The 109,707-nt window shown below is 41.1% G+C and overlaps 2 protein-coding genes across 6 annotated transcripts; both read left to right on the top strand.

Annotated features, from left to right (window-relative positions):
* Positions 1-2,108: 2,108 nt before the first annotated feature.
* Positions 2,109-72,050, top strand: KDM3B (lysine demethylase 3B). 4 transcript variants are annotated; one of them, XM_054841589.1, is made up of 25 exons: positions 2,268-2,400; positions 17,160-17,294; positions 22,573-22,740; positions 25,183-25,296; positions 25,752-25,857; positions 27,374-27,498; positions 28,923-28,991; positions 29,936-30,514; positions 32,951-34,196; positions 34,549-34,750; positions 36,106-36,320; positions 37,393-37,545; positions 40,061-40,168; positions 42,589-42,716; positions 43,323-43,599; positions 44,598-44,854; positions 51,750-52,016; positions 60,583-60,754; positions 63,895-63,985; positions 64,072-64,202; positions 66,679-66,798; positions 67,313-67,452; positions 67,794-67,970; positions 68,519-68,653; positions 70,697-72,050. In XM_054841589.1, the coding sequence occupies exons 3-25, from the start codon at positions 22,696-22,698 to the stop codon at positions 70,775-70,777; spliced, it is 4,938 nt and encodes a 1,645-aa protein (XP_054697564.1). In that variant the 5' UTR covers positions 2,268-2,400; positions 17,160-17,294; positions 22,573-22,695; the 3' UTR covers positions 70,778-72,050. The 4 variants fall into 4 exon arrangements, 3 of the variants coding, with proteins under 3 accessions (XP_054697563.1, XP_054697564.1, XP_054697565.1); XM_054841588.1 differs by lacking the exon at positions 17,160-17,294 and having other exon boundaries at positions 2,109-2,400; XM_054841590.1 differs by lacking the exons at positions 2,268-2,400; positions 17,160-17,294; positions 22,573-22,740; positions 25,183-25,296 and adding an exon at positions 26,738-26,838 and having other exon boundaries at positions 25,781-25,857.
* A 6,229-nt stretch (positions 72,051-78,279) lies between these two features.
* REEP2 (receptor accessory protein 2) lies at positions 78,280-93,774 on the top strand. Of its 2 annotated transcripts, XM_054841610.1 has the most exons (8): positions 78,280-78,601; positions 79,012-79,084; positions 84,793-84,869; positions 86,608-86,728; positions 87,285-87,398; positions 87,769-87,916; positions 88,241-88,398; positions 90,405-93,774. In XM_054841610.1, the coding sequence occupies exons 1-8, from the start codon at positions 78,570-78,572 to the stop codon at positions 90,477-90,479; spliced, it is 798 nt and encodes a 265-aa protein (XP_054697585.1). In that variant the 5' UTR covers positions 78,280-78,569; the 3' UTR covers positions 90,480-93,774. The 2 variants fall into 2 exon arrangements, with proteins under 2 accessions (XP_054697585.1, XP_054697584.1); XM_054841609.1 differs by lacking the exon at positions 86,608-86,728.
* The last annotated feature ends 15,933 nt before the right edge of the window (positions 93,775-109,707 follow it).

The raw sequence follows: 109,707 nt of genomic DNA, 5'->3' as shown, positions 1-109,707 counted from the left end.
TTGGATGTAGCCTGGTGTTTACTTATGTGACTTCTCACAAGTTGAAATTGTGGTAACTGGTTTTGCAGCCTTTTAAGCGTGTAGTTTAAATATACATGTGTAAACAGCAGTAGCTGTCTTCCTTTTACAGCAAAATAGTATTTTAACTGAATACGTAAAATTAGCCCATGAAATGAATTTTTCTAATGTATAATAAAAGCCAGTGCAACAGAATTAGCATGTGGTTAGGTATTTCATAAATCAAAGTTAATTCATGTTTTACAGCCTATGCTCCCTGTGTCAATCATTAATGAAAGTTAGGAAACCCCTTCCTATTCTTGGTGGATTATATCACTATTTGTCTAGCTGGTGCTGCACACCTTTGGAATATCTAGCACCATGCTCAGGAAGTGGGAAATGCTGGCCTGCTTTATCATGGCATTTTCAGTCTTGGAGTTGGAATGGAGACATAGGACCACTTGGAATCTTTCACATAGTGGTACTATTTCTAATACACAGCCGATGATCTTACTGTTTCAGTAAAGAAACTTAACACATGAGGGCAAAGCCTGGACTTTAAAGAATGTAGTACTGATCTTGGATTTATCATGGCAATCACTTAGACACAAGACATAATGGTGCTGCTACCCTTCAGTAATGTTTCATGCAGATATTGGCTCCTGTACTTAAAAAAACCCAAAACAAACAAAAAAAACCCCAAAACAAAAAAAACCCACCCCAAAAAACTGGTGGGAGGGGTTAATAAAGCTAGTGGTGTGTAGTAAATAAAAATGCACAGATGCTGCACAGCAGAGGATGATAGAGCGGAGTTCTGATTACACTAATATTTGTTGTTAAGTTCTGTGTAGCACAGGCAGACCCCACTTCCAAAAAAAGGTCTTGAACCTGCTCTTGATGTAATAAACTGTCTTAGAAGCTGTTCAGTATTTTATCTGTGTGCCACCTCAGGACTAAAATTACACCACAGAGTACAGATAATGGGATGAAATGATGAAATAGACTTCTGAGGTACAAATTGGGCATTGTCTTACTCATTTCCCAGTACAGTATTGCATCCCTCTAACTAGAAAGTAACAAAGCTGAAATGTTGTCATCTATTCAAAACTACCTAGCACAATGATTTTGAATAAATTAAAGTGAAAGCAAGCAACTTGCTGTTGCTGCTGCTAATTCAGTGTCAGATGTGACTCTCCCAGAGTGAGGAAACAGTACAAGCACAAGAAGAAAACAACTTATTTCCACAAGAATATCCTTGTTTTCTGGCATAGAGTATAGCTCTGCTCCTCATTCCAGTTTCTGTCTGTGTTACTGTGTCTTTACTGCACAAGCAGAGAGAGATGTAAAGTTGTACATAATTTCTCTAGCAGTATAGGATTCTGAAATATTTTGTGGTGGTTCAAGTATGTCAAAAAGGAGCAGGTTTAGGGCATTGCACTATTCTGCATGAGAACTGTTCAAATGCATCAGCTAATCATGACACCTGCAGGCCATTAGCATAATGATTTTGTATCTTCATCCCCCAAATAAATGCCTTTTCAGATCTGCCTCACTGAAAAGCAAAGCACCCAGGCCTGTGACGTGCTGCTGTTATTCCAGGGCCAACAGCATTGACTCATGCCAATCTGAAACACTGAAAACTACAACTCGGATCCCACATCTCAAGCTGTTATTGTACCGGGTGTTGTGTGTGTTTACCTTGAAATTTAGGTAAAAACTCCTTAATTTCGGTGATAATTTCAGATTTTGAACATAGTGTTAATGAGAGGCCCTGCCGCGGAAAGACTTTCTGCTCCGGCTCCTCCCCGCCGACCGGCTCCCCTGCCCCGCCGCGGGGCCTGTCCCTCCCGGCGGCCCCTCAAGCTGCGCGACCGCTCCAGTTCCCCGCCGCGGGCTCGAGGCCGTAGAGTCTCGTCCCCGGGCCGCGGCCCTGCCGGGCCCGCTGCTGTCGAGCCACAGGGGCGGCGCCGCCGCGTTCCTCCCCTCCCGCCCGCGCTGCCGCCCCCGCTCCCCACGGCCGCCGGGCTCACAGTGCGAGGCCGGACGGGCGGTGCGGGGCATTGTGGGGCAGAGGAAGGTGGGGGGAGACTGTGCGAGCGAGGTGCATGCCGGGATCGGGGCGGGCGGCGCTCGGAGGCCCAGCGCGGGGCAGTCGCTTGCTCGGTGTTTCGGGGCGTCGGCGGCGACCGGTGGGCTCGGGCCGGTGGCGGAGGAGGCTCCTGCCCGTCGGGGATGGCGGACGCGGCGGCCTCCCCCGTGGGGAAGCGGCTCCTGCTGCTGCTGGCGGCGGGGCCGGGCGAGGGCGAGGCTGTGGGGCCGGAGCCGGGGCCTGCGCTGCCCTCCCGGGCCTGGCGGAGCGGCACGGTGCGGGCCATGAGTGGAGCCGTGCCCCAGGACCTGGCGGTGAGGCCCCGGCGGCGGGGGGGGCTGGGGCGACGGGGAGCCGCGGGCGGGGACACCGCGGGTCGGGCCGCCCGCGTGGGCCGCGGCCTCCCGCCTCCGGCGCGGGCCGCTGCCGGGCAGGGCTGTGGTGCGGGCGAGGCCGGGGCCGCGGGGCGCCTCCTGCCCCGGGCGGGTCGCGGCAGCGCTGTGCTGGCGACCTGTGCCCTCCCTGGAGCGCGCAGCTCGCCGCTGGGCCTGCCGGGACGCGCTTCGGGCCGAGGAGTGGCGGGCCCGGCCTGCGGCGAGTGCGGTGGAGGAGCGGCCCTGCGAGCTGCCGGGGCACGGGTCTCTTCGGGGCGGAGAGGGTCCAGCAGCTTGAGGTGCGGCGGTTGGTAACCTACGTGTGAAACAAATGCATGTGGGACATTTCTGCTTTCTAATGCTGATACATCTGTATGTAACTTCTTGGTGGTGGGTTGGGTTTCTTCTGGGAAGATGAGAAGTATTCTTGATCAGCCTAAATGATGCCCCTTGTTTGAAAGCATAATTTTGAGCGGAGATCATAGATTTTATTCCAGTGTAGATTTTGTTTTCAGCTGTAGGAATTTGTGCCTCGTGTGATGTGTTTAAACACTGTTTAGCATTTGTTTGGTTTATTTCAAGTATAACTCAGTGAGACGCTTGGGTGGAGATCTTAAAAAAGCTCTTAAAGGATATCTGTGCTGTTTCTCTTTGCATGGATCAGTTCTGCAAGTATAAGTGATGGCACGCTCTAGAGAACTGATGGCATGCTTCTGAGAACTGTGGCTGTTAAAATGGGCAATAAGTTTCTGTGTTTGTGAAGAGTTTTGTTAGTTCTCTTTATTATTAGCTTCTTAAAAAATTGTTGTTGCTCCGATAAGTTCTTTGGGCCTCTTTGCAGAGTTCCAACTTTGAGAAGTTTCCTTGACTTCCTACACATTGATCCTGCTTTCTTTGGCCTTGTTGTAGGACTGCAACTAGGACTATCAGTAGGAAGTATGCTGGTTTTAGCTTTGGAAACCCAGGTGGCCTGGCAGCCTGTGTCTGTGTTTGAGAGCTGTGGTGATGCACTCTAGCTACTCCCTTATTTCTTTAAGGAAAAAAACAACAAACCACACAGAAAGGGGATCTTCGAAAGGAAAATGGGACAAGCCTTTGAGACTCTTATCTGAAACATGAAGATGTATTGGGGCTAAGACCTGGTCTGGAGAGCTACGCTTGTAGCAAACTGCGTTTGACGTGTATCATCAGTATGTTTGTGTTATGGAACCATCCATCTCAAATACGAGTATGATGTAAGGAATTTTTGTGTGCGCCTGATCTTATTACTATTTTGGTGGAAGGACTGGTGGAGTGTTGCCTTTTTTTTTTTGTGTGTGTGTATCTCTGTCCAGTAGAAGGTAGTCACTTTTTTCCTGGTTATTGCTATCCAGCCATGACACCTGTTTGACTTACCTAACAAAGTAAAAATCAACTTCTGTGCTTGATAGCATGGGAAGAGTAGGATTTTTTTGGTGTGTGAAGTCATTACCTTTGTTCAGCACTGCAGTTCTCACCCCAGGTCCTTTCATCAATAACCTTCCACTTAGCACAGTTTCAGTGATGCAGCTGCCTCTAAACAGTGTATTCTCCAAATCTGTACAAGAACTCTTAAATGTGAACTGTGTAAAATACTCAAGGCAGATTTTTCAGAGTTCTGTAATGTGGAGTATTTAGTGTTGTTATGGAACCTTCCATGCATAGTGAACACTGCTTTTACAATGGTAATGATGTACTGTCAGAAAAATAAGTCTTCCTTTTAAACTCATTCTGCCAGAAGAAGCGATGAGTTGGCACCAAGCAGTCAACCACAGTTTAGGAAATACTCGTCTAAGGTAAAGTAATAATGTGCACTAGATCTGAAAAAGGCTAGGAAAAAACCCTGTTCTACTCTTCGGGTTACTTATGTCTGTGCTTTCTAGTAGCATCCTGTAAGGATGGTTTCACTTACTGGCCCATAGTCTGATGTTGGGCTTTTAGAAATACAAAACTGCAGTCCAATATCTACACTTTTCCAAGGCAGAGAAGTCAGGAACAGACAAGAAGTGTAGAACTTAAAGTGTTTCAGAAAGAAGCTGAAATAGCTTTTTATTTTCTTTTGTTCTTTTTTCCTTAATATTGGAATTTTAAGAAACTATTACTATTATTACTTTTTCTGGTGGGGTAAAGCCTCTGAAAAGGTTTTGCTTTTTTCCATGTATAAATTTGGTTATAGAGAGTAGCTCCTAAATATTCTTACTTTGATAAAATGTGGGATGATCTAATTATGGTTAGTCCACAAAAAATAGATATAATGGGCCTAGTTGTGCCATCTTCAGAGCGCCTAGAAGAAATCCTGAGAAGAAAACTCCACTGCTACTAGAAAACAGCTTTGCCTCTTCTAACTAGAAACAAATCTTACCCTTTTTCTCAAAATGTCATTTAGGACAGAATCATAAAAGAACTGTCAAGCTTTAGCTCAGTATTGTCCTGATACTGTAAAAGGACGTTACATGTTAGTGGCAAAAGAGCTCAATGTGTCGTACGCAGGACAGTACTGCATTTGCTTATGTGGAAGACAAAAGTGGGATGACTAATGCATAGACAAACTATACAAATACCATGGAAATTAGGAGGCCTGGGATGCAAGGTATTTTGAGTAGGACTGTTTTAGAATAATCCACATACGCTTCTATGGTAGATGGTAGAGAAGGGATTGGTTTTGGGTTGGGGTTTTTTCTTCCCCTTAATGGGGAGTTAGTTAATAGTAAGTAAAATGTCTCACAAGTTTTTTTTTTTTTGTCTGAGGTTTTTATGTTTCCTACAGCATTCTGCACATATAATTCAATATATTCTGAAAACATTTTCACTTGTACATGATATGTAGATTATACAGCTTAACAAAAACCTGTAGTAATCTAAAGTATCTTATTCATAAGGGATTTCATTGAATAAATTTGATATTTAGAAATTATCTGAGTTGTGGAATAAGCTTAATTTACTTTGCAAGTATGAGAATTGCTGGAGTTAACCATAAATATCAGGGTATTTCAACTAGTTTTCCTAACTAGGTCACATTGGAAAAGAATATCTTCCTGTTTGGAGACTGCGTGTAATAGATGAGGGATGCTAGAACCCTGTGAGACTGGATTTCAACTTACACTCTCTCAAGCAGTTTTCGGATGAAAAGTGGTCTTGACAGTAGGGAAGAACGTGGGGAAAATGTGCGTACACTGCCTGTTTGGGATAGGGCATGTGGAGTTTCTTGCCAGCTGTGCATACGCGTCTGCTGCAGAATTTCAGTTATCTCTGATCGGGACTGAATGGGGAGTTTGTAGAGGCTTTCAAACTGCAATAGCTGTGAAGAGGAGTTTTCAGTCAAGGATTTGAAAAACTGGGGCTCTGTGGAAGTGGTGGGAAGGTTCACAACAAGCTGGGGCTGTATGAGCCCAGGATATCCAGATTGCTTTCTGTGCAACTGTACGTGTCTTCATTTCCTTCTGTCCTGCAGAGGTGATCATATTCCTGGATTATTCTTCCTGTCAGCAAGACACTCGTGTGTTTGCATGTTGAAAGAGTGTATGAGGGGAACGGACCACAGAAAGTGGTCTAGGCTTTGTCTCACTCCCTAAGCAAGTCCTGTTGCTGCTATTGAAGGCAGAATACTGGGCTGGGTGGATGTAGGTAAGACCAGTAGGCATATCTTTAACGCTTCTCATTGTAAAGAAGATATTTAAGAACAAACAGGATGTTGAACATTTTTTTCAAATAAATTTTTACTTGCTTTGCAAGTAAAATACAGTTCTTTGATGGAGATCTGACTGCAGAAGTAGTGGATGTACATTTTCTCCACTTAACGCTGTGATACTTTATTGGTGGCCTAAGTACAAAGTACTATGCATGCTAGTTATGCCACAGTTTGTGGTGTGTGTTTGGGGGTTTTTTGTGTGTTTTTGTTCTGTTTGTGGGTTTGGTTTTTTTTTTGTCTGATCGCCTGTCTGTCTTCCCATTTGTGAAAGATAGACATTCACACTGAAAAATTTCCATTCATCTGGTGAGCAATGTCTTCTGTGGCTCCACTGATGACTTTTCTCAGGGCTCAATAGGGTCATGAGGAATTCTATAACCATTTGTACTACTGAAATGCAAAGGAAAGGAGCAGAGATGATAGGAGGGGGATGGAATATCTCTGCATTTGTAGCTTATGTAAGTATAAGTTTACATGATTGATTTAAAAAAAAAAAGTCTTCTTTGGCAATGTAACTGCAGTAGACTTGCAAAATTCTCAAAAGGATCTTGGCAGATCTGAAGTGGTTATCAAGTTATAGATGAGGAATAAGGTGGAGACTCAAGCTAATGAGCCTTCCTAGTCTTGTGCTGTCTCTGGCATCGCTGTGTCATGCTCACTGGGTAGTAAGGGGCAGGGCAGACGGTGGCTGTGGAAGGAATTGGTAGGACGTGGTGTTATCAGAGCTGACAGTGGGACTGGGAGGTGAAGGGCTCTTCCTCCAAAATACAAAATTTGTGTGGCAGTATACGAGAGGCTTATTAGCCTGTATGCATTTGGCTAAACGATTTACAGATTTGTCCTTACATAACACTGGTTCCATGTCCACTGGGTACCTTCTCACCCTGCTGTCTTCTATGTTTCTGTTAACCAAGACACTCCAAGTTCCTGTCTTTTCTTTTCTCCCCTTTTCCTTATTTGAGGATACTTGTTTTAATTTCTTGACACCTGGTAGCAATTACTGTACACATGCAGGAGTTTCAGTTGAACTGCTTTATTCCTGGTGATTATGGAAATGCACACTTTGAATGTTCACTGTGCCTACATGACGTTTATGCAGTGTTTCTGATATTTTAGGAAGTGTAACACTATTGAACATGTGCTATGCTGATCTGCATATGTGCAGTAATTTCAGTGCATTTTAAACCTATTGGACTTGCACAAAATAAATATGTTGGGGAAGTCTAGGTAGAAACATGGAAGCTCTAGATTAAGAAGGTAAGCTTCTAAGATAGAGAAATGCTGCCTTTAATACATCAGTCCAAGTATTTTACATTTGTGTCAGTAAAAACAGCTGTACTGGGCAGTGTCAAAGGTCCACCTAGTCCCCCGTGTCCATCTGTGTCCCTCCCCATCCTGTCTTGCACTGGTCAGATGTGGATGTCCCTACGCAGCTGTGGAAGGAATCAAAATTGTTAAGCCTTGCATCAATAGGCTGCCAGGTGGGAGTTTTCTGAAATGATGCTTAGCTGTAAAATCACACGCAACATGACTGCTATATATTTGCATCAGTGAAGGACTATAAAATAAGTTTTTGCTCCTCTGATAGTGGGTGCTCTGTAGAGCTCACTGACTTGTAAATATTGGCTTGACTTTGGAGGGTCAGTCTCCTTCTCCTTCTCTATGGTGTTTATTGCAGCAGAATCAAATATTTCAGATTCCCTAGTTCAGACTTAGTGAGCCATGGTTATCTGACTTTGGAAAATTGGTGCTCAAATAGGCTTACTGGTTAAAATGTATATTCAAGGAATATCTTACTAGAGTTAACCCATCTTCTTTATATTTATTGGTAAATGCATCAATAAGTTTTATTAGACATAAGTGATGCAAAAAATTTTAGCATTCTTGCATGTTAAATTCATAGGAGTGTTCAGATCCAGCTTTTGCAAGTGAAAGCTGGAAAGTTACTGTGTATTGGCATAGTCTGTCTGCAGGAAGCTCCTTGTAAGTGTTTGCATTTACAGATCAAACTGTTTGCCTTTGAAGATGTTGAATGTTCCAATTAAAGGCAGAAGAGATGTAGAGATTTCATCAAAATTATTTATTTTTACCTTTTTGAATATTATTTTGTAGTGTTGTGTTAGTGTTGGAGTGTTTGTATTATTTTGTAGCTACAGAAACAAGGAAAAAAGGCTAGAAAAATAAAATATGCTTTGACAAGACCTTAGATTTTTTTTTTTCCCATCATTGTCAAAACATAGCATGTTTTTCCTTGGCATTTTATTTTCTTGGGTGGACAGTGTTGACATAGTATGTACAGGGCTTGCTCTTTACCAAATAAAATGCCGTAAGCTGGGAAAGCAGAAACCATATGTTTTATGGTTTGTTTGGTGAATATATAGTCTGAATTTTCAGTTACAGCTACAGAATGCAGTAGACTCAGTAAAACCTGTGCAAATAGAGTAGAATTTAGCAAGTTGAATACTAGTACATATAATCATAATTTAGGTCCCTGTCTTGACACATTTGTTGGTATGTTTTTCTTTAAGGCGGTTGTATGTGTCACACTTCAAATGAAAACAAAAGACTGAATCATGCATTTGTAATGGCAGTAATTCAGCACTGTAACTGGTAAGGTTTCTGAGCTACAGGTTGGCAGCTGGGAGTCCATTTTGTCATTCAAATGTTCGCAGAAAGTCAGGTTTCTGTAATATCCATACTAAGATGTTTTCTCAGTTTTCAGTGGAGATACTAGAAGTTTGAAAGGTTTCTTTTATTTGTTTATGCTTCTAAGTGTGACTGCAGGGCACTGCCTGATGCAGAAATTCACCTGGAATGCTAGCAGTGGCGTACTTTTTTCTGTCAGGGAGACTGATTATTTTATAGGAGGTGAAAACACATGGACTTGTGTATGTGGATCAACTTTTACTTGAAATGCAAATGATTATGACAAAGTTGTTTGGGCTTTTTGTCTCGAGTTATTGCTGTGTTACATATCTTCGGCATGTAGTATGGATGTACATATTCCTTGGGCAAGCTGCGTGTGCTGAGTAGCTGAGGGGTTTTTTGGCTGATCTTGTTCTGTGCTTCAGTGAATTCCTTGTTAATTAGACTGACCATTTTTTTTTTTCTTCAAGGTCTTTTTCCATGTGCACATATTTTGACTTCTCCATGTTGCCATCATGTGCTTGAGATTTTTACAGAGCTCCCACTTTTTTAACCAACTTCCAAGCCGATGGTGGCTTCAAAAATATTTCTATATAATCAGATCATGTTCTCATATAAATGTTTGGAGAAATGTCTTTTCAAGAAGACTTGGCCAGCATAATGAAAGTTTGCGTATCATGTTCACATTTGGTTATTGAATAGCTCTTTAACGTGGTCATAAAATGCATTTGTTCATACAGTAATTTCTCTTGATAGTGTTAGAGTGCTGAGTAGTCTTAATGCTTCCAGTTTGAACTGCTGATTACCAAAACAAAACTAAGTTTTATCTCCACATAGTTACTGTCCTGAGGTCGCTATGCTTGTGACTCCAGTTACTTGCGCAACGCCTCATGCTTTCCCTGTGAAGCTAGCGTGTCTGCATCTAATAATTTGTCCTACCACCTTTTGAGTAGATGCTCTTATCTAATCAAGGCATCCAACTTTTCAATCTGTGGCAGATTTATTTTCTTCTGTAGTTTCTAAGTGTGTTTTATTTTGAAACTGTTCTTATTGCAAGCTTATCTGTAGTTGGAAAAAAAATCTTACTACTTCTGTCTTGTTATCATTAATTAACTGATCATGCTCTTCTGAGGTAGTGCAGCTTGGTAGTGACTGCCTTGTCAGTACTCGCTGTTGGGAGTCCCATTTTGGTACCTCACTTATACTACGTGGTGATGCTCTGATTGCAAAACACAAAGAAAGACAGGGAGGTTTTCTTGCATAGTCAAGTTTTCTTTGCAGTTTTTGCATGCTTAGCAGACCTTTTGCCATCTTTCTGAATTTCCTTCAAAAAGCCATGGTTTTGTTGATGTCCACCTTGTTCATTTTGACATTAATAACTGTATTCAGAGATCAGTTTCATTTGTTAATGTTGCTTAGTATGCTAAATGACATTGAGGTGGGTGATTCTAGAGAGGCTGACAGTTTCTTACACGTTCTTTTAAAGAATAGCGTAATTTTCTACTTAAGAATAGCGGCTTTGGTTTCTTATTTTCAGATTGTTGAGAATGTGGCAGTAAGCTTCAGGTTAAAGCTTTTCTTTGAGATTTGTTTGTTTTTTTTTTTAAACTATAGTCATGTGGTCTATCATCTAATAACCTGAAATAAATTTTGTACTTTATCCAATTCAATTTATAAAACTTAGCAAAAATGAGATGCACTACTACTTTATCACTAATGTTTTTTTCAAGGAAGATGCCAAACTTGGAAAGCAAAGGAAAAAGAGCGAGGCAAAACAGAATTAGCATTTGGAATAGCAAATTTTCAGAGGCTGTGATTGTAAGAAGTTCCAAAAGCTCCTCAGATTCTTCTCTGGTCTGCATAAGATACCATTAGACTTGAGGCCAGGAATGTGTCTAAAGAAATTTGACACTTCTTATGCCAGCTCTATCAGTTACGTTATTAGTTATGTTGCAATAGTAATTCTACTGCTCCAGTACTTGCCATTTTAAAGCTAATAATTTTTCATCCTTTTACCATTCCCCTTAGACTTTTGTAAATCCCAGCCTTCTTCGTTTTCAGTGCAGTGCCATTTAATGCTTTGGATACTCAAGTTCAGGTTAGATGCAGTAACAGAAAGTCCTTCATATCATATGTAAGCTACGTAGTTAAAACTTTCATTCACTTTTAACTCCTTCCATTTATTGCCATTCTTGTTTTTACAGCCCCAGCCATCACCTGAAACTTATTCTAATATTTGACAAACCACCCGTATTGGCTTAATAGACTAATAGTTACAAGTTTCTTTTGTATTTTTAAATACAGGTGCTGTTTTTGCCACTTGCCAATTATACAGATACCGATTTTAAATTGTTTAAAAAAATCTGGGTATCAAACCTGCAATTTAAGGTGTTGCTTTTCCTTCAGAGTACTGAACTGGAGGTCTTCATCGTTTTCTTAATTGGATTGTAGAATACTTGGGATTAGGAACAGATATCATCATCTCTACAGTCCAAATAGCTGCAGAAAGAAACAGTAGTTAAAAAAGATTGCCTTGCTATTATTTCACTGAAGTTGTTTTTTATGATACTTTGGGATGCAGGCAGACATCAGGTAAAGATGCATTTTAGAAGAAACATCCACAAAAAGCACAATATTTGACAAAAATCTGCGTGCCTTTCTAAAATAAATTTATTCTGTGAAACTCTCACTTTCCAATAGCTCAAGTATTTCAAGTTACTAATAGCAGAGAAAATTCAGAACTGTTAATTTTAGTATAAATTAAGGAAAAAAAGGTGACAGTTTTTAAGGATAGGCCTGGGGAGTGGTGAATGAGTTCTTAGTTTACAAGATGGGCTGGTGCTGCTTCAAAAGGCAGTCTGTCTTTGGCTGTGCAGCAAGTAGGTCTCCGATGGCAGGAAGTTTCTGTAGGAATGCAAACATTTTCTGAAATAAAGTTCCTCTTAAAAAGCAAAGCATAGTGATTAACATATTTGGCTCTGCCTGGTGTAAAATACACCACAATTACTGGATTTCAGAGCGCGAGGGATGTTTCGTAACTGGCTTGAGATTCGACTTGCATAAAGTGGTACTGTGTCTAATGTGCATGGTGTTGCAGGGTTTGATTCAGCTGGTTTGATAGACTTGTGTTGACCAGCCACAGGGCTATGAGGTTACTGTTAGATCCCAAATTTGACTTGCATAGCATTTGTTATCCAACAGAGATACCCGGCATAGTCATTTTCTTGTTTGGCATAAACCAAAACTGTCCAAATTAGCTCATATCTGGACATATTCAGCTGCTTGACAGTTCTCATGAGTCTTACTGGATAAAGTGGGAAAAAACAGTGCAGCTGCTGAGAGAGATGATAGTCCAGTACTTTGTTACACACTTTTCATGTGTGAGAAAAAACTTAGCAGTGAAGACTTCGGTGGAAAAGGTTGGTCTGTAAGTCAAGATAGTAGTTAGCTACAGTCAAAAAAAAAAAAAAAAAAAGTAATTGCCCTTCCTATCTCTTGTGCATGATGCTTCATTGGACCCTTAAGCAAACAGCATGGAGGAAGATTGCAGGAAATTAGCAATTCCTTATGAGTGCTTGAGTTTCTAGGACACGTATTCCCTAAATGTATGCACCGTGGAGTCAGCTGGGTTCCTTGTTCAAGGGGAAACAATGGGACTTTGTAGAGACAGTGGTGAGGCAATGTCCTGGTGCTTTCAGTGACAGCAAGCTGCTAGAGTGTGATTTGATCTTCATCTAAGCTGATCTAAGGGGTTTTACCCATCTAAATTTCTAAAACTCGTTGACTACATAAACTGACTACAAAAAACCTCCAGCGTTTTCTCAAAGTGCTGTTTTGAAAGTAACATCTTAAAGATACTTTGCATGCAGAATTATAAATGCACGTTTTTGTTACTTTCTGCATGTTGGGAGAATAAAGCACTATGCTACTTGAAGATTTTATATTTTGAATTTTGGACAACTACTTTGCTTCAACTAATGATCCGGTTTGCATGGTGGCTGAATCTCACGGGGAGGGGGCAGAAGCACTGAGGCCACCCTCAATCTGCCTTTTGCATTTGGATTGTATTAAGTGGAGTGTTTGGAGTTCTAGGCTCAATGTAAATCTGCTTGTACTTCACCTTGTGTTGTAGACAAAATTGTACATCGGTTTTGAGTAGTGTCTTGTTACAAGGATGAGGTAGCCTGGGTTGAGGCCAAACTAGATTGCTCTCACATTCATACCTGTGATAATTAAGGTTATGAACTGTCTCTGTGTCACAGAGGCACTGACAGGGCTGGTTGCACAGGGCCCTGAGTGTTGCTTATTTTTATTACAACAGGAGTGCGGCAGTTGCAGCATGCTCTAAAATGACTGTGAACTGAAGTTGGTACAGAATGGGGTAGGGGCTTTCCAAAGATGAGACCTCTTCCCTTGCCTTCTGTGGTTTGTGTGTAGTTTCCAGCACTGCTTTTTAGCTGCGATAGTCATGTTACTTGACATTTTCCTCCACGTGTGTGGCCAGCGTTAGGGTCAGTAGTGATGCTCAAGCTGGAAATGCTGTAATACTGAAAGAAATGGGATACTGACAGAGCGCTGTGGTGGATTCTGTTTGTTTTGGCACTTTGTCACTCTTACTTTCCTACCTACTTAACCCAACTCGTCTAAATGCATACCTTTTTGAGCCACATAAAGACGTACTAGAAGATCAGTATTTTCAGAAATGGTTTTCTCTACTGCTTTTTGCTGAAATACATTTTGTGTTGTTGTGGGGTTTTTTTTCTTCTTTTAAAGAGCTTATTAAACCAGGTCCTGCCTGGATCGGTCAGGGCTTTTAGGATAATTACAGAATTTAACTATGGAGTTCTTGTTTTGCAGTTTCTCCTGATTCCCTCTGTAATTCTGTTACTTACTGGTTTTGAAATGTTTCTTTTTCTTCCTTTGTTAAAGTAAAAACGAAAAACCCAACCAAACAAACAAAAAACAGAAAGGGAAACTTTATCATCATTATAGTGTCAAATGAACAGAGTAAACAAACTCACATTTTTTCAGATACACTGTATTTGGGTACTTAAAGATCTGATTTTTTCTGTAGAGTTTGCCATATATTACTGTGGTGTCACACTGTTGTACAGACTTCAAATGTAATAACCATAATGCCAGCCAAGAGAGATTTAAATTCTAGGAAGCTATTTTGATTTGGTAGTTGTTTGAAATGGCTATGCAACTAATGATTTCTGTATTGGCACCAACAACTTGCTTGTATAAAGAGTGTTCCAGAAAGGTCTCCAACGTTGATTTGATTCTCCATGTAATATTGTGTTCTGTCACTTTTTACTCTTATTCATATAAGTGATCACCTTTGAATAATAATTACATGTCCCCCTATCTCTCTTTGTTGTCATTCCATCCTGTTGCATCAAACCGTCATTAATTCTACCAGTGCCATTCCTGACATGATTCTGTAGCCTCTTTCTTTCCATCTCCACTATACAGAGGTCTTTACAGAGTCCCTGCATAGTCTCTTCATTGCTTCTGTTCTTGCAGTCTGTCATTCAAGGACATTTTCTTACCCAAGTATTTCTAGTTGAATCTTAATCCCAATATTGTCTCATCTTTATAGTGGACAGATCAAATAGGATTATTTATTGTCTTTTTGGCAGGCCTTTCATGAAGAATATGTTATTAATTCTCCTTTCAGTCTTCTTTTTTCTGGATAAAGCAACCTAATTTAACCACTCTGAAGTTTGCGTTTTCTAGACCTTTGATCATTCTTGTTTGCTTTCTTCTGCTGTCTCCTTTTGTTCTGACCCAAACTGGTCATGAGTATTTTAGCAGAAGACTTACTGAGGCTGAGTAGAACAACAAATCACTTCAGGTGTATTGTGCACTGTACGCCTGTTTATGTGTCCATCCTTTTTCGAAACAGCATAAGATAGCTGAACATAGACCACCTCACGATCCATTAAAACCCGCTCACTTTTTTTCTTTCTATAAAACTGATAGCTGTCCTGTCACTGGTAGTTGTTGCCTTTGTTTACCACCTTGTGCTTATTTTTGTGATTGCGTTGTGCTCTGATCTGTGGCAGTTTCTTAAGTTTGTCAAGATAATTTTGAATTCTGTCTTCAAGTGTGCTTGCAGAGCTTTCCAGCTTGTGATCTTTCTGCTGAACTTGGCAATCCTGGTGTCAGTTACAGCATTCAGTGACTGTTCTCAAACACTCTCATTTTTGGAGCTAGAACAGATTCCTATGAAGACCCTCAGTCAAATACTTCGATTTTATCAGAGCGTAGTTGATTTTCGTGATCAGCATGTAGGCTATCTTTTCCTGGTGTGAAATGTTATGCAGAAGTGTTCCAAGTCTAACTTGAAGGTGAAAGACTTGTATTTCTGTACTTGGAAGACCTGGTAATCTTTCTTCAAGCAGAGAATGACAGGGCCTTTAAATATCTAATCTGTATCTACCCATGAATATTTTTAAGTAACTTTTATATGGGAAAGTTACTGCTCTTTCTTTGTAGCAGTGGATTAACAAAGCTTTTTTCTTTTTTTTTTTTAAAGCTTCAGTATTAAAGTGAGGCAAAATTGTTATTTGTGTTGTATGCAACCAAAGATTATAAAAACTGTATTTTGCAAGCAAAAAAAGCTGTTCATTTAAAAAAGTGAATTGCTCACATCTGTTGAATACTGCAGATGCATTGTTTCTCAGAATGCAATGCTTTATTCTGACTATATGTTCAACATCTTATAACAAAGAATTAGGCTACTAATTTCTGACTGGCAGTGCTAAAAATGTATTTTATGATGCCATCAGCCTACCAGAAAAAGTGAGGTAGGACTGTACTGTCATCCTTGTTGTTTCCTTTGGAAGTTTTTAAATAGGCTGCCAGCTTTATCATTGGCAATGCGTTTCCGGGTCACTGATGCATCAAACTAACATCAAACATTGGACCAAATACCGATGTCTGTTGAAATTCACATGCAGTACTCCTTTTCAGTGTTTGAGATCTGTTAGGTTCACGGTTTTTATGTGTTCAACTCGTACTCCTGTATGCATTTAGTACAGTGTGACACTAATGTTTTACAGAATTAAAAAAAATAAGAAAAGTTTGATTGTTCAACAAAATAATTTTATCAAACCAGATAGACCTGACTTTTTTATAGTTTTGTTTTCATTTTCATGCTGTCCTCGCTATTTTGGCCAGAACTGCACTGAGGCTAATAATCATATTAATTCCTAGTCCTTTTTTGTAACTGGCTCCTTAACTGTTGAAATTGTTGAAAGAAAGGCTTTTAAAAAAAAAAAGTCTCAAGTACATGAAGGGGCAGGTATTTTGCTAAGCTCTTGCAAAAAAAAAAGGTACTGTTACCTGGAACCCGTTGATTCATAAACATGTTCATCTTTATTAGACATTGTTAAGTACTGTTGTAGATTACTGTGCTCGTTAAGTGTTGACTCACATGATACCAATGCTCATCTTCGGTTGCAAAACAGAAACACTTATGATAAATATTTGTGACCATTTATTAGCTACTTGCTACTCCGTAAGGTAATGGCTTTAGTAGAGTTATGATTTGTCTAGCTCCTGCTGGTTTAATACTATTTTTGCCCTGGATCCTGTCAAAAGCATTTTTGATTGTTTTGCTTAATTACCATTATTTATTATAAGCATAGGAAAGTGCCAAGGAAATATAAAAAATACATATATTTTCTAATATTAGTAATTTATTTAGTATCTTCACTAAATATATAGTGTCTTATTCAGTATCAGCCTTTAAGCATAATTGTTCTGTCTAATAACTGTGGTTTCTTGGTTCTATGATGAAATCTACTTTTTGTCTGACTCAGTAGAAACTCTTTCAGGGGAGGATTTTTCTCCTTAGTTTTTTTTTCCTCCTAATTTTCATGGCTTTGGGAATCAGCTGCAGTAAAACACCTAGTGTTTATACATATATTTCAGATTGTATTTTTTTTTTTTGCCTTTGCTTGTAAGAAATAGTTTGAAGCATGATTACTGGATTGGAAGCCAAAAGTTTTCTAAGCGTTGGTGTACACATCGTCTTTGTCTTGTATAATGGATTACAAAATAATACTTTGCATTAGAAAACTATTAGAAAATGACTGCAGCTTAATTTTTTTTTTTTAAATCTCATTTAAGGGTGGTACTAGCTGCATGAGATCTCAGATGTGTCTCCCAAGTTAAAATCTCAGTATCTACCTTCCCTTCTATCCTCTCCCACATGTTGACAATGTAGATGAGTAAGAGGTCATGGACAAACTTGTTACCCAGCTTTACTTGGCAGTCTGCAACAGATTCCTACCAGTGCCTCCTTTCTGGGCATAAGTACTATTATTCCAATTTACAGATGGGGAGACTCAGCCAGTGAGACTAAATGGCTTGATCAAGGTCATGCAGGAAGCCTCTGATGAAGCAGGGAATTGAACCTGGGTCTCTGGCTACTCTCTAGCAACTGATGGACCATCCTTCCTTTCAAAACTAGGTAAAATTTAAGACCATTTTAAGGGATAACTTTGAACTTGGATTTTTTGCCATCTCTGCTTTTTATAATATATAAAACCCTAAAATGTAAAGATTTTATGTTTTTGATAGATGGCATCTACATTAGACCTTTGTGCAAATTCTAATGCAATAAGCTGCAGTACTTTTTTCTATTATAAATCATGTTTAGAGCCTGTGTGTCACATGATGAAAAAAACCAATATATCTGTCTTACCTACACTATGGTCTTCCTATTGTTGCTGCTTTTATAGTGGAACCGATGTTGGAAGACTTTACGGGAAATTCCATTTGAACCAGACTGTAGTTCTCTATAGTGTATTAAGGCCTGAATGTTAGTGTAGTAGCTAGACAAGAATGTGTCTTCTGGAAAAAATGCTTCAGGCTGTCTGTGTGTCAAATAAAGCAGAGCAACAGCTCTGCTTTCTAGTGTCGCTTTTTGTTAGGACAGGCAACAACAAAAAAAGGGGGTGAGGGGGAGAGTTACGGGTATGTATGCACCCTCTGGATTTTGTGTTGGGAAAAAAACCCTGGTTTTGTAGATTAAAAAAAAAAACACAACAAAACAAAACATAAAAATCATTATTATTTACAATTAGATGTTGCTTAGGGAAATTGTTACTCCCCATAGGAGAACTTAGGAAATCCTGCAGGTACCTTTTTGTCTAAGCAGCATAATTTTTTTTTATGTGATACAGACATATCTGCACTAAGTGCATATCTAGTTGCCATCATCAATAGCACTGTTCAAAAACATTGGTATTAACAAAGCGCCACTGCTGTTCTTAGTTATGGCTTGTCTAAACTGATCGTGAGCAGAGTTAGGAGGGTCAGCAGAGGATACTATTGGTAGATGTGACCCTGTGAATTCTAGGGCTGTTGATACATTTGAGAGGTAATTTATTCTGATGTAGCCAGGGCTTTAGCATACAGACATTTCCCTTTTGACTCAGAACCACACAATTTTGAAATTAAGATGAGGAAAAAACCCAGGAAATTCTCAGTTATAATGCAGCTGTTTTGCTTAAGGCTTCTGGGTTTTTCAACAAAGGTAGAATATTTCTGTTTACCACTTTAAATATCTAAAATGGTGGTAAAAATATGTTTATTTACTCTTAAGTCTGTCTCATCTGTCCTTACTTTCTTGCTTGAGGCATCTCTTTCAGGATTCCCTTAGTGTTTTTTCTCATAGAATCTAAGCATATTGGGCATCATTTCATGAATATGCTGTAGTTATTTTCTGTAGTAATACAAAGTGGTATAAGCACAAACACTCGGTGCACTCTGCAAGTCAGCTTCTGCTTCTTTCGCACCCAGTATACAGAGTGATTCCTATTGCAGATTCTGGAAACAGAGACTGAGAACATAGCTGTTTATATTGAGGCTTTCATCCTTTTTGTTGCTGTGTGATCTGTTGGAAAGTACTGACAGTACTGACAATATCAAGTGTGGTGTAGCATGGATCTGGAACAGCTGCCCTACACGTCCGTGTGTAGGAAAATACTCTGTTGGGTATTGACTTAGAATTAGTAACACCTTTTTTTAGTGGTTGTAAGTCAAAGTTTGGCAGGACTCCGTTGCTTATGTTGATTATACAAAGATGGAAGAAAACTGAATATTGAATGTAAAGTGCATAAACCAAACTTGCCACGAATTCCCGGTTTTGCAGGGAAGAGAGATGATCTTAATAGGATAATGTTGTAAGCCTTTTCTCTCCTTTTGACTCAGTTTGTAGGTCTGGGGTTTTAGAAAGAAAAACTATAAGGTCTGTTTTCTGAGTTAAGTGATGAAATATTCTATTTCAGTTGGAAGGAACCTACAATGATCATCTGGTCCAACTGCCTGACCACTTCAGGGCTGACCAAAAGTTAGGCATGTTATTAAGGGCACTGTCCAAATGCCTCCTAAACGCTGACAGGCACAGGGCATCGGCCACCTCTCGAGGCAGCCTGTTCCAGTGTTTGACCACCCGCTTGGTAAAGAAATGCTTACTCATGTCAAGTCTGAACCTCCCCTGATGGACGCAGCTTTGACCCATTCCCAGATGTCCTGTCCCCGGATCCCAGGGAGAAAAGATCAGCACCTCCCTGTCCATGTCCCCTCCTCAGAAAGCTGCAGAGAGCGATGAGGTCGCCCCTCAGCCTCCTTCTCTCCAAACTAGACAAACCTGGAGTACTCAGCCGCTCCTCACAGGACATGCCTTCCAGCCCTTCAGCAGCTTGGTTGCTGTCCTCTGGACACGCTTGAGGACCTTCACATCCTTCTCAAATGGCGGGGCCCAGCTCCGCACACAGCGTTCCAGGTGAGGCTGCACCAACGCTGAACACAGCGGGACAATCCCCTCTCTGGACTGGCTGGTCCTGCTGTGTTTGATACCTCCCAGGAGCCCTCTGGGCTGCCAGGGCACACTGCGGGCTCCCGTTGAGCCTGTTGCCACCAGCACCCCAGATCCCATCCTGCAGGGCTGCTCTCCAGCCACTCTTCTCCCAGTTTAGACTGGTGTCCGGTGTTACTCTGTCCCTGATGCAGAATCCGGCATTTGTTCTTGTTATGTTTCATGCCATTGATGATTGCCCAGTGCTCCAATCTATATAAATCCTTCCGCAAGGCGTCTTGTCCCTTGAGGGAGTCAGCAGCACCTACCAGTTTGGTATCATCAGCAAATTTGCTAATGGTGAATTCAACTCCTGCATTCAGATCATTGATAAAAAAATATTTGTCCTGGTTTTCAGCTAGCATAGAGTTTATTTACGCAAGAAGCTGGGGCAGGGACACAGCCAGGATAGCTGACCCAAAGTAGCAAAAGGGATATTCCACGCGATGACATCATGCTCTAGATATAAGCGGGGGAACTGGCCAGGGAGGATTCATCGTTGCTGCTCCGGACTGGCTGGCCATCGGGCTCTGGGCGGTGAGCACATTGCATTGCGTATCACCTGCTTTGTATATTCTGTTATAAGTATTGTTGTTGTTATTTTCCTCTTTGTTTGCTATCCCAGTAAACTGTCCTTATCTCAACCCCTGAGTTTTACCTTTTTCTTCCAATTCTTCTCCTCATCCCACTGGGGCGGGGAAGGGGATGAGGGAGGAGTGAGCGAGCAGCCATGTGGTGCTTAGCTGCCAGTTGGGGCTAAGCCACAACAATATTGAACAGCACTGGCCCTAGGATCGAGCCCTGAGGAACACCACTGGTGACCAGTCGCCAGCCAGATGTAGCCCCGTTCACTACAACCATTTGAGCTCTGCCATCCAGCCAGTTCTTCACCCAGCGCACCGTGAACCCACTTATCTCACAGTTGGACAGCTTGTCCAGAAGGATGCTGTGAGGGACAGTATCTAAAGCATTACTAAAATCCAGAAAAACTACATCCACTGCCTTTCCCTTCATCCACTAGGTGGGTGATTTTGTCGTAGAAGGAGATTAAATTAGTTAAACATTGTCCTTTAAATGTTGTTCAATAGCACCCTGTGTGATTTTCATAATTTTTCCAGGTACTGAGGTTAGCCTAACAGGTCTGTAGTTCCCTGGGTCTTCCCTCATGCCCTTCTTGTAAACTAGACTAAGTTTAGACTTGTTAAAGTCCTGTGTGAAGTAATAAATTAAAAATAAACCTAATAGGTATCCTTATTTATTTGGGGCAGAGTGGTAAGGTGCACTTCATTGCTTGCTTGAATTTGTCTGCCTTTAGTGATCCTTGCCAGCTAGTTTGAGGGGATGTGCTAGTAAGAGGTCCTGTCTGTGTAGTTACTTATAAAATCTCCCCTCCTTTTCATCAAATTTTTAAAAACCTTGCAAAAAGGAATATATTCCAAAGTCAGCATTATTCTAATAGTTCTTTTTGACAACCTTTTTCATATAACTTTTATGATAAGAGAATCATAGCAAGATGATTACCTCACTAATACTGTACATATAAACAAAGAATTCCATTTTGTTATTCTTATGTGATAGTCGTCTATGTCTTCCCTTTTATTCTGCTGCCAAAGTAGCACAAATTATTATTTTAAGAAAGGTACAGGCCCCAGAAACAGAAAATGTGTTCAGTCCAATTTTCACTATATTGCTGAAGCTGTTGAATGGAAGGAAGGATATCCTGAGAGGTCCAGTCGTCTTTCTCTGCATGACAGCTTACGCTTAAGCAGTAATGAAGTTCAAGAGTTCATCAGGAGAGTTGCTTCATATTCTCTCCCTCTCCTCTTGGAGCTTGAGCTTTTGAGTTGGGGGAGGAGTGGGGACGAGGAGTGTAGGAGTGGTCTCTGATACCTCTTTTAACAAGGATTACTGGTAAAGCAGGGAGCTGTCTGTCTCCGATTAGTGCCCTGTTACCCTCAGTGATTTTGTAATTATTACAAAACTTAGTTTTGACTGTCCAGCTTAAGGTGTTTCTTAACTGATTAGGAATTTCTTGCTGTTCATCTGACATATTTGATTATATTTGTGTAGTATGTAAATACTGTACATGAAAGGTTGGAATGTGACTGTGTTTTAACATTTAATAGCCCTAGTTGTTAGGATGTGGAATGAGACTTGTAACCTGTGGTCCTGTTCTTAGCATTCTTGCTATGTAATTTCATACGGCTTTAACATTTGTCCTTTGTGATAGAATAAAAGAGGATATCTCAGAATAGCAATTGAGAATTGTAGTGTGGTTTGTATTGTCACACTTGTAAATAAGGTAATGAAAAAAATATATTGAGTAGATATTTCTGGATAATCTCATGCTATCCGAAATGTTTGCATTCGGTTTAATAATGTACAAGGCAACGCAAAACTTCTGATTTAGAGTGAATTTCACAAACACAGACTTCCCTGGCTGAAGGATTTAATTCTGTGAATATCAGTTAACCATACTGATACAAGCCATCTGTTGAAGTGCCGAGTAAGAGTGTCTAAATTCTGTAAAAAAATCCTGAGGTTAGAGGCTTGCATTGGGTCATCAGTTGTATTTTTGGATGAACAATTTTCAGATCTTGAATTTTGTATGGGAAAATGCAGCATTTGGAGCCAATGGTGTGTGTTTGGGGATAAATAATTTTTCATAGGTTTCATAGTATTTGTGAATTTGATTCCCTTTTCTTTTGTAATGTTTGATAGCTATGTAGATGTGATGTTCTCAGTGGTGTTATTACAATACTTACCCTGATTTTTCTGACTAAAGCTGCTGTCTCCTTATCCATAAGGATTGTAGGAATCTTTTTTTTTTTCTATTCGGTGTCTGAAAAGAGCTGAAATGCCTTCCAATTTCTTTTTTTTTAATCAGATCTTTGTGGAATTTGATGGCTGTAACTGGAAGCAACATGCCTGGGTGAAAGTCCACGCTGAAGAAGTTATAGTGTTGTTGCTGGAAGGATCGTTGGTTTGGGCACCTCGAACTGATCCAGTTATGCTTCAGGGGACTCGAGTCTCACTGGCACAGTGGCCTGCACTGGTGAGTATTTGGCCAAAAGCTCTCCTATCCTCAGAGGTTTGCATCAATTCTACTGTGAAACACAAGGCTTGGGTATCCTACAGGGCACCATTATGCAGGTGCCAAAAAATTGCTTGGGGATGTTTTTGTGGTTGGTTTTTGTTTTGTTTTTTTAAATGATAAATAGAGCAGTTAACTCAGCGTTACAGTGCCTTTGGAAAGGCATGAAAGGCAGTATGCTTCCAGTTCCTTCCCAGAAATTCAAAGCTGTTATCTCACAGAAATGACATACTGTTTACCAGTGGTCTGTGAAGAAATGTGATACATATCAGAAAAGATTATTTTTCCCTATTTTAGAACTTTGAGTGTGTTAGGCTTTTCTGAATTGCGAGAATAAGCCTTTTGGTCTTACTATGGACTTTCTAGAGCTCTGTATGGTAAAGGTTACTGCATCATTTTAATAGGTATTTCTGAAGGTGCTTTAGGGAAGAGAATAGACTGTGGGCTGTACCTGACCTATAAGCCATAAATTGGCCACTCCTAATCTAAACTAAAAATTTTACTTCAGTGGTGTTGCCAGCATTAACTAATATGACGTGCAAATTTTTCTGCTGTTTCTTGAAGTGATTATCCATATTGCTGTTTACATGGCAGTTACATGTCATGACACTTGAGACCAAAGCCAATGTTTTAGCTAGCATATCTGAGTATACCCATTCTGCAAACGTCCTGATGAGTAGTACATAGTGAAGAGCATTCCTTACATCCTTCTATCTCCTCTTAGTGGCTTCTGAAGAGGAAAAATCATTATATATGAGAATCCTACCCTTGTTTTCATGGTATTTTGTATTATTTTGTCCTCCTTTTGTTTCTTTTCTCTTCCTGCAGTCCTTGGACTCTGCTTTTTAATGCTACATTTTGTGCATGGGCACATTAGAATGTTTTTTCCAGTCAAGGACCTTGTGCCTTGAGAGAATTTGAATTTAGTGTTTTAAATCGACACTTGGGCTCAAAGGAACAAGTTCAGCACTGCATCTTTCTCTGAGGGTTTCTTTATTGCAGTTGTCTTAAGGCAGAAGAAAATCACGACTTTACAGCAGAGATTCTGTATATAGTGTTTTTTCCATAGGCGAAGTTTTCCTTTCAGTGTTATTTCCAACTTTTCTCCGAAAGTGAACTCCAGTTTAATTTCATCTGGGAAACTATGTTTATACAGGATCAGTTTCTTTCAGATGATTTCCAAGCATCTTGATATCTCTGTGATTTGGGGGTGTTACCATAGTCGGCACACTGATTGTGTAATGAGTTGTGTCAGAACCTGTTAGAAGAGAAGCAAATATGGGTCCACTAAGATCCCAGAGTATTTACGCTATAAGTCAAGCTGTATCTGTGGACTTGCTGAAAAAATGTTTCCATCCACTGTACTCTGCACAGCCACATGATCACTCAAGCTCAAATAACTGCATGGGAAAACAGACTGGAGTTAGCCAAAGCACCGGAGCACGTATGTGCAATATGGACAGTACTGGGAAGCCAACTACTTAGCATTACAAATTGGATGTTGGTTGGGGTTTTTTCTGGGCGGTGGTGGGTTTTGGGTTTGAGATATATCACTTATGAATGGGTATTCATCCTTCATTGTCTCTTTCTTGTAGTCCTGTTCGCTTTTAGGAAATTGTTTTACATAAACTGAGAAAATAAATTTTATATTCATACTGTTGTGTACGGGAGAATGGAGTGTGAACAAACTTGATGAGAGCTGTTAAGGGAAAAATGTTGTGAATACTTGTGTGTTAAAATCATGTAAGTGTGAGCGTGAGACAGATAACGCATTTCAAAGACTCCAGTGGTCGGCAACTTCCTCTTCCATCAGCAAGTTACGTTATAAGGTTATCGTTCTGATTGTGCTAGTTATTTTTAGTGATTTGTCCTGCAGCTTGAATATCAATAGTATACCTGTTGAACTTCAGTGTTGCACAAAACACTAGCACAAAAAAAAAAGCTTCCCTTTATTAATAATGTCTATAAATTACTTAGACCTGACTTCTATACAGGAATAAAAATGCTCCTTTCAGGAGTCTATACCCGAAATATGTAGAATAGTTTGAACCATTAACCAAAGCTTTTTTTTTTAAACCTGAGCATCAGAAGGTGCTTACCTATGAAAAAACAAATACCACAAAAGGTGTTTTCAGTTCTGATTTAAGTTATAATGAGTAAGTGGAGCCAATTTTCTGTAATTCCTTCTTGTAATATGCCACACTTGCAAGAATGAATTATTGGCTTAGACATAATGAGTAATAATTTACATTAAAACTCAGGCACTGGGCAATGCAAGTTCAGAAATTAAACTTTTTATTCTTTGTGATACTTAAATAGCATATGAAAACAACTATTGTTGGCCTATGTGCATGCTCAGTCATTTTTATAACCTTTTTTTTTTGTTGTTGTTGTTCATCACAGACCTTCACTCCTCTAGTAGATAAGCTGGGTTTAGGCTCTGTGGTCCCAGTGGAGTTTCTTCTGGACAGACATTTACGTTTCCTGTCTGATGCCAGTGGATTACGTTTGTTTCAGGTATTTGAACTGTGTTCAGTTAAAGTGCAAATTTAACTTTGTGCTGTGATTATCAGATTTTATTTTTTTTACTGTTCCACTTCCATATTATTGTCTTCCTCATTTCACTGCCCTGTGGTGTATTTCTGGGTTTTTCCCCTGCTTTTCCAGGTGCTTATGCTAACCTCCATCTGCATTTGAAAAGTCCTAGTTCCTCTCTGTATTGGTCAGTTGGAGAGCTAGTTGTCAAGCATATTGTCGCTGATAATTGCAATGGAAATTTTGCAACAGCTTTTGTGTAGTTAGTCCTTTTTTACCTTCTGGCATGTTTAGCAATGGTTTTCTTAATTTTACTTTTTTGTTTGTTTGTTTGTCAGTTTCTGAGAGCAGCTGGAGAAGAGCTGTCCCTTAAAAACTAATGATTCTGTTACCTTAAAAGACTATACTTTTATGTTAAAACTGTTTGTTGTTGGCAGATGGGAACAGAGAGTCAAAATCAGATTCTGCAGGAACAGCCTTCACTAAGAGAATCTGTCAACACATTGATCAGTGACCAGAAGCTTCAGGAGATATTTAGTAGAGGTGAGACTGTGTTTTTCTATCTCAAAGGTACTTTATTCTGGAACAATTGGACTGTGCTGGGATTTGTGAAGGAGAATAGTAATAGTATCTGTTACTGTTTGATTTGGAAGGTCAATTTTCTGTATTGTTTTGCAAGTTCTTTACAAGGAGGCATTATTTTGTCACAGATACAGGTAAGCGGTTGCTGAGAAACAACCAGAAATACCTACTGGGAATGATCACCGAAGATGTAGTTAAAGTAGAATGACGTATTATTGATAATGTCCATGTATCCACAACTTTCCTTATTTTAAGCTTTGAATTTTTAAAGTTTTGGTCCTGTTCTGTGGTTCTGTTCTATAATTCTGGAAATTTAGAAGCGAAGTTACTCTGTAGTTGCTGATCTTTAAAAATTTTCTCTTGTTATTTCAAATTTTGGCATTTTGATAATACAGTAATTAAGTTGAAAATATGGTGTGGCGGTGGCTGCTCAGCATAAAGTTAATAATACCTTAACTGTTGTCTGGATTGTGTATTAGGGTTAAGCCTAATTGCAGCTTTTGTTGTCAGATTGGGATCTTCTAGTTCAAGTGCTAAAATTATTTTCTGTTCTGAGTTTGGGTTCATGGGCCAGGTGGCCACCCTAGAGGTAGGCCATTCTATAGCATTTGAAGGACGATGTAATTCTTAATGGGGATTTGGTGCCTTTTGGTTAAATAACATGTTTATTGATAAAAATGTTACGAGGGCAATACTTTTTACATGAGCAAGTAGCTTCAGAATTGTCCAGTGTGGAGCCTTCTTCTGAAGTGTCTAGTTCTGGTTGTATCAGATACAGGCTGTTGGATCATGTGGATTTTGATGATCTGATATTAACCGAGTTTTTTTTGTCTGGACTTAGGGTAGGAGGAAAGCTCTGCATGCTGATGTGGAGAGTGAGGGCAGGGTCGGAGGAAACCTTTCTGTAGATGATCCGTTACCCGTGTCAAAGAACTAAGACTGGTTGGTTTAGAGACATTGGATATTTGTGCAATTATATTACATTTTCCACAGTTACAAATATATGTTTGTATTTTGAACTGCATGCAGTTTATACTGGGATTTGATTCATCTGGACTGAGTCAGAATGCTGTGACTGTCCACTGGATTGATGCTTCATAATTACTGACCTGTAGGTTAGAAAGCAAAAGAGCTTAGTTAGCAAGGAGCCCCCATCTAGCTTGATTTTGTCAAAGGAGTGATTTTATTTTGATCTTCTGCTTTTTTTTTTTTTTTAAACTCGTAAACTGTATTAATTATGTTTTACAATAGTTTTGAGTTACAGCAATGAGGGCTTATTGACTTTTTGCAATAGAATGCTTGGCCTATGCAGGATATGCAGCAGAAGCCGTAGCGTTTTCATTTCTTTCCACCTGAAAGATGACACTTCAAGCCCTAATTATGTGCACGGAACTTTTTTTTTTTTTAATTGTATGACTCTTAACTAGCATGACACAAACCTTGTCTGGAAAATGTACTCAAAGTCCTTCTTTTCCAGGTCCTTACAGCGTCCAAGGCCAAAGAGTTAAGATTTACCAACCAGAGGATGAAAATAGCTGGCTCTGTGGTGTTGTGAGCCATCAAGATCCAATAACTCGTCTTATGGAGGTGTCTGTGACTGAGGTAAAAATATGAAGCAATGCTTTGGTGTTCCTGAAATACTATTCCTCAATATCTCGTGGAGAATGACAGCTTCACCAAAACTTGTACTTTTGGTTGTTTTTTGCTATAAAAGATGAGTAATTATTCATGTTGCAATTTGCAGGTGGTGTTTGTTTTTTTTTTTTCCCTGTTATGATGACTTTGCACAATAAATAGTGATACACAGCCCACTTCTATAAAAGAAGCTAGAAGAATTTCATGGGAAATGAGCACTATATGAAAAAATATTGGAAGTGGCTTTCTGGATGGGAGAGCATGCTGATGTACAGGAAGCTACCTTCTGGATCTGTTATGCTGTGGTCTTCCTATGCCTTCTCTCAGCTTCTGTGTGACAGGCTATAAGTGGCTTAAAGCAAGTGTAGCATAGAAGATGAAGTTTTAGTCTAAATGTATTTTGGCTTAGGCTGTTTACTTTTGCACTGTTCCTATCAGTAAACCTAGTATCTGTTGTAAACAGCACAGAAAATCTGTGCACTGCTAGAGTTACCTGGTTTGTATTATATGCTTCTGTGTAATCTGACAGGTAGTTCAGTCTCACCAGCAACCTGCTACTAATGGCTTTCTTTTTCAGGAGCAACTAGGATCAGGTCTGTGGTGCTGTGTGTAAATTACTGTAGCAGCAGCACTCTTCTCATTTTTTTGGGGCCTGTCTCATGTCCTGTGCCCCCTGCCCCCGTAGCCTTTTCTGCGTGCAGTAAAATACGTGTGCAGAATGAATGCACTGAATGTGCCCAGTAAGTCCTGTGTACTCATGCAGTAATCCTGCACTCTGACTACTGGGTGTATTGCTGGTGCACGGGAAAAAGGTATACTATGTATGGTAAATAAGTATAATACTTTGGAGAGGCATTGAAATTTTGGACTATATGCTTTCAGCAGATACATGCCAGGAAGCACCCAACTTACTGTGTATCTACCGTGAAATAAAAACCTCCAGGCACAGTTACATTTCATTGCTCCTTTTGGGGAGATGCTGATGAGTACAGTTAGCATAAATTGATACGCTTCCTTCCAGTAGTATTTTCTGCATCTAGCAGAGTGAATGTGCAGAAGGCTAGAACAGTACTAAATCAAAATTAAGAAAAGCTGTGTTTAATGCAATGAATACCTCTAGAGATGCTCAGTAGAACAAATGTACAAGAAATGTGGTAGGAATCAAATCTGAAATTTTTTGACATAGAGAAGATGCAAAAGGATAGAAGGTATACTGGAAGGCTGTGGCCTTACTAAGGAAGTGGGACAGAAAGAAAAGGCAAATGGGAGAGAGGTGACAGAGTAACCCTGTGTTTAAAGTCTTTTATGTTGATACTATATACTCTGAATTAAAAACTAACCTCCTCTTTTCTTCCTCCTATCTCCTCAATATCAATCTGCATAAAAATTAGAGTGGTGAAATAAAGTCGGTGGATCCTCGACTGATTCATGTGGTGATGGATAACACTTCTCCAAGCGAGGTACTATAACAGTTCAGGTCTTGTACATACAGTGTGAAACTTCATAAAGATTTATGTATAAAACATCTAAAACATGGACACAACTGAAAAGCCATGCTATGTTCGCTGTGAGCTTTTGATAATGTAAATGGAAAATGAAAATTTTCTTTACTGCTTTGAGAGGTGGTCATAGCTTTCTTTAAACAATCTAATTTCTTTTTGTTCAGGCCTGTTTTACTGAGTTTAGCATGGATCTTGCGGGGGTGAGGGGAGGTTCAATAGACATGGTTGTTGTGCTCCATTTTAAAGGGTAGTGCTCTGATAAGAGAATGTCTCTGTGCTCACTGCCTTTTTCTAACAGGATCACTCTGTGCTCCTCACAGACCTTTTTAGGCATTTCTAAAATTTACCATCTGTCTTTTCTGAAGCAGGCTTTGTATGCTTGTGGCGTTTCATTGCTTTGGTTGAGAGGTTCCATGATAACATTTGAACCTGTGTTTTTACCCTAGGCTGAAGGGCAAGCTATCTCCTGTAGTTTAAATATTGCAGGCTTTGGGTTGTGGACAGAAAGTGTGCCCTTCAGAAGAACTGTGGGGATTAGACTTGTAGCAAAAATTAGTGAGCAAATAGTTCTCATACATTAGCAAGAATTATGTTGGAGTATGGCTGCTTTGCGTGTTTCCCAAAATCTGCCATGGTGTGGTATGTGTTACAGCAAAGTAGCTCAGCTAAAAATCTTACTGTGAAGATTCTGTCCTAGTACAAAAAAGACAAGACTGCACTTATGTTTGTGTTCTGTGTTCACCTGGTATCTTTGCTTAGATAATCTGTCTCAATTTGTAGTTAAAAGAAACGTTCCTAAGCTTGAGTAGTGTAATGTATTGGTTTTTCTAACAGAAAAATGTTCTTTGAACGAGTATTCCTGATTGTTCTGTTCAGTGATTGCGTGGTTTTGTCTATTATAGGGAGGGGGCCTAAAAGCAGCTAAATCATCTAAAGGGAAAAAGAAGAAAGAATGTCTGGAGGGAAAGGATGGACGGAGGAGGAAAAATGCTTCAGATTCTGGGTGTGATCCTGCAACAAAGAAGCTAAAGGAGAGAGGCGAAGTGGATAGCAATGGTAGTGATGGAGGTGAGGCAAGTAGAGGTCCTTGGAAAGGAGGCTCCAATAGTGAAACAGGACTGGATTCAAGGGCCAAACAGTTGCCTTCATTCATCCCTCAGATTAATCGCAATATTCGCTTTGCCACTTACACCAAAGAGAATGGCCGAACACTAGTAGTCCAAGATGAGCCAGTTGGTGGTGACACACCGTTGCCCTTCACTCCATTTTCCTCTGTGGCTGGACAAGCGTTACTAGTTGGATCTGGATGTAAAGAGGCAGGAAAATCACTGGAACAGGTTGGCCAAGGCACAGTGACTTCTGCAACTGCGGTTACTACAACCGCTTTGACACCGACAACAATGAGAATCTCTGATACCAGTTTGCCAGCTGTTACCGGACAGGAGAAACTGAAAACAGGGCGATCACAAGCCCAGGGAGAGGTGAGTAGCTCATGATCCAGCATATTCAAGAAAGACATACGTATTTGCAACAGATGTTCTGCAACATATTCCTGTTACAAAGTGTGTCCATGGAATTGAGAAAACAACTTTTTCTCTGTTGTTTCCTTTCGAGATGAGGGATTTCTTTCTATTGTCTGATCTAAGAAAGAACTCAAAAGAAAATGATGATATTTAGTGGAGGAGTGGTAAGACACAACCCTTATCTTTATTCAGCCTTAATCTGAGAAATGCATCCCTAAAGTCACTTCAAGCACTGCATTTCATATAATTAATCTTGTGTCATATGGAAGATAACCTACTTAATATCTCTTGTATTTATATAAACAAATATGCATGAGAGTGTACTGAATTGAGCATTTAAGTTACTTTAAAAAAAAAAGAAAAAGAAGAAAAAAAGAAGCCTCAAAACCAGAAAAACAATGAGGCTACATTTAGAGGACCTTTTATAGATGCCCAACTTGTCTGTTACAGCTATGCTATCTCTGTAGTAGAAGAATAAGCCGGTGGTATCATATACTATCTAGGGCTGAAAACAATGAAATAATTAAAACATTTGAGATGAGTGCCTTTGGAATAAATTTTATTAAAGAGCTCAGTCTGGAAGCAGCTTGAAGACCTTTTAGTTGTGTCTTTGTTTTCAAGGAGACAAGTGGAAAAGTAGAAGGGAAACCCTGTTAAAAACAAAATAGAAAATTTAAGTAATCAAATGAAGGCTTATAAAAACAAAACCCCACATCAGTAAGTAAAAAGTAAGTACAGCAAAAATTCAGAAACTTTTAGTCTACTGTATAAAAAAGTGAAGAAAATGGGAGATACATTAGAGAGTCCAAGGTGATTGCCAGGAGGTTAAATGAGTTACTTTCATCCCTGTCTTTTGTATTAGCTAATGAAATGGGAGGAAAGGCGAGATGTTTATCTTGAGATAAGGATTCCTAGGTAGTAAAGTTTAAAGGAGAAATAGAATTGTGGAAGACAGGAGTGTTACATAATTAAATTGTTATATAACAATATAACCTGCTTGCTCTTCCACCCCCCCACCCCCCCAAAAAAAAAAAGTTCAGAGTTGACAGCAGCTACAAATTGTGTAAGTGAACGGTCAAAGTTGTATCTATCATCAATTGTATTAAGAACTTCAATTGTACTGAGAAGTTTTGGTACCACCTCTCCTTCCCTCCCTCTCCCCAACCCCATATCACTTGTTTTAAATAATTTATTAGTAATCTGGCTTCAGAATTTGCAGGGGGACCACTAGTTCATTTGAAACTGTATTTTCCTTGAGGGAGGGAACCTGACACAAATCAGTAGGAGTGTTGTAGATAGTTCACATGTGTTATTGCTTCACACTGTCCACTTTATCATAGTGTCATTTGGTCCTTGAGATTACTTAATAAGCTTTGTTTGCATTCATATTCATATGCTTTTTAAAACTGTTAGAACTCAGTTCATGGAAATTACTTTGGCTCTAAAAAGAAATATCTGAAATTCTAATATCTAGTAGGTATGCGGTGACATTAATGACCAGTGAAGTGTGTTGCACAGAGGTTGTGCTTGTATTAACATGGCCTTGGAATAAAAGTGTGTTAATCATGAGTATTCCTCATGGGAAGATTTCTAAGTGGAAACTCAAAGAAAAGGAATAGAACTGATGAATTAGTCACAGAATATAGTCAGTTACAGTAGGACTGTGAGAATTGGAAAATCTGAATAAGTATAAATTGACAAGAAAGCAAGTGAATATTCCGTATCACAGTTATGGGTCTAGTGGAAGTCTGCAAGTCAGAAAACTTTCCAGTATTTGAAGATCATAAAAAATCAAGCCCTTTGTGCTTAACCTCTATTGAATAATCCTCTGGAGGGCACCACTTCTTAGGTGTCTATCTGTCAGCAGATGTGGCTTGCTGTGACCAGAACCAGTTTGTTCACTAACTGCTAGAGGGCTTTCTTTGTTTAATTAACTTTGCAAACCAAGTTTGTGCTGGTTAAGTAGGAGAATCTTGTCAGGATGATCTTGAGGGAAGGGTGAAAGACAGGAGACTATTGAAAAGCAGTTTCTATCAAGGTTCCCTTCTTGCTGATTTGAAGTAAAACAATCAGCAGTTTAAATAACTTTCTGTGAATTAGTTCTCTTTGTCTTGTGTCTCACTTTTGTTCTAAAGCATGGTAAGACACTGTGTTCATTTTCTCCATGTGTCTTTAGTATGTAGTGGACACTGTTAGCTCATTAAATAGCTTGTCGGTAGGAAAAATTAGTCTAGCAGAATCTTTAAAAAAGTTTCTTCGTTGTAAATAATTCCGCTGGAAGTTTCTATTACAGGTGGATAAGTAGAATGCTAATTGTACAATTAGATGAACCGAAGTATTGCTGAATCAAATAAGAATCTTTTAATAGGCTAATGCTTCTTAATTTTGTTTCAGAATTCCCGAAATTCACTTTTGGCTTCTTCTGGATTTGGAGTCTCTCTCCCAAGTGCTTCCCAGTCCTTGGTATTTGGGGGTGGAAGGAGCCAATCAAATGGAGTGGTGACTCCAGAAAGCAAGCCTTCTGGATTTCCTTTTGGCTGTAGTACTGGACAAGAGGCTCAGAAAGATTCTGATCTGTCAAAGAACTTGTTTTTTCAATGCATGTCCCAAAATCTACCTTCCAGTAACTACTTCACAGTCATTTCAGAGAGCTTGACTGAAGACGCCTCTAGTCGGGACTCATTCAAGCAGTGTACAGAGAGTATGGGTGCTGGGATCTGTAAAGGTAAAATTCTTTCAGCGGACACTAAACCAGGAGCCCAGTCTGGCAGTTCTGTGGAGCGGAAGCTGCCTGTGGAATCTATGCCTACCCTTACTCCAGCCTTTTCACGAAGTCTGTTGAATACTCGCCCCCCAGATAGTCATGAAAACCTATTTTTACAGCCCCCAAAGCTATCAAGAGAGGAACCCTCAAACCCTTTCCTGGCATTTGCTGAGAAAGCAGAACTTAGTCCTTTCAGTGGCTTTGCATCTTCATCTCAGACAGGGGTTTCTACTCCCTCTACACCTGTGGGTCATAAGGCCACTTCTGGCTGGCCAGAATCACTCACCTCTACGGACTCTTCTCTAGCTAAGAAGAAAACCTTGTTTATAACAACTGACTCCTCAAAGATGATCTCCAGTACTCCTAGTTCAGCAGTTACGGCAGGTGTTCAGAGCCCTTCCACTGTAGGGAATGGCCGTTCCACCTCACCGACCAGCAACCTGACGCAGCCTATTGAGATGCCCACGCTTTCCTCTAGCCCAACAGAAGAAAAACCAGCTGTTGGGCCTGGGCAGCAGGACAATCCTCTTCTGAAAACATTTTCTAATGTGTTTGGCAGACATCCACCTGGCTTTTTCTCTTCACAGGCAGAGTTTCCACAGGAGAACAAAGCCCCTTTTGAAGCTGTGAAAAGGTTCTCTCTAGATGAGCGGAGCTTGACATCCAAACAGGACTCAGATTCCAGTACCAATAGTGACCTGTCAGATTTGAGTGACTCTGAAGACCAGTTGCAGGCCAAGGCTTGTATGAAGGGAATCCCAGACCACTTGATGGCAAAGCTAGGCCCCAATGCAGAGCGCAACGCTGAATTGCTGCTGGGGAAAGGAAAAGGGAAACAAGCCCCAAAGGGCCGGCCTCGCACAGCTCCCCTAAAAGGTGATGATTTGAATGCAGGGTGTCTTGGAAGCGCAAGGAGGTGGGATACTGGGATATCTCCTGTGTGATGAACTCTGTGAACTAACCATAGGTGTAAACCTCATTTGTGCTCAGTAGGCAGCACACAGGATATTTATAAGGCTAAAGCTTAATGCTTCTTTTATGTGAATTATGAGAAATGTTTCAGCGTGTATTTGTCAGGACAAAAGTGTGGTATGCTGCAGACTTGAACAGTCTTACTGGTTTTGCATGGGTATGAGCATACAGATCTCCGAAAATGTTTATTGGGGCCAGTATTCTTTTGTGGTTGCAGTTAACTAATGGATTTTTAATTCTACTTTGCATCACCCAGTTGGCCAGTCTGTGCTGAAAGATATGAGTAAGGTGAGGAAGCTGAAGCAGTCAGGTGAGCCTTTTCTCCAGGATGGCTCTTGCATCAATGTAGCTCCACATCTGCACAAGTGCCGGGAGTGCCGTCTGGAGCGGTACCGCAAATTTAAGGAGCAAGAGCAGGATGACTCAACTGTGGCATGTCGCTTCTTCCATTTTCGGAGGTGCTCAAATTCTTTCTTCCTTTATATGTAGTCTATGTGCAGAGCTTGGACCATGTCCAAGCACAAAGTAATTACATTTTACTTAATGTGCTTGGGTACAATAATGAAGATTTTGAGTGTCCTGCATTTCCCTGCATCACCTGACTGGAATTCCCTCACTGGGGTGGGGAGAGCTGCTGTTGGAAGATACAGCATACTGTGTGGGCCTAAGTGTGATACTGAGTGGGCCTTCAGGTCCAGCCTCAGGAGATTGAATTTGCTTTATTGGGCAGAATTTTTCTGTTGGGTAGCAGTTTCTATGTAATAACTGTTCTCTCCCCCTTTCATAAGGAGTTCAGAACAGAGATAAAATTTTTAATCAGTCAACAAGTAACTAAACATTGCCAGCATGAGGCTAATGTTTGACTAGGTTTTGTTGAGTATAGAACTGATTTTTAGGAGTAGAACACTGCCTGTGTTTTCTCTCTGTGTTGTGTACAGGTCTAACAGTTCTTTGACCTGTCACGATTCCCTTTATCTTCCTTAACTGCCTATTCTAGCAAGTGCTATGCATTTTTTTCCAAAAAGATGCTTGTTCACTTTCTGGCATATAAAGGATGAAGTGCATTTTTTAGTATGTGCCACCCATCCAGTAAGGATTATAGCTGCTTCTCTTCTTAAAGTTGTTAAAAAATTAATCTAGCATTGAAATTAGAGATAAGATTGTTTTTGCTTGAAAGTGAAGTTACCTTTAATAGTGGCAGGAGGCATTCAGGGTTCTGTAATGTTGTTATACCTTTTACCACACAAATAATGATAAAACAATTGTGACTCATCTCTGTGGAGAGCAGTGGCAAGAACAGTAGATACAATAAGAATTTTTGTATGTCTTGTAATGTGAACTGTTAGAACAGTTGCCAAGTGCTAGCAGCCCTAGCCAGAACTGAAATACTGGTTTCCCAAAAGTTGGGAAATTACTTTCTTGTGAGTTAAAGTAGAGAATTAGAACCATGCACAATTTTACAAGCAGCATCACACAGAAGCCCAAATAAATTGAATTTTGTCATCTCTTTCTGTTGATAGCATAGAGAAATGTGACTTATCAAGCTGTAGCAATTTTCTGTATGTGGAATTTCCCACCAATGCTTACTGGGACCTGGGGATTCATTCGAGTGGATTTTGTGCCCATTGCCTTCCATGTACCTTATTCTTTGTGTTATTTGGATTTGCATGATCGTTGTACTGGCTGTAGAGTATAGCACTCTGTCTCAAGCGTTTTTTCATCTTTCTGGGTTTATGTTCTGACATAGATGGCATTGTAAGTTAATTAAAGGTGGTTGAGCAGCTTCTCAGTTACTCCATCCTGTTTTCTGCAGGCTGATATTTACCCGAAAAGGTATTCTACGAGTAGAGGGTTTCTTGAACCCACAACAGAGTGACCCTGATGCCATGAGCCTGTGGATTCCTTCCTCCTCCCCTGCAGAGGGGATCGATTTGGAAACTTCGAAATATATCCTGGCCAATGTTGGGGACCAGTTCTGCCAGCTTGTTATGTCAGAGAAGGAGGCAATGATGATGGTGGAGCCACATCGTAAGCTGGGCTTTTGACGTGTTTTTTGTCCATCTTCTCTGTGTCATGTGTGTACAATGCAGTGGCATAGAGTTGAAAGTCTAATAGAATTCCTTGTTAATATGCTTTTCCTTTTCTTCTAAAGAGAAGGCTGTATTCACTTCTTTGGGGTGTGTGTAATTGTGGGACCAGCATTTGGGATTTTTCTTGTTTTGATCAGTGCAGCTTCACTACCAAGGAAGCTAATGGTAACTTTTCCAGACATCATTCAATTATTTTTCAATAAATAAACGCAGAAATCAGCTGATAAGAAAATCAGAATTAAGTCCAGAACACCTACCGCACTGACCCAGCTATGCTTTAATGAGCAACTTTTCTTACATATTCCTATCCTGTTATGCTCCAGGGAGATCACACAAAAGCTCAGGGTTTTCTAGGGAGGGAGCAGCACCTGCATTCAGCCTGCAAGGACTCAGCTGAGCAACTAGTTGACAGCGTTGCCACTACAAGGGGAGTGGGTTTAGAAGAAATTTTCTGAAGTTATCCAGTTCAGCCTATCACATGGATAGCTCTGTGTGATTTTTTTTTTTTTTTTTTTTTTTCTCCAGCTTCTGGAATGTTCAGGGGCAGCCGTTAGGAGAGCACTTCCCCTTCGTCAGCAAACGTGTTGGTTTAGAATCCAAGGAGTCAACAGGCATCCAATTAGTACAACTAAATACGCATTCTTTATAGTTTTATAAGTTCACGTTATTTGTTCATAAAACTAGCAGAAGTTTTATAATTTTGCTGTAAGTTCCATAAGTGCTCCTTGAAATTCAGTTACAACAAAGCTCTGTAAAGTACTCTGTTTCCTTGTAGTGTGTGCATTTTGGGACTTGACCTTACCCAGTCTTAGAAGTGGGGATTTTAATAGTGTCACAAGACTAGCAAGGAATGTGTCTCTGGATGTAAAAAGTATGTTTTGCTATACTCTGCCCTCAAGTCATGTTTCTGTGAATTGTTTCTTTATCAGTGTTACTGTGATAACCTCAAATTAGGTGGGAGAAATGCAAAAGGTCAAAGCAATAATTCCTAATGTTCCTTCTCTTTATAGAGAAAGTGGCATGGAAGCGAGCAGTACGTGGCGTGAGGGAAATGTGTGATGTATGTGAGACAACACTCTTCAATATTCATTGGGTTTGTCGCAAATGTGGTTTTGGGGTCTGTCTGGACTGTTACCGGCTGAGGAAGAATCGTCCACGTAGTGGTGAGTACTGGATATTTCCCCCCCACACCACTGTAATCTTTGAACTGGCTGGTTTTCAGTGGGGATAATTTCTGGGAAGTTGCTGAAGGTTTTGTAGGAGAGTTAGTGACTATCAGCTTGGGAGGCTGGAGGTTTGGAATTTTGTCACTACCGTCTTTCATGCTGCTGTTCCGTTCTTCGTTTCCTTAGATACCTGTGTTTTATCTGTTTGGTTTGAATTTGTATGTTAAAATTATAACATCAGCAGGCATAGGCTGTGTACTGAGACAGACTACTGTATAGTTCCATCTTTTCCTCAGAGAGTATAAAAGAAAAATTAAGTAATATCTTAACAGTTTGGAACCATCACAAGATGAACTAGCATACATTGCAGAGAACTCCTTTCTGTAAGAAGGAGTTAGATTGGAAAGTTTTCTTCTTTTTTGGCTTTGCTGACACACTAGGGTTTGTAATTCAGGAATAAGGTCAGTAAGCTCAATTTCTAACAAATAGAGGCATACTGTGTTTAAAGAAGTGAATACCTGGTTGCTTTTTTTGTGTATTTTATTGTATGGAGACCACTTTGGTAGCATGGGTGCTGACATTGGACAGTCTTAATAAGTGCAAGGCTATTAGTGGCAATTACGTTATTTTATGGAGCAGATGTACAAAATACTGGATGTTAATAAGTGTGAGTACTGCTGTCTATTCATAATGATAAAGGTGCCAGAGAACACTGAATGAATTATAAAAGCAATGTATTTTTTAAAATAGATAAAAAGTCACCTATTTTTTATCATTGTTGTGGGTTAACCCCAGTAGGCAGCTAAGTATCACACAGCGACTTGCTCACTCCTCCGGCACGAGGACTGGAGAAAGAGGAAAGGAAGAGAAAAAGCAAGAAAACTTGTGGGTCAAGATGATAATTGTTTAGTAAGCAAAGGAGAAATAAAAAAGAGAAAAAGAAACAAAGCAAGTGATGCAAAAGCAATCACTCACCATCTCTCACAGGCAGACTGTTGCCTAGCAGTTCCCCAAGCAAAAGATGGCTACCACCCTTTAACTCCCTCCTCTCTGTTTCTATTGCTGACTGTGACGTTGTATGGCATTGCTTAGTCTGGATCATCCACCTGGTGGTGTTCCATCCCAACCTCTTGTGCACCCACAGTCTATTCACTGAGGGGTTGGGTAGAGGTAGAAACAGAGAATACCTGGTCACTGCAAACACTGTTCAGCAGTGGCTAAAACATTAGTGTGTTATCAGCATTGTTTTGGTCACAAGTCTAAAGCACAGCACCACAAGCTGCTGTAAGTCAGATTAACTCCATCCCAGGCAGACCCAGTATAATAATGAAGCCTATGAAATTACTGCCAGAGTACACCAGAAGAGAGCACAACAATTTTTAAGATGTGGTTAACTAGGGTACAGTGGAAATAGTTGAAAGTTGGCACTGTGTATGTTTGATAAAAGCATTTGGGACTGAATATATCACTGACAGAATGTGGTATAAAGATGTCCATGATTCAAGGGCAGTAAGTCTCTTAACCACTTGTCTTCTCGCATCAAGGAAATAAATAGGATAACCTTACCCGTGCCAGGTTAAAATGAAGAGATGTCCTGGACATATGAGAAGTTTTTACTCACTGGTGTACAGAGGAGGGTCAGCATTGAAAAGACTGATATTTTACAATGTCAAGTGATAGTGGAGTGTGTATGTATATGTATATTGCTTATCAATGATTACCTGAAAACGGTACTGTAATTATGAATTATTAATCAAGTCTGAAATTTTGGAATAGGCCAAAATGTAGAACCAAGGCATTACTTAAATACAATTACTTGCCTCAAGAGGCTTATGAACTTTGTCCTGTAGAAACAACCTGTGCAGATACCAGATCTAAAGGACCCTGAAATGAAGTTTGATATGATCCTTCTCATATTCTCCCCCACTGACCCCCTCCACCCCCTCCTTCCTTTTTAAAGGAAGAGAATGGCATGTAGTTTATACAGCTACATATTTGTAGGCTCAACTTGGTTTAAAATCTGAAGAATTATAAATTTGTCAGACTACTTTTCAAACTATTAATTTGCTACTTGTTAGCTTCGTAAGTAGATATACTGACAGGAGAACTTGGTTTCCTCTTCCTGGAACTGATCTGCAGACACTTGTTGAAAAAGCTTGGGAGATGATGACAAGAAAAGATAGATTTATTTGATTACTTAGGAAAGCATAATGAGAACAAGAGTACAGTATTCAAAAATTGAGGCTAGAAGCTGACATTTTTAGGTGATTGAAAGTAACAAGCTACTAGATATAAAGTGAAAATGACTCTGGTAGTTTTATAACGTGAAGAGGCGAAGAAATTGCTGTAGATCCTGTTCTAATGGTCTGTATTTACAGTTTATTTCTGAGATCACTGGATTAATCTCCTGCACTGTAAAGAGTCTAAAGAAACAGTATTGATACAGAAACATTCTGTACTGTAAAGTTCTACTGACTTTTGTAAAAAATTTTTGTCTGTGTCTTTATTCCAGAGACAGAGGAGATTGGTGATGAGGAAGTCTTCTCATGGCTGAAGTGTGCAAAGGGTCAGTCTCATGAACCAGAGAATCTTATGCCAACACAGATCATTCCTGGTACAGGTAATGCTTAAAACTTGAAAAATTCCCGTTTTTTTTCTCAATTCTGAGCAAGCATGTGGAAAAAAAATACTAAGATAGTTGGTGTTCTAGCTATTACCTTTCCTAGCATGGATTTACAGGAGATGTTCGCTTGCTGTAGTGGAATAGTTGAAGGGAAGGTAACCCAAGTAAGATCAAGCTGTGGGTTTGAAGTGGACACTCTTCTGACACTAGCTGCGACTTCTTGTGCCTAGCCGTTTTTAATTGTATCAGTAAATTTGGTTAACTTGCAAGACAGATCTCTTTCTTTTCTGTTAGGGGGGAGGGAAAGAAAGTAGTCAGTGCTGACCATTTACTTGACTCTTTACATAACTGGTCCTAAAAATCACGGAATCATAGAATGGTTTGGGTTGGAAGGGACCTTTAAAGATCATCTAATCCAACCCCCTGCCATGGGCAGGGACATCTTTCACTAGGTCAGGTTGCCCAAAGCCCCATCCAGCCTGGCCTTGAACACCTCCAGCGCTGGGGCATCCACAGCTTCTCTGGGAAACCTGTTTGAAAACTGAGGAAAAAAAAATAATAAATTTTTGAGTACCTCAGCTTTTTCCATGTCAGCTGTCACCAGCTCTCCTGTCTTATTTAGTGGGGGTGGGAGGGGGTGTAGATTTTCTTTAATCTTCCTTTTCTGGCCAGCATACCTGTTGAAGCCCATATTATTCTTTTCATCCCTTGCCAAATTCAGCTCCGGCTGTGCCTTAGCTTTCCTGATCCCATCCTTACACATCCAGGCAGTGTCTCTGTATTCTTCCCAGGATACATGTCCCTTGTTCACTGCCTGTGCATTTCCTTCTTACATTTTAGTTTGACCAGGAGGTCCTTGCTGACCCATGCCTGCCTTGCTTGATTTTTTTACACATGGGAATTGAGAACTCTTGCACTCTAAGAAAAATGTTCTTGAAGAGCTGCAAGCTCTGTTCAGCTGCTTTGTTCCCAAGGGCAGTTTCCCAGGAAGTCCCATACACTAATTCCTTAAGCAACTGAAAGTTCGGTCTCCTAAAATTTGGCATCCTGACTCTACTCTTTACCTGGGCCATATCCCTCAAGATTGTGAATTCCGCCAGGGCACGATCACTGCAGTCCAGTCTGCCACCAATCTCGACATCTCTAATTAGTTCTTCTATGTTGGTGAGCCACAGGTCCAGTAATGCTTTTCGTCTGGTTGGGCTGTCTGTCTCCCAGATTAGGAAATTATCCTCAATGCACTCCAATAGTCTCCTTGACTGCTTACAGCTTGCTGTGCTGCTTTTCCAGCAGGTGTCAAGGTGATTGAATTTCCCCATCAGGATCAGAGCCTGTGAGTGTGATGCTTCCTATAGTCAAAGTAAGAACACTTTGTCAACAGGCTCCTCTTGGTCGGGCGGCCTGTAGTAAACACTAACAGTGAGGTTTCCTTTGTTGGCTTGGCCCCTAATTTTTGCCCATAAGCTCTCAGCCTGTTCATCACTGTATTTCAAAGACAGCTCTGTGCAGTCAATCCATTCTTTTACACAGAGAGCAACCCCCCCACCTCCAATGTTCCAGTTGTGCATTTTGTCCCATCATGTTTCAGCGATAGCAATTAGATCATAGCTTTCTAGTTGCACAATGACTTCCAGCTCCTCCTGCTCGTTATCCATGCTGCATGCATTGGTATATAGAGGTACTTCAGCTGGGCTATCAACCTTGTCATCTCTTGAGAGGAACATGCTCAAATTTCTTTGAGGCATTTCACAGGTGTTTCCCTGTTGGTTCCTAATACACCATCAGCCCCTGGCTCTTCTCTGTTGCTCAAATCTCCATCCCCTTCCCCCACTAAATCTAGTTTAAAGCTTTCCATATAGGTCTGGCCAACTTGTTGGCAAAGACTCTCTTGCCCTGCTTGGGCAGGTGAATCCCATCAGCTCCCAAGAGACCCAGCTTCTCAAAGGTAGATTTGTGATCATAGAAGCCAAAACCTTGAGTATGGCACCGTCCACACAGCCAGGCATTCCCCTGTTCAATTCATCACCTCCTTCCTCTTACTGGGAGGACAGAGAGAGAGCACCACCTGTGCTACAGATCCTTTTAACGTTGCTCCAAGGGATATATAGTCTCTTTTGATGGTTCTAAGTTGCCTCATGGCAGTATCTTTGGACCCCACATGGAATAGTAGGAGCAGATGATAATCTATAGGATTTTTCCAGGCTTGACAACCTCTCAGCTATGTCACGAAGCTAGTGTTAGCACACTTCTCCACACTGTTTGGAGACAAGTGTCTTGTTGTATGTAGCACGTGATCTTAAAGATACTTAGCAGTAATACTAAAAAACACCCACCCCTCTGAATATGTATTATAGTTAAGGCCTTGGTTTTAGATTTTAGTCGTGATGTGATATTAAAGATTTTAACTTTATTTCCAGCGCTTTACAATATTGGAGACATGGTTCATGCAGCACGAGGCAAATGGGGTATTAAAGCCAATTGTCCATGTATTAACCGGCAGAACAAATCGGTGTTGAGACCAGCTGTCACTAATGGAATATCACAGGTATGTAATTTGAGGCTGAAATTGCCTTGTTTGACATTACATTTTTAAGATCTATTAAAACATTAGACCCTTTAGATTAATCTCTTGAGAAACACAAATTATTTTCTCCATATGTATTCTAAGTGTTTTAGCTTAGCAAAAATCTTTTGGGACAGTTTTTGGGGATGTGTGCTGCAACTGTTATATACAAAGTGGATATTTGGGCAAATACTCTTATGTAGAAATTGGGTAGGAAGCCATTCCTATTGATGCTGTACCTTAAAACAAACCACTATGAATAGATTGCAACATGTGCATTTATTTTGTTATGGTTCCTAAATGTATGCTGAATCTAGAGCAGTTCTGTTCACACAAAAAGTCCGCATGTGAAAAAAGAAATTGAAAAGCCTGGGTTTGTGTTAAAAGATGATGTGGTAAGAATTTACACCACAATGCAAGGTCTAATGTACGAAGAGAAGAAGCTCCTGTACTCTGCTGCTACATAAGCATAGAGGAACTCTACTGTGCACTTAAATGAACAAACTAACCCAATACATTGGATAACTAAAATGTCTCCCAAGTTTCCCTTTATTCAACATTAATCAGTTGTTTATATTTTTGTTTTAGCTTCCGACTGTAAATGCTAGTGCATCAGTCTCTGGAAACGAGAGCACCTTTTCCACTGGACCAGGAGCAGGAGTGGGGCAACTAGAAATGGACAGTGTTCCAAAATCTGAAGCAACTGATAGTAGGATAGAAGAATCTGTAAAAACAGAGACATTACCAACCAATAACACTGGTGAAATAAAGACTAACAGACCACTTTGTCCAGAAACAGCTCCATCATCAGCCTTACACTGGCTTGCAGATTTAGCAACGCAAAAAGCAAAAGAAGAAACAAAAGGTGAGCAGATGATATGCCCTTTGGGATTGGAATGAAAAGATAAATGATAACATACTGCTTGGTTGCTCTAAGTAGCTCTAGCTCTAAGCAGAAAAGAACATGGTCATTTTTCTTCTTTTGCCTCTTAGAACCAGTTCTCTTTTACAGACTTAGGAATATGCAAAGCTGGAAAGATGATGATAGAGCTGAAAATTAAAATAGTCTTGTCACTCCCAGTTTATTTCAGTGCCAGTTCTTGTATTTATTTTCTAAGTAATAAGCAGCTGGTATCCTAATGTAAAATGATATTAATTAATTTCAGATGCAGCTTTGTAACATTATAACTATTGAAGTATATAAAACTAGTTTGTGTGCTATGAGAAGAGTGCATTTCCAAAGAATTGAGAGGCTAGAGTCTACTTTGGAGGGTTAGATGAAAGCTTAGAACTTCTTTAATACTCGATAGTTTGAGTGTGATTCTCAATATGAAATAACTGTTTACAGAATATACATCTCAGTTGTCAGAGGTAGCATGACTAACACAAGATTTATTCCTGTCCATATGTTTAGCAGGAACTACTTTATATGTCAATGTTAAATATTCATGACTCTTTCACGAGTTTTGCAGGGCTTAGCCACTGTAATATTTTGACTATGGTTAAAATTTGAAATATTTCATATTGAAACAATTCAGAAAGTCAGTGAAATTTTTTTTAACTGAGTCTATTACAAAGTTGTGGTTCCTCGTGTATCAAGCATTTTCAGATTGTATTTGTGCTATTCAAAACCTTAACTAACGGCATACTAAGGGTAAAATCTATGTACATGATGTCTTTGATTCTCTTTGAGGTGCCTTATTCACTGTTGCAGTGATAATTTACCTTTACCACAAGATTCTGTCAATATCCTATTTAATGCAAGAGCAAATAATTTCAGAGAACTTTGTGATCATTTGAACTTTGACTTTTTTCCTCCACCCCCCCCCCCCCCCCCCCCCCATGTTGATATTTATCTTGCAGAATCAGGATCACTGAGGTCAGTGCTTAATAAAGAATCCCATTCACCCTTTGGATTGGATTCCTTCAACTCCAGTACAAAGGTTTCCCCACTAACCCCGAAGCTGTTTAATAGCCTCTTGTTGGGCCCAGTGACATCTAGCAACAAAGCCGAAGGCTCCAGTCTCAGAGATCTGCTGCACACAGGGCCAGGAAAGCTTCCTCAGGTCCCATTAGACACAGGAATCCCCTTTCCTCCAGTCTTTTCTGCAGCTTCTGCGGTAAATAATTTTGTATTCTTTCAATGATGTCTGTTCTAGGGAAGAATTTTATGATGATCTAATAGTTTTTACCTAAATGTTTTTACAGTATCTTATTCTTAAATGTTGAAACAAATGCAACATGTCACAAAAACTCACCACCCCACAAAGTTGTAGAGAATTTTTATGCTAATTGTTAGTTTGTAGTTTGGTTTACTACTGCTGTGGAGAAGCTATTCCTTGCAAGAGACCAAGAAGGCAAGTTAAAGATAGCCTTTAAATTGTTTAATTGATAATCAGCATCCCTATAAAAGCTCATTTTAAATTCCACATCTTTAAAAATATTGCAAGAGCATACCACAGAAAAAGACGAAAAACAGTTCCTTAAAAAAATTTACGTATGCTTGAAAAGCATTTAAGGTAGAATATGAATTTAAGAATTTTAGGTGTAGTTGCTATTTCTGGATGCTTATTCTGGAATAAGGATACTTTATTTCTCTTTAATCCATTCTGGAGGAAATAACCTTAAAAAAACCCCAACTGAACAAATCAATGGTATTTGACATGGTTAAAAGCATTTAGTTTAAAAGAAGGATAGATTCTGTAGAATTTATCAAGGCTTAGCTCTTCTTGGAGAATACTTTCTCCAAAAGCTTAGGCAGATAGAATGAGGAAGATGATGAAATGGCTTGTCTCATAGGAGATTTTTTTTTCCCCCTCTTTGTCAGGTGGAACCCTAATAATGGTTCATATTGTGTGTTTTTGGTAGAGAGAACTGTATGGGAAAATACATCACTGCTACAGGAAAGTGAATCCAATAATACTCTTTCTCCTCCCCCCGCTCCCCAGCACTGGGTACAGGCCAAGAAATCATGATCACTTGTTTTAAAGCAAGTTATTCCTTGAAGGCTTGAGAGGGCCTGTCTCAACTTGTATCTCTGTCCCTGCAACTCTATGCGTTCTCTCACCACATTGAATCAGATCTATCATGTAATGTATTTTTTTCACTTTCTTGACTTCTGCTTTTCACAGAGTAATGTAAATTTGAAAGAACTTGTGGGGAACTCTGGTACAACCCCCCCACTCGAATGCCTGGATGCTTAATATAGAATGTATATGAGCAAAACATAACTGAGAAACAACAGTTGTGTTGGTCAAATTGAGAGGAATAATAGATTGCTGTTCATGAAGAGTCATCTTGGTGTTTCTGGAGCATTGACATTCTGTTGTGAAGAGTAGTTAGTGTTGACTGTAATAGTTAAACTGCACATTATCTATTTATGGCCTCTAGAGACATAGTGTAAAGCTACATTTTTAAGACCATCATAAGTGGATGATGTTATTGCCTAGTCTTACTTGCATAAGACAAGCTGTAGAAAACTGATATAATCCCAAGCAGCAGTACAGGTTGGGGTCTGACTAGCAGAGGTGTAACCCTTCTGAAAGGAGCCCAGGGTCCTGGAGGACAGCATGCTGAACACAGAATCATAGAATGGTTTGGGTTGGAAGGGACCTTAAAGATCATCTCGTTCCAACCCCCCTGCCACAGGCAGGGACACCCTCCACTAGACCAGGTTGCCCAAAGCCTCATCCAGCCTGGTCTTAAACACTGCCAGGGATGGGGCCTCCACAACCTCTCTGGGCAACCTGTGCCAGTGCCTCACCACCCTCACAGTAAAGAATTTCTTTCTAACATCTACTCTAAATCGACCCTCCTTCAGCTTAAACCCATTCCCCCTTGTCCTGTCACTACACTCCCTGATAAACAGTCCCTCTCCATCTTTCCTGTAGGCCCCTTCAGGTACTGGTAAGCCGCAATTAGATCTCCCTGGAGCCTTCTTTTCTTCAGGCTGAACAACCCCAACTCTCTCAGCCTGTCCGCATAGGAGAGGTGTTCCAGCCCTCTGATCAGCTTCGTGGCCTCCTCTGGACTCTCTCCAACAGCTCCATGTCTCTCCTGTACTGGGGTCCCCAGAGCTGGACGCAGTACTCCAGGTGGGGTCTCACAAGAGCTGAGTAGAGGGGGAGAATCCCCTCCCTCGGCCTGCTGGTCACGGTTCTTTTGACGCAGCCCAGGACACGGTTGGCTTTCTGGGCTGCAGGTGCACACTGCTGGCTCATGTTGAGCTTCTCATTGATCAATACCCCCAAGTCCTTCTCCTCGGGGCTGCTTTCAATCTATTCCCTGCCCAGCCTATAGTCGTGCTTGGGATTGCGCCGACCCACGTGCAGGACCTTGCACTTAGCCTTGTTGAACTTCATGCAGTTCACACGGGCCCACCTCTCCAGCCTGTCAAGGTCCCTCTGGATGGCATCCCTTCCCTCCAACATGTTGACCACACCACACAGCTTGGTGTCATCGGCAAACTTGTTGAGGGTGCACTCGATCCCACTGTCCGTGTCGCCAACAAAGATATTAAAGGGTGCCGGTCCCAGTACTGACCCCTGGGGAACGCCACTCATCACTGATCTCCACTTGGACATTGAGCTGTTGACCACAACTCTTTGAGTGCGACCATCCAGCCAATTCCTTATCCACCAAGTGGTCCATCCATTGAATCCATGTCTCTCCAATTTAGACACAAGGATGTCGTGCGGGAGAGCGACAAATGCCTTGCACAAGTCCAGGTAGATGACGTCAGTTGCCCTTCCTTTATCCACCAACGCTGTAACCCTGTCGTAGAAAGCCACCAAGTTTGTCAGGCATGATTTGCCCTTAGTGAAGCCCTGTTGGCTGTCACTAATCACCTCCTTATTTTCCATGTGCCTGAGCATAGTCTCCAGGAGGATCTGCTCCAAAATCTTGCCAGGCATGGAGGTGAGACTGACCGGCCTGTAGTTCCCTGGGTCTTCCTTTTTTCCCTTCTTAAAAGTGGGGGTTACGTTTCCCTTCTTCCAGTTGGTGGGAACTTCGCTGGATTGCCAGGACTTTTCAAATATGATGGCGAGTGGCCTGGCCACTTCATCCGCCAGTTCCCTCAAGACCCGTGGATGCAACTCATCAGGTCCCATGGACTTGTGCACCTCCAGGTTCCTTAGATATTCTCGAACCTGATCTTCTCCTACAGCAGGCGGTTCTGCATCCTCCCAGTCCCTGCCTTTGCCTTCTGTGACCTGGGCAGTGTGGCTCAAGCATTTGCCGGTGAAGACTGAGGCAAAGAAGTCATTGAGTACCTCAGCCTTCTCCATATCCTGGGTAACCAGGTCACCCGTTCCATTCCGGAGGGGACCCACGTTTTCCCTCGTCCTCCTCTTATCACTGACATATAGACCTATAGAAACTTTTCTTGTTGTCCTTGACATCCCTGGCCAGACCAATTTCTGTCAGGGCTTTGGCTTTCCTAACCTGATCCCTGGCTGCTCGGACAGTTTCTCTGTATTTCTTCCAGGCTACCTGCCCTTGCTTCCACCCTCTGTAGGCTTCCTTTTTTTGTATGACTTTGCTCAGCAGCTCCTGAACATGAGTCAGCATTGCACTGTGCAGCTCTGAGGGCAAACTGTCCTGGACTGCATCAGGAAGCATACAGCTGGACCACATCAAGGAACGTGATTATTCCACTCAGCACTTGTTAGGCCACACCTGTAACACTGTTTCCTGTCTTGGTCTCCTCAGTTGAAGAATGACACTGAAAAATTGGCAAGGGTCCAGTGGAGTGCCATGAAGAATGACTAAAATGTGGGAGAGCTTGACACATGAAGAAAGGTTGAAGAAACTGGTTCTCTTCATCCTAGAGAAGAGATTGCTTTGGGGATCTGATCAATCTTGCATCTAAAAGCTAGTTGTAGAGGATACGATGGTACTCCTTTCACAAGGATGCATGGTAACAGGGCAAGAGGCAATGGACACAAGTTGCTTCAGGGAAAATTCTATCTGGGTATAAGAGAAAATTCTTACATTACATTCTAGCGGTGGTATAGGCTGCCCAGAGAAGTGGTATAATCTCCTTTCCTGAGAAGTTAAGGTTTGGCGTGACCCAGCCTAGGGTAACTTAACCTGATTTCAACAGAAAGTTATACCAAATGATCTCTAGATCTTCCTTCTGACTTACACTCACTACAAGACAGACATTGAGGTGTGTCCAAAGGAGCTGGCAAAGGGTCTACAGAACAAGTCTTATAAGGAGCAGCTGAGGGAACTGAGGTTGTTTAGTCTGGAGAAGAGGAAGCTGAGGAGAGACCTTATCACTCTCTACAACTACTTGAAAGGAGGTTGTAGTGAGGTGAGTGTTGGTCTCTTCTCCCATGTAACAAGAGGAAATGGTCTCAAGTTGTGCCAGGGGAGGTTTAGACTGGATATTAGGAAAAATTTCTTCACTGAAAGGGTTATCAATCACTGGAATAGGCTGCCCAGGGAAGTGGTTGAGTCACCATCCCTGGAGATATTTGACGCATAGATGTGGTGCTTAGGGATATGGTATAGTGGTTGGACTTGGCAGTGTTAGGTTAACAGTTGGACTTGATGATCTTAAAGGTCTTTTCCAACCAAAATGATTCTATGAATTATACATCTTATTATATGAATGTACTCCGGTCTTCAAAAAGGGCAAGGAGGACAACCCAGGAAACTACAGGCCAGTCAACCTCACCTCTGTCACTGGAAAGGTGATGGAACAGCTTATTCTGGAGGTCATCTCTCAGCACATGGAGGAAAAGAAGGTTATCAGGAGTGGTCAGCATGGATTCACCAAGGGGAAATCATGCTTGACCAATCTGATAGCCTTCTATGATGGCATGACTGGCTGGGTGGATGAGGGGAGAGCAGTGGATGTTGTCTACCTTGACTTCAGTAAGACTTTTGACACTCTCCTGTAGCATCCTCATAGGTAAGCTTAGGAAGTGTGGGTTAGATGAGTGGACAGTGAGATGGATTGAGAACTGGCTGAATGGTAGAGCTCAGAGGGTTGTGATAAGCAGTGCAGAGTCTGGTTGAAGGCTTGTAGCTAGCGGTGTGCCCCAGGGGTCAGTACTGGGTCCAGTCTTACTCAGCATATTTATCAATGACATGGACGAGGGGACAGAGTGTACTCTCAGCAAGTTTGCTGACAATACAGAACTGGGAGGAGTGGCTAATACACCAGAAGGCTTTCCTGTTGTTTAGCAAGACCTGGACAGGCTAGAGAGTTGGGTGGAGCACAACCTAATGAAATTCTACAAGGGCAAGCATAGGGTCCTGCACCTAGGGAGGAATAACCCCAAGCACCAGTACAGATTAAGGGTTGACCTGCTGGGAAGCAGCTCTGTGGAGAAGGACCCTGGGAGTCCTGGTGGACAACAAGTTAAGCATGAGCCAGCAATGTGCCCTTGTGGCCAAGAAGGCTAATGGTATCCTGGGGTGCATTAAGAAGAGCATGGCCAGCAAGTTGAGGGAGGTTCTCCTCCCCCTCTACTCTGCCCTAGTGAGGCCACATCTGGAGTCCTGTGTCCAGTTCTGGGCTCCCCAGTTCAAGACAGACAGGGAACTACTGGAGAGAGTCCAGCCAAGGGCTACAAAGATGATTAGGGAACTGGAGCAACTCTTGTATGAGGAAAGGCTGAGAGAGCTGGATCTGGTTAGCCTGGGGAAGAGAAGACTGAGAGGGGTTCTCATCAATGCTTATAAATATCTAAAGGGCAGATGTCAAGAGGATGGAGCCAGACTCTTTTCAGCAGTTTCCAGCAGCAGGACAAGGGACAACGGACACAAACTTAAACACAGGACGTTCTGTTTGAATGTGAAGAAAAACTTCTTTATTCTGAGGGTGACAGAGCACTGGAGCAGGCGGCCCAGAGAGGTTGCAGAGTCTCCTTCTCTGGAGATATTCAAAACCCACCTGGACGCGATCCTGTGCAACCTGCTCTAGGTGATCCTGCTTTAGCAGGGAGGGTTGGACTAGATGATCTCCAGAGGTCCCTTCCAACCCCTACCATTCTGTGATTCTGTGAATATTTTTTACTGAATGAATATCTTCAGTTATGCTTAGTGTTACATTTTAGATTGATAACTCTGCATATGGTAAATTTTCTGTCTATTGAGCTTTAGTTTTAAAGAAGATGGCAAAATCGTTCCAGTAATAGGTGTTTTGCTGTGACTGTTCACTCAGCTTCCAGTCCCTGGGTTTTTGTGGGGGGTGGAGGGGTGGGTTGGTTGGGGTTTTTTTTGTTTGTTTGTTTTATTTTTTTCCTAGAATGAGCTTTTTGCTACCAGAAATCAATCACACCCCTGCCCCCTCCCACAGATGTCTTGTGAATAATGATCCAGTTAGTGTTTATCTTCTGTTGAATAGATGAAATATATTTAGTCTCTTAAGTATTTTGCTGTAGGCAGGCTTTTTTTTTTTTTAAAGTTAAGAACACAATTTAAGATTGTGTTGTTAATCCCTTTCGAATTTTAAACATCCCTTGAGGAGTTTTAAATGTCCTTTGAGGAGCATGGATGCCACAACCAGAGAGGCTGTCTACTAATGGTTCTGTTAACGTTACACATACTGGAAGCACTTTCTCCTCTCTGTCTGTGTTTACTTAATGTTCCCGTATTCCTCAGCTTACCTGTGCCAGGGTTGAATTCACTTTCTTAGTAATGGAATGAGGAAAATAGGGAAATAAAGTTAAGAAATTAATGAGGTTAAGAAAAATACGAAACATTTTTACTGTTAAAGTAGCAGAGTTAGATGACTTAAGTTTTCTATTCCATGATTGTTTGCTGTAATATTTTTCTAGATAGCCTATAGCAGGTTATTTTAAGTTTTACTATTGTAAAACAGGAGCATAGCTGTTTCTGTTCTTACTGGATACATGCAGGTCTCTGAGCTGATTTGTTTACTGTTGCATGTTTTTCTGATAGCAAGATGTCTATGACTAAAATCTGAATGAGAGCAGATGTGCATTAACACATATGATGTTGCAAGACTAAACTTATCTCTGAATTTACATCTTCTAGGGGGCCAAAGGTAAAGCCAGCCTGCCTAACTTCTTAGACCACATCATTGCTTCTGTGGTGGAAAACAAGAAGACTTCTGATGCCGCAAAACGAGCTAGTAATTTAGCTGACACGCAGAGAGAGGTGAAGGAAATGGTAATGGGCTTAAATGTGCTGGATCCACACACTTCCCACTCTTGGCTGTGTGATGGTAGACTCCTTTGCCTTCATGATCCTAGCAACAAAAATAACTGGAAGATCTTCAGGGAGTGCTGGAAACAAGGCCAGGTGGGTGACGACAAATAGCCAACCCTTACTGCTTATAAGTATCCTGAAACTTTAACCTGTACCTTGGTTATTGACAGAGCCATCCATAGTTTGGCCAATTGCTCCTGAGTCAATATGATGAATGAAGATTTCAACTGTAGCATTATAAACAGGGAACATAGTGACCCTGTCCACTCCATGCTGTACTGACTGAAGCCCACGTGCCCTTGCACATTGAGCTTTTCTCAGCTTACCAGTATGAGGGTGTTTGCTGCAGCAGCCTTTTTAGTTGTGGTGTGGTTTGTGCTGAAGCTGCTCTACTACAGCCCAGTAGTGAATCCACTATGATTCCTGCATGCATCCTAGCATCTACCCCATACTTGATGCTTTATAGCCTTAGGAGAAGGTCCGTTCCTTCCAGAGCAGCATGGAAAGAATAACTGCTGCATGCAGTAATTTCTGCTAAATTTCTGCTGAAATTTTTGGGTGCACTTGATGCAATGTCTCATTCTGAGCCTACGGCCTGTGTGAACCCAAGTATTGTTTTGAACTCAGCATCTCATGTATTGAGCACTCTCCTGGATTGTCTGAGGGGTCATCAACCGGTTAGGTCTTCAGTCAAGAGACTGGACTTTAGACCTGCTGCCAGCATAGCCGCTTTTTCGGGTCTCAGTCCATAGTGCTACAGCTTAGGCTTCTCCAGAGAGTCATAAAGATTGCTCTAGTCAGACAAGCTGAACCTTAAAAAATGGATTAGTAGCTGCTGCTGCAGAGGAAGCACACCCATATCTCTAACAGAATATGATGTCCGTCAGTGTTCAAATGGTGTTCTTGGCACTTGGTTCTGCAGCTACCTCTTACACCATTACCTTCACTGACTACTCAGAATTGAGACCGCTGGTGCTAAACAGTTATGTCCCTCATCATCTTTTCTGGAGAAGTCCTTGTTGTCAGCTGTTCTGCTATTATTGTGCTAATGCTTTTGGCACTCTTCATTCCATATTTGTGTTTGCTCACAAGACACGCAGACTGCCGAGCTTTGGCGGAGGAACAGATCAGGCTGCGTGTTCCTCTTTTGGCATTCAGGGTCCATTCCTGCCAGAAGTAGAGTGCTTTTCAAGTTAAGTTTAGCGTGTTCCATGGGACTGCACGTTCTCTGGGTCCCCTGGGCACAAGCATAACTAGCATGTAGCCATGAGAAATGTGGAGAGGGTTGTGGCACCCCCAACCACAGAGTTACCGGTTCCTGTTTCCAACTCCCCTAGCCAGCTCCTAGTAGATGGAAGAGGCTACTATGCAGTGCACTCTGACTTGTCTGACTAGAAACTTAGCTTGCCGCTGGTATTACCAGCTTTCCCCCTAACAGCAGTTGTCGTCTTGTCCTGGTATTTTTGGAGTGCACAGAGGTGTCTTATTTTTTTGGAACCTGTTGCATCTTTGAAGATGATTAGAAGGCTGGAGCACCTCTCTTATGAAGACAGGCTCAGAGAGTTGTGGTTGTTCAGCCTGGAGAAGAAGAGGCTCAGGGGAGACCTTATACCAGCCTTCCAGTACCTAAAGAGAGGGACCTACAGGACAGATGGAGAGGGACTGCTTTTCAGGAAATGTAGTGATAGGATGAGGGGTAACAGTTTTAAAGTGAAAGAGGGTAGATTTAGATTGGATGTTAGGAAGAAATTCTTTATTGTGAGGCACTGGAACACATTGCCCAGAGCAGTTGTGGATGTCCCATCCCTGGAAGTGTTGAAAGCGAGGTTGGATGGGGCTTTGGGCAACCTAGTCTAGTGGAGGGTGTCTCTACCCGTGACAGGTGGGTTGGAACAAGGTGGTCTTTAAGGTCCCTTCCAACCCAAACCATTCTATGATTCTATCTTTCTGATTTATGAAGGATTTCAGATCATTCTTTTGCAGTGCTGTGGTGTCAGTCATCTGCCTGACTTGACAAAGAGTTCCTTAGTTTCTGGTCAGTATACTCTGATAATTTTCTCAACCATCTCTGTTACCAAATAATATTGTCTCTCTCAGGAGGATCTTAAATGTTTTGGGAGCTACTTAGAAAAGATGTGCTTGTCAGTTTCTCTGCAGATGAGACTGATTAATCACCAGGTGCAAGATGCTGCACTTGGCCATGGGGTTCTTGACTGGTAATGAATCCTGAGAAACTCCTTGTGGAGTCCAGAGATGTGATTACTGATCTTCTGTCAGATGTGTAGCTTTCAGCGTGCATCACCTTCCAACTTGGTGCACACTCTGAGGCTCTGGCCACAACTGTCATGCTCATGTACTATTTGTGATCCACTGTTTTAGGCTTCGCCCCAAGATGTGCTTTTGGATGACTTCGTCATTCAGAGGATCCCTTGTATAGCAACAGACTGGGCGAGTCCCTTGCTTATTCAAGGATTCTGTAGTGATGTTGCACTCTAATTTCCTGCCGAAATGTGGAAAGCAATTTAACTGAGCCTCTCTCATTCTTGCATGAGAGAGAGCAGGTGACCTAGGCAGGCATCGCTGTCTTGACAAGGCTATTCTAAACAGAATTTCTTCAAGCAGAGATTCTCTCAACAAACTCTGCTCTGTCACAGTTCTCCCTTGGCTGATATCCTCCTGTACATCCCAGGTGCACCTGTAAAAGTGAAGTCAAAGAACGTTAATTCCACCATCATCCCCCAAATCATCTTCCCCTTCCTATTTTACGGTCAGGAAAAGGTTAGTTGGAAAAAACCTCTTAGCTACCCTCCCCAGCACAATAAATGCACACTGGATCCTAGATCTGAGCCATATGAAGATTTTAGCCATGGTAGCATCCCAGATCATTAAAAGAGAAAATTTTTTCCCTGATAACGAATGCCACTCTTTCAGTGTCATGCAGAAAGAGCAATATTTTTCAACTCCTTTGTCTTAAAAATTGTCAGAAATAAGTTAAACTCTTGTCTTATCCCAGAATTCACTGGGAAACCATAGGATTTGACAGGCTGAGAGAGTTGGGATTGTTCAGCCCGGAGAAAAGAAGGCTCCAGGGAGATCTAATTGCGGCTTACCAGTACCTGAAGGGGCCTACAGGAAAGATGGAGAGGGACTGTTTATCAGGGAGTGTAGTGACAGGACAAGGGGGAATGGGTTTAAGCTGAAGGAGGGTCGATTTAGAGTAGATGTTAGAAAGAAATTCTTTACTGTGAGGGTGGTGAGGCACTGGCACAGGTTGCCCAGAGAGGTTGTGGAGGCCCCATCCCTGGCAGTGTTTAAGACCAGGCTGGATGAGGCTTTGGGCAACCTGGTCTAGTGGAGGGTGTCCCTGCCCATGGCAGGGGGGTTGGAACTTTCAGGTCCCTTCCAACCCAAACCATTCTATGATTCTATGATTATTTCTTTCTGGAGCTGTTCTTCAAGAGCATTTTACTCTCCTGAACATGGTTGTTGCTCATCTGGGGATACTGTTGGGATTCTTATCCTGTAGCAACCTGTTCTTCTCTGAGTTTCCACGCTAGGCTTTCTCTTTTTTGAGATACTGAAGATTTGGTTTGGTATTGGAGATTTTAATTTGTTTTCTCCCTGTCGTCTGAGAGCAGATCTGGCAGGAAATGTCTGCCAACCAAGTCTGCTATCCTTTTATCTTGCAGCCCTAGCTGTGCCCTTCACTAGAGCGAGCATTTTCTTTCTTCCATCAGAAATTCTCTGCCTAAGAGCTGGAAGGGTTCTACTAGGTTAAGTAGATTTTATTTTTTTTTTAAATTGTTCAAGGGGTCAAGTGAATACAGCAGGGATCAAAATTTGTCATTATTTTCCTGGACTGAAGACAACTAGTACTTGGGATCGGTGTGTCTGCTATGTCATCTTAGTTTGCTGCTTGTCAGGCCTCACATTTGGGACATAGACAAGCTTTGGCAGTCTTTCCACTCTCGCTCAGACATTTACCCTCTGCCGCTCTTTTGTGTTGGCACGAACAGTACTACCAGGGAGACCTGGACAGTGTTAAGAGTGACTATATGGCTCTGAGTAGTGGTCAAGGCCATGGAACCCACGTGGTTTTCTTAATCCTGCCGGTAAGGGGTAGACGGATTCTGCATGTCAGCCATCGTTTGCGAAGCTGGTTTCGACAACAGGGTTTTGGGTTTTATGGTCATGGGAACCTCTTTGAGGATTGAGGACTGCTTGGAAGAGATGGGATCCATCTAAGCAAGGCAAGAGCATCTTTGCCAACAGTCTGACCAGCCTGACTAAGAGACCTATAAGCCAAGAACGACAGGAGAGGGAGAGTATCACCAGTGATCAAGAAACGAATTAGTTGATGGGGTTGGCAAGCAAGCCATGTGGGGTGATGTGAACAGGAGAAATCTCATACTCGAGACAACAGGGATGAAAGATGTCCTCAAACATATGCACATAAGTAAGGAACTGTGTACATCACAGCATTGTGAGGAAAGCTCTCATACTGCTTCTGGGAAATCAGCATGGCTGGGTACCTTTCTGAAATGCCTGTACAGTAATACATACAGTACAAGGAACAAATAGGAGGAGTTAGTGTGCGGTTGCATGGCCACAATCTCATTGCTATGACGGAGAAGTGGTGGGATAGCTCCTGCAACTGTAGTATGGCAAGGGATAGGTACAGGCTGTTCAGGAAGGTGAAGCGGCAGCATTGCTGTTTATGTGAGGGAGCAGCTGGAATGCGTGAAACTGTATAGGAGTGGATGATGAGCCATTTGAGAGCTTGTGGGCCAGGATTAGCGAGCAGACTGATGTGGGCAACCTTGTGGCAAGTATCTGCTACAGACTACCTGATCAAGAAGTGATAAGGCCTTCTTCAGATAATTGGCAGAAGCTCTGTATTCACATTTCCTGGGCCTCATGGGACCACCCTGATACCTGCTGGAGGAACACCACAACAGGTCACAAGCACTCCTGAAGTTTTCTGGAGTGCATCGATGACAACGTCCTGACACAGCTTATCAAGGAGTGAACTCGGGAAGGGTGCTCTGCTGGACCTCATGCTTACACACAAGGAAGAACTGGTTGTTGATGTGAAGGTAAGGGGCAGCTTTGACTGTAGTGACTATCAGATGGTGGGGTTCAGCTCAAGATCCTGAGAGGAGGGAGGAAAGCAAAAAAGCAAGATCACAAGCCCGGGCTTCAGGAGAGCAGACTTTCATCTTTTCAGATATCTGCCTGCAAGAATCCCATGGGATATGGTCCTGAAGAGGGGCTCAGGAATGCTGTTTGAGTCGTGCTTAACCTGCCTTGCAGCCTTCTGTGATGAGACAACTGGCTTGGTGGATGAGGGGGAGAGCACTGGATGTTTTTTATCTTAACATCAATAAGGCTTTTCACACTATCATAATGTCATCAGACAAAGTGATGAAGTATGAACTAGAGAAGTGGACAGTGTGTGGATTTAAAACTGGCTGAAATGCCATGCTCAGAGGGTTGTGATCAGTAGCACAAAGTCCAGCTGGAGGCCAGTCACTAGTGGTGTACCCTAGGGGATCAGTATTGTGTTGAGAACTATTTAACATCTTCATTAACAACCTAGATGGGACAGAGTTCATGCACCCTCGGTGAGTTTACAGATGACACAAAACTGGGAGGCATGGCTGATACACCAGATGGTTGTGCTGCTATTCAGAGGGACCTGGACAGGCTGGAAAATTGGACCGAGGGGAATCTCCTGATGTTCAGCAACGGAAGATGTAAAGTCCTGCACCTCAGGAGGAATAACACCCTGCAACAGCACATGCTGCAGAGGCGGCTGGCTGGAAAGCAGCTTTGCCTGGAAGGACCTTGAGGTCCCGGTGGACAAGGAGGTGACCGTGCATCAAGAATGCATCCTCGCAACAAAGAAGGGCGGCGGCATCCTGGGCTGCGTTAGGAGGAGCGTTGTCGGCACGTCAAGGGAAGTGATCCTTGCCCTGGACTTGGCATTGGTAGAGGCCTCACCTGGAGTACTGTGTCCAGTTCTGGGCTCCCCAGTACAAGACAGACGTGGACTTACTGGAGCAAGTCCAGTGCAGGGCCACAAAGATGATTAAGGGACTGGAACGTCTTTCATGTGAAGTGAGGCTGCGAGGGCTGGGACTCTTCAGCCTAGAGAAGAGAAGGCTCGGGAGAGCGTGGGTAGGAAACCTTATCAATGTGTATAAATACCTGATGAGAGGGAATGAGGAAGGAGCCAGACCCTTCTAAGCAGTGCCCACTGACAGGACAAGAGGCAATGGGCACAAATTAGAACCCAGGAAGTTCAACCTGAACAAAAGAAAACACTTTTTTAGTGTGAGGGTGGTCCCTTCCAACCTAAATGATTCTGTGAGGTTTTTTTCTGAAGTTGACAGGAGTAAAGTAACAAACCCTTTTTGTTTACTGAAACCTCGCTCTTCTGGAGTTGAGGTTTCATTGCTGCCTTCTAGAACTTAAGGGCTATGTTGTGTTATATTTCAAAACCAAGGCCATTTCTGTTATCCCCAAAGTTGTTTGTTGGTTTATTTTTCCCTCCATTCATTTCTGAATGAATAGTTGTCCTCAGGAACTAAAATGGATACTAGTCCTGTTAGAGGCCATCCAGGTGAAGTAGTGGTTAGCTACTGGAGTGTTTTTAAGCAGCGTAACTTTGGACATGCTTGTCTGTAGCTCTGTAGGTATCTTTGCCTAATGATACTGATACTACTAGAACATCTAGGGGCATCTGTGCTCCTCAGGGTGTTGTACTGAGCTCTTCGTGTGAATAAACCCAAGATCCACCTTCAGATTGTTGTTAACGTATAGGGCACAGCTTGGAATTGGTTCAAACTTACATAGACGTGAACTGTCATTTGAACATAGGTAACAGTTACTGAACATAGAGTTTTTCAGGTGGGATAGTCCATGTGCAAGTTCCCTTTTCTCTCAAATCTTGTAACTCTCTAGAGATTGCAGGGTGAGAGGAACTGACAAGGTCTCGGCCAGTGTTGGGAGGATTGTCTGGTATACCTTTTCCTAGTGTTGTTAGTTTAGTAAATGCCTTGAGCATTTATGGGGAGAGGCCACTCAAATCTTGGTGTGGAATCTATGTACGTGGTTAGCCTAAACATCTTAAAACCCCTTTTGCAAGTGAATAGCCACTTTTCTGCTCCTTGGTTTTTTTACTAGGGAATTAGTGATGCTTCATGATTATACGTAAAGAACGAATGAAATGGTTTAAAAAAATCATGTGAGAATATGAAAAATTCATATGAGAAGGCTTTACTACAAATGCTGTTTCTAATGGTAGTTGCATTTGTACTTACAAAAAGGAAAGGTGGTGAGACTTGACACCCACTGTACTTCCACAGGTGGATTGACCTTGTCTGGCTGCCAGACCGCTACCCAGCCGCTCTGTCACTCCCCCTTCTCAAGAGGACAGGGGGCAAAAATAAGATGGGAAAGTTTGTGGGTCACGATAAAGACAGGCAGATATCTCACTTGGCAATTGCTGTCACAGGCAAAACAAATTCAACTTGTGAAAAAGTAATTTAATTTATTGCCAATTAATTCAAGTAGGATGGTGAGGAATAAAGGCAAAGCTAAAAAACATCTTATGCCCACCCACTCCTCCTTCTTCCTAAAGGCTCAACTTTACTCCTTCATCCCTGGCTCTGCTGCCTCCTCGCCGCCCCACGAAGTGGCGCAGGGGGGATGGAGAATAGTGGGGGTTGCAGTCAGTTCATAACGCTTCGTCTCTGCTGCTCCTTTCTCCTCACGCTTTTCCCCTGCTCCAGTGTGGAGTCCTTCCCACAGGATACAATCATTCATGAACCGTTCCACCTTGGGGCCCTCTCCGTGGGCTGCAGTCCTTCAGGAATAGACTGCTCCAGTGTGGGTCCCCAACGGGCCACAGTTTCTGCCGAAAACTTGCTCCTGCATGGGCTTCTCTCCAAGGGCTGCAGCTCCTGCCAGGAGCCTGCTCCAGCGTGGGCTCTCCATGGGCTGCTTCCTTCAGGGCATCTCCCTCTGCTGCAGTGTGGGGTCCTCCACAGGCTGCAGTGTGGATATCTGCTCCACCATGGTCCTCTACAGGCTGCAGGGAGGCAACCTGCTTTCCCCATGGTCTCTTCCACGAACTGCAAGGGACTCTCCTTCTTCTTCACTGACCTTGATGTCTGCAGAGTTCTTTCTCTGACTTCCTTCCCCTCTCCCTCCCCCCAGCTCCCAGCAGCTGCAGAGTTTTTTTTACCTTTCTTATTATCACAGAGGTGCCACCAGTGTCAATTATGGGCTCATCTTTGGCCAGCGATGGTCTGTTGGAGCCAGGTGGAACCATCTGTGTCCAGCACGCGGCAGCTCCCAGCCTCATCTCACAGAGCCCACCCCTGCTGCGAACACCTCGCTGTGTAGACTTAATAAGCTTGCCTTAGAAGTGGTATTGTATTAGACTTACTAAGGCAACTGCACATGGCCTGGAACTGAAGTTTGCTTTGACTCTGGTTATTTGTTTGATGCACAAAAACCAGACATTGATGAAAACAGATTTGTGATGTCTTTTGTATTATGGTAGCCAGGAGTCTCAGCTCTTAAGAAAGTTTGGGTGCATGTGTAAGAAATTTGGTTATGGTGGAGTAAGCATTCATCTTTGTATTCTCAGCCCGTGCTGGTATCTGGTGTCCATAAGAAGTTGAAGTCAGAGCTTTGGAAACCAGAAGCTTTCAGCCTGGAATTTGGAGATCAAGATGTAGATTTGGTGAACTGCAGGAACTGTGCCATAATTTCAGACGTGAAAGTGCGTGACTTCTGGGATGGCTTTGAGATAATATCTAGTAAGTAATATCTATGGCTGACTAGTTTAATTGAGCAGTCTGTCTTGCTACCTTCAACTCCTCCTTTTCCACTTACTTTCTCAAAAAATAAAAAAAAAACCCAAACAAAAACAATAGTTAAAAAAATCCACATAGCTATCAGTCTTACCCAAAGAAGCCATTGCTCCTTAGATGTAGCGCATTCTAGAAAGTATTGGTGAAGATTAGGGCAGGGCTACCCAAGAAAACTTCATCTATACTACTGTGTGTTGGTGTGTGTTACTTCCATGTGTCAAAAGATGATCCATTTCATGGGAAACTACTTTTTGTTTTAACTTTCCTCAATGAAATTAATCATCAGTTACCATTATTAAGACAGTAAGTGATTTGACTGCCCTTACTCTCCTTCCAACCTCAATGTTTATTGTAAAACTAAAGGGAATCTGTAGAGCTAAAACAGACTGAGGCTTTTGATGCTAAAATTCAGAGTTGGTGGAATACATCAACTAAATAAACTTGGCATTGCAAGTTTTTTTTACAGTAGATTATCTGCGAGTACAATACAAATACATGTTTATATGTATTATGACTAGCAATGCTGTATGCGTACCTCATGTGATAACACATTACTTAATGTTTGAGTTCTTTGAGAAAACCTTTTGTCAAGTGTGGATGTGGAAGCTAGCCAATTAAAATTCCTAGGGATATAACTGGTCAGATTAAGGAGCTTCTGAAAAGCAGAGTGCTCTGTTTTAGATTGTATCTACCTAGATCAGAGTGGTCTTATATTTACAGATATTAGAGCTGTAACAGTTCATTGCAATGTGCCTGACTTTAGTGTATATAAAACATTTTATGTATTTATTGCTATGTGCACATAGCAGAAATGGTAAACTATTAGATGACTTAATGGAATGTTTGTTCAACAGCGAACAAAATGATAAATTTGTAGACCAAGAATATTGTCTTCTCTAGTCATTTTCCAATCAAAGAGCTCCCAACTTTTCACTTGTTTTTATAAGGTTCCAAGTACAGAGTCTCGTATTTTGTACTGTCAAATTTCTTACTATTTCTGTTATTACTCAGAAATAAATTGCCTAGAAGGATATAACAGTGTGATATTTCTGTGTATTAACAGTAATTGAGAAACTTCACAAACTCCTCACTTTTGTGCTAGGGTCATTCATGACAATAGTAAATTTGTATGGGTCAAGTTATCTTTGAGAAATTTATTTGTAGTTTGTGTCCAGATCTACTCCTTGCAGCAAAATCAGCTGCTGCCTTTCTTTTAGACAATGCCTTTACCACACTTTATATGAGAAATCTTAGTGATCTAGGTTGGAAAACTTGATCACTTTTTCTAGTTTTTTTCAAATACATTTTTATTTAGTGTTTTTCAGCCACGTGCAATCCCCAATTTAGAAGAGTATTATTTGCTACTAGTCCAGAGATTTCACACTAACTCATATGAAAACTCTTTGCAAATGATATAATGACACTTGACTTGTCTGCATTATATGAATTTTAGATTTCTCAAATATGTGGCTGGTTCACCCCTCCCACACACACACACTCACATTAACTTATTGAAGAGACGTAGAACAGCCACTGAATTTGGAGATGGTATTGAGAAAATCCCTTAATTATTCCATATGATACTTTAGTTAATTTAAATCTTGTGCTGTTTATTTCTAATATCTTTGAGTTCCAAGTGGACTTTTGGCAGGTTGAACTTTTTGGTTTGATCCTTCTTAGACCTGCTTTTCTTTGCTGATCAGATGTTTTCTGGGTTTTGTCCAGCTTCATGTAATTTGTCAGATCTGTATGTTTTCCTCCAGGTAGGTCTTCACTCTGTCCTTTCTGAATAGCCTTACTACAAGTTTCTTCTCCTTGTTTGGAACAAAGATCCTTAATGAGTTCAAAATCTTGAATACAGGAAGTCCTAAAACATCTTTAAATTCAAGTGCTTGAGCTTCTCAGTTCACTTGCCTCTCTAAAATCCATAGCTCATCAAAATTTGTTTTCTTTAAATCAGTCACTTTGGTTTACATATCTGCAGTTCTTAATTCCTTTAAATTTCAATATTTTAATTTTTTTTATTGCAAACTAAGGCTGTCGTCTGTAGCCTGTTGATATATAATGCAAATGTGATTCACAGGTCTCCAAGTCCTAGTTTCCTACATATGCTTTCTCTTTTGGTGTTGTCAGCAGCTCTGCTAGGTCTGGGTAAGATCAGTTGCTTTTTGTTTGGCTGACAATCGTTGGTAAGGTAGGAAGTGGTGAATGATGTTAATTATTTTCTGGGCAAAGGGGGATGTGAGGGTGTCAGACTGCAGTACATCCTGTTTTCCAACTGATGGCTTCATGTAGAGTTGTGAAGAATCTGCTAGAAGAGTGAACTTTGTTCCTCTCCAAATGTTATGCTGAGTCTTCTAAGCTGCTGCATGTACGACTTCCAGATACACTCTCTTAGCCATTGTAACATCTGAGGCAAAACAGCAGTTGCTGTGGTCAGTGCTGTCATATCGTACATCCACTGTTGCGTTCGTAATGTCATCTTTCTGTGCTACCAGCTTTTTCTGTTACCAATCAGGACTCACGTACAAGTCTTGAAGTGAAGAACAAATGTTTGAATTCGGTGCCCTGCTAATTTGAGTGCCTCCAGCAAAGAAGAATTTAAAAAACTAGAGGCTGTCTTCCTCAGTAACCACCTGCCATTTAGCTTTTTTGAGTGTGGCGTACCATGGCTTCATGCTTTATACTGAGGTTAGGGTTGATTTCTGAGCATGAACCAATAACTTTAATTTTATAGAAGCATCACTTCTCTTGAAATCAAAGATAAATCTCCCTTAGGCTTTGGTAAAGTAGTAAGACAGAATGCTTAGGAGAGGCTAGTTTTCAAAGTTGAGTAAAAACTATCCTAAAACTTAGAAGCTGTGCAAGATCTGTCAAACTTCGGCTGTAGTTAATGAGATGTATATCTAATTGTTAAACTGTTGTTTGGTCATACTATAATAATGCTTGGAAGCCCAAAGAAAAATCAGGATCCATTTTGCTGTGCGATGTAAGACATCTTGGTGCAAAAGACTTATAGCTTAAACAAGGTAATGGGCTGTGGTAAAAAGATACTACATGAAGAAATCTCAATTTGTTTCTTGCAGAACGGCTCAGGTCAGATGATGGTCAGCCAATGGTACTAAAGTTAAAGGATTGGCCTCCAGGGGAGGACTTTAGAGATATGATGCCTACAAGGTAAGTAAACCTTAGTATTAATGCTTACAAGGCTGCTGTAGGCACTACAGGCAGAAAATATGCCTTTTTTCTCTTTTGCTCTCTAGGTTTGAGGACTTGATGGAAAATCTTCCTCTTCCTGAATATACCAAGAGGGATGGCAGACTGAATTTGGCTTCTAGGCTGCCAAGCTACTTTGTCCGTCCTGACTTGGGTCCCAAAATGTACAATGCCTATGGTATGTGAGAATAGTTCTGCAGATGTTGATTTTTGTGACTCTCTATTATACTTAGGGCATATCCAAGGCTATGGCATTAATCAAAACTCAGTGTGTATCCTAGAGCACACTGTCATTTTTTCAGTTGGTCCTGCGATCTATTCCTATGCTAGTCTTCTGTCAGATGTGCCCTTTTTTGCCTTGTGATTTCCAAAAGATGTACATATAAGTTTGAAAACAATTATTATTTAATACATATAATAAGCATAATACCAATCAGGGTTCAAAGAGAGTTAATATCTTTTTGAGACCAATTGATACATTTGAGGGGAAAATTAGCTAGCTTCTGGGCAATTCGATCTGTGTGTTCATGTTTCCAAACCAGAGATGCAGTTTTCTTCATCCCTGTCTAACAACACACAGACCACAGTTCACATGCAAGACAAAACTGTCACCACGGTCAGCTACCTGAATTGGATAGTTTTGTCCTCTTAAGACTGTAATTATATAGTAGCTAAACAGCATACAAATGGCAGAAACCCTTGTCTGAACACATACCATTAAACTGTCAAATGATTGTCAGTGTGGCAGAGTGTGGAGGATATACGAACAATTAATGCGTGTTGTATCAACTTGAAATACTTCAGTTGCTGAATGTACTGTCTTTGAGGTCATGGCCAAAAGCAGGTTTTGGAGACTTTTAATTTAAAACAAATGATTGTTTAAGTTCCAGGATACTTTTAAATAACTGATTGTTTTGGAAGTATGTACTTTTGCAACATTAGAGTAAGATAAATAACATTTAAAGTAGTCGCTCTTTGTATATACTGAAAAATGTGCAGTGATACTGATAAGGGAAAAGTTGCAGCCATCTTGCAAAGCAAGTACGTGGAAGCAAACTTCCCTAATGTAACTTCTGTAGTTCTCTTTGAATGTTTGAGACAGGGGTGCAGGGGTTTTTAGGGTTTTGCATTCCAATTATCAGTATAGCTACAGTAACAACTCTTCTGAGGACATGAAAGATTTTTATTGTTTCATCTTTTTTAAAAAATGTTTTAGGTCAGTAACCAAATGTGGATTAGACTTAAGCTGTAAACCAACATATTGCAGGTCTGAGAAAGCATTTGTGGGGTTATTTTGGGATTTTTAGCAGTATCACAAATAAGAGTTAAAAAAAATAGGGGTTTGTGAACTTAGACAAATTGAGTTGATTCAGTATTTAACGGTATTCAATGTTTTGGTTTATGTATTATTTGACATGTAAATTGAGTAAGAAGGCTGTACACCAAAGAGCTTACAATATAATCAAGTTTATATTTATACATGAGTGCAGTGAGAAGCCAGGTAATCAGTGACAGCTAACTTGACTTTCTGTATTGCTAGTCGCTAGCAATGGATGGAATGTATTGATTTTGTTGAATTTATCTTAAATGTCAAAGTTTTTTCTTTTCCTTTATTGCAGAGTTTGTGGAGGGAGTGTTGACAGTATTTTTTTTAGCATAGAATGTAACCCTGTACTATTTGATCCTTCTCAGATGTATAGATCTTGGTCAAAAGAAAGTACTGTACAGTGAGTTGAGTTCCTGTCCCCAGAAGCTTATATTTTAAATACAAAAGAGATAAATACAATGGTGATTCTAAAACATAACCAGTAGTCTTGTGATCATACTTACATTAATGTTTGCCGATACAAAGATTTTTCAATCTTTTAATTTTTTCCCCCATGTTACTTGATTGAGGAGATGTTAAATCAAAAGTAGAGAGAGTGAGTGCTATTGAAGGGTCAGAGGAAGAGAGAAGAATGTGTTATATGAGGTGAAAGAATTAAGCAGCAAACATTTGAAATCTCTTTCTCCATTACTCATAGCCACTCAAGAGGGGTAAGAGCATCCAATGTATAAGGGCATAAGCACTTGAGAGTCTGCAGGTGTTTTTCCTTACTCATTTGTAATCTGAATTGTTGATGATGAGTTAGACAGTAACTGCTGTGAATTCAACTGATCACATGGATTTTACACCTGAGTATGAGAAAATAATGAACTGCTGGAGGCTTATACTTGTAACAGTCCAGTGACTTGCTGCACACAGTGTGATGCTAATGCCACTTAACAGCAGTCGATGTTTCTCTTGTATCTTCAAGCAGAGGAAAACAGTGCCAAAAAATGCCTACTAACTTTGTATTATGACTGCTAAGTTGCCTGCTACAGGCTGTGTAAATGATCCTCAGAGAGACAAAATTGTAAAGTACAAGTTCAGGCTTTGTTTTTAAAATGCTTATTTTCTCATGACTTGAGTGAACTATATTTGCTACTTCTATCTCCTGTAAAATAAAAATACTAGTTATCAGTAAACTTTTTACGTATACCACACATGATGTGAAAATAACTACTTCAGCTGCCCTTTGACATTGTAAAGTTAGCATTCTAGAACTTTCAGGCAGCTCTTATTTCTATAAGAGCTTAAATAGAATTTGATTTTATTTTATGCTCTATTATAGGCTTAATTACTGCAGAAGACAGACGAGTTGGTACCACAAACCTGCACTTGGATGTGTCTGATGCTGTTAATGTCATGGTGTACGTTGGGATTCCCATTGGGGAAGGGACCCATGATGATGGTAATGTTTGAGGAAAGCTGTTTTCTGTCCATTAAAAATCAATTGTGTGTGTGAGAAAGACGACTACCTTTTATTGTTTAAGCTTGTCATATCTATGAGATATAACCCAAATATACAAGGCAGTTTGCTACATCTGCAGCAAATCTTTAAAAGTGCAGTAATGTTTCATTGGTTCCCAACTGTGGAAGCAGCAGAGTTTTGCTAGAAATTAGGTATCTCCCTGAAGAAAGGAGGAGGAGGAGTGATTAGTTACTCTTTCTTATTCTTGTACTTGAATAATTGTAGTTAGTTCAGCTTGAATTCGTGACTGAGCTTTGTGATTAGCTGTCAATTAACACATTTCCTGAATTTGGTTAAGATGAAGCTTGATGTGCTTAGAGGGGGCACTGCATGATGCAGCAGTTGCAGTAGCAGTGTGACCGGATTTAGCAGCTCAGAATGTTCCTTCCTCTTCTGTGTGTCAAAACTCAGAAGCTTTGTAATCATATCACTTGTATGTGAATTCCCCTTTCAGAGGTTCTGAAAACAATTGATGAGGGAGATGCTGACGATGTAACAAAGCAGCGAATCCATGAAGGAAGAGAGAAACCTGGAGCATTGTGGCACATCTATGCTGCCAAGGATGCTGAAAAGATACGGGAACTTCTCCGGAAGGTATGTTGGTTACAAACAAGGCTTGAGCCTACAGGATTCCTTGACTAGCTTGCTTACAGCAGCTGAATGATAGAAATTGCTATCAACATCAAGGGCGTAGGTATTCTAATGGTGTCTTTGAGGACATTAATAGTTATTATGTTCCCAGGTTTTCAGCCTGCTCTAGAATCTTCACACTAATGCACATGTCACTAGTTAAGACCTAAATGAGCTTAATGAAAGTAATGTCCTACCTTGAAATAGTTTGTTTGTTATGTTTTTTGGTACAGAGCTTTTTGTGAGCCAGCAATATCAAGGTGCTGTGTCATGGTTTTCCCCCCCACCCCATATCTTGGCCCTAGGTTGGAGAAGAACAAGGCCAAGAAAATCCCCCAGATCATGACCCCATTCACGACCAAAGTTGGTACTTGGACCAGACCTTACGTAAGCGACTCTATGATGAGTATGGTGTACAAGGCTGGGCGATAGTGCAGTTCCTTGGAGATGCTGTGTTCATTCCTGCAGGTGCTCCCCATCAGGTAAGTATGCCAACTCTAGGCAATATTGACAAATAGAATTGAATTTGAGGCACAACAGAACTGCGCCTTCAAAATAACTGTTAGTTAATATTGCTGACTTAGGTTGCGTTTTCTGTGTATGCAGTTCTTACAGGAACTCTTTGAATTGGATCTTAGTTATTATGTTAGTAAAAATTATATAAATCCCAAATGATGTGTACAGTACTGTGAAGAGAAAAAAAATTAGGGTGAATGGTCGGAAAACATTTCTGTGTAGTGAAACTTCAACCGAGGGAACAGAACTCCAAAAAAGTGTGGACAACAGTAGAGAACTTGCATTAGGGAACACTAGTGTATGCGGGAGAATTGGGAACATGTGAGATGTCATGTATTTTGTTCTGTTTTTACCATTAGACACAATTCTGTGTGAGATGAAATAGGCTTCAGTTCCTGTTTCTGATAAGTAAATGTGGAAGAACCTAACATACGTGGGGGTGGGTGAGGTTTTTTGGGTTTTGTATGGTTCACTCAATCTTGACATATCTATCATTTGATCCGGGGTTTTTTAGGTCCATAATTTGTACAGCTGCATTAAAGTGGCAGAAGATTTCGTATCTCCAGAACATGTGAAGCACTGCTTCCGTTTGACCCAGGAGTTCAGGCACCTGTCTAATACTCATACAAACCATGAGGATAAACTGCAGGTAATCATTTTATGACAGTAATCATTAAATACATCCTGTGTTTTGCCAGTTTTGTTCAGATACGTGTGGCTAATGATTTAAGAAAAAAATAACAACTTTCCACAACTTTGGAGGTTCTCATTTGATAAGTATTAAAAAAATAATTAATGCACCTATGTCTACAGTATTATGTAAACAAAAATTAGTAATAAACTTTTGGATTTCCAGACAACTTTCCCACTATTGAACTAGTGCATGTGTCGGTATCGTTAAGTTTTAAAATGGCTGTATCCTGAATGACAGTGAAGCGTAGCAGGAGAAAAAAAACCCAACCAAACCCACCTATTAAAAAGGAAAAAGCAGTGGTTTGTTTTGAAGAGATATGTTTATTTGACCAAGGACACTTGTATTTGTTTCTTTATTGCCTCAAGGAAAATTGCTCTGAAAGTGAAGGCTTGCTTATTTAAATCAGGGATGTGGTTTAGTGGTGGATTTGGCAGTCTTAGGTTTACAGTTGGACTTGATCTTAAAGATCTTTTCTAACCTAAATGATTCTATGATTCTAAATTAGTCCCAAAGAGGAAAATTAAATGTGTTTTTGGTTTGAAGAAATGTGACTGCTTAAACTAGTAACTATGCACAGAACACATTATGCACTGTAGCAGTACATTGTATATAAGACAGTAAGTTCTACAGAGAGAAGACCGTAGGAAACCCTATTTGATTTCACCTGTGTATGCTTCTGAAGAGTTAGTATCTGTTTAGTTTGCAAATTTTGTCATCAGCATTTTTTCTGTATTAGTAATCTCATGCATGTAAAATGAAGGAGGGTGGAGATCTGCAGAATGGCTGTTCTTGTAAAAGTGAGTACTCAGTATGTAGCCATTCTCCAGGATGTAACCCAAGAATGTCAGAACTTACCATGGTAATTCTCTCAAACTATTCAGTGAAATATTGCTATAAATTTCTGCCTGGATTTGCATAGGATTTTACAGAGAAGCAGAAGTAGGATCAACTCTCATTGTGGGGACCCAGCTTCTAACACTTTACCTCTTCACCTGTAACGGTACAGATGTGGAAGTGTTTCTGTAAATGAATAGGTTGTAAATGAATAATGCTTATTATTTAAAAAAAAAAACAAGAAAAAGTTAAAAAAAGAAAAATGTAACTGCTGGCAAAGTGGAACTCGGTACTCCTGTGAAAAGGAATACTGGTTGTATTTGTGCCTCGCAGCCAAACTTTATTGTTTTTCTTTGTTATTTTTCATGTATATTTTTATAGTATTTTTATATAACCATCTGCATTTTTTATATAGACAATAACTGTTGCATAAATGGTATAAAAGATTGAGATCATATGTACATCAGGAAAAAATGATGGTACTTGTCAGTTGAGCAAGTGCATATTAAGCAACTCGCTTAGAGGTGAAACTGTTCCATTCAATACCTAGAAACTGAATTCAAATAAACTTAGATCAGGAAAATCAGAAACAAGATAGAGCTTTGATTGTTAAATAGCTAAGCATAGAACAGATTGCTGTGAGCACTAGTGAATTTTTCATCTCTGATCTTGCTTGCCTTTCTGGAAGATGCACAAATTAGAAGAATTTCCAGCATCCATACAAAGACAACAGGATTTGTTCCATCATCTTTGTTTACATAGGGTTAAACCATATGATTTTCTTGATACTTTTGGGTTTGATTCATGCAAATCTGTAAGTGACTTGGATCACAAGGACTTTTTGAAAATAAACTTATATGTGTGACTTCATCATGTGTTTCCTCCTAGCTCTCATGAAAAAGAGACTTTATCTTAAAATAACATAAGTAAATATATGTTGCTAGATGACCAGAAAATCAGTTACTAAATTAGTGCAGGTCTAAAATATTTGTTGTCTAACCATGACAGTTAAAATTTGTGCTGTTGATATCCTGAAGCAGTGATAGTATATACTTTGTGTCTACTGGCCAACTATTACGAATTCAGTTGTCAAAGTTGATTGCATAGATACCTAAAACTCTCCTTGTTAGTCTGTAGAAGTTGATTTTTTTTTTCCTGTTACAGGTGAAGAACATTATCTACCATGCAGTGAAAGATGCTGTTGGCACACTGAAGGCTCATGAATCCAAACTAGCTAGATCGTAGGAATTGCTAATTCCAAATGCCCTGTGACGTAAGCCTTTTGCTCACATTATGTACAGGGACTGCATATGACTGCCTCTGCAGGAGCAGGGGCTTCTCACTAAGAGCTGGTGTGGTCAGTATTACACACACTCTTCAGCCACTGTTTTCTACGCTGCCTCAACACTGAAGGTCTAATGGAAGGTCGCACTGTTACATGCAGAATCCCAGATTCTAACGAAAGGTGCCATGTCCCTTTCCTGTGGCCTTTTGCAAATTGGAAGAACATGGAAACCACTTGGTGTTCCTGCATATTATGATTAGAAATGGTATAAAGAGTGTGGATGTTTTTTTTTTTCCTCATGCCTAGTTAGTCTCCACGAAGTTAGAAGGAATGTGCTGGAGGTGGGTTGTCCTACTGCAGACTTAGTTGATAGCTGCTGAAGGAGTGTGACCAACAGCAGCCCAACTGCAGAAATTTAAGCAAACTTCCCATGCGAGATACAGGCCAAGGAAAAGAAGAAAGCTATTCTCTGCACTCCCCTTCTTGTAGCTGTTTCTCTATACACTGTAGAGTTGCAGAAATAAAGGGAGAACCCACTTTTTTTTTCCCCAGGAGACTCCAGAAATAGGAGAATTGTGTATTTAGTGAAAAACTAGGTTTGTAGTGAAACAGTTAATATTTCATGAAAGTAGATATTTTTAGTATTTTTGAAGTACCACAACTGTTCCTGGATTTTCAAGGAAAGGCGCATTACATTTAGTCTTCCTTTCAATAAAATCAAGAAGTGATTTTTAGAAAGCAGTCCAAAATAGCACAAAAACAGCCAAAGGAGAGTGAATAGAAATTGACACCCCACCTCCCTTGCCCATATTCCTCACCCATCTTCCTCCCTCTTCCTATGCCACCCTGTTTCCTCAGAATGAGAAGTAAAAAGGAGTATAAACTCTGTTCTCATGTGGAGATGTTGTACATCTCTCCCTGCACTGGTGACTGCAGGTAATAGTTCACCCAATACCAGTGCTACCTGAAAACATCTATCCTTTCCAAAGTGAAGGAAAAGTTAAATTTCAGTGTCAACTTTGTCCAGAACTATTTTAAGTAAAATGTTCCTGCTTGATAGAACTGTATTCAGAATTTACTAATGTCAGCATTGATGCAATGGATTTCATTGTCCGGGTACATGGGGAAATGTATCTACCTTATATCCAGCTGTACTGTAGTGCCACCTGCAGGCCTGTTAATATGTTCACGGTTATTTCATTTTTTTAAAAATAAAAGTCATTTACTGTAACAGCCTGAGCGGTTTCTTTCAGATTTGTACACTGATCTTCCCACTTTGAGTTTGTCTAAGCTTCTGTCTCTAGGGTAGGCTACCTGTTAATTTCTTGCCCTGTGTCTGACCAGAAGGCTTGGGTGTTTTAGGCCTGGTGTCCCAAGTACGTGCTGGGAGCACACCAAGCTACCTGCAGATTCTTGATTCTCAGAGATAGTTTGGGTAGAGGATCTATCTTGTCATAAACAACATCTCTTGTGCTGTGCTCCAAACGTCTCGCTATGTTCCTAACAGGTTGGGGTTCAGAGCTGCCCTCTCCACTGGAGATATGGATAGAGTGGTAAAGGTTCCCTGGTTTCTGACCTTGAAGGTTGTGATGGCAGCAGCAGTTCGGTTCACTGGCATGCTGGCAGCTTCCTAGGTTGGTTACTGGGTGCGAGTAGTTCCCTCCCGGGCTTTTGTTGCCTTCATACCCTTGCAGCTATCCTGTGAATGTGGGCTGATTCAGTCTGGTACAGATCAAAAGCATTATCCCAGACCCATGAACCATACAACTTCACCATATTCCTGTTGTGCAGAACTTCTTGTGCACTTCTGTTGTACTTGGTGCATATAACCCATGCTAAATAGCTAATTATAGCTGAGATGTTTTCCTCCTTTGTGTTTGTATGTATATCAGCAATGAGGTGAAGATCAAAAAGACAAAGACCTGGCTATGTGTAATGCAGTAGCTTTGGCCAGTTCCGATGCAGTGATCTACGCTAAGAGTAAGTTCTGTATCTCATGCTGAACCTTTGTTTGGTTTGAGTCTATCATTTGTGTCTCTTGAATTTCTTCTTTTATTAGTCATAGAGTACAATCAACCTAAAGCAATATTCAGGCAAAATCAGAGGAATGATTTGCACAAAAATTATAGATTAAAATTAAGAAATATGTAGCAATCCAGATTTCAGACCAGATGAAGACAGGAAGAATTCGTAATTTGATCTGGCAAATCAGTTCCAGTAACTTACGTTTGGAAACTTTCATCCTTTATCCGGATTGTATGCACCAGGAGGTGAAGACTACCACTTGTTTTGGCGAGTGTTTTTCAAGTAGACATTCTTTTATATGGGACACAAACTTGCATTTATGTAAATTCGGAATCCACTTATCAGTTCTTGCTTGTTTTCCACCAAGAGGTCTTCAGTTCATTAAAAGCTGTAATTGTCAGCTCTTAGAATTCTGTTCAACTAATTAAAATTTAGCTGTTACTGTACAGCAATTTCAGAATTTCTGAAATAGAATTCTCATGTATTGTGTATCTGCAAACATGTAGGTGTTTATTGATACAAATCAGATATATAAGTATATATAGATAATATAGAACATTAATATATTTGTGGATGTATATATTATACATTACATGTATTATGTATTACATTTTATGTATTTGTATATATAAAACCCAGACAACTGCAGGGGTTTGTTTTGGTTTTGTTTTCTTTCAAACATGCTTAGCTTCTCTCTGCTGTAGCCTTCCATGGTCAGGGATATTTTATGGTACCTGTAATTAGACTGTGAAGCTCACTGCAAGTCTGTCATGTTGATGCCAGAAGTAATTGTATTTAGAGCTTCTACTACATCCTTTGACAAGAGTTGCAAGTTTTAATTATGCTTTGTTTGAAAGTATGTACCTTTGTTAGCTTAGTAATTTAACTGGGCTCCAGAGCCTTTTTTCCCCAAGAAATGTTTGTCCTCTGTGTACCCCTTTGACCATTTTCATAGCTTCATAGTTCTTTTTTGTGCCATTTCACTCCCCCAATGCATCTGTCTTCCAAGATGAAGTTTTGGACTGTAGAATCTTTGCACAGACCCAGCTCAGTGCCTCTCATTGTTCTTGTTGACTTTCTTGTGCCTCCTTTTTGTTCAGCTACCCCATTTTTGAGGCGAGATGGCTCAAGCTATGTGCAGGGTTTTAAAGTTTGTTCATCACGTGTTTCTCATTATTAATTTCTGAAACGTTCCTGTTGCTGCATTTCTTACTAATGCTAAGCATTGAGATTTCCAGTAGTGATGACTGTACTATCTTTCTTGAGTAGTGACAGCTAATCTGGGCCTGTCACATATACGTTTATACGTGTATCGTTAGGGTGCTCTCAAGGGCGTGTATTAGGATTCTCTCTTAACAGGGGTTGTGTGAAGGGTCAGTATAAACACTCACCCTCCAGTGTCCACCAGGAGTTCTGTCATACTTCATATAGAGCTTATAGCAAAAGTAGCCAGCCAAAGTGATTATCAAATTGTTTTAAGATGTACAATCAGTAGTTTTTATCACAGTATTTTCTGGCTACAAATTTTAAGGGGCAGCTGATATGTTACCTGGAATGTAAGCAGATTACAGCAGACATAAATCAGAAATTTTTGAACAGAGGGAAAAGAAAAACTTCAGTTGCATATCTTAAAATCTAGTTCACTGCAGTCATGGCATTTGTTCAGTCTTGCCATTACTAAATGGAGCTGCACAAGTTAGTGGGCAGGCACAGTTTTTTAATATTGGCTTTAAGCTCTGGTGGTCTTTTAGGCAATGCCCTTGGAACTACAGACAAGTGGAAGCAGGAATTCAGGATTATATGGCTGTTGGCCTGCCCAGGTGAATGTGGACTGCATTCACAATACTGAAGCTTGGTGTGTGCTCAACCATGCAAGGGCATACTCAGTTTCACAGAACAGTTGAACAGTTTCACAGAGCCCTCAAAAGTTACACAGGACACATTCGTCTTTCTCTCACTCTCAAGTGGAGAGGAAGAAATAATGTCCCTGGTCTGAAGATTTCACTTCTTTTCAACCCAACTCCTTCCTTTTCTTGATGTTCATTAAAAATATAACTATCTGCAAGGGTTAATTTTTCAACACTTAATCTTTTCTGTATTTATAAACTCTACTCTGAGGCAACTGAACCAGGCAACATAAATATGAGAAAAATTAGGTACTTAATACATCAACGGTTGTAATCCATTTGTTGTTCCTCTGAAAGATTGAGACAGCCTCTTGTAGAACCTAAGGATGTGGAATCAGAATTGGAGGAGTTCGATGTCAAGCAGTAACTTGAATTTACCTGCAATACAAGTAAGATGAAAGAAGTTACCAGGCGTGGATATTCTTTAAAATTATTGCTCCTATGTACGTATGACTTCCCTCTCCTTCTGCACTTCTGATAGGCCTTTGATAGTTCTCTGAGCTTCTACAGTTAGGAGGTATTGGTTGAGCTGTATGACATGTACTAGTGACTTACTCATGCATCAAGCATACTTGTAAGTATTGCTTTGGTGGAAAAGGAGTGTGAAACTGCACGGCATGTGAGTGAAGCATAGCATGGAAGCACCTGTGGACAATGCATCTTACAGGCTCTGGTTACTGTAAGTAATCTTATCTTCTGATTGTCAACTTCAGTGTTTTCCCAAACTTATCCCTTGTCTATCCAGGATGCATAGACCTGCTTGTGATCGCTCTCTCGCAGTGCAGCTCAGGATCTGAAATCAGCCCACAGCTTCCATTCCTCTTAACTGCAGTGTCTTTAAGATCCCTATTCTCAACCTTTGAAAAAGAGCTGCATGCTCCCACCAGGCATTTGAAAAATAAACAGGCAGAACTCATCTTTTCTCTCTTATCTCCCTCATCCCCCTGCCTTAGAAGAGCTTTTTATTTTATTTCTCTGCCTTTATATAGGCTAATATGAAAATGGTAAAGTTAGTTTCAAGTTTGGGTATAACAAAATAGAGCTGCTTCCCCTAGGAAGGTCTCTTCTAACTAAACAGCTTTCAATCACAAAGTAAAACAGGTAAAGAAGGGAAACGTTCTCAGAATAAATTCCAATTCTAGGGCCTTCTCTTCCACAATGTCAGTTTATACTGTCAGCTCACGCTTCTTCTGTGTTTTCCTTATCCCTTTCAGTGTTTGATACTCTTCCATTACAATCTGCACCTTTAAGCTTCAGAGAGAGTTCTTCCAATTCACGTTTCTTCCTAAGACCCTTATTTATTCTGCAAAAATTTTCCAGAAGCACTCGTGTTCTTGAGCCCTGACTAATTGCTCTTCCTCTGCATTTCACTGCTTCTGCCTGAACCTCTGCTTCAGCGGGATCTCTGGATCTGACCTGGCATCGTTCTAAATGTGGCTTTGCTTAAGCTGCTCTACTCAAGGAACAGTTAGTTTGATTCCCATGCCTTATTGCTGGACACCTATTTTAACCGTCTGTAGAACGAAAATTGGTTATGAGTTATTTCAACATTAGCATATCTGCTAGAAAAATATACAGCCTTAATTTGAAAACAGTCAATGAATTGCTTTCCTGGTAGGTCTTAAGATCTTAATTACACAGCACTATACAATATTACTAATAACTTTATAACAAGAATACTACTAATAAATCATTCTGATTTAATTTGACCTGCAACTGGCTTTTGTTCGGAAAAAAAAAACCTTCAGTACCAGTAGTTTCTCCTCATGGGAAGGTAAATTAATGGATTAATTTCTCATTCTTCTTTATGATATGGAAAGAAATTGAGCTACTTATTGCTAACTGTAAATTGCCAGCTTAAAATGTTTCCTGAAGTTGCTCTAAAGCTCAACATGCTGCTTAACAATGACGTGCTGCTTAAGACATTCACAAGACCACCTGCTCTACTAATGTTGATGTTCATATTCTGTTTTTGCCACCATTATTTCTAATGCACTGTGAATCTTCATACTGCTCCTCAGCACATTAAACAGTTTAAACCACTAAGGCACGTTTTATTTAGGTGCCAGTTACCCATGCTGCAGTTATTTAGCACTCCCACACTCTTCATACGTTGTACTCACCAGGTCTCTGAATTTTCTCTCTTCTATTTGCATATTCCACTCACCTGAGTATGAACACATTATTCAAGTACCAGAGCTGTTGCCGTGCTGGTCCCTGATACGAAACTGCTGCGGTTGGAAATATTTTGGTGAAGGTTGTACGTGTGCGTGTTACTTGGATGTGAGAGAGCAGATTCCTTTTATCCTATTTGTAGGTCAGTTATGCCATCAGTTGTGTGAATTATGCAGTCCCTTATGCAACCATGTTGTGACCATTCATATCCAAAAGCAGACTATGACAAAATGTTCTTTGTCACTGTTTGTAGAGACATTTGTGGTTTCAACTCTTGCACGTAATGGAGAGTTGCTAATACTTTGTATTTTTCATCATTGCTTGTTATACTAAAGTTCATGCATTCATGAGAAAATTCTTCCCTAGCAGCTCTTTGGTTTTGTTCTGACTCTCTTTGGCCTCTTTCCTTTTCATAAAGGCTATTTGGCAAATAATGAAACTTTGCCATGGTGCCTTCCTTCAGGGTTTGTGGATTTTTTTGGTTAGTTTGGTTTTGTGTTTTGGTTTTTTTTGGGGGGGTGGTGTGTGTTTTGTTGTTAGCTGAAGAACAATAGTTTTCTAGCATTTTTTTTTTAATTAAAAAAACCCAGCTTATGTAATGGTCATTTTAGTGTGATTCAGAGATCTGCGTACTGGACCTGATCAATCCTTGACTGTAACGTGCACATACAGGCTATTTTGGGGGGTGAGGTGGGGAAAGGGGCCCACTAATGAACTCTGGCATTGACCGGGGAGGAGGATTCTCTTAGCAGTATTCCTTGGGGAGTTGTTACAATACAACAATTTCTGGTACCCTGGTATGCTTAAGCATACACGTTCCCACCCTACAACAAGGATATTTCCCCCCTTTTTTTTTGCCCTACTGTTCAGCCTTGTCCGAGTAGTTAAGCTGAAGTTTCGAAGAACAAGAGCACCAGGCAACAGTGAATTATCCTGGAAACTACAACTAACAGCCTTCATCCCTTTGGTTTGATAACCCTCGACCTCTGTATCAGCAAGTTCATTTTGTTTTACATTCGGTTTTGGGTGAAACCGGGAGCCGTGGGACTTAGCTTTTAAACCTAACTAATCTGTTTGGGTGCAGCATTTAATCGCTGTTGTCTTGAACTCCCTAGAGACGGCAACTTCACGGAACATGGCTTCTTCTGAGGTCTCTATTACTCTGTCTCCTGGAGTATCCGTGATCTTAATTCAGCGCTTTCTCTTCTGTGATTTTCTGACGTTGTGCGTTACTCCCCTGCCATCTTCCCAGACGGTCTCCTTTCCTGCTGCGCTGCTGTCAACCTCCTCTCCCCCGCTGGGCGGTGGCGAGGCCCGCTGGCGGGGCTCCGTCCTCCGGGGCGTTCCGCTCCCTCAGGACTCTGACGGGAGCCCCGCCTCGGTGCGGGCGGTTGCGGGAGCCGCCCCGGCGCCGCTGCCGGGCGCTTCCCGTGTGCGGGGCGGGCGGCCCGAGCCGCCGAGGACTCTGCAGCGGCGCAGGGCGGGATGCTCGGGGCGCGCTGCGGCCCTTTCACTCCGACGCGTCGGCTCCTCCCCTTCAAGTACCCGGGGCGGGGCTGCGCTTGCTGCAGGAATCTGCCCTTTAAGAGCCGCCTCCCGCAGCCTCCGAGCCCTGAGCCGCCGCCCGAGCCCGCCCGGCGCCGCCATGGTCTCCTGGATCATCTCCCGCCTCGTGGTGTGAGTGCGGGCGGCCGGGGCGGAGGGATGTGCAGGCCGCCGCGCAGGGCCCTTCCTCCACAGGGGCGGCCCTGGGACCCGGCCGCTGCCCGGAGCGTAGCTGCAGCGGTGCTGCTGCTTCTGCCCCGCGGAACCCCGCGCGACCCCGCGCCTCGGAGGGACGGCTGTGGGGCGGGTGCTGTTTCGCAGGCGGCTGCGGCCTCGTACCGGCCGGTCCGCGCAGCCTGCCGTGGCCCGGGCACGGCCCGGCGGCCCAAGGGCGGGGCCGGGGTGGGGGAGGTTGAGCCGCACCTGGGGCGGTTGCGGGGGACCGGCATCCCGCCAGGAACCGCCGAGGAACTCCCCGCGGCGGGCAGAGGCAGCTGACTGCGGGACGCCGCGAAGCGCTGAGGGGTCTCTTCTTCTCACAGGCTGATCTTCGGCACCCTCTACCCCGCGTACTCCTCCTACAAGGCCGTGAAGACGAAAAACGTGAAGGAATATGTGAGTACGGGTTCGCCGTGCCGGCGCAGCGCCCACCCTGTCCCTCGCTACAGCCCTGTAAGCCCCCGGCCTGTCCCCGCGGCGAGGGCTCTCCGGCTCCGCAGGGGCGCCGGGTCAGCCAGGCCGCCTGAGCAGCAGCCCCCACAGTCTCTGGAGAAGTTGCCGAGGAAGGGCGCTTACGAAAATGGGAGGTCTCAAACCGTAAACGGGGGCTGTTTTTTCTCAGGAGATGCTGAGTGAGGATGGGAAAGTGGGGGAAACTCTGCAGTCTAGAAGGATCTGAAAGTCCAGGACAAGTTTTTTCCTCTAACTTTGTCCTTACTCTGTGTGCTTTTACTGCTTTTTCAGCACTATTTTTGTTTTCTTCTAAAAAGCTGAGTAATTTTGCTTGGTTTGTGTCTTCCTATCAACCTTACTTACAATCAGTGTTTTCTGCTGCTCAGGACTTCATCCTCCTTCCTTTCTGGAATTGTTTCCCCATCTCTGTCTACGCCATTGCTACAATTACCATATATAAAACACCAAATGCTTTTTAGCAATGCGATGTGTTGTTTTCTTACAGAAGGGATATTCTAAGTTGATCAGTAGAGACAAGAACTATCTGGCTTATGGGTGGGGTGATTTTCCATCAGGTTTCCATTACCTGATGGAAAAGAGAGGTAACATGGGTGAATATGGTAGAACTTGTAACTCTTTGTTTTGTGGTGCAGTCTGAGACTCTTTAACTGACTGTGCTCCTTACAAAATGACACATCAGCAATAAGTATTGCAGTATATAGTCCTTTTTTGGTTTATGCTGCTTCAGTCCTCTAGAATTCCCTAGGCCTTTCTTCGGTGTTGGCTTAAAATTCCACCTGCTGGTTTCTGAATGAGATGCCAGCTGAGGTGAGAGTCTCCCTCATAGTGGACAGCTTTACAAACCACAACATCTGGCTGAGGTTTTTTTGGGTTTAGGCTGTTGGTTTGTTGGGGTTTTTTTTAATACTGGTCTCAGCAGAGAAGTTGAAATGTGGATGCTCAGGAGGCATTGATAACTGATACAGTGTTTTGAGTGAGTGTTAGAGATATAGTCAGAAATACAATGAGCCTTACTAAACTTTATTAGTAATAACATTAGAAACTGAAAAGAAAGCATGACAGAAACTATCTGAATAATCACATGATCCTATGACTTCATAGTTATCTCTGAAGTTATATATGAAGTAGTATCCTATTACTATTGTCTTCTCTGGCCGCCTTCTCCTCTTTCCTTCCGGTTGCCCATTACCTTCATTTGTTGCATGAAATGCATATTTTTTTACCTGTAATTTTATTCTGGCTTATGAGTGTCTGTCACAGAATGATTGTTCCAGTTACAGAATCTGTGTTAACTTTAAGACAGACTCAGATTTCACAGTTTTAAATTGTTCTGTTGAGAACTTGAGAGAGGGGGAAAAAAACCCCACCTCTCTTTTCTTTAGAACACCCTATAGCATGCTTGTTCTGGAGCTCGAAGACCCAGTAAATATGGAGCCTTTGCATTTGTAGGCATTCTTTACTGTAAAAACCTGCTCATTTGCTATGGGTAGGTTAGCTGTTGAGGTACACAAATGTGTTTCCTTGCAGAATCTAAACTTTCTATTGATCTTTGGACTTTTGCAAAGCATTTGACATTGTCCTGCATGACATCCTTGTTTCTAAATTGGAGAGACATGGATTCAATGGATGGACCACTTGGTGGATAAGGAATTGGCTGGATGGTCGCACTCAAAGAGTTGTGGTCAACAGCTCAATGTCCAAGTGGAGATCAGTGATGAGTGGCGTTCCCCAGGGGTCAGTACTGGGACCGGCACTGTTTAATATCTTTGTTGGTGACATGGACAGCGGGATCGAGTGCACCCTCAACAAGTTTGCCGATGACACCAAGCTGTGTGGTGTGGTCAACGTGTTGGAGGGAAGGGATGCCATCCAGAGGGACCTTGACAGGCTGGAGAGCTGGGCCCGTGCGAACTGCATGAAGTTCAACAAGGCTCTTGGAACCCCATTAAAAGAAGGACATGGAGCTGTTGGAGAGAGTCCAGAGGAGGCCACGAAGCTGATCAGAGGGCTGGAGCACCTCTCCTATGCGGACAGGCTGAGAGAGTTGGGGTTGTTCAGCCTGAAGAAAAGAAGGCTCCAGGGAGATCTAATTGCGGCTTACCAGTACCTGAAGGGGCCTACAGGAAAGATGGAGAGGGACTGTTTATCAGGGAGTGTAGTGACAGGACAAGGGGGAATGGGTTTAAGCTGAAGGAGGGTCGATTTAGAGTAGATGTTAGAAAGAAATTCTTTACTGTGAGGGTGGTGAGGCACTGGAACAGGTTGCCCAGAGAGGCTGTGGAGGCCCCATCCCTGGCAGTGTTCAAGGCCAGGCTGGATGAGGCTTTGGGCAACCTGGTCTAGTGGAGGGTGTCCCTGCCCATGGCAGGGGGGGTTGGAACGAGATGATCTTTAAGGTCCCTTCCAACCCAAACCATTCTATGATTCTGTGGTCTGATTTTCTTTTGGTAGATACCTTAATTGCTGTAAGACTTCCCTAATCTAATGGTGGAAAAAAAGAGGTACAGAACTTGAGTATCATAAAGTTGTCTTAGTAATATTAGCTAATCACCTGGTTGTAAGCCCCATGTAAAAAGTCAGTGGAAAACTTGAATGCTGTGCTGCATGTTCTCAAAGCCAGCTACATCTATGTACTACTAGCTCATTGTGCTTACGAACCAACATCGGTGGGGGAGAAAGATCTTACAGATCTATCTGTGCTAGAGAGTGTGGTGTATTGAAGATTGAGTTGACACAGACCGAGTTACTACTACAAGCAGTCCATCAATGTCATCAGAGTGCAGCGCAAACTTACTCTTCTGCCCCACCGTGATATAAATTTATGATCGGTCCTTGAGCATCTGTGATAAACTGCTGTAGTAGCTCAGACTGTTTTAAAAGTAATTTCTTTTTAGGTGTCATCTTCAGCTTTTGTCAAGTCTACATTCCAACTATGCTTTTGCATTTACTGAATTTATTTAGGTTCTTGATGCAAGCTGGGGAGTCTACATATGTGCAGTTAGCTGAAGTTGGTGGTCTTCAGCTTGAGCAGCAAAGACCTGACTCCTTTTTAATGGATTGGGGGCGGGGGGAAAGCCCGGTTTGACCCTCAGTTTTTGAAGGTGTTTGTAAACTGTGGATTAAAAACATCGTAAGAAAAAAAATTAGTGAATCTTCCCCTCTGCTTTTTCCTCTTTTAGTTTCTGGTCATCTGTACTTTGGGGACTTCTAGAGCTAGAAGCTGGATCCTTCCAGTTTATTTAACAGCCATGTTTCTTTTTGTCTTTGGCTGTGCAGCGTGACAGGAGGAAACAGGGCAAGAGACCTGTGTCCACTATCAAAGATGTGAACGTGCAGTTTATTTGAACAGTAACAAAGCAATGTTTACTGTTCTTCTTGGTTCCTCTTCTAATATTCCTGAGCATTCTGTTAGCAGAATAAAAAAGTCTAATGCGCACAGAGCTTATGGTTTCATCAGGCTGTGTGCAGTGACCACTACCGAGTGGCCTGAGCTAATTTATGTAACTGTAATAGTTTTCACTAAGAAATGACAGTTACTGAGTGTTCATTACTTTGTATTTAATGACATTTAGCGACAAGATGTCAACTGGTTATCAATCAGTATAGATCCCTTTCTGAATTCTTTAGTCGACTCATATCTAATACCCTGGATAGAAAAGTATCTTCGCACATTTTGTCATTTTATTATTCATAACCTTTTCCAGATCTTTCATGAAGATGAGCAGCACAGATCTCAACACTGATTCCTGTGGGATTCCACTGGTAACTTTCCTCATTGTGAAAAATGACCATTTATTTTTACCCTTTGCTTCCTCTCTTTTAACCAATTGTTAATCCTCAAGAGTCCCTTCATTTTTATCCTTGACAATTTAGTTTCTTGGAGTGTTTATTTAGGCTTATTGGAAACTGTAGAAACTCTATAGCAGGAACTTATGGAAACCTTCTAAGAATTCTGCTACATTTGTGAGATTATTTTTTTTTTTCTGCAAAAAACATATTCCTCATTATGTTATACATATCAATGTATCTGCAAATTGCTTTTATTATTATTGCCTTCATTTTGCCTAATACTGAAGTAAGATTTACTGGTATATAGCTTCTCTGAAATCTCTCACCAGCTGGGATCACTGTTTGCCACCTTTGCTTTGTCATTATTCGCACACTTTTTCATACAGGAGCTGATTTATGTTGCTGCATTGAAGAGTTAACCATTTGTTTCATAGAGTTGGTTTAGAAGTCAAGTGAATGACTCCTGGTCCTGTCCAAACTGATGATAGAAGGGGAAAAAAAAGGGGGGGGGGGGCAGGAGAGAGCCGTAAAGCACAAGTTTTGCTACTTTCTGTTGTGAAAAAATTGCATAATAAATTGGAATTTGGGCTACTAACCACTATCTTCAAAACCATGCACTGTATTAGAGGGGTTGGAGGCAGCGTAATTTTATTGTTTTTTTCAGAAAGTTTTGGGGAGGTCTTACAAGAACAGATCACCAAATTATCCAACGCATGCAAGTTTGGGGAAATACCTGCTTTTATAACTTCATTTGCTGTAACAAAGACTCTCACTAAACTGTTAATGTAATTTTAATATATGGATTAATGTGTGGATTTAATATGTGGAATGTCCTTGATTCGGTTTTAGTTCTCCTTTCCCATTCTTGATGACACTAAGAGTGTCAAGTTGCTTTTAGCAGAGGTGACCTCTTCTTTCCATTTATCTGCTACTTAAATGTATTTTTACTACTTAACAGCATAGAAACCTGGCAATTTCCCTTATAAGATATCGACTTTACTGCTATTGGAAATTTTTGGGTAGCAGTTTTTATAATTCAGCTGATTCCTCTTTAGGAATAATTGGCCTGTAGCTTAGAGACTTGTTACTAAAACAGCAGAGAGAGTGTGTGTTTTATGGGGGAATTATTTTATGTTTGGTTTGAAAGAAATGCCTACTGCTCCAGAGGAAAGTGTGAGGAACTAGGGGGACAGATGATAGCCATACAGATGTGCCATAATAGCACAACGTACAGAAGACCTTAAACAAGAAGATAAGGTTCATGCAACATGTTCTTTGCTTTCTTACCTCTCTTACTGAGCCTTTATTTAAAAAGAAAAGTGCTCATGTAATTTCTGGGAGTAATGATCAAGGCAAAGAATGCTTATTAATGAGTTAGAGCAAAGTACTGTATCTGTTGGTTTGGGTGGTTTTTTTCTTCCCAAGAAAAAACTTTAAATCAAGAAAATCTAGGGCTACAGTTGAAACTAAACTTTTGCATATGTGTGAACATATATATATTTATTACAATAATCATGATATATGAAAGACTATAACTTTTTAAAGTGAACTGCTTACTCTTTTTAGATAGCTTATTTGAGACTTTAACACTATTGCATCATGATATTGCTACAGGGCGTGCATTCATCAGTGTATCTGTATGCATTTATCTGTTTAGAGCACATTAATCCTACATGTTTTCCCAAACTATAATGTACCATTTGGTACATTACTGATTATATATGCCTTCTGTTGCTGAATTCATCTTAACGTGTGGAGTTGATGAGTCATTTTTACTGAGAAGATGTTTTGCTTTTTTCTGGGTTCTGATGGATGTCTGTTGAGTGACTGCTCTTTTGCAGGTGAAGTGGATGATGTACTGGATTGTGTTTGCCTTTTTCACCACTGCAGAAACACTTACAGATATTGTTCTTTCCTGGTGAGTTCCTGGGTGGCATGGGGTTTTTTGTTGTGTTGGTGGTTTTTTGTTGGGTTTTTGGGTGGAGGTGTTTTTTGGGCGCTTTTTTTTTTTTTTTTAAAGAAGAGAAGAGTAGTGTTAAGACGGTAAGAATAAACTGTCTCTCCATTAGGCGTTTTCGATTGCTATGAAGAGTCTGTAGGTTTGTAGATATTGTGGGTAGTAGCTGCTGTCTTAGCTGTTTCTTCTGTACTTGCAAACAGTTAGGATAAATACACAGTATCTGTAAGACGATCTTCATCCATTCATAACACAAAGTATTTTGAGCAGCTCTTAATGTGAACTAGTACAGTGTGAGAAAAGGTGTTCTAAAAAACACTTAAAAGAAAAAAGATGGTAGAAGGAAGGGCCCTATTTTGCTTTGTGAGCCTGTTGCGTGGAGGAGCAGACCAAGTCCATGTCTGTGCTCTGAGTGGTGTTTTGCATTATGAAATTCTCTTCCACTAGTGGCGATGGGATGGAGTGGGGTCAGGGGAAGCAGATTCTTAATCCTTTCAGTGCTGTGTGTCATGCTTGTCATAGAACCATTGAACAGTTTGGGTTGGAAGGGACCTTAAAGACCATCTCGTTCCAACCCCCCCTGCCATGGGCAGGGACACCCTCCACTAGACCAGGTTGCCCAAAGCCCCATCCAACCTGGCCTTGAACACTGCCAGGGAGCCAGGGGCAGCCACAGCTTCTCTGGGCAACCTGTTCCAGTGCCTTGCCACTCTCATAGTGAAGAATTTCTTCCTAATATCTAATCTAAATCTACCCTCCTTCAGCTTAAAACCATTATCCCTTGTCCTATCACTCCATACCCTTGTCAACGGTGCCTCTCTAGGTTTTTCATGTCTTCAACTGAACCTTTGGAACAGGGTATCTTCAGTTTCTTCCTTGCTTTAGTGTTTGAGCTTTGCATACATCTCTGAAAGAATACTAGTCAAGAGTTGCATTTTTTTAAAGAAACATGAAATGGCTACATATGCCTTACAAAACTGCTCAGCAGTTTTGCCTCTTCCTGCATAAACGTTGGAAAGCAGACGGATCTAAAAAGTACAAGAGCTTTGGCTTGTTCACGTACTTAAAATGGACCACTGAAAACAGAAGTGTCTTACCGCTAATAGAGACAATAGAAAGTTTGCATTCACTTGTTTCAATCTCTGCTACTGTATCTCCCCAGAGACTTTATTGAGTAAGGGTCAGAGATGAAAGACGTGCTGCCTGCTCTCTTTCATTTTGTGTCTTATCTGAGGAGTACCTACTGGAAGTTTCAGAAACCGAGCCATGAGCCTTAGCAGGAACTTGACATTTATTGAGATACGTAGTTGAAAACTTTGGAAAACGAGAGGGAAACTAATGTAATATTAACATCCAGTGGATACTCTCTGAACAAACTTCAGAATGATGAGAGTAGCTACCAGATTGTAATTTGGTGTGTTTGCAGGGCTGAGAGATGCCCTGTTTATGGAGTTTTCATGGCTATGGATGAAAGACTAAATGAGACTCGAAGAAGGTATGTCCTAGGATTCCAAAGAGGGTTCTGCTACTCTGACCCGATACATTGATTCTTTTATTTCTGAGCCTTTATCTTGCCTTTGCTCTTTCTGCCTATGCTGCTGTCTACCAGTTATCTCCATCTGTCTCTGCTGATCTTGATTCCAGTTCTCCATCTTTCTCTCTTTCTCCTTTTTTTTTTTTTCTTCCCTCTTTCTCTCAGGTTTCCCTTTTATTTCGAGCTGAAAATCGCATTTGTGATTTGGCTGCTCTCCCCTTACACCAAGGGCTCCAGTGTCCTCTACAGGAAGTTTGTGCACCCAACGCTCTCCAATAAGGAGAAGGTACTCGCTTGTTGTTAGAAGATACTGACCTGTCTGGGAGCTGACTGACTTCTGATTCAGTTATGCCACAATAAAAATTGAAATGCATGAATCATGCTTGTGCTGACATTAGTGGATGTAGAATGATTTTGTTCCTGACAACAATGTCTGCAGCTTACTGAAAATTGTAATGTAGCCAGTAGTTTGCCTAATGCTTAGAAAGCATGTTTGGCTAACCCAGTGTCATGAGTTGTTATAGTCACTGTCAGTAGTTAAGCTTTTTGAATCACGATAAGAGCAGCATGTTCTGTAGCCATGCTGTTTGTTCGCATTGTCAGTATAAGCAACTGCTTTCAGTTGTTAAAATCTGGAGATGGCATACTTTAGGTAGAAGTTGCAATTGTAAGCTCTCTGTAAGTGGCAGAGAAACTGCAGTTACGTGATCAATGACAGCAGATGCTGGTAGCCTGGAAAAAAGCATCCAGATGAGCTTTGGGTTCTTAAGGGTGATGGTGGGGAGACTTTGATTGTGTTTGTAACAAGGAGCTAAATGCCATGTTCCACGTTGCCTTCCTAGGAAATTGATGAATACATTACTCAGGCTCGTGACAAGAGCTATGAAACCATGATGCGAGTTGGCAAGAGAGGGTTAAACCTTGCTGCCAATGCAGCAGTTACTGCAGCTGCAAAGGTAATGCAACACCTTCTGTAACATTTAGGAATTCCTCAGCAGTTTAGTTTTGTGTGCCAGTAGTTAGTGCTATGGGTCTGTTAGGGACGCTGGTACTTGTTGGCACCAATCTACCTTTCCTTTCCTCCAGTTTGCCTTGCAGTTGATCCCATCCTTTGACTTAGGAAAAGTGGAGGGAGAGTGGAATGGATTTTGCTTTAACCTCTTCCCTGTTGGTCTTGGGAGCATACTTTTCTTTTTCCCTTCTCTGTTTTTTTCCGAGTAACCTAGTGGGGAATAGGGCACCTTTCCTCCTCTTCTGAATGATCCCATGTGAGGTGATCTCGGTGAAAGCAAAGTGCCCTTGACCCTAATTTTTATGTCCTCTTAGGGTCAGGGAGTTTTGTCTGAGAAGCTGCGAAGTTTCAGCATGCAGGATCTCACTCTGATCCGGGATGAGGATACCGTGCATATGCGAAGCCATGAGCCACAGTTGCACCCTTCTGGTGGGAGTCTTCTTGAAACCATTGAGGATTCAGGTACAGAGTACCCCTGCTGGGCCATCGTATGAGGCCTCATACGATGAGTTGCGGGGGGGGGGGGCAGGGAGGAGGGGTTCCCTGGACTTTTCATGCACTGGGTCTCAGACGGACTACAAGATTCCAAGTTATCTGGGAGAAGTTGCATTGTCTTCCCCTAGGCCTTTCCCCTCTACTAACAGATCTCTGTACTTTTTGGGTTATCCTTCTTAAGGATTGTTGACATCTCCCTTTCATGTGGTCCTTCAGAATGGGCCATTTTAGACTTCATGTGATTTTTTTTTTTCCAAAGTATTTGCTAAAACTTCCTCTCTCATTCCTTAGCTTCCTGTTGCTCCTCAGGAGAGGAAAGCAGTGTGGCACAGAGGTCTAATGGAACCCCATCGGAGACTAGAACAGACCCATCAGATGAAGATGCAGGAGACAAACTTCCTAAACGTACCCAGAGTCTCAAAACTCCTAAGAAGGTGATGAAAGCTGAGGTGAGCTGGTGTGTAAAGTATTTCCAGCACAGACATTGATTTGTGAGCTTTGTTGGAAGGCTCTGGCTTCATAGGCTCGGTCATTTAAAAGCTGTTTGTATGAACTTTGGTGGACTAAGTCTTTGCTAATTGAGTCCTACATCAGAGGACTTGGCATCTACTTGCTATACTAGTTTCTAGCTTTTGGGTTTTTTATCATGCCTGTAAACCTTTGTCATAAGCCAGGACCCAGCTTTGCTTTCATTCAGGTTTTGTGTTGAAAGGGGGGGCATTAGATACTTTTAACATGTTTTGTTGACCATATCCTTTCTCCTGTCCGTTACAGTCTGAATATGTAATACCACTGTGACATTTATCCCTGGGACAGCTGCTTTCTCCTCATCTAAAATGCAATGGTTCTGTACCCTCTTAGGCCTTCCTGGACTTCTGCATATTAGATATGGGGAAAATGTAATTTCCCCCTCCACACCACTCCCCACCACCCCTGCTTCCCCCCACCCCACCCCCCAGGGTTTTGTCTTGAAGTTTGATTAACTAGTCATTGTTGACCTGTCCCCTCCATATGACCATGTGATGATCCAAGATATTTACAGCCATTCAGATGGGATGTGAGTTGCCTGTATTCTTATTAAAACAAACCGTACACAAAAATAAATGCAATTGTGTCCAAGAGCCATTTTAGCGTAACAATTTTTTTTTTTTTTTTCAGCTGTTGGTGTGTTTTGTAGAATATGCATTTTGAGGTGCTGCTTTCCAGGTTTTGACTCAAACTTTTCTTGTGGTTTGATTTATACGTGATAAAATGCTTCCCTTTTTGTGAAGTTGGGGTCCTATTTGCTTGATTCAACTCAGACTCCTAATTTTTTTTTTTATTTTTATTTAAGATACAACGTGCTATGACTGGCTCACATCGTTGAGCTTTTCAGGCTAAATATTAAATAATTTGGAGGAAAATAATTGCTTAGAGCATCATTTTAAGTCTTACTCTTAACCTGATTTTACAGTGTACAGGACACCTTTGCATGTGATTTAAGTACTCTTTGTGACAGAATCACAGAATAGTTGAGGTTGGAGAGTACCTCTGGAGATCATCTGGTCCAACCCCACTGCTCAAGCAAGGCCATCTAGACCCTGTTTCCCAGGACCATGTCCAGATGGCTCTTGAATATCTCCAAGGATGGACATACAAAGATGCATTTAACGTCAGCCTGGATCTTTTTTAAATTCCCAAGGCTTACTTCTGAGTTGACTCCTCTGCTTTCTTCTCTAGCATATTGGATAGTAGCAAGGAAACAAGAGGAACAAAATTTGATTCCAAGCTTCCTAGTGGGGAATTTTTAAAGTGAAATCGTGAAAAGACAGTAACATCTCTTCTATGCTGTTTGTTGTGACTACAGAAATTCTGATAAAGGCTTTTGCAGGCATATTGGGTTTTATGCTCAGTCTGTTTGGATCTTTGGTTCAGATATAGGAATTGTAGGAGGTCTTTGACTGAGATCTCTGAGATTGCCCAGAAGGGCTGAATGCATCGTAGATCATAAATGCACTCTTCTTGCCAGTATCTAGAATGGAAGATACTGGAGTAAAGTGTGCAAACTAGTTCAAGATGTTTCTACATCTTTCAGAGAACAGCATTTGGGATGGCAGTCAAGAAGCAGAAAAGTTATAACAGTGAAGTGTTGTGTGAATATTAACAGTTAGAAATACTACTATGTCTAATCTTTTGTTGAGACAGCTGTCTTTGGTTTTATTATCACATTTGTCCTGTTTTAGAATGTCTTCCTCTCCTGGCTGCTATTTGATGGATACGCTCAGAGTGATTTGTTTACTAACCAAAACCAAATGGAATGGTTAAATAACCTTTTTGAAACAAAGGATGACACGAATAGGGTCATCATGTTGTCATTGTTTTGTCCTATTTTCATTCTGCATTCTTGTCTCCTTCTGTTAGACATTTAAGTGTTAAAGTAAACTAACCTAAGATGCCTCTTTTTCTTTCTCCTCAGCTTCCAGTGAGAAGTGTGAAAGCCCGCCCTAAGAAGAAAGCTGCAGGCTCTCTTGCTTCTGGCGAGTCATCCTAAGGAGACCTCTCCCTGCCCAGCACCTGTCTCTGTCCCGGGATTTGCCTGTCTCTTTTGAAGGGAAACTCCCCAAAGGAAGGGAGCTGAGATTCATGTACATAACAGATACTGCTTTGTAGAGCCCATTCCAAGGCAAGGGGAGGCTGGGATTCAGAAAATAGAGTAGAGGATACACATCCTCAGGAATTTTCTCCTTTTCATCCCTCTATTGGAGGGAATGCTGATATGTTTGTACATAGCCTGTTGCTTTGGAATTCCCACTGTATAACCCTAGTTGGGGAGAATCTTTGCTGGAAGAACCAGCTAGGGTTAGAGACATCCATTGCACAGAAGCTGGAAAAATATTAGACGCTGGAGTTCTGCAGGGGTGGGTGGCTCCCTAAAATGTCTTATCTTGCTCTGGGTATTCTTCTGCAGCTGTGTGTTGTTAAGAAGTGCCCATTATGATTCATCCTCCTTGAGAATGGACTGTACCTGTCATGTCCATCCCCTTTGAGAAGGTGACTGAAATGATGTACGCTGAATGGTTTTGAACATAAAGGACTAGCTCATGGGAGAAGTATGCTAGATTCCTGTTACTAGTACTGGAAGATGAAGAGATTGTTTTTTTGTTTTTTTTTCTGGAAGGTGAAGGGAGATAATTGAAAAACTGAGTGATGAAGAAAACGTGCTGTTACATGCACATGTGATGGAGTAGATACAGGTATCTGTAAGACTTAACTATTGAGAAGAAAAGTTGGGCATCCGTAAGATTTTGGCTCTTTTTGAAGCTGCTTGAATTTTATTTCAGGTTCTGTTGTTCGCTTTGATTCCCGTGAGAGCATCAGAGTTAGGCGAGTCCCATGCAGTGGGAAAAGTTGACAGAGAGACTGTTGCTTTGACGTTCAGTGGTTGAACTCCATGTCATCCCGATGCTTGTTACTATGGACAAATTCTTGTATTTTAGCAGGTGGGTGGGGAAAATCTGGCTCAATATAGTCTGCAGGCATACTTGAGAACTTCAGAAGCCCTTATCTCTCGGCTTTAGGAGATCCAATCCTCATGGCATGAGAACTGATAAATAGCTGATGTATGAATTTCACTAATTCCAGGATTCCATTTATGGGGGATAAAAAGCAGGGAGTAGGGCACAATACTGTGATTAATCAGTCCTCTTGCTTTATCCTACTGCAACCCTTGCACAAATTTTCTGTCTGACCATGTGCCATGTTTATCAATGTCCTGAGACTTGAGCAATATGTAACACTTGGGACAGAACTACATTGAATGTAGAGTATGTATTGTGGGAGTGAAATTGCAGTGCTGCAGAGAAAATTTGCACCATGCCAAGCCATACTGGAATCTAATCTGTTGAACACTGTTAAGAGGCAATCCCCCGTATACATGCCAGCAGAGTCAATGGGACTTTGAGATAAGTAGGGTTCCTGCTGTTGAGATCTATACTGGTGCTCCCCCGTTATAGACATGGCTATCTAAATGAATACTTGCTGATATTAATCTTTGCTGAAACTAGTTATCAGAGGAACCTGGCTCCTCCTTTCCTACTGAAGACCATTCTTAGCTCTAGGTGCAGGCACTTGTGTTTGCCGACATCTTGCTGTCACATTTCTGAAATTACAGTGGATTCTTTACAGAGCCCAGTATTTTGCTGTTGATAATATATCGAAGCACTTCTGCAAGTAACGTTCCACAAGTACGTCTACCCTAAAAAATAGCCCTTCAGAAGTTTGTAAAGTTGAAGATTAGGACTGAATTTTTTTTTTCTTATTTCGCATTGTCTTGGTGGCAAGTTGTTATGAATTGACTAGGTTTTTTAGGAAACCAATTAAGTTGGGTTTACTTTTATTTGTAGCTTTTAAAAATTGAGGTCTTGACAGACCATGTCAGAAACTTGCATCTTGTCAGAAATACTTGTCCTAAATTATCCACAAGACCTTATTCAGGAGCCAGTAGAAAACGCTTGGTTTGGCTTTGAGTTTCGCAAAAAACCCCAAGTATTTTGTTCTTTTTAGTTTGTTAGCAAGCATTGTGTACGTGTCTCACTAGTACATGCAAAGCCACGTCCTGAAGCAGGAATTCTTTCTGTTTCCAGAGAAAATTCCCCTCCATATGAGGGATAAAAATCTTTACTGTTTATGTGGAAGAGTCAGTTGTGAGGAATTGCTGTCCTAGATTTTACTGTACTGAACAAGATAGACCCATTATTCTCTATATACCAAGTATCTCTATGACCACATTTCTTGATTTTTTTTTTTTTAATTAAAAATTTCCATAGCAAATTATTTATGTAAGGCATTGTGAGGGACTTGATTTGGAAGCCAGGGACTGGTTAGTCTCCCCTTATGCTGATCTTCATGCCTTTTACTTGTGCATGCGTTGTGCTTAGTCTTGGATTACTTGGTTTTCATACAGTGACTTTCCAGAATGTTTTCTAGAATCCATTCATTTGTAGTAACTCTTCCTGCTTTGAATCACAGGAAGAATTTCTGAAGACTCGGTTTTGGCATTTGGATGTACCTTTGTCTTCCTGAGCTAGGTCCTGTGCTAAGTATCTTTTACTTAGCATTGATGCTTGATGTCATTAGCCTGTGGGTAAGTATGGGTCAGTCTTACTCTGACGTTTGTTGTGCAGGGGAATTAAATGACTTCTGGTTGTAAGAGAGTCTGGATTAGAGTCAGGGACTATTATCTAGTGTGTGATACGAAGCTGATGATGTCAAGCAGCAGAACTTACCCAGAGCAAGAACAATGTCTTAGTATGGACACTATATTTTCTTCTTCCAGTACACGTGTGACTGCTAGATTGTGCTCTGCTTGATCAAAGCCTCTGCAGATCTGCCACCACCCATGTGACCTCTTAGTGAGTTTCTAGATATAGTTCTGCACTGGATGGCATGGTCTTGCATAGAAATTCTCTTGTTAATGAGAACGCTGAATGTGCTGTTTTGATAAAATGCTTTTATCAGCTGTTGTTCAGTGTTTTCAGCAGGAAATGCTGGAATGTAGTTCCTCTTCAGTATCATCTGTGGGCTTCATTGTGCAATTAAGCAAATGGTTAAATCTTCACCTAGCAGTAGAACCCATTGTGTTCAGTGTTTATACTCCTTTTGTAATATGCCTGGGCACAGAGAAACGCGGTAAGAGAAAACGATACCTGAAGCTGGGGGGCTGTGGGAGTGCTGCAAGTATGTCAAATGTTGTGTGCCTAAAAATTATCCTAAAATACCTGTACCATGAGATACAAAGTGGAGCCATGACTGCCTTTTGGAAAGAAATGTACCTCCACGCTTTATAATACTATGAGTCAGTGTTCTGTTGTTGGAAAATAGTGGAATGTGGTTTCCCTTCTGAGAAACTTAATGATTTGCTGCATAAAAGGGAAAAATGTTTTCTTGCTTGGCAGTATCCCCCATGGTGGGTAAGAAATAGGAAAATATAGGGGAGACTACCGTCAGGTTTCAAAGCCTACACTTCAACTAAACATTTTAATTTCTTACTGTTCTTTATCAAGTTTCTGATTCTCTGGCCTTATGTTTCTGAGTCTGGGGAACTGATTTCTTTTAGACTGGATTAACTTACTTGGTAGGTAGAAGGTGTGTTAGACAGGGATGCTGGTGTTCTGAAAATTGCAAAGCTTCTTCTGGGGAAGCTACACCTTCCCCCGTTTTAGTGAACTGAGTTCCGTTCACTGTCCCTTTTGCAGTGCTGGACGTTTGGGGTTTTTTTTAACACATCCCTCTTTGAAGTATGACTCTCTCACAATATATGGCCAAGTCACTTCTGCCTTGAAAAGCAAGATTTCTAGAGAACCCCAGCTTTCCAGAAATTGTTATGTATTTTTTGCCATCTTTATCAGCAGGAAATATAGTGCCTTAGGAGGAGAGTGGGATAACTATGGAATACTCTGCTGGTTCTCTGATCTGCACGTAGCATTGTATCAAGGAGGCTTGCATGTTAACTGTGAAGTGTCATTGCGTGCTTGAGAGCAGCTGTTGAAGTGAGCTAAGTTTTCCTATCTGTCTTCCAAACTTGCATATAATGCTGAAAAGTGTGGCTTATTGCCTAAAGAGAAATCTAGGGAGAGGAAAAAAAAATATTCTTAGCCTTCTTTCTGATGGGGACACTGTGTTGTCACATTACTCTGCTACTTGCTGGGGAGATGCTGAATCACATCTCTCTATGTAACTGGTCAGTGCTATAGCTTTTCTTGTTTTACCCACTAAGAATTTGTAATGTGACACCTGGCTGCTTTCTGAGTTGCCCTGTAAAGCCAGATACGTGGAAAACCAGCAAAGTATTCTGAAGCTATATGAGCTCATAGAATCCTAGAGTTGTTGGAGGTGGAAGGGACCCCCAGAGGTCATTTGGTTCAACCTCCCTGCTGAAGCAGGGCCACCTGGAGCCAGTTGCCCAGGAGTTTCTGTGTGCTATTTGTGGACTAGAGCCTAACATTTAAGAGCTGGTACTTGCAGAAATTTATATGCTGTATGGGCATGTGCTTTAGTGTTACTGAGGAGAAAGGATTCCCAGTCACCTTCCATCTGGAATTTGGCACTATTACAAGATGCTGTAAACATAACTGAGTCTTAAGTTGTTTATAGGTATTGTTAAGAAGCCTAGAAGCTTCAGAAGAGGCCTTAAGAAGTGTGCAGAGTAACTTGTGAGAACAATTGGTTTGAACAGTAAATGAAGACAATGAACCTGCATAGCAGCTAAGAACCCGTCTTGAGAGAGAGAGTGGAAAATGGACTGTGTACAGTACAGAGTTGTCCAGGAAATACCACTGACTACTTTCTCATCCTCAAGCAATACTTAAACTCTGTGCCCTACAGATTAGAGCCTGATTTCTCTCTTAGAGCACCTTTCTCTCTCTGTCTTACTTTTCTAAGCTGGGCTTGAGCTATATGCATTGAGATTCTTGAACCTTTCATTACTTCAGAACAATAGAGTTTGACTTTTACCTCAGCAGGCAGCTGATCTGCAGGGAGGACCAGATGAATATCAAGTATCTCACATTACTTTCTAGTAGATGTGTTATGCTGGGGAAGCACCAGCAGGGAGCTCCAGATAGATTCATCTGGGAAATTACCCCCCCACAGCCTACATTTTTGGATGAACCAAATGATGGACTTTGCTATGCTCATACACACAGCTACCTGTAGCATCCTAAAATTCAATGTCATAATTGCCAGTGCTGTATTTCTGATGAGAACTGAAATCAAAGTAATATGAAGTGAAAAGAAATAGTGGCAAATTGGTGGGGTTTTTTCTGCAATTTTGCAAGTAAATTTAGGTCTCTGCTGCTTCTTTGCCTAAAACCTTTACGTAAACCCCTTGCAAGCAAACCGTTACTTCCTTGCTGTTTCTCAGCTTCTATCCTTTCATGACCTGGTTATGTTTCTTATGTTTTCTCTTATTAAGGAAGGGACTACTTCCATTTTGCTGACTGTGGAAACATGAAAAATACTGTCTTTTAGAGCTGAAATTTTCCATTATTTAATCCTATGACCTAGAATCATACAGTGACTTGTACAACAAGCCCTGTGGCTGGATTCCCAGGGGGAATCTGAGCATCTATTGCCAATGGCATAGTTTGATGTATTTTGCTTTTCTTGCAGTGGGTTCTGGCTGAAATATGCTTACCGCAGACCCTTTGGACAAGGGCATTGTCTGCATTTAGCCAGATAATGTTAGAAGTAATGTTTATGGGAAGGCTGCAAAAGTGAGTGAACTCTAAAGGAGCAAGAGTTCAAGTCCTCTGTAATATATCACTGTCCAAGACTATCTAAAAGATTTGTGGCAGCAGTAGAAATGCGTTGCTATACTGACTTATCAAAGATGGGGCATTCAATTGTGTTGTTTGCAGCAGGTCAGAGAGGAGAATCAGACTGGATGGCAAGCATATAAATTTCTTACATACAAGGCAACTAAGTTTTTACAAAAAGTAATGCTTAGTAACTTACCAAAAAGAAAGCAAGTTGAAATTTTTTGGTGACCTCATAAAATGAGGAGGTAAATTATCCTGATCATCAAACCTGGTATTGAATACAAACCTGATATATTCATGCTGCTGCCTTTTTGGGAAAGCACTGAGTTGATGGATTCCTCACTTTTGACTCCTCTGCTAGATTATTTCTCAATGTGAATGTCACATAGAGATAAATTAAATTTTTATTTTGACATGTGACCATGAATTCCTGTCTAAATTCAGGCATGCTGAGCTATGTATGAAACAGTGTTGGTTGAATGAAAGCCCAATAAGAAAATGGAGAAGCTAAGACAGATCTAGCCAGGTAAAGATGACTGAAGGACCCTCCTTGAAGTACAGAAATTAGAGACTACATAATGATAGTTGGTTTTGATTCAACATTTTTTCAACAAAGTTCCTCTTAGCACCGTGCTGATCTAAAGGCAGTAAGGCACAGGGAGGGTTGTGAATTGCTTTTTGTCCACCAGAGGGTATAAGCATAATATAGAATCACTGAAACTGAGAGAGCAGAGACTCATTTGGTAACAGTTGAATTATGACATGTTGAATGTCAATATTTCCTGTGTATGAGAGTGAAGGTCCTGCTTAGAAAGGGGGGCAGAGAACAACCTGGGGCTCTAATGGAGAAATATGAAGTAATACTGCAGTTAACCCCTGACTAAAAAGGCTTATTTAAGCCTGCAGGGTTTTCTAATTGAGCCACTTTTCAGTGAGGCTTGCTGAGACAATAGTGTTAGAGAATAACTGTCCTCAAATCTTTTTGTTATCCATTCAAACCATTTTCTAGCTGCAGGAAGCAGCTCTGTAAATGGTGATGTTTGTGATTTATCCCCCCCCACCGTTTGCAATTTACCAGTTGTTTGTGTTGCCCTAATTTATGCTCTGAATTTTGTAGTATGTCCTGGTAAGAATGTGTAGTTTCTTTCAATTGGATCTATATTCTGTGAAAATAGAAGCAATTTTAATCTAAAAATACAGATGTATCTAATGGTTACTATGGTAATATGTGACCATGGCAACAGAGAGTTAGCATTCTGAAGAACAGACAGTTCTTTTTTTTTTTTTTAGTCAATAACCTAACTAACGGTGCAAGCATTTCAGGAAAAACACTAACTTTTTTTATTTCTTAACCATATGAGATCATATAGATACAAGGGATTTTAACATTGTCTCACATAAGATTTTTATAGAAAAGCTGATGAAGTACGAGCTGGATGAGCAGACAGGTGGATAAAAAAACTGGCTGAACGGCCAGGGCTAGAGCATGGTGATCAGTCCCAGGAAGTCTAATGGGAAGCCAGCAGATAGCAGCACACCCTAGGGCTCAATACTGGGTTAGTCCTGTGTAACACCTTCATTAATGATTTGAATGATGGGGCAGAGTGTACCCTCAGCAAGTTTGCTGATAAAACTGGGAGGAGTGGCTGATATGCCACAAGGTTGTGCAGGAGACAGCAAGAGGTATATAGAGTATCTGGCCTTGCATCTCAAAATATGTGGAAATCCTAATAGGCACATAATGAGACTGAGATTCTTTCTGATGTTGAGAAAGAGGAGGTCTTTTATCTGCAACATCATAGATGGAGACTTACAGACTGAAGAAAGGTCCAGGACATACCAGGAAGTTACTGTAGGAAAGAGAAACAGAATTTAGAATGGGGCTGGAGATTCTTTATTGTCAGACTTTGGGGTTTTTTGTGGGTTTTTTAAACAAACAAACAAACACCTTAAACACCCAACCAACAAAAAAAAACCCCACCAAACAAAACCCCAATATGTTTCTGGTCTATTTTTCCATGATATGATCAGAGCTAAATCAACAACATAGTGCTTTCAGACAGGTGCTAAATTTCAGCTACAAGTTGTGGATTGTCCTGATGCAATTGAGGCCCCAAGAGCATCTGTATGACTAAGCCTCATATTTAGAATCATAGAATGGTTTGGGTTGGAAGGGACCTCAAAGACCATCTCGTTCCAACCCCCCCTGCCATGGGCAGGGACACCCTCCACTAGACCAGGTTGCCCAAAGCCCCATCCAACCTGGCCTTGAACACTGCCGGGGATGGGGCATCCACAGCCTCTCTGGGCAACCTGTTCCAGTGCCTTGCCACTCTCATAGCGAAGAATTTCTTCCTAATATCTAATCTAAATCACCCCTCCTTCAGCTTAAAGCCATTATCCATTGTCCTCTCACTGCATGCCCTTGTAAACAGTCCCTCTCCAGCTTTTCTGTAGGCCCTTTTAGGTACTGAAAGGCTGCTATAAGGTCTCCCCAGAGCTGCCTTCTCCAGGCTGAACAACCCCAACTCTCTCAGCCTGTCCGCATAGGAGAGGTGCTCCAGCCCTCTCATCAACTTCGTGGCCTCCTCTGGACTCACTCCAACAGCTCCATGCCCTTATGTTGGGGGCCTCAGACCTGAAAACAGTACTCCAGGTGGGATCTCATGAGAGCTGAGTAGAGGGGGAGAATCCCCTCCCTTGACCTGCTGGTCATGCTGCTTTTGATGCAGCCCAGGACACGGTTGGCTTTCTGGGCTGCCAGCACACATTGCTGGGCTCATGTTGAGCTTCTCATCAACCAACACCCCCAAGTCCTTCTCCTCAAGGCTACTCTCTATCCATTCTCTACCCAGCCTGTAGTTGTGCTTGGGATTGCGCCGACCCACGTGCAGGACCTTGCACTTGGCCTTGTTCACGCAGGCCCAGCTCTCGAGCCTGTCAAGGTCCCTCTGGATGGCATCCCTTCCCGCCAATGTGTCAACCGCACCATGCAGCTTTTAGTGAATGGCTGTCTCTGTCAGCATAGAGCTAATGTAAAGGCTCTCTACTAGCAACACTCAATGCCAGTTTCATAAGGAAATGTGCTGGATATAAGTTTAGCCAAATCACAGAATTTTCCAAGCTTTCTCTTTTTCCTAGGCCCTGTTGGGGAATCTAGCAACTGAATGGAAATTACAGTATTGCTGCTATCACTTGCTAATTTGGGGCAATGAATATCTTGATTGAAATAGAATCTAAACTGCATTTAAAAGCCCATTTTTGTAAAAGCCAGCTGTTGTGACTGTTCTGTATTTGCCACAGGAATACAGTAGCTGATTAGTGGAGCCACTGTGGTACTCAAAGGCTGTTACCTCAGAAGGGGTAAAACAGCGAAAAGTCCGGCCCACACTGAATTGGTTTGGCTAGTCCAGTCTCCTATCTCTGAAACTGCTCAGTCTGATAACCAGTGGACAGTCTGGAATTAACACATACATTGGAAAAGCCTTTTCCTGACACTGTCACCTTTTTACCCATGCTCTGAAGCACGGTGATATTGAATGACTGGGTTACTGTGGTTTTTTTTCTGGGAGAGGGAGTTGTTTCACTGGTTTTTTTGGTTTTGTGGTTTTTTGGTTTTTTTTTTTTGTGGAGTCATTAAAAGTTCAGTCACTTGCTGCAGTATAAGGACTTAAAGTAGAAACCCTAAGGCATCCTACTCTCGTGTTGTGCTTGCTTTATTACCTAGACTCTTTCTAGGTGTCTTTTTACATTCTCTTTTGTGAAGACCAGTGAAGAAAATTGTGTATTATCTCTTTGATATCTTGCTCTTTTGCTCTCATTTATTTTCTCCTATTTCAAAGGACCTGTTGTTTTCCTTCCATTTCTCCCCACAATATGATGGAAAAGGTTTTATCGATGCAGATGTGCTTTCATTCCACAGGGTGGCAGCTTATCCTTATTTCCCTTCTCAGTTATCTCTGCTAGAAGCAGCTTTCCTGGCCAAGGTCCCCTCCAAGGCATAAGGGTCATGAACCTGTAAATACAGCCCTTCTGTTGGAGTTAAAGAGTATTTGGGAAAGCTTATTATATTGTGTCTGTTCAGGCAGTATCAGCTTGCTGGAGATTGTAGTAGCTGACAAAAAAAGCATCATCCAAGAACTAAATTTTTAATATTACACATTGCTGCTGGTTTATGTGGGTCTCTCTTGGAAGTGGTGCTCCAGGCATAACTGAACACAAGAATATGGTGACACCTCTAGGCAAAAGTTGCTTTGATAGAGGCTTAGTTATTGATGTGGGTGGGGGAGAGAGGTTCTAGAAGTTATTTATTTGCTTTTTATTTCCAGTTTACTTTGACAGATAAATGTCTCAGATAATTTAAATTGAAAGCTCCATGTGTCATTAGAATAGGTTTATAGGTTTATGAGTTGCAGGTATGGCTTTTTGTTCTTTGCTGGTGAGTTTACATAGTTTCCTCCCACCCCCTGCCCCAGTTTTTTATTATTGATGTCTGTGAATATTTTTCTTTAAAAGGCTGCTGTTTTGTTATCTTCTCAAACTGTGCTCCTAAATTGTTTTAATTTATCTCCATGTCTTTCTTATGTGTTTAGTCTCTTCTGCCTTTCCCCCTCTGCATTGTTGAATAAAGATATGAAAATTAATACAGAGTCCTGCTATTTCTGCCATGTAAAAATCAAGGTAAGTTTTGAGAATCTGGTTTGTCCTGGCTTTGTTTCCTCACTTAGGTGTTGCATCTCAATTAGGTTGTGTCCACTTCCCAGCTGTTAACTGAGAACTTGGATTCATATCAAAAGTGTATTTGTTAAGTGGCCTTTTCACTCCTGCAGGTACAGATTACTGTAGAATCTAATATGATTACTGTTACACATCTAGGAGACATACCTAAATTGCAACTGCACATAACTTCTGGGGAGGACAGAGGGCGGAAAGAATTTATATGTGCAAAGTTAGAGAATGGTGAATATCTGTTTCTTGGTACATGTGCAGAAGCATGAATGTGTAGTCAATACTACATAGCTACTATACCTAGATGTGAAATACTAGATTGGTGATGAAGTAATTGCAGTCTTGCAGGGCAAGTAGCAAGAACTCAGCTTACTTCCTGAAAAGCCTGTGGTGCAGACAACAGACACAGAGGGTATGTGAAATTATGAGAAAAAAATGGACTGTGAGAAGAATTTTCTGTGGTTATCATCAACAGTTGGTTCTCCACAGGCCCTGCTAGAGAGTAAAGTGGGTAGTCACGGCTAGCAGTTGTAGTGACTGAGAATAAGAGGAATTCAGCTAGCAGAGTTCTAATGGCATCTTTCTACTTGGTGTTTTGGATAGTACAGAGGTCTTAAGCTGATGGACTGTGGTGTCCAGCTGGAACTTACTAACAGGAGTAATGGAATGAGTCTCTGGTTTTGATGGAGTTGAAATCCTTTTTGACTTTTTTTTTTTTCCTTTCCCCCTCACCCCACCCCCCCCGCGCCCCGAGTGAGGTTTTCCTTTGGGACTCTTGTGTAGGTGGAGCCTTTCTCTCTTCCCCCCCTTGCTGTCAGTTTTTCCTGCCAATGCTCTGAATGTCAAACCTGCCAGCCTTCCGCCTCCGTGGATGTCCTCGTGAAGGAGGCAATTTGCTGCTGCTTCTGTTTCAGCCAGCTCAGAGTTGACATTCCCAACCTCAGCAGTCAGAAGTTGAAATGTTTATGTAGTAAATAGAAGGTGTTTGGCTGTATTTCTGGGCATATGCAAAAAATACTAGGTGATTATTTTGCTCTCTGTATGTTTGTGACGTTTTTTATCACCACTTTTCCCAGAGGACGCGTGTGTATTCATGTATTCATTGTACACTCAAATATGGTACAATATCACTTGACCTGTGCAGAATGATTACAGGACTAGTCAATGTGTTGCATGGGTGCAGACTTTTGAGTTTGCCCATTTGTGAGAACACTGGCAATTCAGCCTCTTCTCCTCTTGGGCTAGCAGGCTCAAGTGTGAAGTACCACTGAATTTCTGAGTTGTAGGTAATAGGTTAGAGATGATTGGCAAGCAACTTAGTCTGCTAGCACAGTGATGGAGGCAATCCTTTTGGATCCCAGAGATGATTATCTGGTCAGGAGCATTCGTCCTAGTTTATGGTGTTGACTCACCAGAGCTGTCATTATTTAATACTGTGGATAACCACAAGGCTTTGGAACCATTCTGCGCATTCAGCAGGAGATGTGTGCAATTCTCATCAGCCCGAGTCCCCGTGGGATGAGAGTGCGATTACCTGTCCTGAGCTGGCGTATTTTCTTTCTACCAGTTGGAGGGGGGATGATTTGTGTTCTTCCTAGCATACAGAAACCATTAGAATTGTTTCTAAATCATAAATGTAATTTGGCTACATAAGACAGGGATCAAATTGAAAACAAGGATACAAAGGAATGAAGTGTTTTGAGTGTGATATATTTGTGCTTCTGCCTTTGATTTGACATGTGAAACCAGGCCTCATGTTCTTTCTAATGGACCATGGCACAGGTGATGATCAGTGAAACACTAAGTTTCATTTTAGAGCCTCTTAGTCTACTGGCTAGAAGTGGTAGTATTGGGGTACAACAGTATATCCATGGTGTAGTGGGTTTAGCCTTAAAAATGTGCATTAATTGTTATATTTCCTATAAATGTGCCCAGCCATTTGGCTGGTTTTTATCTGTTTTGGTTTGCTTGTGTGTACTTTATGAAAAGCTTTTCTTGGATGGTGTTAAGTGGGCTAAGACCCTTTTGAAATGAGTCCATGTAAAGAAAAGGGTCAGAGATTCTATGAGAGAAATGAAGAATTATTTCAGGGAATGTCTATTTAAACCCTCTGAACAGCTTTTGCATGGCTTTGTATATTAGTGAATTACGGGTGAAGGAAGCCAAAACTTCCAGTTCCTTAGCACCAAAGAAATATCATCACTCTAAACTCCAAGAAAGCTGTAACAGTGAAACCTGTGCTAACTATGGACAAATAAACACAGGTTTATTGTTCTCTTAATCAGAATAAATTCCTCAGCACACAAGCTAAATAACTGTGATTATACATATCAAAACAGTTTTCCTGATAGTACAGGAGCAACGTGGTTCCGGTAGGAATGCAAACATGCTGTTGCTATGGAGCTTCTGCCATCATCATAGTAAAAGACACCACAAATTGCCATACTCAGCTTGCAGAAAAAGCAGTCATAACCTTAATTGATTTTTACATAATTCATAAATTATATGTTCTAGCAGTGAAATAACAGAAACAGCCCCACCAAAGTAATTTGGATTCTTTTCAGAAAGCGAGCTAATTCATGTGCCAGGATTTATGGTAAATTTCCATGCAACAAGAAAGCAAAAGCCAGAAGCAGGCAAAGATGACTTTATCCATCAACATGTAGGTACAACAAAGCCAGTGACCAAGAGGAACATATATCAGTTGAGTGAAGTCACTGTATATCTGTGGTAGAAGAAAACACCCACCCAGAAGCAGCGACTCAAAGGAAGATGTTAAACCCAAAAAATTAGAACTATGAAGTCTGGAAAATCCTGGCCTGTTTAAAACTACTCAAAATAGAAGAAGAAAGTAGTAATTGAATACATTGTTTAGTTTGTTATTAATTTAATTCAATTCTAATTTGATACTGTCATTCCTATAGTGCATGCATCTCAACCATGCATCTCAAATGGATTTGTGGGCGTAGAAGATGGTATTTTACTAAACTTTACATACCTAAAGCTTTAAATGTTGTCTTGTAAAAATACACTCTGACTTGAATTTTGTGTGGTTTGCCTCAATCTTTTTTGTGCAGAAGTGTTTGGTAATGAACATGCACTCCTTAAAAACAGAATGGCCTCCCTGCATGTGAGGTTATGCAAATGAAGATTGCATACAGTGATCTTTTCTTGCTGCCATAATACATATTGATCCAATGATTTCTTACTGCTCAGTACATCTTGTTTTCTAGAGTTCTTTCCAGGTGATGAAAGACATTATTTCTTCTTGGAAGATAGTCCTTTCAAGTTACTTTTTCCTTTTCTTTTCTCTCTCTCTTTTTTTTTTAATTCATTTATTGCCATGATTTTCCTTTAACCCTCTGATGATGTCATTCTGTACACCTGAAAAAGGAATTTAGCTGTTAGACGTGGTAGATTCCATTGGTTTTCATATCTATGTTCAACAGCTTTTACAATGCATTTCAACTTGCATTATTTGTGGATTTAATGTATGATTCACTACTGATACTGAAGTGTATCAGGTTTTAAAGTAATTACTCGATTCATTTTCAACAACATTTCTGTTATCTTTGTAGGTCTTTCTCAACATAATGAAAAATTAAATTTAAAACATAAAATAAAAATTTAAAAAATTTTAAAAAATAAAATTACTGGATATCTAACTAAATGTGGTAAAAGTTCTAATAAAATTGCTCCATTCCTTTCCTTCTGAAATTGCCTGTGAGGGAGCTTAAAGTATATAATTTCATGTAATCTATAATATGCATACAATGCCCTTATCCCAGTATTCCCAGAAATAATTTTCTTTCATGTAGTGGGTGCTTATTATGTGACTAAAGCTTTAAAGGCAATACCATGTCTTCCTCCATGTCTGCGAGAATACTACTGGCCTCTCTCATGCAGTAAATTCTGTCAATTTGTTGTTATTTGCCTGTATGGAATGCAGAGGGCTTTGACTCTCCCACTCTAGTTACTTTCATAAATATGTTTACATGTTTAAAATACGTTCACAAAGCAATAGCTCATGGGGAAGTACGTTTGTAAGGTCCTTGACTGCTGCTTACAGTTGGATCCCTTGATTTCTTTTGTCTTTGTCCCTATTCTATTTCACTGGGAATTGAAGGATGACTTGTAGCAGAATCATTTACTTTCTATCTGTAGGCCTGTGGGGACAGTTGCTGGGTTTTGAGAGGTATGATGAGGCATTAATTTTCTTGAAATGGGTCTTTTCCATTGAATACCATTTAATTTGTGGTGAGGCTAGTCTCTAAGCTCTGCAGTGTTGTGAAAACCAAAATTAGTCTGTGATTTTATACTTGTTTTGAGACTTCCAGTTCTTTCACGTCTGTTTTGCCAGTTACTAGCCCTGTTCTAAACATGGCTTTTTCCTTGATCTCTTTCACAAAACTATGACAAGCAAGGAACAAATTTCATCAAATTCACCTGAAAGATTTTAATTGCATACTCCTTTAGCTTGAGTGCTACTCACTATGCGCCTTAAAATTTGCCGTTATTTTTTTCTAACTGCAGAAAAAAATCATTAAACATGGGAGATACATTTCACACTGCTGTGGAAAATGCAGCTTCCTCTTTTTAGAGAGCTGCCTAATACATTGTGCTGTGAAATTTCCATTCTTCCCCTTGTTATTACACACAAAGCAATTATTTTTAGTTTACCTTGACAGGCTGTTAAAAGGAAGCCATTTGAGAAGTGAGGAGGGCTGAAGTTTTGTAGAAATTCCAAGCAGCTCTGCACTGAATCATCAGTCCCAAGAGCACAGAGACATTCCATAGAAATGTCACACAGACCTTCTGGCATATTAATCAGGAAGCAGCAATGAGCTTTCAGTCAGGTTGATTTTTAAGAGTTCTTGCACAGCTTAGGATTATAAAAAAAAAAAAAAGCGCATTCAGTAATAGAACAGTTTAAGCAAACCCAAGATCAAGATAAGGATACAGTCCAGACTTGGGCTGTTTCATTCATGAGGTGGAGAGGAACCTTGCCTCTAGTGATGTGTTTGTATTGTGTTTTAGTTTTATTACATCACACTTCTTTCCTCAGCTTTTACAAGCTGGACTTAGTAAAACCCGTAAGTTACCACTATTCTAACTACTATAAGACTTTTCCTCTCAGGAGATGGTGATTTTTAACTTACTGTATACTCAAGCCTTGGTTTATCTTTTAATATTCTAAAGTAATTTTTGCCTTCAAGTTTTCTTTGAAGGAAGACTTGTGCTCTATTTTGGAATTTTTGGCACAGATGGATCTTGAGAAATAAAAGGTAATTAATGTACATTCAGGAACAATAACCTGCTGAGAGGTAGGGCAGGAGATTAGCTAGCTAAAATGTTTGAAAAAATAAATGTTACAAAATACTTAAAATGTTATTGAATGCAATGCAAAAAAAAAAATCCTGTTCACATACCATTGAAGTTGAATATCTAAAAAATAAAAGTCAGGAAATGCAAATAGGAAGGCGAGTGCAATACAGCCACATTGTATTTCCTCCTGTTCTGCTACTTAAAAAGTACAAGAGGTGGTATTGTTAAACTTTTATATAATATCAAAATTAATTCTTTGGGCTTACTCTGGGAATAAGAAAAAGTGAATTTAGCTCCTTTCATTGCAACAGCCTAAGTTTTGCCTCTAATACTTGGGAGTTTTTAACATTATAACTGCTAACTTGTAGAATTAATTGCTGCAACACATCTAAAATTAACGAGTTTATCAGATTTCAGTTAAAATATTTGATTTGTTTTATAGCATATATGATAATTCAAAGTTAAAATATTATGGTAAATGATAAAGCAAAAAAATCCCAGGAAACAACAACTACTGCTCTTCCCTCCCTTCCCCACCCACCTGCCAATTGCAAGAATTATGGAAGCAACGTTATCCGGACCAGGCCATAGACCAGGCCCAATGTGCATTTAGCACTCTACAGATGCACTTATTGTAGAAGGATTTAGGTTGGAAGGGACCTTTAAAGATCATCTAATCCAACCCCCTGCCATGGGCAGGGACATCTTCCACTAGGTCAGGTTGCCCAAAGCCCCATCCAGCCTGGCCTTGAACACCTCCAGCGCTGGGGCATCCACAGCTTCTCTGGGAAACCTGTTTGAGAGTCTCACCGCTCTCGTTGTGAAAAGTTTCTTCCTTATGCCCAATCTAAACCTACCCTCTTTCAGTTTAAAGCCGTTGCCCCTTGTCCTGTCACTACAGGCCCTGGTAGTAAGTCTCTGCCTTTCTTACGATTCCCCCTTTATATATTGAGAGGCCACAATGAGGTCTGCCCAGAGCCTTCTCTTCTCCAGGCTGAACCACACCGACTGTCTCAGCCCGTCTTCACAGCAGAGGTGTTCCAGCCCTCTGAGCATCTTCGTGGCCTCCTCTGGGCCTGCTCTAACGGGTCCACGTCTGGCTTGTACTGGGCACCCCAGAGCTGGACGCAGGACTCCAGTAGGGTAGGGTAGAGTAGAGTAGAGGGGGAGAATCGCCTCTCTCGACCTGCTGGCCACGCTGCTTTTCATGCAGCCCAGGACATGCTATGGCTTTCTGGGCTGCAAGTGCATATTGCTGGCTCATGTCCAATTTTGCATCCGCTGGTATCCCCAAGTCCTTTTCTGCAGGGCTGCTTTCAACCCCTTCATCCCACAGTCTGTATTGATACTAGGGATTGTCCCAGCCCAGGTGTGGGACCTTGCACTTGGCCTTGTTGAACTTAATGATGTTCACGTGGCTCCACTCCTCAGGCTTGTCAAGGTCCCTCTGGATGGCATCCCTTCCCTCTAGTGAATCAACTGCCTCACTCGGTGTCATCTGCAAACTTGCTGAGGGTGCTGCACTCAATTCCACTATGTTATTAGTAAAGATATTGAAGAGTACCACTCCCAATACAGACCTCTGAAGGATACTGCCTGTTGCTGATCTCCATTTGGGCATGGAGCCATTGACTCTTTGGATGTGGCCAAACCAACCAGTTTGAACAGTCCATCCATCGAACCCATATTTCTCCAATTTAGAGATGTTGCGTGGGATCGTGTCAAAGGTATCAAGCAAGAGCAAATGCAGTAAAATTGTGAGGTCTCCACCAGTAACGGCAGAATGACTGGTTCCTGAAGACTATCGCAGAGAGCAGAGTAATGCTTTCTATCCCACGGCCACTCAGGAAACAGAAATAGCAGTGTTAACCGAGGTGAGTGGGAAATCTCAGAGCAAATATTCAAGATGGTTTTGATATGGTATAAATACAGCTACAGTCTAATATGCTATGAACCATTCTTGCCTCAGACAACGCCAGCTTGCTAATCAAAAGCATGAGAAAGACTTCTTCAGTAGCAGATTATTCCATAACAGCAAAGTGTCTTGAATGTTCCTTTCACTAGCTTAGCAATTGCTGTGGACAAGGACAGGATTACCCAGGTCTTATTTACCAAAAAAAGCCCAAATCTAACCTCAGTCAAAAATTAGACTATTCATTTATTGCTTGCTTTCCAAGCTGCATAGCTACAATTTCATTGTTGCTTTGATGTCTGGATCTCTGCATTGTCTGGTTTTGGCTTGATCCTTGAATTGTGGAAGAAATTGAAGCTGAGTCAAAGGAAGAATGTACAATAATAGAAGAGACTTTCTAGTTACCTTTTTTTCCTAGGCAACTTGCCATGTAGGACTTGGAAAAAAGTGCAAAGCTTCTCTGTTTCTATGTATGGCTTACTAGAGGACAGATGTCAAATTCTGATGTCAAATGTAAGCTTGAACAAGACTCAAAGGTAAGAGAAAGAATTTATTTTTCCCTATCTCTTTTCCTGTATACTGAGAAAATGGCCCTTTTTGTGAATAATTACATCTTGTAATTTATTTTATTTTTCTAACAGCATAAAAGTATTCTTATATTGTTCTTACAGTGACACTAAGTGTAGGCTCTAGCTCTTTGAACATAAATAAATAAATATAAGAATCTCTTTCTACTAAGAAAATAAGTCTGTTTATTTGGTGTTTTGAGTGTGTGTCAACGACAAAATTAATTTGGAACTCTCAGGGCAAATATAATCAATCCATTTGTCCATACTGTGATTTGTGTATATAATATGAAACAGAAAATATGTCTGTTTTTTTAACTGCAAGAGCATATTAATCTAATAAAGCACTGGGTAATATAATAAATCCTCTATGCTACTGAGAAGTATACACATGAACTCTTTCTGTACATCTTAAAAATTTAGCAGTAGGCAGCAAAAGCCACATCATTATATGTTGAAGACAGATGTTGCATCTGTTCTTCTCTGAAGATTACCCAAAGCAGTTAGATGAATTTAAGTCATGTGCTATCCAAGAATAATATGTTGCTATCTGAAGCTGTCTGCAATGATACAGAGAAAATCTTAAATAGCTTTGGTAGAACTGCTACATTACATCTTGCTACACCAGAACATTTCCAAGCAAAAGCAAATTATTGGCCACTGAGTCTGGCTAGTGGTGGAAGCTGCTAAAAGGTTGCAGAGAAGCAAAAAATGAAAGCTTAAAGAGACAAAACAGGAGGAGGCAGGTTGAAGCATGGAGATTGTTTATAAAAGATCCGAAGGCCGGAAGGAACTTGACTGATAACATTATGTGATCTACTAGATAAATACAGGTAAATAGAGCACCTGAATAGCACCTGAATTTGAACTAGTGCATACTTTTTTGAGAAACACTAAATTTTGTTTTCTTAAGGACAGCAAAGGCAGGGA

This window comes from Grus americana, chromosome 14 (genome assembly GCF_028858705.1).
Source record: "Grus americana isolate bGruAme1 chromosome 14, bGruAme1.mat, whole genome shotgun sequence".
NCBI classification, from domain to species: domain Eukaryota; kingdom Metazoa; phylum Chordata; class Aves; order Gruiformes; family Gruidae; genus Grus; species Grus americana.
This window is presented reverse-complemented; position numbering and strand designations above follow the sequence as displayed.

Coding starts and splice junctions, on each gene's coding strand:
- KDM3B (XM_054841588.1), top strand. CDS start 2,230: ATGGCGGACGCGGCGGCCTCCCCCGTGGGGAAGCGGCTCCTGCTGCTG. Junction 25,858..27,373: donor TCAGGAGATATTTAGTAGAG/GTGAGACTGTGT, acceptor CTTCTTTTCCAG/GTCCTTACAGCGTCCAAGGC. Junction 66,799..67,312: donor GGAAGGGACCCATGATGATG/GTAATGTTTGAG, acceptor TTCCCCTTTCAG/AGGTTCTGAAAACAATTGAT.
- REEP2 (XM_054841609.1), top strand. CDS start 78,410: ATGCTCGGGGCGCGCTGCGGCCCTTTCACTCCGACGCGTCGGCTCCTC. Junction 84,870..87,284: donor ACAGATATTGTTCTTTCCTG/GTGAGTTCCTGG, acceptor TTGCCTTCCTAG/GAAATTGATGAATACATTAC. Junction 87,917..88,240: donor TGAAACCATTGAGGATTCAG/GTACAGAGTACC, acceptor CTCATTCCTTAG/CTTCCTGTTGCTCCTCAGGA.